The sequence below is a fragment of the Sapajus apella genome, unplaced genomic scaffold, assembly GCF_009761245.1.
Source record: "Sapajus apella isolate SASKATOON/1434 unplaced genomic scaffold, GSC_monkey_1.0 scaffold58, whole genome shotgun sequence".
Taxonomy (NCBI): domain Eukaryota; kingdom Metazoa; phylum Chordata; class Mammalia; order Primates; family Cebidae; genus Sapajus; species Sapajus apella.
The window spans coordinates 3,784,526-3,912,321 of record NW_022436998.1 but is presented as its reverse complement, the minus strand read 5'-3'; the positions used below and the strand labels follow the sequence as shown (position 1 = coordinate 3,912,321).

At 38.1% G+C, this 127,796-nt stretch overlaps 2 protein-coding genes and 2 long non-coding RNA genes across 5 annotated transcripts; 1 reads left to right on the top strand and 3 right to left on the bottom strand.

Annotated features, from left to right (window-relative positions):
• Positions 1–7,829: 7,829 nt before the first annotated feature.
• Positions 7,830–8,978, bottom strand: LOC116528321. Its single transcript, XR_004258982.1, has 2 exons — positions 8,874–8,978; positions 7,830–8,213 (listed from the first exon to the last, which is right to left on the bottom strand). It is a non-coding gene; the product is annotated as an uncharacterized LOC116528321 (long non-coding RNA).
• Positions 8,979–9,324: 346 nt separating this feature from the next.
• LOC116528323 lies at positions 9,325–22,349 on the bottom strand. Its single transcript, XR_004258983.1, has 2 exons — positions 22,119–22,349; positions 9,325–9,648 (listed from the first exon to the last, which is right to left on the bottom strand). It is a non-coding gene; the product is annotated as an uncharacterized LOC116528323 (long non-coding RNA).
• TNKS2 (tankyrase 2) lies at positions 22,346–88,232 on the top strand. 2 transcript variants are annotated; one of them, XM_032245550.1, is made up of 27 exons: positions 22,346–22,917; positions 34,038–34,262; positions 38,151–38,246; positions 40,277–40,313; positions 40,487–40,562; positions 40,939–41,033; positions 43,299–43,365; positions 47,955–48,141; positions 49,261–49,382; positions 51,937–52,028; positions 52,117–52,195; positions 55,336–55,507; positions 58,941–59,020; positions 63,548–63,693; positions 64,265–64,430; positions 65,144–65,363; positions 67,884–67,993; positions 68,714–68,902; positions 71,699–71,951; positions 72,689–72,771; positions 73,763–73,883; positions 76,584–76,681; positions 77,137–77,211; positions 78,950–79,055; positions 80,959–81,145; positions 83,408–83,564; positions 84,395–88,075. In XM_032245550.1, the coding sequence occupies exons 1-27, from the start codon at positions 22,719–22,721 to the stop codon at positions 84,455–84,457; spliced, it is 3,501 nt and encodes a 1,166-aa protein (XP_032101441.1). In that variant the 5' UTR covers positions 22,346–22,718; the 3' UTR covers positions 84,458–88,075. The 2 variants fall into 2 exon arrangements, with proteins under 2 accessions (XP_032101441.1, XP_032101442.1); XM_032245551.1 differs by lacking the exon at positions 68,714–68,902 and having other exon boundaries at positions 22,433–22,917; positions 84,395–88,232.
• Positions 88,233–115,870: 27,638 nt separating this feature from the next.
• Positions 115,871–117,449, bottom strand: FGFBP3 (fibroblast growth factor binding protein 3). The gene has a single exon (XM_032245549.1). It carries the CDS (start codon positions 117,077–117,079, stop codon positions 116,303–116,305), a length of 777 nt encoding a protein of 258 aa, XP_032101440.1. The 5' UTR covers positions 117,080–117,449; the 3' UTR covers positions 115,871–116,302.
• Between the last annotated feature and the right edge of the window lie 10,347 nt (positions 117,450–127,796).

The window sequence follows — 127,796 nt, the reverse complement described above, 5'->3', positions numbered from 1 at the left end:
TTTTTTTTTTTTGAGACGGAGTTTCACTCTTGTTACCCAGGCTGGAGTGCAATGGCGCGATCTCAGCTCACCGCAACCTCCGTCTCCTGGGTTCAGGCAATTCTCCTGCCTCAGCCTCCTGAGTAGCTGGGATTACAGGCACGCGCCACCATGCCCAGCTAATTTTTTTGTAGTTTTAGTAGAGACGGGGTTTCACCATGTTGACCAGGATGGTCTCGATCTCTTGACCTCATGATCCACCCGCCTCGGCCTCCCAAAGTGCTGGGATTACAGGCTTGAGCCACCGCGCCCAGCCCTAATTTTCATTTCTTATGTGCAATTTTCAAACTTTGGTCCTAAGGTAATGCTAGCTTCTTAAAATTAGAAGTATTCTACCTTTTTTTACTCTCTGAAGAAGTTGTGTAAGATTAGCGTTACCTCTTCCTTAAATATTTGAAAGAGTTCACCCACAAGGGTATCTGGGCCTGAATACTTCTTTATGGGAAGATTTTAAATTACAGAAGGAACTTATTTAGTATCCTTGAGTCTATACAACATTGGCAGGTTGTGTTTAATATCGTCTTCTTACAAAATCTGTAGAAATGTTCCTTTTTCATTTCTGATGTTGGAATTGTGTGCTTGCTTGCTCTTATTTGCTCATGTTATCTCCCTCTTTCTCGCTTTCCCTTTGACTTATTTGCTAGAGGCCTGTCAAATTTATTATTCTTTTCCAAGATCCCACTTTTAGTTGTGTTGTTTCTCTCTATTGTGCATTTGTTTTCTATTTAATTAATTTCTTTTCTTACATTTATTATTTGCTTCTTTCTACTTTTGTAGATTTATTTTGCTGGGTTTTTTCTAGATTTTTTTAGGGAAATATTTAGAGTCTTCCTTTCAACCTCCCTTATTTTCTAATAGTATGCCTTTTAAAGCTGTAAAAGTCTCTATCAGCACAGCTTTAGTAGAAGCTATGAGTTTTAAAGTTATATTTTCATTATTATTCAGTTCAAAATACTTTCTAGTTTCCATTACAAGTTCTTATTTGAGCTCTGATGTATTTAGAATTATATTGCTTAATTTAATAACAGTTCAGGGTTTTCCAGTTAACTGTCATTGATATTTAGCTGGATTTTACTGTTTCAGAGAATACAATCTGTATGATTTTAAACCTTTAGAAACTTTGTGCATGCTTTATGGCTCAGCATAATAAATGTTCCCTGTACACTTGAATTGAATGCATGTTCTGTTGTTGTTGGCTATAATGTTCTATATGTGTGTTAGGTTAAACTTTGTTACTCATGTTGTTCACATCTTCTATTTACTTGCTAATATTTTCTCTGATTGTTCTACCAGCTTTTGAGAGAGCTATGTGAAAGCATCCCACTAGGACTGTGGATTTTCCTATTTCTCCTAGTTGTGTAAGATTTTGCTTTATATACTTTGAAACCATTTATTGGGTGTATATAGGTATAAAATTGTTATATATTTCTAAAGGATTCACCCTGTCTTACTCATTTTGGGCAGCTATAACAAAATACCATAGACTGAATGACTTAAAGATCCAACATTTATTTCTCGCAGCTTTGGAGGCTAGGAGATCCGAGAACAAGGTGCCAGCACATTAATTGTCTGTGAAGGCCTTCTTTCTTATTTGCAGATGGCTACATTTTTTTTATCCTTACATGGCAAAGACAGAGATCATCTCTCTCATGTCTCTTATTATAAGTGTACTAATCTCTTCGTGAGATTCCACTTTCCAACCTCATGAACTACCTCCCAAAGGCCTCATTTCCATATACCATCATATTGGGAATTAGGGCTTTGATAGATGAATTTGAGGGGGAAAAATAAACATCGGGTCTGTAGCACACCCACTTCAAAATCATTAAATGTTTCTTTATTTCTAGTAAGATTTCCTGCCTTAAAATGTTCTGGTTTGTATTGATATAGCTACATTCATTTTCTTTTGACTAGCATTTGCATGATATACTTTATAATCCATTTTCTTTAACTGTCTATGTTCTTATATCAAGCTATGTTTCTAACAAGCAGCTATAGCAGACTTTTGTTTTCTATCCAATTTCTGACAGTCTTTTAATTGGAATGTTTCATCCATTTACATATAATACAATATAATAAGAAACATATAATATCATGACTAATATGTCTATTATTTTATGACTTGTATATCTCACTCAGCTGAGTTTTTTTCTCTCACTTCTTACCTTCTTTTGGATTAATTAAATAATACTATATTATTCTATTTTTCCATCTATTTCTTATACTTCTTTAGCTTTTTTTGGTGATTAGCCTAAATACTGCAATTTATAACAATCTATATTAGTTTTCTAGGGTTGTCATGACAAGTTACCTCAAACTGAGTGGCTTATAACAACAAAAGTGTATTCTCTTATAGTTCTGGAGACTAGAAGTCCGAAATCAAGATAAGAGCTTGGTTAGTTCCTTCTGAGGGCTGAGAAACAGCCTGTTCCATGCTTTTCTCCTAGTTTCTGATGACAGTCAGCAATCTTTGGCATTCCTTGATGTAATTGTTAACAATGAGTGTCAACTTGATTGGATTAAAAGATACAAAGTATTGCTCCTGTGTGTGTCTGTGAGGGTGTTGCCAAAAGAGATTAACATTTGAGTCAGTGGGCTGGGAAAGGCAGACCCACCCTTAATCTGGGTTGGCACGATCTAATCAGCTGCCAGCATGGCCAGAATAAAGAGTAGGCAGAAGAACATGAAAAGACTAGACTGGCTTAGCCTCCCAGCCTACATCTTTCTCCCATGCTATATGCTCCTGCCCTCAAACATCAGACTCCACGTTCTTCAGCTTTGGGACTCAGACTGGCTTCCTTGCTCCTCATCTTGCAGATGGCCTATTGTGGGACCTTGTCATCATGTGAGTTAATACTCCTTAATAAACTCCTTTTTATATATACATCTATCCTATTAGTTCTGTCTCACTAGAGAACCCTGACTAATACACTTGTCTTTTAGGTGCGTCATTCCAATCTAATCTCTGCCTCCATCTTCCCATGGTATTCCCTCTATATCTCTTGTCCTCATATGGCTGTTTTCTGTTCTATGGTGTCATTCTACTCCACTATGACCTCATCTTTACCTTAATTACATTGGCAATGACCCTGTTTCCAAATAAGGTCACTTTCTGAAGTACTGGGTTAGGACTTCAACATACCTTCTGGGAAGGACACAATTTAACCATAACACAGCCTAAAATGGCTTTTCTTACTACTTCCCTGACAATGCTAGTGCTTTAGAACACTTTAACTCCATTTACCAGTTCTTGGCTTTTGTTTTGTTTTTATTGTATATTTAATTTTATACATTTTATGTTTTTAAATTTTTTCCTTTTGTTTTTCTTTTTTTTGAGACAGGGTCTTGCCCTTTTGCCCAGGCTGCTGGAGTGCTGTAGCATGATCATGAATCACTGCAGCCTCAAACTCTGTGCTCAAGTGATCCTTCCACCTCAGCCTCCTGAGTAGCTAGAACTACAGGCACAAACCACCATGCCCAGTTAATTTTTGTAGAGATTGGTCTCACTATGTTGCCCAGGCTGGTTTTGAACTGGCATCGAAAGATCATCTCACCTTAGCCTCCCAAAGTGCTGGGATTACAAGCATGAGCCACCATACCTTGTGAAATTCTATGTTTTAAATTTCAAACAGCATTACTATTGTTGCCTTATACAGTCAAAATCTACTCATATATAATATACTCATATATTTAGCTCTTTCTTTACTTTTCTTTTTTCTTTCTTTTTTTTTTTTTTTTTTTTTTGCACTTTCTTTTTCCATCTTAGAGCATTTGCTTTTCCAGTCTTTCCTAGTCTGCTAGGACTCCAGTTACATGTATGTCAGACTTGTTCATTATGTCCCATTTGTCTCTGGTAAATTCTTTTTTTTTTTTCTTAATCTATTTTCTCCATATTTTCTTCTATTTTCTTGAATACATTTATTATAGTAATATTAAAATATTTGTTAAGAGCTATAATTCTGTGAATCTCCTGTCTTACTTCTCTCTCTCTCTGTCTCTCTCTCTTTCTCTGTCATTTTGTCCTGTTTCTTGGTATGCCTGATACTTTTTGAAAGTCAGATAGTCTCTTGAAGAATTATAGAAATTCTGGATGATGAAGGAATCTCCAGAGAGGGCTCATCCTTTCCTCTGCTAAGTAGGTAGGGTTAGAACTGGCCACTCAATTCAATCAGGGACTGAGCTAACCCAAAGTTAGGCTGCAGTTTTACTAAGACTTTTTCCACCTCTTTTTAAAAAAAATCTACGTATTTATTTTAGAGACACTCTGTTGCCCAGGCTGGAATGCAGTGACACAATCCTAGCTCACTGCAGGCTCAGACTCCTGGACTCAAGCCATTCTCCCACCTCTAGTTCCTAAGTGGCTAGGACTACAAGTGCATGCCACTATGTCCAGCTAATTTTTTAAACTATATTTTGTAGAGACTGGGTCTCACTTCATTGCCCAGACTAGTATCAAACTCCTGGCCTCAAGTACTTCAGCCTCCCAAAATACTGGAATTACAGGTGTGAGCCACTGCACACAGCCTCTTTCTACCTTTTCATCACTACCACCCAAGAGCATAGCTGCTTAAGTTCCTAAAAACCTGGGACTTATCTGGGTTCCAGCCTTCATGACATGTTCTGAACTCTAATCCTTGACTCCTCAGCAGTGTGAGACTGCCAGAAACTCCACTCTGCTTTGCCTGGCTTCTTAGTTTCCTGAATTTTATAGCTTCAGAATTCAGCAAAATGGAAAACAAACAAATAAACAAACACCTGGCTGGGCATGGTGGCTGAATCCTGTAATCCCAGTACCAAGTGAGATGATTTCTTGAACTGGGGAGTTCGAGACCAGCCTGGGCAACATAAGGAGACCCCTTCTCTACAAAAAATAATAATGATAGTAAAACAATTATCCGGGCATGATGACATGTGCCTGTAGTCCCAGCTACTCAGGAGGCTGAATTGGGAGGATCACTTGAGTCCAGAGATTGAGGCTGCAGTAAGCTGTGATTGTGTCACTGCACTCCAACCTGGGCAACAGAGGGAAACTCTGTCTCAAAAAGAAAAAAAAAAAAAAAAAAAAAAAAAGGTCAATTGCTGGGCTCAGCTTTCTGTCCCTCCAGTCTACAATATCTGTTTCTTCACACTCATAGGATTGATGAATGCTCTGATAGCTACTCTGCCTTCCAGCCACAGCCCTTTCCCAAGGCCCTTTGCTTGGTTCATCTACATTCTTTGAGCCCGGAATTGTGAAATTTCCCTTGAGAAAACATTGCTGCAGAACGTCCATTCAGCTCTCCGTGGTTCTCATCTCTCCACAATCTTCACCTCTCAACTTCTATGTTGCCTTAGCAGCTTCCCAATACCCATAACGAGCTTTTGGTTTTTGTTTTGTTTTGTTTTGTTTGTTTTTGAGATGGAGTCTCTCTCTGTTGCCCAGGCTGGAGTGCAGTGGCACAATCTGGGCTCACTGCAACCTCCCCGTCCTGGGTTCCAGCGATATGCCTGCCTCAGCCTCCCTAGCAGCTGGGACTACAGGCATGTGCCACCATGCCCAGCTGATTTTTGTATTTTTAGTAGAGACGGGGTTTCATCATATTGGCCAGGATGGTCTCGAATTCCTGACCTTGTCATCCACCTGCCTTGGCCTCCCAAAGTGCTGGAATTACAGGCATGAGCCGCTGCACACGGCAGGGATTTTTTTTTTAATCCAATTTTCCCACTTTTTCTTAAAGGGTGCCTTTTCTGCCACAAGTTACCTACTCTACCTGACTAAAAGTAGAAGCCCTAACCACAGAGTTTGGATCTTCCCTTTCAATAAAGTTATTGATTATGTTCAGAAAGTTAGACTGCTAAATAAGAGTTTCTCATTTTTTTCATCAGGTACATCAAGGACTTTAAATCCAAACTATGTAGTAATTAGTGTGCCCCATGGGAAAACATGAATTTAAATTAACAAGGGACTATGTCATTGGACTAGTTCATCAAGAAATAAATGAGAAAAATAAATATGCAAAATAAAAAACAAAACATACCATTAATAAAATAAACTGAAAACAAATTTTATTCAAGATTGAAGCAAAAATGTTAAATTTATTTTATGTTGGTATAGGAAACTTAACCAAACTATAATATTTACAAAATAAAAGTGGAAATCTTTCCAAAAGTGGTATAGCTCTGTGAATTACTAGCAGAGCCTTTTTTTAACTCAGATATACAGAATTGAGTTGATAATATTAATTTCTTAGCAAGCTATCATTTATCCATGTTAAACCCCACTTTTTAAAATTTTTAATGTAATTATTAGCATTTTCCTTTACTCAAATCCCCAGTTCTCAATTCAGTTTCCTTTCCGTATCCCATCATAAGCTCTATCTTTTATGTATTTTCATTGATACATAATAATTATATATATTTATGGGGTACATAGTGATTATTTGTTTTGTTTTTGAGACAAGGCCTGACCCTATCCCTCAGGCTGAAGTGCAGTGGCATGATCTTGGCTCACTGCAGCCTCTACCTCCCATGCTCAAGCCATCCTCCTACCTCAACCTTTGGAGTAGCTGGGACTGCATGCACGCACCACAATACCCAGCCAATTTTTGTAGTTTTAATAGAGACAGGGTTTCACCATGTTGCCCAGGCTGCTCTCAAACTCCTGGGCTCAAGCAATCTGCCCTCCTCAGCCTATAGTGATGTTTTGATATATACAAAGTATAGTGATCAGACCAGGGTAATTAGCATATCCATTATTTCAAGCCTTGATGATTTCTTTGTGCTGGGAACATTCAGGATCCTTCTCCTAGGCATTTATAGCAGAGAGCAAACTTTACTGGGTTGAATAGTGTACCTCCCAAATTCATATCCACCTGGAACCTCAGAATGGGACCTTATTCAGAAATCGGATCTTTGCAGATGTAATTAAGATGTATATTAAGATGAAGTCATATCAGATTAGGGTGGGCCTTAAATGTGATTACATTAAAGGACGAGGAGAGGGCACACAAGGAGAAACTCATTTGAGGATTGCTGGCAACCACTAGAAGCTAGAATAGGCAAGGAAGAATTCTGCCATAAAATATTTCAGACAGAGCATGGCCCTGCTGACGTTTTGATTTTGAGCTTCTTATTTCCATAAATGTGAGAGAATAAATTTCTGTTTTTATAAGCCATCGGGTTTATGATACTTTGTTACAGCAGCCTTGGGAAGCTAATACACAATTAGTTGTGAGAAACACTTTTCAAACATAGGAACACGTAGGATTGAAAGCTCATCAAAAGCTCACAGGAGAACAACAGTCTAGGCAAGTGGATTAAATGGACAAGTGTTAAGGGAATTAAAGAGGTTTCCAAGTGACTTCTACTCATGTGTGATGTGGTAGGAGGTTGGAAATAACACAACTGGACAACCGATTTAGTGAGGAAGCTTTGGTTTGGAATTTAACTTGCTACCTAATGGGAACTGATTACATGTCAATTTATTTTTTCATCATTTGTATTCGTTAAAGTTTTCTTGATAAATAAGGGTGATATCTTTTCTTTTCAATGTCTAGGGTGCTTTTAGCTATTTTATGTTCATGGCAGAAATTCTGGCATGTTTTGTTATTGCTAAAGCTGATATTATAGAAATACATTCTTATATTTTATAAAAACTTTCATATTTGTTTATTTTCACAAAATGTTGCCATAAACTTGAAAAATAGAGGTGAGCAAAAGGGAAATGTATAGCAACAAAGGTTAATACATACGAACACACATTAACGTTTGTGTCACAGCTTGGCGCTTCAAGAAGAAGAGTTGGAGATACATTAGTCTTAGATGGAGACTAGTGTGCAGGCCATTTATTAGGGAGTGGTCTTGGGGTCAACACTTGTGGAAGGGAGGGAAAGAAAGCTGAATTGGATAGAGAGAGAGGTTGAAGTGTAATCAATCAACCAACCTGATGATAAGCTCTGGATCTGGGATGGCCCTACAGGATTGTCCCAAGTTGAAGCAAGAACAGGCACCTCTCAATTTTTGTATATGAGCTACTCTTGGAAGGAGTTATCATTTTGGACCTCCAGTTTTCTTTTGCCACAGCAATCCCCAAAGAGGACTGAGAACTGAGGACTGTCTTCCTGCAGCACTTCTAACAGCTGGGGGAACAAATCTTCCAATCCTGGAGAAGAAATCTGGGTGGTACTTTGCAGCATCTAGCACATATAGATACAGAAAATTGAGTCAGTCATACCCCTCAATTCGGCACTTTATCCCCATCGTTTCTGCAACATCCCCTTTCTTTTCTTTTTTTCCCATTCAATTGACTCCCAAATTCATTCTTCTTCCCTGATATGTTTGGTATATAACCTTGGATATGTATGTATCTTTGAAAAATATATAAGATTGTTTTGTGTATTTATGTGTTTAAATTTACATCAATGGTATTGTGCTATAGTTTTTTTTCTCCCATTTTCCTTCAAAATTACATCAATGATATTATACTACTGCTATCTAAAATTCTGCTCATTGATTTTTTTGATCAACATTATGTTCTTGAGATTTATCCACCTCATTGTACATTCATCTAGTACATTGCTTCCAAATGCTTCATGTCTACTTACCTATCTTTTTGTCTTGTTTTTTTGTTTTTTCTTAGGCTCTGGGGTGTTTTTACATTTACCTATCTTTTTAAGTAATGAATACCAAAGTTAATCCCAACTACCATAACCAATGTTTGTACATCTTCCCTCTATGTGAAAAGCTTTTAAAAAGTGTATTTCTGGGTTAAAGTGTATTCATGTATTAAGCTAGCTGCTATAACAGATAACTCCTGAAATATCAGTGGCTTAACATAATAGCAGTTTCCCACTCACATAAAGTCCAACTGTCAGCAGGGGCTGGGGCACGCTTCATGCAGTCATTCAGGAACCTAGGCTGTTGGAAGCTCTGCCATTTTTTACTGTGGTTTTAAATGTCACCAGAAGCACCCTTATTGCTCATATTTCTAGCAACATTCTTTTAGTGGTTATATATATGTATATATGCTTTAACACAATGGAAGCCCTCTCCATAGCTCTCCTTCCTTCTTTCTCATCCCTTACCAGAATGTCCTTAAACTTCAAGATTTCTACCAACAATCTCTTCAAGGCAACCCAGGCTTTTTCTGGCATGCACCTAAAAATTCTCCCAGCCTCTACCCACTACCCAGTTCCAAAGCCATTTCCACATTTCTAGGTATTTGCCACAGCAGCATCTCACTTCCCAGTACCATCATGTTTATTAGTTCCCAGGGCGGCCATAACAAAGGACCACAATCTGGGTGGCTTATCACAACAAAATTTATTCTCTCACAATTCTAGAAGCTTGAAGCATATAATCAAGGTGTTGGCAGGATGGCACTTTCTCTGAAAGCTCTAGGAAAGGACATTTTTCTTGCCTCTTCCAGCTTCTGGTGACTACCAGCAATCCTTAGTGTTCCTAGGCTTGACGATGTGACACTTCAATCTCTGCCTCCGTCTTCCATGGCCACATTCTGAGGTGCTGGGTAGATATGAATATCCAACACATTTCAATCTGGTATAATCTTTTTCTGCCGCCTTCTTATTTCTGTTTTAACTCACTGTCTCCAAGTCCAAGCTGTTCAATTCCCTTTATAATGAAGAGAAAAATAAATGTTGGCGAGGGTAAGTATTCTGTTTAAAGTTAAGAAAACTACTTGTCAGAGTCAGTCCTATAGTTGCATTAATTATATGTATAAGTATCCTTGGAGTTATTTGCTGTATGTTTGTTTGTTTGTTTGTGGTGTTTGCTGCAAGTACTCGCTGGTTCCACACAATCTTCTCTGGATTCTGTTAGCTAGTATTCTACTCAGGAATTTTACGTCTATGTTCATGAGTGAAATTGGCCTGTAATTTCTCTTTCTTGTTTCTGTCTTTGTCTACTTAGGTTATACTAGCTTCGTAGTCTTAGGGGGTATTTCCTCTTTTTCTAGTCTGTAGAAGAGTTTCGACAAGATTGGAATAATTCATTCAATGACAGTTTGGTAGAATTTTTCTGAGCAATTCTCTGGGCTCAATGTTTACTTTGTGGAAATAAATTTAAATTATTGATTGGCTTGACATTAGAAAATCCATACATATAATTGATTATGTGACACGAAGAAAGAAAAATAACACATCTCAATAAGTGCAGAAAAAAAGCATTTAGGCTGGGCATGGTGGCTCACGCCTCTAATACCTTTGGGAGGCTGAGGCAGGCAGTTCACGAGATCAGGAGTTCAAGACCAGCCTGACCAACATGGTAAAACTCCATCTCTACTAAAAATATAAAAACTAGCCAGGTGTGGTGACATGCCCCTGTAATCCCAAGTACTCAGGAGGCTGACGCGGGAGAATCGCTTGCACCCAAAAGGCAGAGGTTGCAGTGAGCTGAGATGGCACCACCGCACTCCAGCCTGGGTGACAGAAAAAGACTCCTTCTCAAAAAAAAGAAAAAGAAAGAAAAAAGTGTTTAATAAAATTCAACATCTGATTATGTTTCAACATCTATTCATGATAAAAATTCTTAGCAAAGTGCAAATAGGACGAAATCTCTTTTACCAGTGACAGTGTAACTACCAAAACATTACCAAAAAGAATATCTTTTAAAACATCATACCCAAGCATAGTGGTGTATGCTAGGGAGGCTGAAGTAGAAGGATCACTTAAGCCCAGGAATTCAAGGCTGCAGTGAGCTATGATGGCACTACAACACTCCAGCTTGGGCAACATAGTGAAGGGTCTCACAACAGTTAAAAAAAAAAAAAAAAAAAGAGAGAAAAGAAAAAAAAAAACATTCTTAATAGTGAAACTTAGCTGTCTTTTAAAAAATCAAAACATGACAAGCATGCCCAACATTAATACCTTCACTCAACATTATATTTGAGGTCTTAGCCAACCCAGCAAGGCCTAGGATTGAAAAAGGAGAAATTTTTTCCACATATTCACATTCACAGATGGTAAGACTGTCTAGGACACCTAAAACACCAAAACAATAGACAAATTTTTGGAAACAATGAGAGAGTTTAGCAGAATGGTGCGCGCGCTCTCTCTCTCTCTCTCTCTCTCTCTCTCTCTCTCTCTCCATATATATATATATACACACACACCCCAGCAAAAAATAATTAGAAAATATAATGTTAAAGTCTTTATTATACAACTTTTCAAACATACACAAAAATTGGGAGCATAGTGCAATGAACACTCACATACCCATTGCCCAGCTTCACTTCAACAATTATCAACACTTAGGCATTCTTCTTTCATCTCCCCTCGCTTTTTTAATGAACTATTTAAAACTAAAAATAGTGACACTATGTCATATGAACTATTTTAAACAAATGACATGTCATCTTACCAGTAGATGCATAAGAGTTTCTAATAAAGGCCTTTTATTTTTATCATAATGAACACCATTTAACATATTAACCTAATCCAATTAACATTAATACCTTAATATCATTTAATATCCAGTACAAATTGAAATACATCAAAGTACTTCAAAAATATCTTTTTACACTGGTTTGATAAGCCATATTTTTTTTTTACCATTTATTATAGCAATAAAACAAGGATGTGTGAGACCTATATGAAGGAAACTGTAAAACTTCACTGAAATTCTTTAAAGAAGAAATAAATGAAGAGATATGCCATGTTCAATGATGAGAGGACTCAATATCTTTAAAATCGCAATAGTGAACTGTAAAATTCAATACAAGTCTCATCAGCATTTAAATGGAGTTTTCAAAGAACTTGAGCCTGTAGTTCCAAAATTTATATGGGAGATCAAAATCTCAATAAAAGCAAAGAAGAATATAGTGGAAGATTTCTCCTACCAGATAACAAAACTTAATATAAGGCAGTATTAAGATAGTATGGTAGGCCGGGCGTGGTGGCTCAAGCCTGCAATCCCAGCACTTTGGGAGGCCGAGGCGGGTGGATCACGAGGTCAAGAGATCGAGACCATCCTGGTCAACATGGTGAAACCCCGTCTCTACTAAAAATACAAAATATTAGCTGGGCATGGTGGTGCATGCCTGTAATCCCAGCTACTCAGGAGGCTGAGGCAGGAGAATTGCCTGAACCTAGGAGGCAGAGGTTGCGGTGAGCCAAGATCGCGCCATTGCACTCCAGCCTGGCTAGCATGAGTGAAACTCCGAAAAAAAAGATAGTATGGTATAGGAGGAAGAATCTATAGATCAATCAGTGTAATGAAATATAGTCCAGAAACGGACTCATGAATATATGGAAGCTTGATGTGGCACTGCAGCTCTCTTCTTAAACAAGGAAGTACTTACTAGATGGTATGAAGACTATTTGTTATTATCCTGGGGACAAAATAAAGAAACGAAATTAAGTATCACACTATAACCCAAAATCAAGTCCATAAATAAAAACTTAGATGTTAAAAGCAAAAATCTGAAATTTTAGAAGAAAATATAGTATTTTTACAACCTTAAGGTAAGGGAGAATTCACAAATAGAGAGAAATAAACTCTTGATTAAAGGATTTACAAATTTATATTATAAGTCAGACATCTTTTTATTGGGGAAGTAAAAAGCAAACTACAAACTTGGAGAAGATATTTTTTAACACATATAATTGACACAAGATTAATATCCAAAATAGATACAAAATGCCTGCATATCAGTAGCAAGAGATAAACAACATAATACAAAAATGGGCAAAAGAAAAATAAGCATTTTACTGCAAGGAAATACAAATAGACCATAAACATAAGAAAGGCTAGCTATTGCTATGTTTTGAATGATGTTATCCCATCCAAAATTCATGTTGAAACTTAATCCCTACTGCTGCAGTATTAAGAGATGTGGCCTTTGGGAGGCGATTAAGTCATGAGGTCTTAGCCTCTTGAATGGTATTGGCACCTTATTAAAGACCTCTAGATTGACGGGACTGTTCTGCCTTTCCTTCACACAGTGCTCCTCTCCTCCATGCAATAGCATTATGTCAATTAAAAAAAAAAGGTGCATACCTTAATTTAAAAATAGTTTGGAGTAGGCAAGGCAAGATAACTGAATAGATGCTTCCACTGATCATTCTCCCCACGAAAACACCAAATTTAACAACTATTACACAAAAAAGCACCTCCTTGAGAACCAAAAATCAGGTAAGTGATCACAGTACCTGGTTTTCAACTTCATATCTCTGAAAGAGGCACTGAAGAGGGTAGGAAAGACAGTCTTAAATTGCTGATACCACCCCTTCCCCATCTCTTGCACAGAGAGAGAATCTGTGTGCTTGGGGGTCAGGAAGAGCACAGCAATTGTAGGATGTTGCACTGGAACTCAGTGCTGCCAACACTGTGCAGAACTCAGCTGAAACCCACAGAGGCACCACTGAGATCAGCCCTAGCCAGAGGGAAATCACCCATCCCAGGGGTCAGAACCTGAGTTTGTGCAAGCCTCACCTCTGTGGGCTAAAGTGTTCTGAGGTTCTAAGTAAACTTGACAGGCAGTCTAGGCCACAAGGACTGCAACTCCTAGGTAAGTTGCAGTGCTATGTCGGGCTTGGAGCCAGTGGACATGAAGGGACACAGTGAGACACAGTGTTTTGTTAGACATAATGCTATTGCACAGTTAATAGACTGCAGTATAATGTAAACATAACTTTTATGTGCACTGAGAAACCAACAAATTCATATGATTTTCCGTTATTGTAATATTTGCTTTATTGTGGTGATCTGGAACCAAATTTACAATGTCTCTGAGGCATGCCCATACTTAAAAATGGTGAGTATGGAGCTTGGGCAAGATAGTCACTACAAAAAATAAACACATCACCCAGGTGTGATGGTGTGTGCCTGTAGTCCTAGTTTCTCAGGAGGCTGAGACAGGAGGATATTCTGAGCCCAGGAGTTTGAGGCTGCAGTGAGCCATGATGTCACCACTGCACTCCAGCCTGGGTGACAGAGTGAGATCCTGTCTCAAAAAAGAAAAAACAAAAAAACAGGCAAATATGCTTTTAAAAATAAAGCAGCCTAGTGAGACACAGACAGAGCAGCTAAGGGAATGCGTGCACCATCACTCGTCATGTCCCAATGCAGCATAGCTTGTAGCTCCAAAAGTGACCCCTTCCTTTTGTTTGAGGAGGGGAAAGTAAAGACAACTTTGTCTTGTGACTTGGATGCCAGCTCAGCCTCAGTAAGATAGGGCACCAGGCAGAGTCCTAAGGCCTCCTAGCTCCCAGATAACACTTCTAGACACAACCTGGGAAGAAGGGAACCCACTGCCTTGAAGAGAAGGACTCAGACCTGGCATGATTCACCACCTGCTGACTAAAGAGCCTTTGGGTCCTGACTAGTCAGCAATGGTAACCAAGTAGAACGCACCATGGGCCTTGGATGAGACTCCCAGATGTGCTGGCTTGAGGTTGACCCAGCACATTCATAGCTGTGATGACAAAAGGAGAGACTCCTTCTGCTTGAGAAAAGCAGAAGGAAGAGTGACAGAGACTTTGTTTTGCAGCTTAGATACCAGCTCAACCACAGTGGGGTAAAGCACCAAGTAGTAGGCTCATGGGATTCTTGATTTCAGGCCTTGGTTCTTGGCAGTACTTCTAGACCTACTCTGGGACAGAAGGGAACCCACTTCCCTGAAGGGTGAGTCCCAGGCCTGGCAGCATTCACCACAGCTGACTGAAGAGCCTTTGGGCTGTAAGGGAACATCGATGGTAGTGTGGCAGTACTTCTTATGGGCCTATGCTGGTGGTGACTGTGGGGAGAGACTCCTGTGCCTGGGGAAAGGAGAGGGAAGAGTGGGAAAGACTGGCTTGTGGTTTGGGTGCCAGGGATGCAGTAGAACAGAGCACCAGGTACATATCTCAGGTTTCCAACCCCAGACCCTGGCTCTTAGATGGAATTTTTGGACCCACCTAGGGTCCAAGGGAACTCATTGCCCTGAAGGGAAGGACACAAGCCTAATTGGCCTTGTCCAGTGCCTTGAGCAAACATAGACAGGCAATAGCCGGGGAGCAGGTATAGTGGGCCTTGGGTGAGATCCTGTGCTATATTGGATTCAGGTCTGACCTAGCGCAGTTCCAGTGGTAGTGATCACAGTGGTGCTTGTGTCACCCCTGCTTCAGCACAGATAGAGTGACTGTGTTTGTTTGAGAGAAGGTAAAAGAACAAGAGTGTCTGCATGATAATCCAGAGAATTCTTCCAGATCTTATCCAAGACCACTAAGATGGTACCTCTATGAATATGCAAAAACCACAGAGTTACTGGGCTTGGGGTCCCCCTAATGCAGATATGGCTGCAGTGACTGAAAACTTAGATCATAATACTCAAGTCTCTTTGAATACCTGAAAAGCCTTCCAGGAGTGGGTACAAAGAAGCCTAGACTACAAAGACTATAATAAATACCTAACTCTTCAATACTCAGAAACTGACAGACATCCACAAAAATCAAGACCATCCAGGAAAACATGGCCTCACCAAACAAACTAAATAAGGCACCAGAGTCCAATCCTGGAAAGACAGAGATATATGATTTTTCAGACATGGAATTCAAAATAGTGTGTTGAAGAAACCCAAAGAAATTCAAGATAAATTCAACAGAAGAAATTCAGAATCCAAATTGAAATAATTAAAAAGAATCAAGCAGAAATTCTGGAGTTGGAAAATGCAATTGACATATTGAAGAATGCATCAGTCTCTTAACAGCAGAACTGATCAAGCAGAAAGAATTAGTGAGCTTGGAGACAGTTTATTTGAAAATGCAGAGCCAAAAGAGACAAAAAGAAAGGAATAAAAAAGGATGAAGCACACCTACGAGACCTAGGACATAGCCTTAAAAGGGAAAATCAAAGCGTTATTAAATTTAAAGAGGAGGTAGAGACAGAAATAAGGCTAGAAAATTTATTCAAAGGAATAATAACAGAGAACTTTCCAAGCCTAGAGAAAGATATTCAAGTTTAAGATGATTATAGAACAACAAACAGATTTAACACAAAGAAGACACCTAAGGGCATTTAATAATCAAACTCTAAAAGGTCAAGGATAAAGCAAGGATCCTAAAAGCAGAAGAAAGAAAAAGAGAGAGAAAGAGAGAGGAGAAAGGGCTTCAATATTCCTGGAAGCGGACTTTTCAGTGGAAACCTTATAGGCCAGAAGAAAGTGGTATGACATATTTGAAGTGCTGATGGAAAAAAACCTTTTACTGTAGATTAGCATATCTGGCAAAAAATATCCTTCAAACATGAAGGAGAAATAAAGACTTTCTTAGACAAACTAAAGCTGAGGGATTTAATCAACAACAGACATCCTATAAGAAATGCTAAAAAAGCTATTTAATCTGAAAAAAAAAGGATGTTCATGAGCAATAAAAAGTCATCTGAAGGTACAAAACTCACTGATAATAGTAAGTACACAGAGAAACACAGAATATTATAACAGGGTCATTGTAATGTATAAAATACTCATATCTTTAGTAGAAAGGCTAAAGATAAACTGATCAAAAATAATAGCTACAACAATTTTTTTAAAAGGAGGAACAAAGTTAAAGTGTGGAGTTTTTCTTAGTTTTGTTTGTTTATGCAATCCATGTTAAGTTACATCAGTTAAAAATAATGGGTTATAAGATATTATTTGCAAGCCTCATGGTAACCTCAAATCAAAAAACATGCAATGGATACCCGAAAGATGAAAAGCAAGAAATTAAATCGTACCACCAGAGAAAATCAGCTTTACTAAAAGGAAGACAGGAAGGTGGGGAAAAAAGGAGGAAAATACCAGAAAACAAATTTAAAAATGGCAGGAGTAAGTCCTTACTTGTCAATAACATTGATAGTAAATGGACTAAACTCTCCAATCAAAAGAAATAGCGTGGCTATGGATTTAAAAAACAAAACTCAACAATCTGCCCACAAGAAACACACTTCATATATAAAGACACATACAGACTGAAAATAGTTCTCGAGACAAAAACTATAAAGAGACAAAGAAGGTCATTTTATAATGATAAATGGGTCAATTCAACAAGAGGATATAACAGTTGTAAATTTATGTGCATCCAACACTGGAGCACCCAGATATACAAAGAAAATATTATTAGAGAGGGATAGATACATATATAATAATAGCTGAAGACTTCAACACCGCCCACTTTCAGCATTGCATAGATCATCCAAACAGAAAATCAACATATAAATATCAGACATAATCTGCACTATAGACCAAATGGAACTAATATGCATTGATAGAACATTTTATTCAATGGCTGCAGAATATACATTCTTCTCAGCACATGGATCATTCTAAAGACAGACCATATCTTAGGCCACAAAACAAGTCTTAAAACATTCAAAAATTGAAATAATATCAACTATCTTCTCTAACCACAATGGAATAAAACTAGAAATTAGTAACCAGAGGAATTTTGGAAAATATACAAACACAGGGAAATTAAACACTCTGCAGCTGAATGAACAGTGGGTCAACGAGGAGATTAAGAAGGAAATTGAAAAGTTTATTCAAACAAATTACAATGGAAACACAACATACCAAAAACGATGGAATAAAGCAAAAGCAGTGCTAAAAAAAATGGAAACCTGTAAGCACCTACATCAAAAAAGTAGAAAAACTTCCAATAAACAACTTAATGATGCGTCTTAAAAAACTATGAAAACAAAAGCAAACCAAACCTGAAGTTAGAAGAAACAATAAATATCAGAGCAGCCCTAAGTGAAACTGAAATGAAGAAAGCAACACAAAAGATCAATGAAAAAAACGTTGAATTTTTTGAAAAGATAAACAAAATTGACAAATCTTTAGCAGACTAAAAAAAAAAAGAGAGAAGATTCAAATAAAATCAGCAGTGAAAAATGAGACATTACAATTAATACCACAGAAATTCTCAGGCCGGGCGCGGTGGCTCACACCTGTAATCCCAGCACTTTGGGAGGCCGAGGCGGGTGGATCACAAGGTCAAGAGATCAAGACCATCCTGGTCAACATGGTGAAACCCCGTCTCTACTAAAAATACAAAAAATCAGCTGGGCATGGTGGTGCGTGCCTGTAATCCCAGCTACTCAGGAGGCTGAGGCAGGAGAATTGCCTGAACCCAGGAGGCGGAGGTTGCGGTGAGCCGAGATCGTGCCATTGCACTCCAGCCTGGGTAACAAGAGCGAAACTCCGTCTCAAAAAAAAAAAAAGAAATTCTCATATACCCAATAAATATATACACCTGTGATGTACCCAAAAAACTTAAAATTCAAAGAATTTTTGAAACTAAAAATAGATATTTTGTTGCTAAAAAATACTAACAGTCATTTAAACCTTCAGCAACTCGTCATCTTTTCGCTGCTGGAGGGTCTTGCCTCAATGACATTGAGGGCTGCTGACTGATAATGGTTGCTGAAGGTTAGGGTGGCTATGGCAATTTCTTAAAAGAAAATGAAGTTTCCCACATCAATTGACTGTTCGTTTCACAAAAGATTTCTCTGTAGCATGCAATGCTGTTTGATAGTATTTTACCCACAAAACTTCCAAAATTAGAATCTTTTGGGTGTTGAAACTTAATGGCAAAACAAACAAACAAAAAAAAGAGCACACCTCTCAAGCTCTGCTGCTGCTTTATCACCTATGTTATGTAAGATTCTAAATTCTTTGTTGTCATTTCAACAATTTTTACAGCATCTTCACCAGGAGTACATTCCGTGTGAAAAAAAATTTTTTTTCTTTTCTCCATAAGAAGTAATTCATCCATTCAACTTGGTTTTTCTGTTTGTTTTCAGAGACTGGGTCTCTGTCACCCAAGCTGTAGTGGAGTGCAGTGACATGATCATAGCTCACCTAGGTTTAAACAATTTGCTCAAATTCCTAGGTTTAAGCAATCCTCTCATCTCAGCCTCCCAAGTAGCTAGGACTATAGGTGCACTCCACCACATCCAGCTAATTTTTTTAATTGTATCTTTTGTACAGATGGATTCTCACTATGTTGACCAAGCTGGTCTCAAACTCCTGGCCTCAAGCAATCCTCCTGCCTCAGCTTCCCAAAGTGCTGGGATTACAGGAATGAGCCACCATTCCCAGCCTTCATTCAAGTTGTATCATAAAATTGCAACAATTCAGTCACATTTTCAGGCTCCACTCTAGTTCTCTTGCTATTTCCACCACATGTGCAATTACTTCTTCCAGTGAAATCCTGAATCTGTCAAAGTCATCCACGAGGGATAGACTCAGCTTCTTCTAAATTCCTATTAATGTTGATATTTTGACCTCCTCCCATGAATCTTAATGGCATCCAGAATGGTGAATCCTTCCAGAAGGTTGTCAATTTACTTCACCCAAGTCCATCAGAAGAATCACTATCTACGGCAGCTGTAGCCTTATGTAATGTATTTCTTAACTAATAAGACTTGCAAGTTGAAAGTACTCCTTGATCCATGATCCATCTACTCCTTGATCCATCTACAGAATGGATGTTGTGGCCGGGCGCAGTGGCTCAAGCCTGTAATCCCAGCACTTTGGGAGGCCGAGGTGGGTGGATCACGAGGTCAAGAGATTGAGACCATCCTGGTCAACATGGTGAAACCCCGTCTCTACTAAAATTACAAAAAAATTAGCTGGGCATGGTGGCGTGTGCCTGTAATCCCAGCTACTCAGGAGGCTGAGGCAGGAGAATTGCCTGAACCCAGGAGGGGGAGGTTGTGGTGAGCCGAGATCGCGCCATTGCACTCCAGCCTGGGTAACAAGAGCGAAACTCCATCTCAAAAAAAAAAAAAAAACAAAACAGAATGGATGTTGTGTTTGCAGGCATGAAAACAACATCGATTTCTTTGTACCTCTCCACCAGAGCTCTTGAGAAACCAGGCACAATGTCAATGAGCAGTAATATTTTGAAAGTCACCTTTTTTGCAGATAAATGGGTCTCAACAGTAGGCTTAAAATATTCAGTAAGTCATGCTGTAAACAGATGTGCCATAATCCAAACTCTGTTATTCCATTTATAGAACACAGAATAGATTTATCATAATTCGTAAGGGCCCTAGGATTTTCAGAATGGTAAATAAGCATTGGCCTCAACTTGAAGTCACCAGCTGCATTAGCCCCTAATAGGAAAGTCAGTCTTTCCTTTGAAGCCAGACATTGATTTCTCCTCTGTAGGTATTAAAGTTCTAGATGGTAGCATCTTCTTCCAATAGAAGACTTTCATCTATAATGATAATGTATTGTTTAGTGTAGCCACCTTCATCAATTATCTCAGCTAGATCTTCCTGAGCAGCAGTCCCCAACCTTTTTGGCACCAGGGACAGGTTTTGTGGAGGACAATTTTTCCACGGACCAGGGGTGGGGGTGGAGGGGCATGGGGGTGGGGAATGATTTGGGGATGAAACTGTGCCACTTCAGATCATCAGGCATTAAAGTCTCATCCTAGATCCCTCACATGTGCAGTTCACAGTAGGGTTTGCTCTCCTGTGAAAATCTAATGCTGCTGCTGATCTGAAAGGAGGCGGAGCTCAAGCAGTAATGCTCACTACAGGCCCATTCCCACCCCATCCCCTCCATCCACCCCCCACCGCACCACTTCCCCACCTCCAGCTGTGTGACCTTGTTCCTTACAGGCCAGGGACCAGTACCTCCCGAGGGCTGAGGCTGGTGACCCATGTTCTGGATAACTTGCTGCAGCTCCTACATTAGCATTTGCTGCTTTACCTTACACTTCTACATTATAAAGACAGCTTCTTTCCTTAAACTTCATGAACCAACCTCTGCTAGCTTCTAACATGCCTTTAGCAACTTCATCTCTCAGCCTTCACAAAATTGAAGAGAGTTAGGGCTTTACTCTGGATTCATCTTTGGCTTAAGGGAATGTTGTGGCTGGTTTTATCTTCTATCCAGACCACTCAAACGTTCTTCATATCAGCAGTAAGACTATTTCACTTTCTTATTATTTGTGTGTTCACTGGAATAGCACTTTTAATTTCCTTCAAAAATTTTTCCTTTGCATTCACAACTTGGCTGTTTGGTGCAAGGGTGCCTATCTTAGCTTTCAACATGCCTTCTGCACTAAGCTGAATAATTTCTAGCTTTTGATTTAAAGTGAGGGATATGCAACTTTTCCTTTCACTTGAATACCTAGAAGCCATTGTAGAGTTATTAATTGAACTAATTTCAATATTATTGTGTTTCAGGGAACAGAAGACCAAAGGAGAGGGAAATGGCAGAATAGCCTGTCAGTGGGGCAGTCAGAACACACACAACATTGATTGATTGATTGCTGTCTTCTATGGGTGTGGTTTGTGGTGTCCCAAAACAATTTTAATAGTGATTTCAAAGATCACTGATCATTGATCACCATAGCAGATTTATGGAAAGAAAAATGATAAACACAATCATATTGGTAGTGTTCTAGTCCTTAGGTGCGTTCATACATGTTCACTTTATTGATATGTACCATAACTTCAATTCCATATTTATAAAAATGCTCAAAAAACTGTACATCCGCTTTTAGCACTGCAGTGAGTCAACACTCCCCAACAAAAACTGGATTTCCTGAAAAACAGGTTAAGGCGGAGAGAGGGCAGGAATGTTTTTCAGAATGCCAAAGGTCAACCTGTATCATCTTCTGTAAGTAAAATGTATGTATATGCATAGTTTCCGTTTTTTAAGACAAGGGAGTGTAGTGGGGAATCAGCGTACAAAACTACACCACTACCTTAAGCATGAAAATCAATTATGTGCTTTTCTTTGATTTGTTGGCCAAAGAAAAAAATTACAACTCAGAAAACTTTCTTGGAGATGCATATGCTCAGTGTATCCAAACTTCAGGCTTGTTGGGTACAGTATTGATTTACATAAAGTTCCTCTAATCAAACCTGAGCTAATAACTTACTATGGAAAGAGTAATTGATAAGAGCCATCCCCCCAACTGGAGTCAACTTTCGTGTCTGTTCTGATTTCCTTTATTTTGGGGCAGTTCATCCAAACTTCTAATTAAATGGCAACTCGTTCACTTTTGAGAAATGTGTCACAAGAAACAACAACAAAGCAGTTGAGGAGGAAAGAAAAGAGACACAGTAAAAAAACAAAAACGGATGTGGAAGCTGAAAATACGGACAATTTACTTCCAAAAAAATATGCAAGATCGGAGCAAAACTTTCAAGGGCTCTTTTTCAGTGTAATGGTAGTGAGGAAGATCGGCTTGAAAAGCCCAGGGCTTAAAAAAGTAAACAATGTGCAGGACCATTCATTCAGCTTCCGCAGAACCCACCGCAAAGATGGCGATGGAACGAAGCCCCTTCTGCGAAGCCTGTCGCTACACATTTCCCACAAACCCTTCCGCGCAGCCCCGCTCGCCGAAACCTGCACCGCCGATGCCCGGTTACTGCGCACGCGCGGGACGACGTCACGTGTTCTCCCCGGGCTCGGCGGAGCTGGCAGGAGGGACCTTGCCAGCTTCCGCCGCCGCGTTGCTTCAGGGCTCGGCTGGCGGATTCGCGCTGCCTCCGCCACTGCAGGGCAGCTGGGGGAAGGGAGCCGAGCTAAGGGCGCGCGTCGGCGCGGCCATGGGACTGCGCCGGATCCGGTGACAGCAGGGAGCCAACCGGCCCGGGCCCTGAGCGCCTCTCCTCCGGGGGGCCTCGCCCTCCTGCTCGCGGGGCCGGGGCTCCTGCTGCCCTTGCTGGCGCTGCTGCTGGCGGTGGCGGCGGCCAGGATCATGTCAGGCCGCCGCTGCGCGGGCGGGGGAGCGGCCTGCGCGAGTGCGGCGGCTGAGGCAATGGAGCCGGCTGCCCGAGAGCTATTCGAGGCGTGCCGCAATGGGGACGTGGAGCGAGTCAAGAGGCTGGTAACGCCGGAGAAGGTGAACAGCCGCGACACGGCGGGCAGGAAATCCACCCCGCTGCACTTCGCCGCAGGTAACCCGGGCCAGCGCCCCCTCGCTTCGCTGTAGACCCCACCTGCGCACCCGGGGCTTGTAGGCCTGAAACCAGTGCTCTTCCACCCCTCGACCTGTACTCTAAGGACTGTGGTCCTCGTGATCTCCCTCTCTTCCAGTGGGGACTGAGGAGATTGGGGGTTGGGTGAGCGTGCCACACTCACTGGAAGTTTTTGTTTTGTTTTTGCCGAGGGTGGGGGTGGTTTGGGGTTTTGGCTTTGTTTTGTTGGTACAATACCTGTACCAACTTCCGGTCTTGTTACCCTAGAAGGCGTCTACACACAGGAAAGAATAGGGGACTTTAGTAAATAGACCTTATGATTTCAACGATCAGTTACCTCCAAAATTTTTTCATTCTTGCAAGTTCCATTGGGATTAAGGTCTTGAAGGACTTTGTAAAATGCAAGGATGTAATTTCGGAGGAGTAGCTTAATAGGCCGTTGACATATTAGCGTTAATTGGTTTATCAGAATGGCCAATCAGCAAGTTTCTGGAGTGACTACAGCTGGAAATAGGCAAGTTTGGGAGAACTGAAATCTGACTAGGCTGGGTGCGGGAAGTCTTTGACATACACACAACACAAGTTGAGGTGGAAAGTAGTAGTATAATAGAAAAGATGGTGCAAGTAGCTTAGCTTGGATCTAGAATATAAGTTGGAACTAACCTTCATTCTGAGATTTAGATCGTTTGAATTACTTTCTAATATTTATTAGGTTCATTTTATGATGTAAGCATATTAAATTTAGTCGAAGAATTTAAAAGAACCAGAGGTGGGATATTCAGCTTATTCCCATAAAGCATACATGTTTTTCACTTGTAGGAAAGATCATGACTGTTTCTAACTTAAGGTGAGCCATGTGTGATTGAAAATGCGAGTACCTCCTCTTACCTCTGACCATCCTGGTTTTTTGTTTTGTGTATTTCGTGATTGTTAAAAACAATTTTTTGAAAAAGCAGGGAATGCCTTTTAAAGTGCTCCTGTTCTTTTGGGGCTAGATTGATGAAGAGAAAAGGAGCAGTGAGAAAGATTTCCTCTTTCACAAACATTACTTTTACTTTCTACCAATTGGACATTTGTTTGTTTTACCCTGTTCCGAATTTTAAATGTAAACACTACCAGGAGGTATGCTTTTTTGATCAATTGCATCTTTGTTGGATTTCCACTGGGGAGTCTTTTTAAGAAAAGAAAGCCTAGGGAACCTAGGTGGGAGAACTAGAAACAGTTTGTGGGCAATGGAAAGAGAAGGAAGAATGCTTAAGTCAAATCACACCTAATTAGCCGAAATTTTACCCGAAATTTTGATGGTAAGTGCTGCTGTTCTTCAGCTAATTCAGATTGTCCTGTTTGACCATGTAGTCAACATTTAAACAACTGATTTGGCAAACTGTCACCACCAACTGATACATAAGCCAAAGGGTAGGGTTACTTAGAGTCTGTTCATTTGATCTGTGGGATAAAAATAGCCAAGTAAGATCTTAGTTGCTACCTTTCAAGAATTTGGTGTATTAATGAGTTCATATCTGAAAATAGTAATATTTAGAGGTGTAAGATTATGGGTATTAGCTCAGTGACCTTGTTCCTTCTCTACCTTCCTACCTTCAGTTCTATTCCAACATTTCAAAGCATTTTTTACATAGATTTCATTTTGTTTGTTCAAGTTGAAATGGAAGACAATATTTTGGAAACCACCCAGCCCTGACAACTTACCCAAATTATCAGGTAAAGGTTATAAGATTAATAGTTAAAGGTATGAAAGGGGAGTAATAAAAATTAACAGGGATGAGGGGGGGAATCTTCATTCAACCAGAACTTTTAAAGTCCTGTACTTAAATCCAAGCATATAAGAAACTTTTTTAAAAATTGTCTTTGTAGATTTAATTTAAATTTTAGGTTTATCAGAGAGAAGTTTTTTAAGTGCGTCCAACTAACTTTTCACTCAATATGTGGAGAATACACTTTATAATCTCTTGTAGGTAGGTAGTGAGTTATCAGTCATCTTAATGTGTCTGCAAGCATACTGTTGGAAGTTCAACATAGGTGGTAGTATTATATAACTGCCTGACCAAGCAGTTTCCTGTGTTTGTACATCAGTCATAGGGTGAGCTATTGGAGAGGCTGAGGGACATCATTATTTTAAAATTTTTTTAGCTGATTAAGGTTTGGAGGTTTTATTGGGGGGAGGCATGTTTTTTTCTTTTTGTTTTGATTCCCAAGTAATATTAGGACTGAGAGGTGCACGCAGACCACAAAAAATGAAAATCAGTTTAGAAAAAATTTGTTTTAATTTCATCCTCAAAAAAGTTAGTTCAATTAAAAGAATAATCAGTTGTCAGCACCAAGACAATTAAGTTCTGTTAATGAAAAAGGCAACATGAACAGAAATTTTTCTACTACTAGGTGTTTTTTTAAATTTTTGAACTAGATTGCATGCTTTTCTTCTAGATAAATATTATTTAAGAAGTAGTTTCTTAGGAGAAAAATGACTCTGAAAATTGTTTCCTTTTCAGTCTGCCTGCCACTTGCCCCCCACCATACACAGACATACACAAGTAGGAATGATTTTTTGGCAGCACATAATAGAACTTGTAGAGGCAAGTTGGTGGTAGTAGGGTAGCTGTTGTTCTAATTTTACTAAAAGCAAAAGTATCTGAGATTCTTGACAAGTTAATGCCCTAGAAAACAGCGAATTTCAATAAAGAAAACTGCTTCTCTGAACTTACTTCTAAAAAGTAAAGAAGAGGTGACACAAACTTGGGGAGAAAGTCATCTTGATGCCCATCATAGAAATGAAAGAAATACGTGGCATTCCTTACAATCTTAGAACTCTTGGAGCTGGGATAATAGCTTGCATTGTAGAGTCCTACTAAACAAGGTAACACTTGTTTTATATTTATAGTATGTTATGTTACTGTTAGTAAGAGTATGCTACTGAACCATATACATTGGACCAGTTAGACTGAACTTGGATTATTATATTCAATACTGTGAATCAAGTATAAGGGATTTATTTTTTATCCAGAGGAGGAAAGTAGAATCAGAGCATCCAAAATGTATTGCACAAGCATAGATACGAAAATTCGTGCTGCTTATTCTACAGATGGAAGAAGACTACACCATGTTACTGTCTTCACATATGTGGAAGAATCACAAAGAGTATGTAGATATTACTTGTCAAAACTAAGGCCAATAGATGAAAGGTTACAAGGGGTCAGACAACCTTTAACAATATTCAGCCATTGAACTGGCTGAAGTATCCAAGCAGTGGCTCGATTGGCTTTTTTAAGAGATGTTGTACAGAGGATTTCAGCCTAGTTTGACCAAAAGGTTGGTACAAGAAAGTGGACAGATTTCCTCCAATTGAAGGTTTTAGCTGCTTAGCTATCAAAGATATATTAGCTTTTGTGATTGCCATTCATATCCTTTCCCAAAATGATAACTATTGGAGACCTCCAATAACCTTTCTTTGGCTGTAGGTCAACATCATAGTTGTAAGAGATGCACAAAATATACTCAACCTAGAACTACAATTATAGATTGTTGTTTTCAGGATTGGTTTTTCTGTAGAATGTAATTAAATCATATATGTATCAGCAGGAAACCCTAGTATCAAATAAAGATTAGTCTGTTTAGGAATTCATAATCTTTCTTTACTTATCAAATCTCCCAATCTATTATAAGATTTTGAGGTATACCTTTTCCGTCAGCTCTTGCTGGATTTAGAGGCAGACAGTTGGCTTCAGTAACAAGAGTTTGGAATACTCCTTTCAGTATTCTCCTACTCAGGTGGTCAAAATTTCATCACCCCACAGGCCATGGTGTTCTTTTCCAAGTTTCTAGTAATCTGGCCAGACAGTATATCTATCCCAAGTAGAGATGGGCAAAGCCCTCTCCTTTGTATTCTTCATTCTTAAGAAATACATGTGGGAAATAATTTTGCTGGATCTTAGGAAACTAAAGTTAATAGTAAATGAGGCCCAGGCACGGTGCCACACACTATCATTCTAGGACTCTGGGAGGGAAAGACAGGAGTATCACCTGAACTCAAAAGTTCAAGACCAGCCTGGGCAACGTGGTGAAACCTCATCTCTACAAAAAAAAAGAAAAAGAAAGAAAAATGAGCCAGGCATGGTGGCACAGGCCTGACACTCTGGGAGGCAAAGGCAGGAGTATCACTTGAGCCGAAGAGTTCAAGAGCAGTCTGGGCCACATGACAAAATTTCGTCTCTACAAAAAAAAATAGAAAAATTAGCCAGGTGTGGTAGTGCAGGTCTATAGTCCTAGCTACATGGGAGGCTACAGATGGAGGATTACTTGAGCCAGGGAGATCAAGGCTGCAGTGAGCCGGGATTGTGCCATTGCACTCTAACCTGGGCAACAGAGGGAAACCTTGTAACATAAAATAGTAAATGAGAAGTTTAAAATGACATTCCTCAGAAAAAAATCTGCCACTAAGCATCCTGGCTAAAGGTTGCTTGAAAGCTGTTTGATTTTACCTTCCAGTCTCCCAGACCACAGGAGCTTTGTTTTGTGGCATTTGTTGACATTTTTCCAGAACTTTGCCTTTGGACAAAACCCTGTGTGATAGCCTACCTTTAGATAATGCAAAACATCACCATCTCGTATGGGACCAATTGTATTATCAGTTATTAATCCCACCTTTGGACTATAAAAGACAGGAGGGGGTTAGCACTTAAACTTCCCAAGAGTCTAAGTTGGTTTCTCTGTAGTGACTTGACTGCCTCACAACTTTTGGGAAGCCATTCAGATGAAAGCATGTTTCCAGTATAACAGCAAAATATAATACTATTAATAATAGTCATGGTTGGCAAGCAGTGCCTAGAGCTGCTGAAACTGATGGCATCTAGATAAGTAATAAATTTGACAAGAGACTGCTTTTCTTAGTTGTCACAAATCATTAACACCATATTCTTTGTGAGGGTCCTTTGCTATTCCAGCAGAGTGTTAGACATGCTTTAAACAAATGTTTGTCAAGTCCTTCTATATGCCAAACACTGACCTTGTCCCTGAGTAAACAGAAATGAACAGGGCACAATGCCTGCTATTAACTGACACGGTTAATGTGGTCAACAAATATACTTTACAAATAGGCCTGCTTTGCTTAACTGTAAGCACTTTACAGTAGATTCATACTACATATATGGTTTCATCGGGATTTTCACAAGTAGAGCAGTGTTTGAAGTAGAGTGCCGTTCCAAAATTACAAAATAAACTACAGTGTGTCCTGAGCAACCATGAGCACCAAATTTATTTAGGCTTCTGGTTCATCATAAAGAGATCCTTAGAATATGGAGATTGACATTGACTCTGAGGATATGCCTATTCATGTTCTACCTGGCCAGTGAGAACATGATCAGAACATACCCTGCAAATCACTTTTTCTTCAAGAAATTGATGCTTAACAGAAATACTTTGAACTGTTTTTGAGACCATAACAATAGGGATTTTTATCAAGGATTACTCCTCAGTTTGGGAAGTAGTTTGTTTTTTTTTGGGGGGGGGGGCATAGTTTCACTCTTGTCACCCAGGCTGCACTTCAACCTCCGCTTCCCAGGTTCAAGCAATTCTCCTACCTCCTGCTTCGACCTCCCAAGTAGTTGGGATTACAGGTGCATACCACCACACCTGCCTAATTTTTATATTTTTTAGTAGAAATGGGGTTTTGCCATGTTGGCCAGACTGGTCTCAAACCCCTGACCTCAGGTAATCCACCCACCTCTGCCTTCCAAAGTGCTGGGATTATAGGTGTGAGCCGCCGCACCCGGCCAGGAAGTACCTTAAATCTTATCAAACTCCCAACAGCTTTTTTTTTTCTTTTAAATGCCCAAGATGTGGCTTCAAACATTCAAAATCTCGACTCTCCATCTACTGTCTCAGCATAGCAGATTACATTCTCTCACATATTGTAGTCTTTACAGTGTGCCTGTAAAAACATACTGATCTATACTATCAGTGACCAGACTGGTTTCAGACATCTTAATGACTAGGAAATCATGTTGATACAGAGACATTGACATAGAAGTAATCTGTGTCTTGGAATGTTGGTAACTATGTGGATATAATCACTTGACCCATTCTACCCATATCGAACGCCTCAGCTAAAACTTCAGTTTCAGTAATGTCTTTCTCTTTAACTCTGGTTTCACGCAACCCTCTTCTTTTTCCAGTTTTATTTTGACAGAAGGTTTACTGCTTGACCTTCTTTTTAGATCACCAGTCCTTTGGGACAGATACCTTCCCAGTTGACACTGTCTCTTGTAACAGCTAGATATTTTACTCCAGCTATTTCTGTGCACACCTAACTCTCCTTTCTGAGGGAGCTAGCCTGTGAGTCACCATTTTGCTTCCTTCAGATATACTTATTACTGCTGAAGAAATAGTAATCCTTATTCTAAAATGCTTGGGTACGTCAAATAACTTTATAAAGATAAAATTAGCTTTACAAGTTTTTCTTTATTTTGACTCTTTTTCTCTTACTCTCTAATTTAAGAAGCCCCTTTTCTTCTTTTTGAGATGGAATTCCACTCTTGTTTCCCAGGCTAGAGTGCAATGGCATGATCTCAGCTCACCACAACCTCCGCCTCCTAGGTTCAAGCAATTCTTCTGCCTCAGCCTCCCAAGTAGTTGGGATTACAGGCATGCGCCACCATGCCTGGCTAATTTTGTATTTTTAGTAGAGATGGGGTTTCTCCGTGTTGGTCAGGCTAGTCTTGAACCTCTGACCACAGGTGATCTGCCCGCCTTGGCCTCCCAAAGTGTTGGGATTACAGGTGTGAGCTACCACGCCTGGCTAAGAAGCCTTTTTCTAAAAGCATTTCCTGCAGTTGAGTGCTAAGTGGTTGGGGTAGCAGAACCATTGATTAGGGCAACTGTGGATAGCCTACTTTGGGAGGACAGTATGATCAGCAATGCCCGGGGAGTGATCAGGAAGGAAGACTGAAGTCAGGGATAATGACAAGAGTTGACCTTCCTGTCTTTAAATTTTTCCTATTTGGCTTCTGCAGTGCCATTCTGTCTTAGTTTTACTTCTCAGTTTCCTTTCACATACCATGATATTAATTCAGCAAATATCAACAAATTGCTCTGTACCATGTACTCTGAAGGATGCTGGGGAAGTAACGAATTAAGATGCACGTGGCTCTTGTCCTTCATGGAACTAAGAGTCTAGAAAATAGTAAACAGTAATTACAAATTTTAATAAGTGCCAAGAAATAATGCTATGAACAGCAGAGACAAAAATCCCTGCTTGTATGGAGCTTGCATTCTAGTGAAGGAAGTGGGAGATAGACCGACTAAATAGTGTGAAGATAGGAAAAAAATGTGGATGGGCAGAATGGACTGTTTTAGAGAGGATGGTCAGGGATAACCTTCTTACGATGGTGACATTTAAACAAACCAGGTAGTGAGTAGAAGCGAGGATGCTACGTGCAAGGGAAGAGCATTGCAAGCAGAAGGGCAGCATGTACCAAGTCGCTGGCATACTTCACAAACTGAAAGAAAGCTGTATCATAGTTGGGAAAGGGAAGAATTGTGTGAATTGAAATTAGAGAAGAAGGTGAGGGCCAGTTCATGAGGGAGCTTTTAAGGCCATATTAGAGTATTTGAATTTTATTCTAAGAGCAGCAATGGGAAACCAAGCAACATTTTAAACAGGGCTGTGATATGATTGTTTTTAAAAGGTCACTAGAGACAGAAGTGGAAATGAGAGAATTTATTTTGGGGAGAGTATTGCAGGAGTTTACACTGGAGGTGATAGTGGTTGGAGTAAGGTAGTGTCAGTGGAAATAGAAGTTGGAAACATGTTGAGTTTCAGGTACCTTTAAAATATCCAGAGGGATATATGTTAAGTAAACATTATGGAATTTGAGTTAAAAGTCTAGAATGGAGATTTAAATTTGAGGGTTGTGTATCTAAGTGGTATTTAAAGCCATGGGATCAGATAAGATTATCTAAAAAGAGGGTAGAGAACTGAGTCTTAAGGAATCCCAGCGTTTAGAAGTTGGGTAGAGGAAGCAAGAAGCCCCCAGTGAGATAGGACATGTCTAAAACTTGGACTTCCCATCTTCTGCCACAAATCTATTTTCATCTGCAGCCTTGCCCCCATTTCATTTGATGGCAACTTCAGTCTTCCATTAGGCAGGCCAAAACCTTGGCAGTAGTGTGTGTTATTAGTAAGATTGGAAACAACCTAACTATGTATGAGAATGGAACTAGTTACATTTTGATACTTTCAATCCAGAAAATACATACAATACTAATAGGTGTTGATTTCTGGGATATTATTAATAATATTTTTTTTTTTTTTTTTCAAAAAAAGGAAGATGTAAACACTAACTTTAAATATATTATTAGCAGATGTTTGCTTGCATATATATATACAATAATTTAAAGGTATATTAAAAAAGTGATAATCAGAAGGAAGGGAACTGGGAAGCTGGGAATAGGGATGGGAGGAAGGCTTCACTAGCCATGTGAATATTACCCATTGTGTTCGCATGAACCATGTGAATATACTATCCTAACCACCAAATCAGTCTTAATCTTAGCCCTTATCTGTCACCTAGACTGTGGCGTGTAACTATAAAACTTAAGGAACTGTCTACTCATTTATTCACACAGTTGCCAAGGTTATCTTTCTTAAAAAAAAGAAAAGGCGGGGGCAAATACTGCCTTAAATACATAATTCTGTGACTGTTTTGTATTATTTTTCAAACTGTTTCTAAGAGATGCTCAGGGATACATTAATATTTTCTTTTGGATCTTTGTGAGGAGAAGAAGGAGGATGCAATCAGAATAGTTTATTCAATTAATTTGCAACTCTATGAATGCCAACTATGTACTAGGCATTGGGAATTTAGCAGTAAACATGACATGTACTTATTATAATCTTAAATAAGATCTAATTGAAATCTGCTGTCTGGGCCAGGCATGGTGGCTCACATCTGTAATCCCAGCACTTTGGGAGGCTGTGTTGGGCAGATTACTTGAGGTCAGGAGTTTGAGATCAGCCTGCCCAACATGGCAATACCCCGTGTCTACTAAAAATGCAAAAAATTTAGCCGGGGATGATGGTGCACACCTGTAGTCCCAGCTACTAAGGAGGCTAAGGCAGGAGAATCACTTGAACCAGGGAGGCAGAGGTTGCAGTGAGCCAAGATCGCACCACTGTTCTCCAGCCTAGGTGACGGAGCGAGACTGTTTCAAAAAAAAAAAAAAATCTGCTGTCTGAAAACAGTTTGAAAAATGCTAATTTATGGGACACAGTCGAGGTGCTACCTTAGCCTGATCTAGCATCTGCCCCCTTTGGCATTCTGTGTCCTGACTGTTATGAAGCATTTGTTCTTTCTTTCTTTTTTTTTTTTTTTTTTTTGAGATGGAGTCTTGCTCAATCACCCAGGCTGGAGTGCAATGGTGCAATCTCTGCTTACTGCAGCCTCTGCCCCTCAGGTTCCAGAGATTCTCCTGCCTCAGCCTCCTGGGTAGCTGGGATGACAGATGCACACCGCCATGCCCGGGAAATTTTTGTAATTTTAGTGGAGACATGGTTTCGCCATGTTGGCCAGGCTGGTCTCAAACTCCTGACCTCAGGTAATCTGCCTGACTTGGCTTCACAAAGTGATGGGATTACAGGCATAAGCCACCACATCTGGCCAGCATTTGTTCTTTCACACCTCCATGTCTGTGTACATTTTTTCTTCTGCCTGGACTGCTGTACCCTTCCTTGCTCATCTCCTTTCTCTCACCTCTCACCTCTCACTCCTCTTCTCGTTTTCTTAATGATCTTTTATTTTTCTATATGCTTTCAGCTCAGTTGTCATCACTGGAATCACCTTAGGCATGTCCTTTCCACTCTCTGCTTTCCCCTAGTTCAGGAGTTGCCTTCTTTGAGCTCTAGTAGCACTTTGTATATACATAGCAATTACATTGTATTGAAATTTAAAACCTTAAATTATGAGCTCTTTGAGAGGAGGAAGAATCAAAGATATAAAGGTACTCATCTTTGTGACCACAGAGCCCAGCAATGTTAAAACAAAAGCAGTTAATCTTTTCAACTATCTTTAGGTCTTCCGTCAGCTGCAATCAGGCCAACCCCAGGCATCCACCTTAGAAAGACCATTACTTTCTTATCTGTTCTCATTGCTGGTCATCTTGGAAGAACTACATTCAGACTTGGTGGCTTTAAGAACAGAATGGAGAAATTTCAGAAGAGTGAGCAGTTACTTTCTCTCTACCCCAGCACTTTGTAGACCACTCCATCTGCTTTAACATATGCCTAAAAGCCTTATCATTTCACAGCTAGCTGTAAAAAGGTTTCAAGGACTAATATATGGGAATGATAAGAGATTGAAACTCATTGGTACTAAATCGGTAAACCAGTGTAAATGAATTACCAGACTTTTTTGTTTTATTTGATTTGGGGGCAGTTGAGCAGAACTGTGGAATGTTGGTATCTAAAGGAGGCCTCCAACATGGAAAGAAGTTATATGTGTTGTGCAAGTGGCAAAGTAGGGGATTCTTTGAAGACACCAGATTTCCCACTTTGGCCTGGAGTCATCTGTGTCTCACTACATAGACAAATATTAGCTGTAAGCTGATCTTTTTTTGTTGGTTCTCGTAATCCCCCAGTTTAGCAGAAACATTCTGTAAGCTAGATGTGGGAAAGGAATTCTGGCAAGAGTTTTGTCACTTTCATAAGGTTGTGATTTACATATTCAAGTTTTATAGTTTGAACATCTGAAAATGTATATATACTAAATATGCAAAACTCTATTGTAGAGTGAGAAGCATTTGAACTTTGAGCTTTCAGTCACTGATTTTGTAATCTTTCTCTGAGGTTAGTAGTAGTAGTACCACCCAAGGAACTACTTAGGTACCACTACTGTTTAGTGTAGAGTCCCTCTAGCTTTATCATTAAGGTTAGTTATTGATATATTTCTGATCACCTTTCCGTTAATTAGTTCTTCAATTGTTGAGTCGGTTGTTATTTTTCAACCTAAAACATTTTAGCATGGATGGTACTTATTCTAATTTGATATCTTTTCCTCATTGAACTTATGTGTGGACAATTTGTTTTCTTCTAGGTTTTGGGCGGAAAGACGTAGTTGAATATTTGCTTCAGAATGGTGCAAATGTCCAAGCACGTGATGATGGGGGCCTTATTCCACTTCATAATGCATGCTCGTTTGGTCATGCTGAAGTAGTCAATCTCCTTTTGCGAAATGGTGCAGACCCCAATGCTCGAGATAATTGGAATTATACTCCTCTCCATGAAGCTGCAATTAAAGGAAAGATTGATGTTTGCATTGGTAAGATTGTTTACTTTTCTGACTCTTCCTACTTCCTAATGTTGTAACTATGCTAAATCTGAACTGAATTGATTTGTTCATATCATCAAATTCTGTCAAGCGGAATTTAAATATTTAAGAACATTCCATGATTTAATCTAACCACTATTGGTTAGACTGAGTGTCTTTTTGTGTGTAGTACTTCTTTGGAGAATGGAATACAAAGTTCCTATAGTCTAGAAACTTGCATTCTCTTGAGAGATAAAATACACAAAGAACCAGATAAAGACATGGTGGAAGGGAATAGAGAGTGTTAAGAGGATAGTGAGCACAGTGACTTGGCAGGATCAAGTCAAGGCTCTACTTCCTGGAGTCTTTCCAGTGGAAAAGGGAAAGTCTTTCCATTGGGGAAAGAGTTAAAAAGGTAGGTGGGGATTTCTTTATAAAAAACTTTAAGGCCGGGCGCGGTGGCTCAAGCCTGTAATCCCAGCACTTTGGGAGGCCGAGGCGGGTGGATCACGAGGTCAAGAGATCAAGACCATCCTGGTCAACATGGTGAAACCCCGTCTCTACTAAAAATACAAAAAATTAGCTGGGCATGGTGGTGCGTGCCTGTAATCCCAGCTACTCAGGAGGCTGAGGCAGGAGAATTGCCTGAACCCAGGAGGCGGAGGTTGCGGTGAGCCAAGATCGCGCCATTGCACTCCAACCTGGGTAACATGAGTGAAACGCCGTCTCAGAAAAAAAAAAAAAAAAACTTTAAATACCGGGTTAAGGAGCTTGATATTAGTATGTGTAAGCAGTGTGGAATATTGAAGATTTTTTTGAGGAAGGGAACAGTGTGATAAGAGTACCTAGCATATAGTCATCCTCCACGTAACTCCATTTCAAAATGGACTACATACATAAGGGTGGTCCCATAAGATTATAATGGAGCTGAAAATTCCTGTCACCTAGTGACTTCATAGCTGTCCTAACTTCATAGCACAAGGCATTACTCAGGTTTTTGTGGTGATGCTGGGTTAACAAACCTAATGCACTGGCAATCATATAAAAGTATAGCACATAAAATTATGTACACTACATAATACTTGATAACCAACTTTGTTACTGGTTTATGTGTTTACCAGACTTTTTATTGTTTTTATAGAGTATACTCAGCAATTTAAAAAAAAAAACTGTAAAACAGCCTCAGGTAGGTCCTTTAGGACATGGTTCCAGGAGAAGGCATTATTATAGGAAATGACAGCTCCGTGTATTGTTATTGCCACTAAAGACCTTCCAGTGGGACAAGATATGGAGGTGGAAGATAGTAATATTGATGGTCCTGAGCCTGTGTAGGCCGAGGCTAATATGTGTGTCTATGTCTTAGTTTTCAACATAAAAGTTGTAAAACATTTTTTGAATAGAGAAAAGCTTATAAAGATATGAAGAAAGAAAATATCTTTGTATAGGTTTACATTGTGTTTTAAGCTGTTACCACAAAGTCAAAAAGTAAAAGTTTATAATGTAAAAAGGTTATAGTAAACTAAAGTTAATTGAAGAAATAAAAATATTTTAAAAATAAACTTACATAGCTAAGTGTACAGTGTTTATGTAGAGTCTGCAGTAATGTGTATAATATCCTAGGCCTTTACATTCACTCATCACTTACTCACTCAGAGCAACTTCCAGTTCTGCAAGCTCTATTCATGGTAAATGTCCTGTACAGATAATACCATTTCTTATCTTTTATACCATATTTAGACATATTTAGTTACAGATACACTTACCATTTTGTTACGATTGCCTGCAGTATTTGGTACAGTAATATGCTGTTCAGGTTTGCAGCCTAGGAGGAGTAGGCTATACCATCTAGCTTTGTGTAAGTATACTCTGTGGTGTTGGCTTAATGATGGACTCACCTAACAACACATTTCTCAAAATGTATCCCTGTCATTAAGCAAGTCTGTATTTTACAAAGAGTAATCTGGTAGGGGACTGGGTAGGATGGATAGATAGCATTAAGGTGACCAGTTAGGAAGCTATAAAGTAACCCAGGTGAGAAATGATGAAGGCATGACTTAGGGTGATAAGTGAATAGAAATGGCAGGATGAATAAGAAAATTATACAGTATGTGTTAAATCTTTTTGAGAATTTTTGTTAACCTGGTATTTACTTTTGTTAGACAGATTCAGGGATTTTGGACTCATTACCACCTTAACTCCATTATTTCCTAATGTAAAACAGGGACAGTTGAAATCTCTAACAGACAGAAAGCCAGTTCAGTGCACTAGAAGAAGTCCAGATGCCCTATGCTGGGCTTAAATTGGATCTGATCACCCCCACCATCCCAAATCACTATTTATGTCAGCATCACCAGCTTAGTTTAAATTAGGTCATTTATAAAGATGTGAAATGGATTTCCTAGTTACCTCTGCCCAATTCTTCTTTTCTGTATGTTATCTTAAATTGTTCCTGCCCTACGTTCAAATACATCATTTTTACCACATAACCCATCATCTGGTACCTTATAATCTCAGACATATAATTAATTAGTTTTAATAAAATAGCATTTTCCAGATATAGTTATAATCTGCACTGTCTATTATGGTAGCTAAGGACTTGCAATGTCTGAATTGAGATGTACTCTAAGGGGAAAATGGATACCATATTTCAGAGAATTAGTACAAAAAAAAGTAAAATACCTAATTTTATGTTGATTATAATATAAATGTAAATATACAATTTTTGCATGTATTAGGTCAAATGTGTTCAAATTAATTTGAACTGTTTCTTTTTTAATGTAGTTAGTTACTAGAAAATTTTGAATTATTTATGTGGCTCACATTTTATTTCTGTTGAGCAGCGCTGGTATATATAGGAGTAGAGCAGAATGGAAATTCACCCTATCAAAGAACAAGAGCTGAGCTTCCTTTCTGCGCTTATTTACTTGTCTTCCTCCAGCTCCTTATTTAGAGAGCGTACTGGAATATCTTCATAATAATACAAATAATAATATAGTACAGAGCAAAACACAAGGCTTCTCTTTTTATGTGCCTTATAATGTAGTAGTTTTGATTTGGGGTTTGTTAATTCTATTGAGGGTATCTGGATTTTAACTAAAAGTTCAATGTAATTAACCACAAAAAACTACTCAGCTGGCAACTCTTATTTATATATACCTCAGTTAAAATTTTTCCAAAGAAAAATTGTCCTTGTAAGGAGTAATTTGCACCTTGGTTTCAATGCATCTACTCCACTCCTTAGATCACTGACCTTGCACCTTACAAGTGCATTGTATTATGGGGTCAATAGTGGACAAAACAAACAGCCTTCTGATGATTATTCAGCCTTCCTGAAGAGTAGAGAGATAATGACTGATGGCCTTACAGAATTTGTTGAAAGCATAAGGAAGCTATTCAGTTTTTTAAAAAAGAATTTGCCTGTATGATTTTCTTTTGTGTGTGTGTGTGTGTCTTTTTTTTCCACCCTTAAAGATCCTACACATCTGTGTTCCCGGGCTATCTATAGCTTTAGACATTTTATTTCTGTCATGATGAACAGTCTTTCTAGCATAAGCAGTGTTCCTTTGGAATGAGAAAACAAGCTTTCAAGCAAACTTGTCTTTTTTTCCCTTATACACTCTTATCTATCCTTAGTCACTTGCCACCAGCTATATAAATAGCAAAGGAAAATCTCACACTGAACTGAGGGGAAACTTATTTACTGTGTCTGTAATGCATTAAATAATAGAATGCTTTATATATTATTTTTATATTTAAAATGTAACAGGTCCCGTTCTGACAAGATGTGAAAGGTCTTTAAACAACTTTGAGACTTTGCTAGACCAGAATCCTTGAGAAAATGATTTACTAAAATCAATTTAAGATTACCATTGAACTTCAAATAGTGTTGCTATTTTGCAGTGCTCTTACAGCATGGAGCTGAGCCAACTATCCGAAATACAGATGGAAGGACAGCATTGGATTTAGCGGATCCATCTGCCAAAGCAGTGCTTACTGGTAAGTCTGTACACTCTGGTTATTCCAGGAAGCCTGTAAAGAACACGCTTGACAGGTAGAAAATTTGCCTCCTGTGATTAATGACCTCAGCTAGATTTTAAAAATAGTGTCAATTCAGTAGCTATCCTTTTCTATATCTACATAGCTGACATTTGATTCTTATCTAAGAAAAATAAAGCTTTCTTTTCTTTTCTAATTGATGTTTAAATATGTTATTGTTGTCTTTTGGGGGGCAGAGGGTGATAGATAATTATATGTTGCTGTAGTGTATTCAGGATATTTTTTTAATAACCCTGAGTTTTTCAGATAACTTAGGCCTGCCCCTTTATGTACAGGTTGAGTCTTTTCTAATCCAAACTTCAGAACACTTCTAGTCTTAAGCATTTCAGGTAAGGGATATATACGCTATACTATTTTTTTTTAATGTATTTTAATCATTTTTGATGAAATCCTTTCAAAAAGCACTAGCCATTCTGTTGGCTTTTCAGAAGAGGATTCTAGGCACATTCATTTTAGTACCATGAAGAATGCTGGTTGTACTCTGCTGTAACATATTTATGTCCTTGGAACCTATTCCTATGCATAAGGCCAGAGTATAGATTGACAAGCTTTCCTGAGTTGTATCCACTTCACATTTTTTCTCCCTTGTTGGTGTGCTTTCCTCTTAGCAACTCTGCCATATTATTTACCAGATTCTTATCTACCTTATGATGACTAGAATCATACCTAATCTAAAAGTCAAGAGCCTAAGGGGCATTGCTATGAGCTCTGTGGCTGGATTTTGTGATATTTCTTCTAACATTGCTGAGAAAATTTAGACTTCTTCGTGAAAAGACTTCTAGAAGTGTGCACTATTATTGTGACTGTCAATCCAGTGTTCATTTTCTCCTTCACTAGTTCATGTTATTCCGTGCTTTTATTTTTGTTTTTTAAATCTTGGGGTTCAAAAGAATCATTTCCTTGGCAGTCAGTACATAATTCACATTGTGTGCAGCAATTTGGATGTCATTCAGCAAATCATTATATTAATATAATTTTACTGGTTTTATAGTTTTGTTTGTATTCATTTGTAAAAGTAAAGGCTGTAAAAATAGAGTTCATAGTTGATCTATTTTTATATTTGTATATATTTAAAATAGCATTAAATAAACATGATATTAGTGTTGAAAAATCTTCTAGGTTCATAAAGATGTTAATGATTATGTTTAATCAGTATTGCTATAGATTCTTTGGTCATTCTATAATGTTGATATAGTGAATTTTGATTAGGGGTTTTTTTGGTTGTTGTTGGGGTGTATGTGTTTTTGTGTATGTGTATCAGGGTCTCACTCTGTCGCCCAGCCTGGAGTGCAGTGGTGCAATCACAGCTCACTGTACCCCTAACCTCTCTGGGCTCAGGTGATCCTGCAACCTCAGTCTCCCGAGTAGCTGGGATTACAGGCATGCATCACCACACCCAGCCAATTTTTGTATTTTTTGTAGAGAGAGGGTTCCCCATATTCCCCAGGCTAGTCTCTAACTCTTGGGCTCAAGCCACCTGCCCACCTCGGCTTTCCAAAGTACTGGGATTATAGACATGAGCCAGTACCCCCGGCCTTCTTTAGGTTTGGGTCAAAGTTGTAGATATATTTTGTTTCTTTGTAACAAAAATAGCTTATTCATTTTAAGAATTTTGAAGGGAAAAAGGAAAAGGTCACCAATAATTTATGACCCAAGACAAACTTTGTTAATATTTTGGTATATTTTCTTCTGGGCTTTCCTTTTCCTGAGCATATTGTTTTTATATAGTTGAGGTTGCCCTTCATTGTAAAATAGAATCATTCTTGTTTTTACTCCCGTAACAAAGGTATTTTATGTTTGTTCTTTATGCAGATATTTTTAAACTACATAATTTGTTAATGAACTATTTTCCATTTATTGGAAATGTACTTCCAAATTTATCACTTTATAATTCATTGGGCATCTTTTTGCATAAAACTGTCATTGATTTTTCTTTTTAATTTCTATACTTGTTTTTTTCTAATTCACAGGTGAATATAAGAAAGATGAACTCTTAGAAAGTGCCAGGTATGTACTAATGTTATAAATATGTGACAGGAATATTTCACCATTAACTTTTTTTTTTTTTTTTTTACAGTAAGCAGACTTAAAAAAAATTTTTTTTTTTAATGGTTACAGTACATATCTCAAAGAAGATCTGATAAAGAGTGCAAATTGCTAATATTTTTTTTATATTCTAGGAGTGGCAATGAAGAAAAAATGATGGCTCTGCTCACACCATTAAATGTCAACTGCCACGCAAGTGATGGCAGAAAGGTACTTCCTTTTGAAACTGAGTTTGTGCTTATCTCCTGGTAACATAAAGATAAAGATGTGTTTATCTTATGATAAATTGAAATATATTTGAAGAGAGTACTGATGTTTTCTTTTAAGCAGTATTTCAAACTCTTAAGCTCAGTAAAACTTTATTGATGATAAACAGTTATTTGCTTCCCATATGCAATAGTGAATTTATAAACTTGTATACTATGCCTTCAATATGTATGTTGGATTTTGTAAAACCAAATGGATAACTACTTAGACAATGAAGTTATAATTGGATTTTCTGGTTTTATATTTGGGTTTTTACCTTCTCACACATTTTATTCAGCCGTTATTTGAATTTCACTAACTTATTTGATTAATATTTCAGTCAACTCCATTGCATTTGGCAGCAGGATATAACAGAGTAAAGATTGTACAGCTATTATTGCAACATGGAGCTGATGTCCATGCTAAAGATAAAGGGTAAGCATTTGAACAAAAACAGGGACTGTTTAAGTGTTACTGTCTTAAAACAATCTTTATAACCTTATAAAAATCATATTTTTACTAAAGAACATTAATATATATTGGGCTTTTACAATGTGCAGGTTGCTCTGAGGGCACAGGAAATTAAAAAACCTTAAGCCCACCACTCATAAAAGGTTTACATTACACTTCAGAGGGCATGAAAAGATACCTAAGAATACAGTGTGGTCTCTACCAAGTGTTGGGTCATGGAAAAGGATAGTACTGCAGGAGTTCCCAGGAGGGAACTCTTAGTGATGGTTGCCTGGGGTGTTTGGGAAATCCCTCAGAATGAGGTGTTACTTGACCTGGACTGTAAAGTCAGGTCTCAATTCAAGAAAGCAAAGAGTTTGGGGAACATTACTCTGTAAGACAATTGGGATAAGTCGGGGGTGCTAAAGCAGATACTAGACTAGCTTTGCTGGAGCAGATGATTCACACAAGAGATAAATGAAGGTTAGGATTAGAGAAATAGGTAAGAACCAGGTTTTAGAGGACTTGGTATTTAGCCTAAGTAATTCAGACTTCATTCTGTGATCTGAAACAAAGGGAATGATTATTCTAAATGAAGTTTTAGGAGGTGCATTTGAAAGCAGTGTGTTGGCTAAACTGGAGAGAGAGGAGACTAGAAGCAAAAACAGCAGTTAGGAAAGTGAGCATTCCAGAGGTTTCGGCATAATCAGGATCCATAATAATGGTGGTAGAAGAAATGAAAATTAAGGATGCAAGAAATATTGCAATGTAAGAATGGATGAGATTTGTTGAATGGGTATGATTAGCGAGAAGTAAAAAGAAAAAAATACTACACTCTCAAGTTCTGAATGAGTTAGATCTAATAATACCCATATGAAATACAGGAGGCAAAATTGTTTGGGAGGACAATGTTGAATTGACTTCTAGAACTCTTATTGTTTGTTTGTGATTTTGTTTATGTTTTTGTTTTTGCGTTTATTTTATTTATTTATTTATTTTTTGAGACAGCCTTGCTTTGTCACCCAGGCTAGAGTGCAGTGGCGTGATCTCAGCTTACTGCAATTTCCGCCTCCCAGGTTCAAGTGATTCTCCTGCCTCAGCCTCCTGAGTAGCTGGATTATAGGCGCCTGCCACCACACCTGGCTAATTTTCATATTTTTAGTAGAGATAAGGTTTCACTATGTTGGCCAGGCCGCCCTTGTACTCCTAACATCAGGCGATCCACCTGCCTTGGCCTCCTAAAGTGCTCAGATTATAGGCATGAGCCACCGTACCCGGCCTAGAACTCTTAGTTTAATGGGACAATTTAGGAACACAGTGGAAGCATCTAGCAGGTAGTTAGGAATGAAACTGGTGCTCAGGCAAGTGAAGAATCATATATTCAAAAGTATTAAGGGAAGCCATGAACCTTTAAAGAGAGGACTCATAGAACTAAAGACTAAATCACAGGTGACCATCCCTTACCAGAAGCTGGCATGATGGTGGCTGTGGCAGTATATTAGTGAGTGATCCCAAAGGAGAAGGAAAAGCTTAAAGGTAGAAATGAGGATTTTAAAGTTTCACTGTATCTTCCCATATGGAAAGTTCCTCCTCCATTCCCATCATGGAGGAATAGGATTTCAGTTTATTAAGGGTCTCAAAAAAGTTTTAAAAATTAGCCAGTATTTGAGTTACGTCTGGAAAAGACATGTAGAAATGAACCAGAACAAAGCAAGGAGGGAAATCTATACCCAGGGAACAATATGTGTACAGACATACTGGAAACTGTAAGTTTAGCATACCATTATTGAAGGGTAAGCCTAGAGAGGGAGTCAGGTCATTTTGTATGCCATGTTAGTAAGTTGGAACCATCTTTTGAAAGCACAAAAAAAAATCCATTAAGGATGTTAAGATGTAACTACGTTGGACTTACCTTTTAGAAAAATCTGCCTCAGCTTGGAGGATAAAGTGGGGTGGGGCCTATTTCAATAGTACAAGGAAGAAATAATGTAGGCCAAAACTAAGGCAGTGATGGTAGCAGTGAAGTACAAAGGAAGATGGATGTGAAAGAGACTTGGGAGTTCAAATTCTTAGGACTTAGGGTTTAAATGGATGTTACAAAATTTTGGACGTTTTTATTAGAACATCATGTAATCCATTTGCTATTTAAGTACAAGTAATTAATTAAATAAATTTTAATTTGTAAATTTCCCTAGGCCTAAGGAATCTATACTAAAACAGGATTTCTCCTCCCCCCCTTTTTCATTGTAGTGATCTGGTACCATTACATAATGCCTGTTCTTATGGTCATTACGAAGTTACTGAACTTCTGGTCAAGGTTAGTGCTCTTGTACTCTCCTAGTTACTTTCTAGAGTTATATAAAATCACTTGAAATACATGAGTATATCTGGGTTTCTTTTTATTTTCTGTGTTCTTAGTGCTTGAAGAAGAAGTATTTATAAGCATTATAAAATATAAGTGACTGATAGCTCAGCATTTGACTGCTTTGAGTTTTTTGAGATACCACATGATTTTTGTTTTTATTTTGGAGACAGGGTCTGACTCTCACCCAGGCTGGAGTGCAGCAGTCTTGGCTCACTACAACCTCCACCTCCAGGGTTCAAATGATTCTTCTGCCACAGCCTCCTGAGTAGATGGGATTTCAGACATGCGCCACCACACCTGGCTAAGTTTTGTATTTTTAGTAGAGACAGGGTTTCACCATGTTGGCCAGGCTGGTCTCGAACTCCTGACCTCAAGTGATTTGCCTGCCTCGGCCTCCCAAAGTGCTGGTATTACAGCTAAGAGCCACCACACCCAGCCTAGTTATCATATTTTTTAAATACAAAGTAGCAATATCATCTTGCTACACATCATCTGGTGGCACATATCTGAAATCCCACGTACCCAGGAGGCTGTGGAAGAAGAACTGTTTGAACCCTGGAGGTGGAGGTTGCAGTGAGCCAAGATCGTGCCACTGCACTCCAGTCTAGGCAAGAGTGAGAACTTGTCTCAAAAAAAGAAAAAAAAATCATATGAAATATCAGATTAAGTGATTCCGTAATTTGTAGCTAAAGGTAAAGTTTCAAAACTCTTAAGAAAGCAGTTTTTAGTGAACCATATTTTGTTAAAACCACAAGAGATATAATAGCAAGATTTGCCAATTATACTTTGAGTTGGAGCAGTCTCATTTGGTAAGGTTCACTTCTTCCAGTATGCTCAATAGCTGTTTAACAAACAGTCCCCCAAGACTAGCAAGAAACATTTTTTTTTTTTTTTTGAGACAGAGCCTTGCTTTGTCACCCCGGCTGGAGTGCAGTGGCACAATCTCAGCTCACTGCAACCTCTGCCTCCTGGATTCAAGTGATTTTCCTGCCCCAGCCTCCCAAGTAGCTGGGATTACAGGTATGTGCCACCATGGCCAGCTAATTTTGTATTTTTAGTAGATATAGGGTTTCACCATGTTGGCCAGGCTGGTCCCAAACTCCTGACCTCAGGTGATCCGCCCACCTCAGCCTCCCAAAGTGTTGGGATTATAGACGTGAGCCACCGTGCTCAGCCCGAGACTTCCATTTTGATCCTAAGAGTAGAAGATATATATTATTTTTGGAAGTGGATCCCAGGATGTTACCCATACCCATTTAACTTGTGTTACCCTGCACCCATTCTACCCTTTCAGTACTTTTCCCCACTCTCTCAGCAGCTGTCATGGAAAGAGAAAGGACACTTGTTTCCATTGCCTCTGTGGTTCCTTTTGGGCCTGCATCCTATGAAATACAGTTTCCCATAGAAACAACTTTATAATAATAATTAGATACTCTGAGTAGTATATAAACCTTATTAAACTTATAGTGTGGCTATAATGTTATACATTTGTAACAGTAATGCTTTTGCTTCTTGTAAAACTGAATCTTGACTCCAGCAGAACATTTGAAAGTGACTGTGGTTAAGAATAAAGTATCAAGCAGATTTGCACTGGGACTCAAAGACAACTGAGTGGTGTTTTCCTAAGACCTAATGTTTTACTAAATAAGAATGAGAGGCTGACTAGAGGTCATACCTACAGAGGGGTTTAGCTGGCGTGAGGGTGTAAGTAGTTACCAGGGTAGTAAAGTTAACGCAAAGTCAGGAGAAAGCAAGTAGATAGGGATTGAGAATGCAGGTTCTGGGCAGTGCTGAGTCGATTGGCAGTCCTTTCCTAAATAGTTCAGCTAGCAGAAGCTGGCATTTAACAGCAAACACCCAGTGACTGCTTTCCATGACCAGGGCATTTGCTAGCCATGGAAGGTACTAAGATATGATCCCTGGACAAAGCATTCAAATAATGAAGGTCTGGCACTAACAGGCACAAGAATAATGGAATTCTCTTAACGTTCTTCCTCATAGTCTCTGAGTACTAGGAAGCAAATGGACAGATCTGGCTGGAATGGAGAGAAAAATTCTGTCAGACAGATTCATAATTAATTAAACCACTGTGCAGAGTGTCAACTGATATTTCTTTGCTTGGAAGGGAATGTTGGGACCTCCACTGGGGCTTGAAGGTTCTATCTTTGCCTTTATTTTGGTGCACACCTTTATTGTTGACTTGGTAAAAAATTAGAAGGGGTAAGCAATTTGCAGATTAACATGAAGCCGAGAAGGATAACTGATACTCAGGTTGATAGAATCAAGACTCAAAACCACCTCACCAGGCTCCAAGCTTTGGTTGAAGCCAGTAAGATTAAATTTAATGAGGCTCAGCAAGGACGCTTAAATTCACGAAAATAAGTCGCACACAAGAACAAGATGAGTGAAGAGAAAATACTTTGGTGTTTATTTCATGCTTAAAAAATAATACAGAGTTCTTAAATGACCCATTAAGTCAATTAAAGTATTAATTGTAATGTGACAACTTAAAAAGCTATCATAACTTTGTGCCAATAGTAGAATAGTATTGCAAGCAAATATAATGGGTGCACTGTACTCTGTACAGCCAAACCACACTGGAATCTTTGATTTTAGGATCTCATTTTTTAATTTTTAATTTTTTTATTTTTGGTTGCTGGGAAAGGGTCTTACCCTGCCACCCAGGCTGGAGTGCAGTGGTGCAATCATGGTTCATTGCAGGCACAACCTTCCTAGGCCCAGGTGATCCTCCCACCTCAGCCTCCCAAGCAGCTGAAACTACAGGCATGGTGCCACCACACATGGTTAATTTTTTTATTTTTTTGTAGAGACAGATTTCACCACATTGCCTAGTTTGGTCTTGAACTCCTGAGCTCAAGTGATCCACCCACCTTGGCCTCCCAAGGTACTAGAATTACAGGTATAAGTCAGTCCACCTGTCCTCAATTATTTTTCAATGAATTTCTTAAAGTATATTTAGCTAAGGGGCCACCACGATAATAAGTGGAAACCATCTGATACAAAAGATGAGTATCCTTTATGACGACTTTTGCTCCAAAGGCAAATAGATGAAAGTTAAAAGTACATATTTTAACTTAATGTAGAAAAAAACTTTCTAACAACAGGAGTTCTCTAGTAATTATAAAAAGCCATGTTAGCTGCAAATTAGCTCCCCATTGTCGAATATACTGAAAGAGTAAGATCACCTTAGATGAATGCTGGAGAAGGAAATTTGTGTTTGATTGGTTAAACTAGTGTGACTCCTTTGGTCCATACTTAGCCAACTGTAGTACTTGGAAATGGCTAAAATTAAAAAGTTTCACAATACAAAATGTTAGCAAGGAATATGTAGCAACTGGAACTCAAATGTTGCAGTGTAGCAGTGGAACTCAAATGTTGCTGGTGGCTGTGTAAAATACTCTAGATACTTTAGAAAACTCTTTGACTGTTTCTAATAAAGCTAAACATATCTACCATGACAGTATATGTTCATAAAGAAATGTTTATGATAGCTTATTTATAACGCAGGTTGAGTATGCATCATCTGAAATGCTTGAGACCAGAAGTGTTTCAGATTTCAGATTTTTTTGGATTTTAGAATATTTGCATATATACTATTTAATGAGATATCTTGAGACTGGAACCCAAGTCTACACATGAAATTCACTTATGTTTCATATACACCTTATACATATAGCCTGAAGATAGTTTTATATAATATTTTTTAACAATTTTATACATGAAACAAAGTTTGCGTGCATGAGGTTGGGTATGGAATTTTCCACTTATGGTGTCATGTTGGTATTCAAAAGTTTTGGATTTTGGAGTATTTTACATTTCAGGTTTTCAGATTAAAGTGCCCAACCAGCCAACTAGAAACAGTCCAAATGTCCATTAACAAGATGATAAATAAGTGAATTATGGCATGTCTCTACTGTGAAATACTGCTCAACAAAAAAATGAACTACTTGTACAATAACATGAATGAATCTCAGAAACATTGTATGTATGAAAGAATCTAGACAGAGAAGTACATACGTTAGAAATTTGTATTCTTCTATTTTTATGAAATTGAAGAACAAATAAGTTTAATATGTGGTCAGAATAGGGGCAGGAATTGTCTGTAAAAGGAGCATGAGGAAACATTCTGGGGTAATGAAAGTGTCCTATATTTTGATTTGGGTGATGGTATCACAGATATATACATTTGTCTGAATTTGTCAAATTTGTGTGTTTCACTGTATGTCAGCTATACCTCAAGAGGAGAATTTGTTCTTGAAAAAGATGCAGATTAAATCTACAGCCTCATTCTTAACTGTTCTTAAAAGTAGAAATGTTAAGTAGACCCTTGTTAGTAGGGCTAGCAATCAGCTATTTTTTCCATTGGGGAAAAATGTATACTCATTCTGAAATAATTGGCTTAAAAAGTGAACTTTGGCAACATAATCTGTTTTAGCTAGTATGATGTTAAATTACACAGTACTAATAATTCTGAATTCTTTTAAAAATTGAACATTAGATGTGTGCTTTTTGCTCTCCAGCATGGTGCCTGTGTAAATGCAATGGACTTGTGGCAATTCACTCCTCTTCATGAGGCAGCTTCTAAGAACAGAGTTGAAGTATGTTCTCTTCTCTTAAGTTACGGTGCAGATCCAACACTGCTCAACTGTCACAATAAAAGTGCTATAGACTTGGCTCCCACACCACAGTTAAAAGAAAGATTAGCATGTGAGTATAACATTATAAATGTTCAGGTAGGATATTATATCAATAAACTGAACATTTTTTCTTTCCTGTTTGTAGAAATGTTTAAATAGTAGATATTTTTCTTAGCCACAGGTATATACTATTGTTTAGCATATTTAATAATTTAGAAGTTTCTACTTGAGATACTATGAAAACTTAATTAATTTTTTCAAGTCAAGTTATATGCTTTTTATATGTACTATATTAGATGTATTTGATGATATGCCTTTGAAATGAAAGCTTTTGGTTTGTTTTTATCTTTGATACGACTTTTCTGTTTAATGAAACATATGAATTTGTCAAGTTAAAGCTTTATAAGATTGCCATCTTGTCTGTAAAAGAAAATAAATAATTAAAAAAAAATTTTTTTAAAGATTGCCATCTTGTAAACAGTCTCCAGATCTTAACATCTATTATTCAGTGGCACCTGGGCCAATTTCTGTGGTTTTCTGTCTATAGCTGAAGTAGATGTAGTAAGAAATAACCACCTAGTTTGGATACAGTATTAGTACATATAAATAAGCAACTTATATTGGACTTGTATTATCCTGCAATGATAAAGGATAAATGGTAGTTCCACAAGTCTGATGAGTAAAAGAGAATCTTAAGGAAAACTTCTTTTATTTTTTCATCATCATGGGTGACATTTGCAAATATCCAACTTGTCTAGTTCCCAGTTCCCTGATGGTATTAGCAAAACTATCTGCTATAGCCGTGGTGTCAGTGTAGGGATCACTATTTCTTTTCTGAGAAAAATTTTGTGCTTGAAAAATTCTAAAACCTTTCTGGCCTAGGAATATGTGGTAGTACTCTAGATATCTCAAAATGAATTATTAATTAGAACAGACCATGAGTCTGCCATGGGCTAAATCTGTGTATACTCTTAGGGCCAAATGTCTCTGCAATTGCGCTATAACTGGAGGGACCTGGAGTACACTGTCTGTTTTCAGGGATTAAATTTGGAGAATATCTTTAGAGCCTAAATCTGGCTATTTTGACAGATTATTTTGAAAATAATTTCAAGGAAAATACTAGGTGTCTTTTAGGTAAGCCTTGTAAATTTGATCTTGTTGTAGATGTAAATGCTTTTTCTTTATCCAGATGAGTTTAAAGGCCACTCATTGCTGCAAGCTGCACGGGAAGCTGATGTTACTCGAATCAAAAAACATCTCTCTCTGGAAATGGTGAATTTCAAGCATCCTCAAACACATGAAACAGCATTGGTAATGTTTCAGATTTAAGTTTTTAAAATACAATTAACCAAGAACATGCTAAACTAATCATAATATCCTACTTTTAGAACTAGCATTTTTTTAAGTCTGTAGTTTGTAAAAAATTAGTGCCCATATAAGTATTTTTTTTTAATTTGAACAGTGACGAAAAATAGACAGCCTCACCCTGCAGAAGGCAATACTACTACCAGTTCGAGAATCCTTCCAGAAAAAAAATTTATTCAGATTCTGGCATATATTATATATAATGCTTTTATTATCATAAATGGTACATATAGTTTGCCTTTTTAGGGGTTGTAAAAAATGAATGCTTAGGGTAGAAAATTTGGAACCCAATGAAAATAAATAATACCACCAACCGTATGAAAACACTTGATGTAGTTCCTTCCAGTATTGCAGTTTTCTTCAAAATTAGATCTAGAATGTGAATAAAGTATTTTAGAGATTACTTCCCTGATAGAAGTAATAATAACTGTGGAGCTGTGACAAAATAGATGTGAGTAGAGAAGTCTAAGGAAAAACAATCAGAAAAGAATGGGAACTGATAGGGATACATGATAAAAGATAAGAGAGGGAATGGTAAAATCAGGGGTTACCTTAAAATTGAAAGGTAGAAAAAAAAGAAACAAAGGTAGGAATTTAAAAGGAAAAAAGTAAATCCTATTGTATGAGTTGCAGAATGTGCCTTGGGTGAGAGAAGATAAGTGAATTAATATGTGTAAAAGCAGATTAAACTCATGGTAGCTTTACTTACCTAATATCTTTTATGGTAAGTTTTCTTCCTTATGCCATCATGTAAACTGTGGAATTTATGTAGAAACCTACCTATAAAGCATTTTGGACCTTTTGCTGTATTAAGAAACATCTAAATTTAAACAAAAAAAATAGCAAAGCTATAGACTAACAAGAAATGCTAGTATAAAATTAAAACCACAGCTGCATTAAACTGTACAAAGAAACTTGGAAAGACAGACGTGGAAAATTCTGGTTGGAAAAGCTAATAGTACCTGTTGTTTTCCCCTAAATATACTGCTGTTAAGCAACTTGTTTTTGTAATTAACCTTAAAACACACTAAGAGTTAAGTGTTGGTGAGTGGTTGTGGTACAGTAGCAGTTTCTTCCATGTTCCCAGAGATTTACAGGCCCTGCTCCGTGATGGTACAGAGGACTGGGTATAATTTGAGGTAGATGTGATTTAAAAAAAAAAAGTCTTTAAAAAACCATGTCTATTCTCTGTGCTCTCATGATAGATGTCCTGGGATGATTACCCTTAACATACCAAAGGATCTATGTTCTCCAGTTAGAACTGATTTTATTGAGGGTAAAGGAATGATTTTGGTGACAGCAACATCAAAGAATGGGTCTGCAGCAAAGTCATGAGGATCTGATAAGCTTTATGATTAACAACAGGTTAAAATCAAAGAACAAATTTCATGTGTACTGTGTTTTTAGATACATAGAGCAACTTAGCTGAAAAATTACCCATGACATTTATTCTATAGGTTTTCGGGTTTCAGTTTTAACTTAACATACGTGCATTGATTTAGTTGTATATCATTCAGACATTATTGAACACCTGTTGTGCAGATATTAGGCTTAGGCTTTTAACTGGGAAATCTCTACCTCCTGTATCCTTTCCTCTTGGATACGTCATAGAGATGCTGCAGCCTCAAACTCCAGATTATATCATTTTTCTACCACTGATTTTGCAAAGAGGTAATGCATGTTCCTTATGCTGCTGAAGCAGCTAGTTGAGAGAGATATAAATACTTCTCAGCTTATTAGCTGTTCCGTCAGTGCTATTACCAAACAGAATCCAGAACTGATGAGTATTCTGTTATTTCTTTTCTTTTCTTTGAGACAGAGTCTTGCTCTGTCGCCTAGGCTAGAGTGCAGTGGTGCAATCTTGGCTCACTGCAACCTCCGACTCTTGGGTTCAAGTGATTCTCCTGTCTCAGCCTCCCAAGTATCTGAGATTACAGGCGAGCGCCATCACGACTGGCTAATTTTTGTATTTTTAGTAGAGAGGGGGTTTCACCATGTTGGCCATGCTGGTCTTGAAGTCCTGACCTCAGGTGATCTGCCCACCTCAGCCTCCCTAAGTACTGGGTTAACAGGCGCGAGCTGCCATGCCCGGCTATATTCTGTTATTTCTTCATGTGAAGAAACCTCAACCTTTGGGGTGTTTTCTTAACCTTTAAAGTATTGCATAACACAATGCTACATGGGAACAATTTTTAAAAAGATACTGGTCACATTAAGGTTTTCATCACACCAGTGGTAGCTTTTTCAAAGAGGTAGGACAACTGTAAAGTTTGATCAGAATAATTAATAATAGATATTATCTTGTAGGTAGGATTTTCAGGCCCTGTCACAATTTGGTGATTATTGCAGTTCTATTCAATCAAAAGTCAAGAGCAAAGTTGCATCAAAAGTAAAACAGAGATTAAATAACGACTACTTGATTGTTCTTGATTGGAAACACGAGTATTCTTAAAACCATTTTGTATAGTCCTTGATTAATGCTGCAATTTAAATTATTTAGCATTGTGCTGCCGCATCTCCATATCCCAAAAGAAAGCAAATATGTGAACTGTTGCTAAGAAAAGGAGCAAACATCAATGAAAAGACTAAAGAGTAAGTATACATTTAATAATTAAATATTATTGAGATTTTACTCTTTTGGAAAGTATATTCATTGTCTGGCTGACTTTTTCTCTTTAAGATTCTTGACTCCTCTGCACGTGGCATCTGAGAAAGCTCATAATGATGTTGTCGAAGTAGTGGTGAAACATGAAGCAAAGGTATTCTTCCTTTATGGTATCTTTGATAATGCAATGAGTTATTTTTTATTTAGCGGGTGAAATGCCTGACTGTCTAAACTATTTACTTTCTCATAAGTATTACATTTTTTCCCTCATAATCTGTGTTTAAGAATTATCCTGCAGGTAACCTTTTTTACGTCTAATTTTTGCTGGAACTTCTATAGGTTTATTCAGATACACATTCTTTCTGTATGTCCTCCCTTCTCCATTCCTTTTACCACACCCTACAGGTCAAAGTTATTCTTAAAGACTTTTTGGGACCCATCATCTTTTCTACTCATCTTTTTTCACCCATATCTTCTAATTCTTCGTTGCTATTATAACTTCTGTTATTCATCCTAACCACCATTTTTATTACCCTCTGTCATTTCTGTAACTAAGCCAAAGGACTTGAACGGAAGGAAATACATTAATTTAAAATCATTTAAATAATTTGACTAAAAGTAATTTGACTGAAATGAAAAGACTAAAGAATAAGTATACATTTAATAATTAAATATTATAATAAGTCACCAATAGAATTTGAATTGGCCAGTGTCCCAAAACATACTAGTTTCCACAGGATAAGTTTTGTTGGTAAGTTACTGTTCTTTAGTTGACGTTTGTGGACAAAGCATTTTATTCACCAAATACGCTTTCATCAAGGCTAGAAATAATCTCTTACCCAGGAACTTTTAAAAGTACTACTAAGCAAAAATATACATAGCATATCAGATTGGAAGAAATGACAGTAGTCACCTGATTCAGCAGTTTTTAACAGTTTTTAGTCATAGATCCTTGCCTCCTTCAAACAAAATCTTTAGTTGAAATTCAGTATACTCTATAACAGAGAAAGAATTGAGCCTCTATAGATGAAGGGAGAAGAAAGGAATAGACACTCTTCTCCTTGGATGGCCCCTGAGGCCCTTGGATAAATGAAATCTGCAGAATAGTTTTCTTACCTGTCCTTTCTTGGGTTTCCATTAATTCAAGAAACCACTTAGAGTTCTCCAATTTATTTTTGTGTTGCCTCTCCGTGTCTTAATTTCTCTTTGATTTGGGGGAATTCTTGATACTGTATAATCTTGATCTTTTCCTATTGTAAATTATTGAATAAAATAAAGTTTATTTCTGCTTGACTGCTTGGCATATCTTGTCTCTCTGTTCTATAACTGTTGATTGCTTTTTTCGTATTTGTGCTACATTACTTGAAGAGTATCTGAATGCATATTAAATTAGAGTTGTGACACTCAGTGAAACAATCTTGACTAGGGTGATCAACCATCCAGTTTTGTCCAGGACTTGGGGTTTTCTGGGACACAGGACTTTCAGTGCTAAAACCAGGAAAGTCCTAGGCAGACTAGAACAAGTGGTCACCCTAATCCTAACACAAAGTGGTACCCAAATAAAATTTTCAAGTGGGTATTTTTCACATTTCAGTGAGTTAGAGTATGTGAATAAATAGTTTGATTGTCCTGAGCATTTTAAATCAATTTTTCAGGCCCTGTAAGCAGGGAGACTAGCTAGTCATACTTCAGTTTTAGGTTCATTGAGGTCTTGATTATATTCCCATTCAAATACACTATCTGATTCCGTGAATGTAAATTTTCAGTGTCTCAGAATACACTAGTGTCTGCAGGATTGATTACTGAGGAACTTAATTTCTTAGTTATATTGAAGATATTTCCATGGCAGGGGAGGGAGGTATGGGGGTAGGGATAAGGTTGGTAGAGTCTTACAGGTGATTCTTTTTATCTTGAAAAATTTCGAAGATATAACCAAGTAGAAACAATTTTATAGAGAAAAAGTATCTGCCTACCACTTAGATTCTATTACTAACATTTTACTGTAGTGTTTTATTACATATCTTTTCGTTTTTCCCTCCATCCACCAGTATCTCTTTTTGACACATTTCAAAGTAATTTGCAGACTATTTCTCCTGAATACTTCCCCTTTCACATCAAGTAGAGTTTAATCTTTGTTTACAGTTTTTCTTTAGATGTAAAATTTGAATGCAGTGAAATGTAGAGATCTTAAATGGATATTTGCTGAATTTTGACTAGTACATACACCTGCATAACCAAAACTCCTATCGAGATACAGAACAGTATCTCATGGCAAAAGCAATGCACAGTCCCAGGCAATCTCCACTTTGACAGATAACCATTTTTATTTTTTCTGACATAAAAGTGCCTGTTCTAGGCCTTGACATACATGGAATCATAACAAAATTTATGCTTTTGTGTAAGGTTTTTCTCACATTGTGTAAGGATTTGGAGATTCATCCATGTATCAATAGTTTGTTCCTTTTTATTGCTGAGTATTCCACTGTGTGACTATTCCATAGTATGTGTATCTACATATTTTACATAACACACTCAATGAAACAATAATAAATAAGGGAAAAGATTAAGTGAATAGAAATAAGGTTTTAATGCTAATTTATCTCTGGTTTTGTTACTATTGTCTATCTTGGGTTAATCTTTACATTTCTACACTTTACAGATCCATAAAAATACATGGGTTCAGCTTTCTTAGAACAATGTTTAAATATCTCTGAATCTGTGAATGCTTTAATGATAAACACAACTACTATTTAGCATCTCACATTTAACCCAGAACTGGATCTTCCTCCTGATGTTAGCCTTCATGAATTGGTAATTTTCTAGATTTGATCAAAAATAACTTGCTGTGGCCGGGCGCGGTGGCTCAAGCCTGTAATCCCAGCACTTTGGGAGGCCGAGGCGGGTGGATCACGAGGTCAAGAGATCAAGACCATCCTGGTCAACATGGTGAAACCCCGTCTCTACTAAAAATACAAAAAATTAGCTGGGCATGGTGGCGCGTGCCTGTAATCCCAGCTACTCAGGAGGCTGAGGCAGGAGAATTGCCTGAACCCAGGAGGCGGAGGTTGCGGTGAGCCAAGATCGCGCCATTGCACTCCAGCCTGGGTAACAAGAACGAAACTCCGTCTCAAAAAAAAGAAAATAAATAAATAAATAAATAACTTGCTTTGGCATTGGATAATAGGCTTCATAAAAGAATTGAGACTTAAAAGTAGTAAAAAGTGTTGAATACATGATAGCATGGCTTTAAATTTTGCATTGCAGGCTAATTTCAATTTTTTCTGCATTGTTAAGGTTAATGCTCTGGATAATCTTGGTCAGACTTCTCTGCACAGAGCTGCTTATTGTGGTCATCTACAGACCTGCCGCCTACTCCTGAGCTATGGGTGTGATCCTAACATTATATCCCTTCAGGGCTTTACTGCTTTACAGATGGGAAATGAAAATGTACAGCAACTCCTCCAAGGTATTATATGCTTCCATGAAATTAATTTTTTTAATTAATCTTTAAAAAATTTTCACTTATCAGGTGTTAGAGGTAGGAGTTGGTAATAAGAAAAAAATTTTGAGGATTTTTGGTTACTTCTTAGGTTATTGTACTTTTAATCAGCTCAATATCCTCAGTCCTCAAGTGTCATTAAATGATAATTATGATTTTTGTTCCAGTAGCATTTTCTGGCCAATTTCTCAAGTTAAATAGATAGCTCTCAAGTTTTTATTGAGAAAGTTATAAGAGTAAGATAAAATAGTTGTTATTTATTTTTAAAGAAAGGAATTTTTAGATCCTACATATTCAAGGCAGGTAGAGTTTGTATAAGGTAGCCAACTATTTGACTTATTAAAACCTTTAACAGCTGAATACACTCATATTCATTACATTTTAAAAGATTTAATCAAATGTCTACACACTTGGCATTGATGAAACATTTCAACCTAGAGATATGGTCCCATAAATTTTAAAGTATTTTTGTCTAAATCTCCACTTTTATTAGAATTTAATACAGTAGTTTTGACATCTGAAAGCTCAGTCGAGAAACATGTAATAGATCAAGATTTTCTGTCTTTAACAGTCAGTCCGATGATCTTTATGCCTTTGGTCTGGGAACCATGTTTTGAGAAACACTGCTTGAACAGATAAAGGCAGATTGATAACAGCCTCCTGGAATCTGCCAAAACTGTGAACTACAAGACTGCTTTCAAGATTCCCATTACTTCCCCCACACATCACACATTCATTTCATTGTCAGTTTTGGGGTTAATAACACTGGTCCTATTCAGTTGGCTAGTAATAGAATGTATTTAGTTTCTATCACCAGCCAACTGATAGAACAGTTTTATACCAATTACCATTGCGTATGGCTTTTACTTGCCTTTGTAACTAGCTTCTTACAGTAAATTATTGAAGTGGAATTTCCAGGTCAAAGGGTAGCATTTAATTGTGAAATCATTTTCTATTAATAGGAAGCTGGTATTTACCATTTTACAGTCACAGTAAGAGTATGTGAAGCACCCGTTTTCTGTCAGCATTAGATATTACAATTCTTAATATTTTCCTTGAGTGAATGTGCATGTGTGAATTACAGAAGTAATAGATTTTAATGCTAACTATAAAAGTCCCATCAGTGTAGCTCTTCATTTCCTCTCTGCCTACTAGCAGATGGGAAAAAAATGATATTTTGATTTGCATTTCTGATTATGAGTAAATCTGAACTTAATTTTTAATGTGTTTATTGCCCATTTCTTTTTTTCCTTCCTTCCTTCCTTCCTTTTTCATTTATTTTTGAGATGGAGTCTCACTCTGTTGCCCAGGCTGGAGTACAGTGCTGCAATCTTGACTCACTGCAACCTCAGCCTCCCAGATTCAAGAAGTTCTAGTGCCTCACCCTCCTGAGTAGCTGGGATTACAGGCATGCACCTGATTTTTGTATTTTTAGTAGAGATGGAGTTTCACCATGTTGGCCAGTCTGGTCTCCAACTTCAGACCTCAAGGAATTTGCCACCTCAGCCTCCCCAAGTGCTGGGATTATGGGTGTGAGCCACAAGCCCAGCCAACCATGTCTCTTTTTTTGTATGTGTTCATGTCTTTAGCTCATTTGTTGAAGCCTTCCAAAGTACTCCTAAGAACACCTTATATATTAAATTTTATAATATATATATGTGTGTGTGTGTATGTGTGTGTGTGTATACCTATACACACATGTATATATATGCACATATATACACACATGTATATGTGCACATATATACACATGTATATATGCGCATATATACACACATGTATATACGCGCATATATACACACATGTATATACGCACATATATACACATGTATATATGCACATATATACACATGTATGTATATGTATATACACACATGTATATGTGTGTGTATATATGTACGCACACACACATAACATATATGTGTGTGTATATGTATATATTGAGACGGAGTTTCGCTCTTGTCACCAAGGCTGGAGTGCAGTGGCACAATCTTGGCTGACTGCAACCTCTGCCTCCCGAGTTCAAGCAATTTTCCTGCCTCAGTTCCAGGTAGCTGGGATTACAGATGCTCACTACCATGCCCAGCCAATTTTTGTATTTTTAGTAGAGATGAGGTTTCTCCATGTTGGCCAGCTGGTTTCAAACTCCTGACCTGAGGTGATCCACCTGTCTTGGCCTCCCAAAGTGCTGGGATTACAGGTATGAGCCACCATGCCTGGCCTATTTTATTTTATTTTATTTTGTTTTGTTTTATTTGAGACAGAGTTTCTCTCTTGTTACTGAGGCTGGAATGCAATCTCAACTCACTACAGCCTCAAATATATTCTCTTTAAAGGTGCATGTTAAGTATGATTTTTTTTCCATTTTGTTGTTGTTTAATGCTGTTATTGCCTTACATATTTTTCTAAATACCAATTTTCTTTTTTTGATGCTACCCTGTTTTTTTTTTTTTTTTTTGAGACAGTCTCACTCCATCACCAGGCACCAGGCTGGAGTGCGGTGGCGCAACCTCAGCTCACTGCAACCTCCACCTCCCGGGTTCAAGCAATTCTGCCTGAGACTACCAGCGCGTGCCACCGGTAGTAGAGACAGGGTTTAGTAGAGACAGGGTTTCACTATGTTGGCCAGGATGGTCTCAATCTCTTGACTTCGTGATTTGCCCGCCTCAGCCTCCCAAAGTGCTGGGATAACAGGTGTGAGCCACCGTGCCCGGCCGATGCTGCCTTTGATGTACTGTTCTAAGAAGCTTTTTTATTTCATATTATGAAAATATTCCATTTTCTTCTAGTATTTTTAAGGCTTAATTTTTCATACTTATGTCTCTTATGTCTTTAATCCATCTGGAGTTTATTTTGTTCTAAGGTGCAAGGTAGATGTTTTCCTTGTCTGACACTTTAAATGAGCTGTAAACATAGAATTTCAGACCTGGAAATGATGTTACATTTCTTGTAGTCTACCTTACCTCTTTAGAACTAAAAAAAATGTGAGGCCCAGGAAGTTCCAGTGACTTGCTCCAGTTCAGATAGCTAATTAATGACAGAACCACAGTTAGATTTCTGGTTGCTCTCTTAATTTAATACTTTTGCACCATTCCAAATGGCTTTCTTACAGAGTAGGCCATCTTTAGTCATCTACTTTATGTTCCTTTATATTGCTTAAATCACATTTTATAATCATTGTACACATTTACATATTTGCTTATATGGATTGTATTTCAAAGACTTTTAAGAGAATCTTATTTTTCCCCCCTCAACCCCCACCCCTCACTACCATGGAGATTTCCTACATAATCTACCAAATTGTTAAGGAACTTTGCTTTCTAATGAGATGCCTTCCATAAAGCTTGGTCCCATCTTCCAAATAGAGGTTAGTCACTCTTTCTCTCTCTCTCTTTTTTAGAGGGTATCTCATTAGGTAATTCAGAGGCAGACAGACAATTGCTGGAAGCTGCAAAGGCTGGAGATGTGGAAACTGTAAAAGTAAGATACAATGTTACATTTTTGTTAACTTTGGGTTTTTATCTTGACATTGTTAATGAATCTGTACTGTTTTAATGAAGAGCCTGGTTTATTTGTGTGTGCCTTGTTTTAAAAGGTCAATAATATAATCTAATTTTTTTTTTTTTTTTTTTTTACAAATAAGGAGCATTAGGTAATGAAAGAAAAAGACTTCAGTTTCACACACATCCCAGTAAATACTACATTCACAAATATAAATAAATTCAGGTAATAACAAATGGGTTTTGCTTAAAGAACCTATTAATTTGTACCTTTAACAGAATAAACTATATCAAATTACTGAATATTACTGTTTACATATGACACATAAAACAAGAAGGTGGAAAAACAGTGTATGACTTTTGTCTATAGATTTCTTCTGAGTTTTTCATTTCTTTGTCCCCTCTACCTCTAGGGATTCAGGGTTTAGTACAGTAATAAATACAGCTCTTTCTCAGAGCTGCCAACTTCAGCTCTTGCATGTTTCTCCGACTAGAGCCTTCCCCAGAGTAACCCTTCCTTACTGTTTGACTCTTACTGTAGAAATATGTATGTAAGGCCGGTGCAGTGGCACACAACTATAATCCCAGCACTTTGGTAGGTGGAGGTGGGTGGATCACCTGAGGTTAGGAGTTTGTGACCAGCCTGGCCAACATAGCAAAACCCCATCTCGACTAAAAATACAAAAAAAAAAAAAAAAAAAAAAAGAGAGAGAGAGAGAGAAAGTAGCCAGAAGTGTTGGGGGTGGGGGGACCTATAATCCCAGCTACTTCAGAGGGTGAGGCAGGAGAATTGATTGAACCTGGGAGACAGAGGTTGCAGTGAGCTGAGATTGTGCCATTGCACTCCAGCCTGGGTGACAGAGTGAGACTCCGTCAAAGAAAGAAAAGAAAGAAAAAAGTAAGTATGTAATATCTTACTATCTATCTCAGATATTTCTATTACCTGCAGAAATTGTGTAAACTCAAAGGCCTAACATTTTGAGAGGGTGAGACTGTTTTAGAATTTAATATAAATTAAAATCTAACCATTCTTCATGAATTAAATAATTTTTCAGTAATGCAATAGTGTTATTTTAATTTCCAAAGCTAGTAGGGGAGGCAAGCCTTGTATTTCTTCCACTTCCCCTTTGGAGACTTTTTCAAAACAGTCTTGATCCTGTTTGAGAGGATATTAACAGGTAATAGGTTTTATAGAAAGTTAAATTGGTTCATTTAATTCATGGCAGAAGTAGCTATTTGAAGTAATTTCATTATATTTCTTTGGTGGGGGGTAGGCGGGGAGACAGGGTCTGTTGCTCAGGCTGGAGCACAGTGGTGCTATCTTGGCTCACTGTAACCTTCATCTTCTGGGCTCAAGTGATCCTCCTGACTTCAGCCTCCCAAGTAGCTGGTACTACAGGTGCATGCCACCATGCCCAGCTAATTTTCTTGATTTTTTTCTTGTGGAGACAAAGTCTCACTATGTACCCAGGCTGGTCCCAAACTCCTGGGCTCAAGCAGTCCTCCTACCTCAGCCTCCCAAAGTGCTGGGATTATAAACATGAGCCACCATGCCCTGGCAATTTCATTATGTTTCTGTAGAATGTTCTAAATCCTAAACAGACCCACTCACAAAGTCAATAATTTTAGATTTTCTGAGGAAGAAATACAAATATTGTTCCCTTCTGAACTAGAGCTCTCAGGGAATTTATTCACTCCCGTTTTAAATGAAGAGCTTTCTACAAATTATGTGATCCTCTTCTGTTGCTTTATCTGCGTAGACAGTATAGACATCTCAGATAACTTCAGATTTGTATTTTAAGTTCGTCTCTCACAGAAAAATGCAGCTATCATGCAGTTTTATTATTTGACATGTTTTACTTTGATCCTCATTATTCTCATTTCCTTAAGTAGGAGGCTAATAGGATATTGAAAGGATTTTGTTTCTATTGCTATTGACTTCTGGAAATACAAATCACTTGAGCTAAAAGGTTGTGAACTGATTTTTCAAGAGACATGAAAATTAAGTTTAAGGCAATTAGCTGATTTTTTTGGGGGGGGGTGTGTGGACAGGGAGAGATACAGAATTTTAAATGCTCATTCTCTTACATATATTAAGGAACATAAAACTATATTTAGCAAGCATGTTAAAAACTAAACTTTGTTTTTATAAAGGTAGAAGGAGTCTAGAGGAGGGGATAGATAAAGGAGGGGATAGATGAAGTTGAGGGCAGGAAGTGGACTTAGAGAACACAATAATGCCATTGGATTCAGGAAAACCTGTGATAGGCGTCAGGCTGTCTTCCCTCCCCTCTGCTTTTTAAATCACTTGATGGACATTTATCTCCATCAGCCATTCTACTTCTTACCTACCTCTAGACAGATGGCTTTGTACAAATCACTGGGATAAGAACATCTGCGTATTATCTAATGAACACTTAACTACTGTGCTCAGTTGTGTTTGTTTACTGATAATCCCCCAGACTGGATACTTTATTTGACACCTGCTACTAGAAAACCTGTCTCAGAGTGGGCAAAATTAAACTGAGAGGTAAAGAGTAGAATGTCCTGTGATAACTACCAAACCTAGCAACACCTGGTATACATGTTAAAAAATGAATATGTTAATGGAAATGAATATTTTTTAACATGTGTACCAGGTGTTGCTAGGTTTGGTAGGGACCTGACTTGAGACCCACTGAAATACCATTTCTTGAATGGGACCTTGAATCTATATATCTAGCCAGCTCTTATTTGGGAAGCACAGAAGAGCTTTACCAGTGTAGTGATTAAACCCCTTGAGGTCAATCCACTGATAGCAGGCTCCTTTATTTTATTGAACTTAGGTTATCCCTGCTTTTGGGGGTAGGATAGTAAAAAGGGGGAAGGAGTTTTTACTAATGTGGATATATTCTTTTTGTTTGTTTGTTTGAGATAGAGTTTCACTCTTGTTGCCCGTGCTGGAGTGCAATGGCACGATCTCGGCCCACTGCAGCCTCCATCATTCAGGTTCAAGCGATTCTCCTGCCTCAGCCTCCCAGGTAGCTGGGATTACAGGCACCTGCCACCACACCCAGCTAGTTTTTTGTACTTTCAGTAGAGATGGGATTTCACCATGTTGGCCAAGCTGGTCTTGAACGCCTGACCCTAGGTGATCCTCGGCCTCCAAAAGTGCTGGGATTATAGGCGTGAACCACCTCGCCCAGCCTAATATGGATATATTCTTTTCACTCTTTAATCACTCTGATTTATTATCTGTGTTCCTTTTCTTCCCCAAACTTTAATGATTTTCATAACTACACTTCCTCATCTGAACCAAAGAACACAGAAAATAGACTGTTTTCTTAATTCTCCCCAGGGCTGTATATAACCATCAGCATTCTTTTTTTTTTTTTTTTTTTTTTTTTTTTTTTTTTTAAGACAGTCTTTCACTGCAATGGTACAATCTTGGCTCGGTGCAGCCTCCTCTGTCTCCTAGGTTCAAGCAGTTCTCCTGTCTCAGTCTCAGTCTCCCAAGTAGTTGAGACTGCCCATTTTAGCCAGGCTGGTCTCAAACTCCTGACCTCAAGTGATGAGCCTGCCTTAGCCTCCCAAAGTGCTGTGATTACAGGCGTGAGCCACCACACCCAGCCTAACCATCAGCATTCTATTAGTTATTTCATTCCATATAGTGTGGTAGGGTTCTTGAACCACCAGCATCAGCATCACCCAATAATTTGTTAGAAGTGAAGATTTTTAGGCTCTATCACAGTTATACTGAAAATTTGAGGGTTGGAACCAATGCACATTAAAGTTTGAGAACCACTGCTCTAAAGGAATACTTTTCAAACTTTAATGTGTTTACATATTATCTAGTGATCTTGTTCAAGTGCAAATTCTGACTCAGTGGATAGAAACCTGAGATTCTGAATTCTTAATAAGCCCCTCGGTAATGCTGATACTACAGTAATCTCATGTACCCCGTGTGTATTTGCCACAAAATGAAAGTTACACTTGCTGATGATTGGCACTTAGTTTACATGTACACATATAGTAGTGGTAATGATAAAATGTACCCTTTAGCTTTAGGAAAAGTAGAATATAAAGGCATACGTGAGGCTAGGCACAGTGGCTCACACCTGTAATCCTAACATTTGGAAGGCCAAGGTGGGAGGATCCCTTGAGGTCAGGAGTTCAAGACTAGCCTGGCCAACATGGTGAAACCCCATCTCTACTAAAAATACAAAAATCAGCTGGGTGTGGTGGCACGCACCTGTAGTCCCCACTACTCAGGAGGCTGAGGCAGAAAAAATTGCTTGAACCCAGTAGGTGGAGGTTATGGTGAGCTGAGATTGTGCCACTGCGCCCCAGCCTAGGCAAGAGAGTGAAACTGCATCTCAAACACAAAAGGCATAGATGAGAGGACCAGAGGGATTCCCAGTAAATGATATGATGAAATAAGACTACTAAAGAGACAAGAAAATAAGTCAGACATTTTGAAAATTCCTGGAATATGTAGATATAGTATCATATATGTTTTCTCCTACAGAAACTGTGTACTGTTCAGAGTGTCAACTGCAGAGACATTGAAGGGCGTCAGTCTACACCACTTCATTTTGCAGCTGGGTATAACAGAGTGTCCGTGGTGGAATATCTGCTACAGCACGGAGCTGATGTGCATGCTAAAGATAAAGGGTAAATACTAATGATTGTCACGGACTCTCTTCCTTACTTTTACCTGACGTTTTTAGGAAAACCTGGAAATATGTTATGTGTTATTTTTCAAGGAAATCTGTTTCCTAACATTGGCTTAAGTATTAAATAGAGCTTCTTAATTTCAATTAAGATATTATATGGTTAACATTCATATAAAGACTTCACTGGCATAATGCATGGGAATTTTATAATGGCCAAGGAGATTACAGCATTAGTGTGATAGTGATTTTTAATGTAGTAAACTTTTCAGTTTTCATGGAGGATTTTTGAATTCTTCCAGTTTATCTTGAAGTATTTTTTACTAAAAATAAACAATTTTAGATGTTGCGTATATGGATGGTTATAGTCTCTACATTTAAAACATTTTTTAAATGTTCTCCACTGACTCACCAAAAAAGAACTTATTTCTGCCTTAAATAGATTTAGGTTTTACAAAGTATAATCAGTATAATGTCTCAGGTAGTTCAAGAATTATCTTTCATCAGTTATATGCAATTATTTAAATTAAAATGTTCTTCTGGGGCATTATTGTTCATTTATTACTTTTCAGAGGCCTTGTACCTTTGCACAATGCATGTTCTTATGGACATTATGAAGTTGCAGAACTTCTTGTTAAACATGGAGCAGTGGTTAATGTAGCTGATTTATGGAAATTTACACCTTTACATGAAGCAGCAGCAAAAGGAAAATATGAAATTTGCAAACTTCTGCTCCAGGTATATTTAATTACTTACTATAAATAGTATGAATTACATAGAATATGTTTATGATTTTTTAAATAATACTAGTATACACTTAAACTATTAAGCAATGGGAAGGAATGTTATCTAATTCAGTACCTAGATTTTAGAATAAATGTCATAAACATTATTTTATATTTTAATCCACAAGTATGTTTACCAGCACCTAGAGTTATTTTTGTCTACAGCCAACTAATATGTGATAGTTCTGTTACTATTTTTATTTTTCCTCTTTAGTACTTTAACCTAAAACTATTTGATGAAGTATGTACTTAAAAGGCAGATTTATTTAGCATTGATAAAATGGATGATACTGGTTCAATACAGATACCAGTGGATATTTTACAATAGCAAGAATACAGAGATTTATACTTTATTTAAATGTTCATGAAAAGTAAAAATGGTATAACATGAAAGTTAATTTTTAAAGAAATATTACTTTATTTTGAATGTAGTTTAAAATTTTAACATTGATGCATTAGAGAAACGAAGTAATATTTAACTGCCTGTGTATTCTTTTTATTGTAATTCTGTGTATAAAGTAAACATTAATAGCAATGTTAACCTTTAAGGTAGAGTCTCAATATAAATTTAGTTTTTCTTTGGTATAGTTACATTGACTATTTTCTCATCGACCAAAGGTACATTTAAGCCATTTCCTCCTTTTTTTCTGTTTTTCACGTGCCTAGCATGGTGCAGACCCTACAAAGAAAAACAGGGATGGAAATACTCCTTTGGATCTTGTTAAAGATGGAGATACAGATATTCAAGATCTGCTTAGGGGAGATGCAGCTTTGCTAGATGCTGCCAAGAAGGGATGTTTAGCCAGAGTGAAGAAGTTGTCTTCACCTGATAATGTAAACTGCCGTGATACCCAAGGCCGACATTCAACACCTTTACATTTAGCAGGTAAGTGAAGGGAGTTTCACAGATTTAGGCTGGTAACACCTGAGATTCATTTTACCCAGGTAAAATATTTCCTGTTACTAAACTTGAAAAATTCAAATTAGGCCAAATATGGTAGCTCATATCTGTAATCTCAATACTTTATGAGGCCAAGGCAGGAGGATTGCTTGAGCCCAGGAGTTTGAGGGCAACACATGGCAAAATGCCATCTCTACTAAAAATAAATATAAAAATTAGCCAGGAGTGGTGGTGCAAACCTGTAGTCCCAGCTGTTCAGGAGGCTGATGTGGGAAGATTGAGCCCAGGAGGTCACTGCAGTGAGCCTTGATTGTGCCACTATACTCCAGCCTGGGCAACAAAACGAAACCCTGTCTCAAAAAATAAATACAATTAAAATCAAATATCTTCTAATGCCACCATTACACCCTTTAGTATGTTTGTACAAGACAATCATACTTGAAGCTATTAGCTGAGTTCCAGTTCACTTTATTATGAGTATGTTACATTCAGTAAGAACAATTGAAGTAGGCTCTGCCAGACTCCATGTGCTTTGTGATCATTATTCCAGATCATCATTTTATTTGTATCATCTTTGGTAAACAAGTTTTGAAAAATATGCCTACTTGAGCCAGCCTTCCTTATGGAAAGCTAAAGCTTTCTATTCTTCCTGATGATAGCTGCTAAGCACAAGCAGGAAAATAAAATAAAATTTAAATTCTCAGAAGTTACATAAACCTCTCACCCAAGTTATTTGTTGTTTTGGTTTGCAAGAGTTCCTGTAACAAAATACCATGGGGTGGCTACAACAGAAATTTGTTTTCTCACAGTTCTGGAGGGTAGGAGTCCAAGTTCAAGGTGTTGGCAGGGTTGGTCTCTTCTGAAGCCCCCTCTTGGCTTAAAGATGTCTACCTTCTCACTGTGTCCTTCCTGGAACTTGGGCCTCTTTCTATACGTTCTAGTCTTCTCTATTTTTAAGGAAACCAGTCAGATTATATTTAAGCCCACCCAAATTTTAGCTCTTTAGGAAGGCGCTGTCTCCAAATACAGTCACATTCTAAGGTACTGGGGTTAGGGCTTCAACATAAGAATTTGGGGGTGGGGGACAATTCATTTAAAACATTTGTTGTAAGTTTTCACTCATAAAACTAGCACAGTGTACCTTTGTTTTTAGCACAGATATACAATATATTATGGTTTCAGTACAGCTTTTTCAGCTGCATTACAGATGTTAGGGAATAAACCATTAAAATCACTGAGCTATAGCTAATACCTCAGTGAAGTTCCATCATAGGCCCAGTGGACTCATACAGGTTTATCTAAATATACATGGTTTAAAAAGAAAGAAAAAATCATGCGAATATTTCCGCTACTTTGTGTAACGTGGGAGTTGGAAATCTATTCCGTTCATTTCAGTCTTGTATTATAATTTGGTGTTATATATGATTCTTACCTTTAAATTCTCACTCCATGTAAGTTGAAACGTCACTGTCCAAGAGATCCAATTACTCTATATGTCTTTCAAGTATTCTGGAAGTGATAAGCCACAAATGCTAACATGGTGAGAAAAAGCTTTACTTCCACTGGCTATCAGGAGTTTCTAGTCCATGCAAGACAAAATATGACTTGACCTCTAATTGGAAATTGTGCTGTGCATATTTATGTTAGCTTTTATTTTTCTTGTAGCTTATCTAGAACTCTTAACATTAATATCTGTGTCCAGGTTGTCTTTTTAAGTCAAATAACTTGCACAAAATATTTCTGTCCACTTTTGCAGTGTTAAATACCATCCCTTGAGACCTAGAAAGACTTTTAGATTAGTGTAATATTTTATGGTGGTTTTATAGTTTTATTCTTTTTTACCGGATCTTTTAAAATTCTTTTGCTTTAAATCCTTTAGCAAAAGAATAAAACTACAATAGAAATAAGTCTTATTTGATGGCTAAAGCCATGGTAGAGTACATACGTTGGGTAGAACGCATAAGTTCCTTTACCAGACTTGCAGAGGTGTGTACCTCTGAGCTCTCTCTAGCAAAAAAGCATGTTCTTGTGGCCTTCTGGGGAAGAGGGCTCTGAGACCCAGTCTGGTTTGACTTGTATGTGATTGCAGACCTTTGACTTGCAGCACTTGAGACCTGTGTACCTGAGTTCAAGAAGTTGTATGTAACAACCATGAAGGCCGAGACTTTGGTAGGAAGGTTTTAATAGGAAAAATACAAACAAATCAGTTATTCTAATTTTGGGGACCTACAAAACTAATAGATAATATGATAAGCTTCCAACTTGAGGCCGGGGGAAATGTTTTCTAGAAGGCAAATTGTTAATAGAGTCCAATGAGGTATTTCAGATTTATACAAAATACCTTTTTTTTTTATCTCTTCAGTAATGTCTGTGCCTTATAAATATGTATAGATATAGATATATACACATATATGTGACTTTTTTATGTAACTAGTAGATGTATTATGACATAGTACTAAAAAAAGAAAAAACAAGTAAAATAATTTTACTCCTTTTCTAAATTAGCTGGTTATAATAATTTAGAAGTTGCAGAGTATTTGTTACAACATGGAGCTGATGTAAATGCCCAAGACAAAGGAGGACTTATTCCTTTACATAATGCAGCATCTTATGGGGTAAGTTCTTCTGTGTTACCTTTAAAAAATTGTGGAATTTTAAAGTGAAAGTCAGTATTGCAGTTCAAATGGAATTTAGTTTGATGTTCTCATTTTACAGAGAAGTAAATGGGAGAGTTAAAGAAGTTAAATTTTAACTTCCAAATTTCAGTTCTGAATCTGTTGTAAGCTTGCTGTGTGATACGCAGTGTGTTGTTGTTTTATTATCTTTCTTAACACCTGTCTCTTATTTTCAGTGAGATGTTGGTGATTGTATTTATTTGTTGGTGCCCAGAAAATCCACTGGGGCACCAATGGGGTTGATGAAATCTGTATAGATTCAGATGCATTGTTCCTGACTTATCATAGTCCTGAATGTTACATTCAAAATTATACATAGTTCTTCAATGGTATAGTTTGAATAATTGAGGAAGATTGCTGCTTTTTAAATTGATGTTTAGTAGTTACAATATTGAATAAATTAGAAATTATTAAAGTCATTAGTTTAAATTCCTGCTATATAGAATTCTTAACTCTTTTCTGGATAGTTCCTCAAGTTACTGAAATGTCCACTGTAATTTTTAATCAGCTACCCATAAGTTGTGATGTTGGGGAGAAAGAGTTTTTCTTTTCCTTTCCAAAGTTTGAAAATGTGGAAATAGGTACATAGCTAGTTTTTTCTTAAGAAGTAAAGTGTGACAAAATAATATTTCAGACTGTGACAGGTATTTTCTTTTACAGCATGTAGATGTAGCAGCTCTACTTATAAAGTATAATGCATGTGTCAATGCCACGGACAAATGGGCTTTCACACCTTTGCACGAAGCAGCCCAAAAGGGACGAACACAGCTTTGTGCTTTGTTGCTAGCCCATGGAGCTGATCCTACTCTTAAAAATCAGGAAGGACAAACACCTTTAGATTTAGTTTCAGTAAGTGGTGGGCTCTTTGAAAAAAATCTCAATGCTTTTCTGACTTTTGTTGTTGTTGTTTTTCCTCACGGGATTGTTATAATTTGTGACTTTTTAAAATTCACTTGAAATGTTATTATAAAATGTCTTTATAGTGAATGTGAATGGCAAAATCTGGTTTTTAGCCCAATTTTAATGCAACACTTCTTTAGTATTAAAATATAATAGAATTAAGGCAGTTGTGGTGGCTCATGCCTATAATCCCAGCACTTTGGGAGGCCGAGGCAGGCAGATCACCTGAGGTCAGGAGTTCGAGACTAGCCTGACCAACATGGTGAAACTCCGTCTCTACTAAAAATACAAAAATTAACCAGGTGTGGTGGCACACGCCTATAATCCCAGTTACTAGGAGGCTGAGGCAGGAGAATCACTTGAACCTGGGAGGCAGAGGTTTCAGTGAGCTGAGTTTGTGCCATTGCACTCCAGCCTGGGTGACAAGAGCGAGACTTGGTCTCAAAAAAAAAAGTATATATATATATGTGTGTATATATATGTATATATATAAAATAGAATTATAGAGTAATTATTTTTCTGTAGAATAGAATGATCAATACTTGTATACCAAGTACTTTGGAAATAGGAAAAATAAGTACATGATATAACTATTTATGTTAGTTAGGAAACTAAACAGGCCCAGGCCCTCAGAGAATACTGTTACTTACAGTGCAGCACAAGATGGTAGAGACTATGGGTCTTACACACAGCCCTAACTGGGAACATTGCCCCCAGGGTGCAGCCACAAAGCTGCAAAGCACCTGCTGCCAGTAGAGATTCCTTTTCCTCCCACATTGCCTCATCCCAGAGTTCTTATTGCTCACCCTACCTTAACTGTTCATGAAACAAGCATATTACCCACTTTCCTGTGAAGGTCCTGTGTTCCCTTCCACTCCTCCAGAGCATGGAGCAGGTTTAGGAGCTCCCACTGAACCTTCCACCTCTGCTTTGGGCACTAAAGCAGATGCCTCTCTCTGCCTGTACCACTGAGGACATTGACTACCACTGAGGACACAGTGGAAGGAAAGGAAGAAGGAATTCTTTTTGAGATGGGAAGGAAGGGGAATAATTTCTGCAGACTGCTTTCTACTGAGAGAGATTCCATTGTTAACAAGTTACAGTAAGAAACTGATGTAGTTCAGCTCCACTGGAGCTTCAGTAGATTTTTCTCAGCCCCTAACAACCGGCCATATTTGCAACATTATCTCTTCAGGGAAATGTCTTTCTAGTTCCAAACTACCTTAAAAGTGAACATTTGGAATTCATTCCACCCATATGTTCATCAGCCAGATATAATTAAGTGACAGTGAAGCAAAATGCTCTAGAGAACATACAAAGGCTTTAGAGTCAGACAGACCAGGCCTAGAATTCCAGCTCCACCACTTAAATTGTACAGTCTTACGAATTGCCTAACCTCTAAACTTAGTTACCTCATCTGTAAATCAGGGTAAAATGTATCTGGTTAATGTGAGAATTAAACGGGGTAATTTACTTAATGTCTTTGGCATGGTATCAGGTGTATAAAAAGCACTCAGTAAATTATACTATTATTATAAACAAATGTCATATATAAACTGAGTGCCATGGGACTGCACAGACTGGGGGAAGAGAAAGGTGATGACTGGAATAGGCAGAACAAATGACTATGAAACAAGTACTGATTTATTCCTTGCTGAATATTAGTTGAACATTATGAAAGAATAGTATATATTACTAATTAAACAAATTAATGTACCAGTAAATGTGGGGACTTTTTTCCATTCTAGCAGGTTTTTTTGTTTTTTGAGACAGAGTCTTGCTCTGTCACCCAGGCTGGAGTGCAGTGGCCACGATCTTGGCTCACTCCAAGCTCCACCTCCCAGGTTCAAATGATTCTCCTGCCTCAGCCTCCCAAGTAGCTGGAATTACAGTCATGTGCCACCACACCTGGCTAATAATTTTTGTATTTTTAGTAGAGACAGAGTTTCACCATGTTGGCCAGGCTGGTCCTGACCTCTAGCGATCCACCCGCCTCGGCCTCCCAAAGCGCTGGGATTACAGGCATAAGCCACTACACCCGGCCCCGTTCTAGCAGATTTGATTAAAAGGATTATCTTTCCTACCCACCTCCTCTCCAAAAAGCTTTCAATTTTGAGGAACAAATATATTGCTGGGTATTTTTCGGGAAATGCAAACGATTCTGTTTGCTAAAGTTCCATGTAGGTTGAGTTAGTTCAGAATAACCACAATAGGATTAAAAGCTCTTACCTTTTAAATTTGGTATTTCTGTAATTTATTGTGTTTCTCGGTCATAATATCAGAATTATTGCCACATTTAAGTTATATTTTGATTATATGTGTATTGGAAGAGATGTTCTCAATTATGTCTTATATTTTAATAACAGTTTAGCTGGATACAGATTGAATATCCCTTATCGGAAATGCTTAGGACCAGATATGTTTCGGCTTTTGGATTCCTTTTTCAGATTTTGAAATACTTGCATTATGTTTACTATTGAGCATCCCTGATCCCAAAATCTGAAATCCAAGGTGCTACAATGAACACTTCCTTTGAGCTTTACATCAACATTTTAAAAAATTCAGACTTGGGATGTTTGACCTGTATTAACCTATTTGCTTCACTTTTTAAAATGAATAATCCTTCATTGTGATGATCCTGGCACAAATTGCTAGGTTTCATCATATTTTTAAGTATATTTTATTAGGTATAATAGTAATTTAAAACTTGCTTATGGCAGATTTTGTCTCTGGCACATACCCTAGGCAGATGATGTCAGCGCTCTTCTGACAGCAGCCATGCCCCCTTCTGTTCTGCCTTCTTGTTACAAGCCTCAAGTGCTCAATGGTGTAAGAAGCCCAGGAGCCACTGCAGATGCTCTCTCATCAGGTCCACCTAGCCCATCAAGCCTTTCTGCAGCCAGCAGTCTTGACAACTTATCTGGGAGTTTTTCAGAACTGTCTTCAGTAGTTAGTTCAAGTGGAACAGAGGGTGCTTCCAGTTTGGAGAAAAAGGAGGGTGAGACATTCTGCAAAAATAACTTTCTCATTGGTATTGTAGCCCATATTTGTCATTTGGAATGCTAAAAAGTCATTTTTAACTTTAAATACAACTATTAGTATCAAATTAGTTAACATAGCCTTAAAAAGGTTTATCCTTATATTGCTTTATTTTTTTTCTTTTTTTTTCTTTTTGGAGACAGAATTTTCCTTTTGTCACCCACGCTGGCATGCAGTGGTGTGATCTTGGCTCACTGCAACCTCTGCCTCAAGGGTTCAAGTGATTCTCCTGCCTCAGTCTCCCGAGTAGCTGGGATTATAGGCATCCACCACCACGCCCGGGTAATTTTTGTATTTTTAGTAGAAATAGGGTTTCACCATGTTGGCCAGGCCAGTTTCAAACTCTTGACCTCAGGTGATCCACCCACCTCGGTCTCCCAAAGTGCTGGGATTACAGGCATGAGCCACCACTCCCAGCCCTTAACCTACTCTTTGGATGTAAACCTTTTCTGTTAAAATTCATTTCACCTTATGCAACAATGTGGAGTACTGAGACTGCCCCATTGATTAACTGTTTTTTCTAATGTTGAAATTGTATAGCTTTTTCTTGTTCAGTATTATATCCTAAGCGGCTATAAATATTTTGCTTCATCTTTATTTTCTTCATATATAGTAATAAGACATTATTGTTATAGTGATGAAATACATTATTCTGGTGTGAAATTCCATTTGTTTTGGATTTTTTTTATCTCCCAGTTCCAGGAGTAGATTTTAGCATAACTCAATTTGTAAGGAATCTTGGACTTGAGCACCTAATGGATATATTTGAGAGAGAACAGGTGAGTAGATGAATCATATTGTTGTGTTTAGTGTTTTATGGAAGCTCAAGGAAAATTTGGAACAAACTTGAAATGAGCTGAACCATGTAAGCTATTGGGGGAGAATGTTTTTTAAGAGATGACATCAGTCAGCCTTCTAATTTGGCTCGATCTTGAAACTTTCATTTAGCTTATTACCACACAATTGACTTGTGTAGTAATGGTAAAATAGCTTTCTTGAATGGGAAGTTTAGCTTATTCAGTTATTGAAGTAAGTTATCCTTGAGCTGTCTCTATTCAGTTCTCTCTCTTAAGCCTGACACTTTTCTAGCTGCTATGGGAATGTATATGAATATGCCAGCCATATCTGGGCTTTTCTAAGCAGTCTTAGTTTAAACTACTCTGACAGAATACATTTACTGATTTTTGTGGTTTTTCAGAAAACAGTGTTATTGTAGATTTGCACCCTAAGGAACTTTCAGTGTAGTTAGGGAACTAGAATAAGAACATATGAAAATTCAAGCTTTAGCATAGATTTTAGAAATTTGAAGAAGGAAGAGATTACTGTGAGCTGGACTCTTCATAGAAAGCTTCATGGAACATGTGTAAATAAAACAGGATTTTAAAGAATGGCTTCAATTTCATGAAACCATAATGTATTACTGTATTAAAGGTAAAAGGGTTACTTTGAACAGTGATGCAGAAGTACCACTTGGCATAGTCCAGACTTGGAAGGAACCATTGAAAGACATTCTATAAATAGGGTTGGATGTAGAGTGATGGTAGAAAAGTCTTATGGAAAAGATAAAATACCTGAATGTGGTTAATTTGAAAGTGCATTTTTGTTTTGCATTTTAGTTCTGCTCAGGTTCTTATGCTAAATGGAAATAACGTTTTTCGAAATGTTTAAAATAACCTGGAGTAAATGTATGAATCTTACGTATTATGAGAGCACCAGTATATGACTGTTCAGCACATAAGCATTCTAAATAGTTTCCTCCTCTTGTGTAAGATCACTTTGGATGTATTAGTTGAGATGGGGCACAAAGAGCTGAAGGAGATTGGAATCAATGCTTATGGACATAGACACAAACTAATTAAAGGAGTTGAGAGACTTATCTCCGGACAACAAGGTATTTTATTTTAATAATTGCTGTTGTCAATTTAACAGTTTGCATAAAGGCAACCCTTGGTGTACTAAATTACAATTTAAAAATATGTATGAGAGAATCTGTTTAATAGGAAGAATACTAATTTAGGATTCAGGAAACTGGGATTAAGTTTTAGCTCTGCTACTAACTTAAACTTACTGAGCTGCTGCTGCTAAGATGTGAACCTAAGTAAAATTTCTGGATCATTCAGAAATTTGGGAATTGTTTTAGCTCCTGAAAATAAGGAAGTTAGTTGGGATTATTTTCTGACATTATTCTAGCTCTAAAATTTTATAATTGTAAAGATCTGAAACTTAAGTATCTCATGTCTTATGGTAATATAATAGATAATGACTAAGTGTTCAGGCTAACCCTTAAAATACTGTAACAGACCTCTATACATAGATAAAATTTTAAGCATTTGGGATGAAAATACTGGAAAATACTGAAAAACAGTAATGTTGCAACTGAGGAAATTAAACAAAACAAAGTTGAATAATATTTTTATTTCTCCTTAATGTTGGCACGTAAGGAAAATGCAAATTGCATTTATTCAGCAGATGTTAACATTTTATCTGTACCAGGTATGGGTATAAAAAGGTAAATTAAGTGTCAAAACCACATTTAACTTTATTGTTAAACTGGGAGTGATGTATCCTGGGGTCAAAAATATCCAATAATTGAATGTCCTAGCTGTACAGCTGGGGTTAAAGAGAAACCTCCATTAGTAAAAATGAAGGTATTTTTGGGAAAGAATGTATGCCAGCCAGGATGGGGTCCACCTCTGAAGAAGTAAGAGCACTTCTAAAAATGTAGGTGATTCAAGCTAAGGAATACTTTCAACTGGTATTATAGAATAAGCTTAATTAAAAGTAGATGTATTTCACTGCCTGATAGGGACTAGGACAAGATATTTAAAGTGCAATATAGTCTTGGCTTTTTCTAGTATAGAGGACAAATTTTTATAAGATAAAGAGGAGGAAAAATCCATGGCTTCCGGGAATATTAACATACAATATAATTAGCACTAAAAATGAGGAACTAGAACCCTCAGTTGTAGACCATCATTGTGACTCTACTGGAATAATACTGATCTGGTATGATAAGATTATGATGGAGTATTAGGATAACAAGAGTCTTTTGGGAAAGAGGCAGGGTAGAAAAGAAAAGTTGGCAGTATTTGTATATTAAACATATCTTAGGTATTAGGGCTGTTCTGAAAAGCTGAAAGACTCAATAACAGAAATAGATACATTGCCTCCAAATGGCAGAGGTACTTTCATGCCACCTCTGGTCCTGTAGTCACTCTGATACATCCAGCTACATTTGGATAGGAACATTCATTCCTATATGAAGGAGAAACGTCATGAGACAAAATGTCATGTCTGATCTGGCATATCAGGATCACTTTCCTACATAAAGTTACCACCTTCCATATGTTCATTCAAAGCCTGGATTCTTTTTTTTTTTTTTCCCCAACCTGATGTTAGTCAACCAACAGGGATTCCATACTTCTACCTAATTTACAAAGTGGAACTGGTAGCTGCCTGTGATGATCTTCTAACAATCTGTCATGCTGACTTAACAGCTTTACCTTTTATTCAGTGCATCAAGTCAATAGATGACTAGTACCATACTGATCTTTCAGTATTGATAAACATCTTCTTGCATATGTTGCAGATGCCTTAGTCAAGCATTTGTCACAGTCTTTTTTCTGTAAAATACTCTCCATATGCCCTTCATAATCCTTAAAGATATTGCAGTTCGGCCACTGTGTTTATTAACATTGCATGTTGGTAGTAGTCCTGTTCTTCAGACTATAGCTTAGAACCACAATAGTGCTCTTCAGCTCCAGAGACAAACTTCATGCACTGACCCAGCAGTAAAGGATTTGGCCCCTACACAGGAAAACAGCGGTGTTGGAGATATTGTTGTAGAGATTAAAGGAGAAAGTTGTGCTACAAATATATCAAAGGAATTAGAAAATTCTGTTTAAAATCCAATTTTAAAAGCTTCTGTACAAGTAAAGATACAAAAATATATATGATTATCTTGGTCATTGACATTTGGAAAACATCACAAATTCATTGCTGAGGTAAACAATCTGTTATGGGACAGAGTATACATTCAATAGGTGGTAAACTATGGATTTCTCATTCTAGGGTGATTTAAAATTACCTGAGACTCTGCAAGTTTCTGTCATAATTCTTCCTCATATTTACAAAGAAGAAAGATAAATGTTGAAAGGCCTGTGTAGTTAGCAAAGGAAGTAATTTGAAGAAGAAAATGTGTTACAAACTCATTAAGAATAGGAGATAAAGAGAAAGATTTTCCGAAATATTTCCACAGGGTCAAAATGTGGTGTAATGGTTTTGATCCCAAAACAAAAAAAAAGAACACTAGTGGGGAAAACTGGTGGAAAAAAAAAAAAAATGACTTCTATAATTTAATCAGTTTTGACAAATGTGCTATGGTTATAAAATGGTAACATTAGGGGGAAAGTGGGTGAAGCGTACATAGGAACTCTGTACTTTCAGCCTTTCTAAATAGCTAAATTATCATAGTATAAAATGTTTTTTAAAATTGGTAGTAAGCATCAGAAAAATTAGGTGGTTATTTTTGGTTTTGATGTTCATTGTTTTTTGGCAATTTATTTTTCTACCTTCAAATTTTGTTTCATAGGTCTTAACCCATATTTAACTTTGAACACCTGTGGTAGTGGAACAATTCTCATAGATCTGTCTCTTGATGATAAAGAGTTTCAGTCTGTGGAGGAAGAGGTATGTTCATATACCTTCAATAGTAGGCTGGCTTTGTATGTTTAGTTCACCTTGTATCCTCTGGCTTCTTTTTCTTCCTTTAGTTTGCATTATATAATTTTGACCTATAAATAATTGTTTTCTAATAACTGCCTCTAGAACATATTACTCATGAATTTATAAAACTCATGTTCTTCTTTTTTGTTGTTTTTGTTTTTGTTTTGTATTTTTAGTAGAGACGGGGTTTTGCCATGTTGCCCAGGCTGGTCTTGAACTGCTGAGCTCACGCAGTCTGCCTGCTTCAGCCTCCTAAAGTGGGCCACCATCCCCAGCCCTCATATTCTTTGAATAACAAAAATGTTCAAACCCGTTTCGTATTCTCAAAAATAGGGTCAGATGAGTCAAGAACCATGTTCACCAAATCAGAAAATACACAAATGCTAATGCACATATATTTCAAACCATTTTTCCATCAGATGCAAAGTACAGTTCGAGAGCACAGAGATGGAGGTCATGCAGGTGGAATCTTCAATAGATACAATATTCTCAAGGTAATAAATTAGTGAAAATAAAGTTTTCTGAGACCATAGTTTTCAAAGCCTGAAGCCATGAGTAACTTTCATAAGAGTATAATCTATCTAGCCTAGTAAGTCCTTGACTCATGATCAGAGACTGTTTTGGGGAAGAATTTAACCCTTGGAAGGTTAATATTCTCCAAATCCCTCTACTATTTTTAATAATGGATAATAATTCTTGCTGAACATATTCAAGTTTATGGGTTATGCTTTATCTTGGGGTAATGATAAATGCTATAGGTTCAAGACTTTATATAAAGTACTCTATTATAACAAAGCTAAATTTTTCTGTGGCAGATACCATCTTTATAGCCATAGAATGGTTATTTTTTTATACTGATTGACTACTCCAGGTTTCTCAAAGTCCCCAGATATATCACCCTTTTATAAACTTTAATAATACCCTCTCTTCATCTTTTGGAGAAAAAAAAAAAAAAACAGTCTTTTAGAAATGTTTTGAGTCATTTAATGACCATTCTATCTTACTGATTTTAGTTACTCTTCTTAGGAACTTTTGTAACATTATGTTTTTCTAGAACTACAGCAATCAAAACTTCACACCATACTTAATGAATAATGAATTTGTATTAACTACATTGATGCAGTATATTCTTAATAACTGTAAAAATGAGACATAAGGTTAGAATTAAAATGTGGCAAATGCCTTTCTGATACACAGATGTTAAACTCTGAACGGCATAAAATCAGCTGTAATGTATTACTGTTTCATAACATACTATGAGTATAATATTTAATCAGACAAATGCATGCCTATTCAGGTACATTTCAGTCAAGTCCACTTTGACTACAAGCATTAACAATATGTGTGAAGTTTTGTTAAGAGTGAGAGCAGGAGAGAGGTTGTGTGTTTGATTTCTAAAGTAGTTGGATTTGAGAAAGATACACTTTTCTTCTTGTAATAAAGATATTTTCATGTAATGTTTAATGAAAAATTTTTCAGTGATGAAACAGGGTTTCTTTGTTTCTTTTTAATGTGTAAATGAGATTTATTTATGACAGTTATGGTCCTTAACTACGTCTGTGGCAATATTTTGCATTGAGTCAAGAATAAAACCATCAGCTCCTAGGTGTGCTCTAGGGACCAGCAGGGGGCTGTAGCACCTTTAAACACAGCTAAAAAACAACACTAGGATTGTGAATTTTGTTCCTAGAAATATTCATAATGAGACAAGCATCTACCTTAAAATCTTCTCCAGACAAAAATTTTCAGAATTAGAGGGTCGAGGGAGTAATTGTGTGTGTGTGTGTGTGTTGTGGGTGGGGGGAGGACACTATTTCAAATATTCTTAATTTAAAACAGATTAATATGGTACTCTGAGACAGTTACATTGGGAGAAAAGAATACTCTTTCTAGTACTTTGTACAGAAAAAAGCTTGGCATGTCTGATTTGGAGGTGTTTTTGTAATAGTTTTAAGTTAATGAGAATGGAAGTATTTTAATAAGTTAACAGTATTCTTGACCTTCACATATAGCCTTTTTTTCTTTGAATTTTTTAATCTCCAAAATGTAGCTATACTTCTAACTTAATGGTTGGGACAAGGTATTTTTAGTTTATTAACACATTTTATATTTCAGAGAAAAGTTTTGCCTACCTTCTAGCTAAAAGTATGACCTATCTTTGGTTTAGTTGAAGAAGTCAGTAAGTAATTATAAAGACATAAAGGTTTGATTTTACTGGCTTATTTTGTGTAGATTCAGAAGGTTTGTAACAAGAAACTATGGGAAAGATATACTCACAGGAGAAAAGAAGTTTCTGAAGAAAACCACAACCATGCCAATGAACGAATGCTATTTCATGGTAAGAGTCCTCTCCCCAAACTCTACCACTGTCCTCCACATTAGGATAGTTTTTTTGGTTTGGATGTGAAATAATAATAAGCCTGTATATTCTTTATGTCATTCTTTTAAAATAAACCTAGTATTTCTGTAAATTTTACGTTTATATTCATATTTTCAACTTCTTTTGAATTTGTATATTTTATAATGGATTGTTTTTAAATAAGATTACCACGGTAAAGAATAGAGAGAAATGGGAGTGTTGACTGTCTTTTCCTTTTTTCTTTAAATAGTAAATTTTGCTTATGGTCACTCTAAGAAATTTTGTGTTTTAACTAATTGATTGAATTAAAAATAAAATAAGACCTGGGAATCACCTCAAAAGAAGGTATACATCCTATTCTGATTTTTATTCTAAGTATCAAACCCATACAATGTGAAAAGAGCCGTTGTTATTGAACCTGTAGAAGTTTCTGATAACTATAGAATTGAATTGAAAGCACAATTACTTATTATTCTTGGATTTTTGTGGTTTTTTGTATTATAAGCTGACAGCTGTTGATTAGTCCTTCAGATTTTAGCGGAGTTAAATATATTAATGTAGTATTTATCAGGCCTTCAGACACATAACCCATAGTAGTTCTAGCCTGTTTCTTCACTTGTTCTTGATTGCAGAAAAATGTTAGAGACCTGCAAAGTTCTCTAAAACACAAGAAACTTCATAATACCCTCAGAGAATGGTAGTAACAGAATGGATTCATGTGCAGTATCTAAATAGCCCTCCTTATTCCAAAACCCTAAATAATCATCAGGCTAATCTCTTGACCCAGAGCATAATATTTGTCTATTAACTTGATGGTTATAATGTGGTTTTTCTAATTTGTAATATAAATAATTTTGGTTTTCTCAAGTTAACTCAAAAAGTGATTCTATTCATCTGTATTTCTGTAAAGTAGAATTCAGTGTATTTTCCTGTATCTCTGTGGGCAGGGAATGTGATCTTGATAAATGAATTAGCTGTGGGTTTTTTACTTTTACCGTCTCCCACTCTACTCCACTCCCAAGGAAAGAGGAAAAAGAAGTCAATGTGCAAGGAGTAAGAGAAAGTACCACATTTGCAGATAGAACCTTGTAAAGCAGTTGACGAAAGGCAGAAGTGGAAGGATAGAAGACAGAGAAGAGGTATAAGAAAGAGAATAAGAATGTGAAAGTTGGGCCAGGTGCAGTGGCTCAAACCTGTAATCCCAGCACTTTGGGAGGCTGAGTTGGGTGGATCGCCTGAGGTCAGGAGTTCAAGACCAGCCTGACCAAAATGGTGAAACCCCATCTCTACTAAAAATACAAAAATTAACTGGGCGTGGTAGTGTGCACCTGTAGTCTCAGCTACTCAGGAGGCTAAGACAGGAGAATTGCTTGAACCCAGGAGGCAGAGGGTGCAGAGTGCTACTGCACTCCAGCCTAGGCCACAGAGCAAGACTCCATCTGAAAAAAAAAAAGAATGTGAACTACCTGGGCCACTTGATGGCTTAAAAAAAAAGCACACAGGCATAGGCCATCATCGTAAGACCTAACTGCATTTAGCTTTGCTATCTAAAGTGAATTATGAGACTCTTGGTTTCAGATTTGTATGGATTTTCAGTCTGACATTGATAACTCTTGCACTGATATTTCAAGTAATCTGTTTTTCTAGTTCAACCTGTGTCCTTATTATAGCACATGAACCAGCATCCTATTAGAAACATTAATTGATGTTAGCAGTTCTTTATTCTAAAATAGTAAGCTGGCTGACAGTTAACTGGTTACCCTTTTTTGTTCTGGCTTTATTGTGGTGGGGCTGTATATTTAAGAATTCTGTTTCTAAGAAACTAGTTTTTTACTTTTAAGATAAATTTTAAATTGTTGTTATCCATCTATATGTATTTCAGGGTCTCCTTTTGTGAATGCAATTATCCACAAAGGCTTTGATGAAAGGCATGCATACATAGGTGGCATGTTTGGAGCTGGCATCTATTTTGCTGAAAACTCTTCCAAAAGCAATCAATATGTATATGGAATTGGAGGAGGTACTGGGTGTCCAGTTCACAAAGACAGATCTTGTTACATTTGCCACAGGTAAGACATCACTTGTTCTCATTATTTTTATAATAATCAGATAAGAACTAGTTACATTTTTTAGAGCAAAGCATTATGTTGGACAGCCTTAAGAATGCAAGCTAGGCATGTTTTAGGTTGCTTTAGGCCCTCTCACTGATTATAATTGCTAATAATTATTAAATGATCTGTATAGGCCAATTATAATGTAAGCATTTGACCTATTTAACTAATCATTAGAATACCTGCTGCCTTGAAGCATACTGAGTAGAAAGTAACATTAGGCATGAAGGAGGCTTTATTGTAGTCCTTGAATATTATAGGACTCTGTGGACTCTTCAAAAATCTAGTATTCAGATGCTAAAATGGCATTATTTGCCGAGTTTGTTTTATGGCAGTGCCTGAGTCCTAATCCTCAGTTTACCGTTAGAACTTACAATTAAAACATCTATCCTTTTTGAAAGCAAATAATAATCAAATAACTACTTTGTACTTTTTTTCCACTTTTAATTACCTGTTCTAACTCACTTGTTAAAAATCATTTCAGTAACTTGGCCCTAACTTGTAAAAATCCTTATAGGCAAAAAATTATGCCATTTGAAAAATCCAATAAGATTAATTCCTGAGATTTATTCCACAGTTAGGGCACTGCTTATTGAACATATAGAGCATAGTTTATCAAGCATCAGAATCACCTGGAGGGCTTATTTAAACAGATTCTTAGACGCCACCTCCTCAGTTGCTGATTTAGTGGATCTGGGGTGGGGCTTTAGAATTCGAGTATCTACCAGGTTCCCAGATGTGACGCTGTATTTCTGACCACTGATCTAGAAAAAACCCCTAGAGCAGTACTTTGCACTTAGGCAGCACATTGGAATCACCTAGCGAATGTTAAAAACTATTAATGCCTGTGTTCCACCGTCAGAGAGTCTGATTTAATTGGTCTGAGGCATGATCTGGATATTAGAATTTTTGAAAGCTTCCCAGCTGATTTCAAAGGGCTCCTGAGCCAAAGAATTGCAGTAGTGGAGGGAAACAAGTTCTTTCTTTGTGTTTGTTTTGTTTTTACTATCCCTCTAAATTTAGACTTGCTGCATAGATGGTACACAGTAGGCCCTCCCATGTATGACCCACTTCTATTTTAGGTCATAAATTAGACTGGTTAGGAGGCATGTAATTTCCTGAGATTTTGTACATTGAACACTGCTGTTTTGTCATATATAGTCTGAAGGCTAAATAGTTCTGATTATTAGTGATAAGCAACATTTTAATACCTCCCTCTTCTTTGGAAGATAGAACCATCAACTAGTCTACCAAAATCTCCTGTTATCTTCTAAAAAGAAACAATGACGCAATACCAGAAGGTTGTTTGAAACTAAGAAAGGCCAATCACATGCCTGAGAGAAATGGGAGGTTAATCTACTGAAACTGGTCGTAAGGAGAGACCTATCTAAGGAAGTAACATTTCAGCTGAAGTCTGAAAATTGAGTGGGTGTCAGCGAGTGGAAGAGTGATAAAATAGATACCATTCCAATGGTGGTGAAAATTATATGGATGGGGACCGTTAGTAAAGGAAGTTTGGCCTTTGTGAAGAAAAGAAAAAAACTAATGTGCATGGGAGATAATGAACATAAAATGAGATTAGAGAAGCTGGAGCCACTGTGCAGAATTTGGATTTTCTCCGAAGTACAGTGAGCAGCCTCTAAAAGGTTTTAAGCAGAGAAGTGACTTGATCTAATTTTTATTTGTTTTAATTACTTGGATGGGAAAGATATGGACAGGAATTAGAGTAGAAACAGAAGACTGTTTTAGAAGCCATTGTATGATAGTCCAGGGGAAAATTTCAGTGATTTGACTTAATGGTGACAGTAGAATTAGGAAAAGTAAATGGATTTCAAATCTATTTTGAAGGTAAAATCAACTGGATTTAATTAGATATGTGTCCAACTTTGCAAGCCACTTGATGGAAGTCCCCTAAGCCTTCTTCCCACTTGGCCAGTGACTTGTGTGTTTGCTGAGATATAAACAAGGTGGTAGAGTCTGCATCTCTATAGGGTTATTACATTTTTCAGGTAGTTAAAATAAGGACTAAGGTGACAAATTATTTCATTAATAGGAGTAGTAGAAGAGATTCTTAAAAAGTTCTTTTAGGGGTGAAATGATAAAAACAATCATAAATATTTATGTGTGAATAAATTTTTAAAACTTATGCCATGTCCACAGATTGTCATATTTATGTGTCAAATTTGCCTTCAGGGTGATCGTTTCCTTTTCATGTTGTAGGCAGCTGCTCTTTTGCCGGGTAACCTTGGGAAAGTCTTTCCTGCAGTTCAGTGCAATGAAAATGGCACATTCTCCTCCAGGTCATCACTCAGTCACTGGTAGGCCCAGTGTAAATGGCCTAGCGTTAGCTGAATATGTTATTTACAGAGGAGAACAGGTAATACAGTTTTATTTGTTCATCTTCAAAAATGCTAGAGAGACATACTAACTTTTTACTAATCCCTTGAATTGACAAGACATAGTATTGCCTTAAGAACTGGATTTTTAAAAAATTTTATTTGGAAATAATTTCAGACTTGAAAAGTTACAAAAATAATAAAGAGAATCCCCTTATAACCTTTACCTAGATTTCCTAAATGTTAATATTTTATCATTCTCTTTTTTTCTTCCTTATCATTCTTCCTTCCCTGTGTATGTATACATATTTTTTTGCGAACTGTTTGAGAGTAAGTTGCAGGGCATGTCCCTTTACCATTAACTGCTTCCATGTAAATTTCCTAAAAACAAGAATATTCCCTTATATTTATCAAAATCAGGAAAATGCCATTGAGGTAATTATATCTGACCTACAGACTTTATTCAAATTTTGCCAATTTTACCGGATTATTTTAGCTCTTATAAACGATTGAAATCTTTTATTTAACAGTTAGCCTGTCTGTAGCAAAGAAGTATATAATTGTGTTTTGCTCTCAGTGGCATAGATCCAGCCAAAAGTAGTTCTAGGGCAGTGTTCTGAACTGGGGGTAGGTATTGGAATCACCTCAGTTACTAAAATCAGACATGAACTTAGTATTCATCCTAGACTTTCTGATTGAAAATCGAAAGGATTGTAGTCAGGGTAAAGATGTTTGGAGAAAATGTCCCTAGATGATTCTGATCTACAACACTAATTTAGAGCCTCCTCCCTAATGTTAGGAATACTTTTAGGAAGTCTGTTATCTTTCAAGAAAATTTGTGTACCATTATTTGAATTTCTTTCTCTTCCAGGCTTATCCTGAGTATTTGATTACTTACCAGATTATGAGACCTGAAGGTATGGTTGATGGATAAATAGTTGTTTTAAGAAACTAATTCCACTGAACCTAAAATCATCAAAGCAGCAATGGCCTCTAAGTTTTACTCCTTTGCTGAAAAAAAAAAAAAAAAAAAATCATCTTGCCCCACAAGCCTATAGCAAAAGGATAAAAATGTGAAAGAAGTTTAACATTCTGACTTGATAAAGCTTTAATAATGTACAGTGTTTTCTAAATATTTCCTGTTTTTCAGCACTTTAACAGATGCCATTCCAGGTTAAACTGGGTTTGTCTGTACTAAATTATAAACAGAGTTAACTTGAACCTTTTATACATTATTCATTGATTCTAACAGAAACTGTAATGCCCTCAACAGCTCGTTTTACTAATACAGTACTGTGTTCTTTAAAACACAGCATTTACACTGAAGACAATTTCATTTGTAAAACTGTAAATAAGAGCTTTTGTACTAGCCCAATATTTATTTACATTGCTTTGTAATATAAATCTGTTTTAGAACTGCAGCGGTTTACAAAATTTTTTCATATGTATTGTTCATCTGTACTTCATCTTGCATCATCATGATTGAGTGATCTTTACATTTGATTCCAGACGCTATGTTGAGTTGTTAGTTGGGAAAGATTGATTTATCAGATTTAATTTGCTGATGGGAGCTTGTATCTGTCATTAGAAATCTTTCTCATAGAACTTATGAATATGCTGAAGATTTAATTTGTGATACTTTTGTATGTATAAGACACATTCCAAAGAGCTCTAACTATGATAGGTCCTGATTACTAAAGAAGCTTCTTTACTGGCCTCAATTTCTGGCTTTCATGTTGGAAAATTTTCTAAAGTCATTCTGTGAAAATTAGAGCAAAGTGCTCCTGTTTTTTTAGAGAAACTAAATCTTGCTGTTGAACAATTACTGTGTTCTTTTCATGGAAGTTAAGTAAGATGTTACATTTCCAAGGTGGGGAAGGGTAATCCTAAATCATTTCCCAATTTATTCTAATTACCTTAAATCTAAAGGGAAAAAAAATAGCCAACAAGACTGGGTAGTTTTTTATCCTAAGTATTTTTTTTTCCGTTCTTTTTTTACTTGGTTTTATTGCTATGTTTATAGCCAAACTATACATCATGGGTAAACTCAACCCAGAACTATAAACTGTAGTTGTCTCAGTCCCCTCCAGGCCTCCTGAATGGGCAAGTACAGTGAAACAGGTGCTACTTGCTCCTGAGTTGCCTCTCCATGACGTTATGCCCAATTGGAAATATGCTCTCAGTTTGTGCACCATATGGTGACTAGGCCTGTGTTCAGTTTGGCAGCTATAGAAGGAAATGCTGTCCCATAAAATGTCATTCCTATTTTCTAAGATAAAACTCGTTTCCAGGAAGCATGCTTAAGCATCTTGTTACAGAGACGTACATGCATTATGGCTTGGCAGTCTATTTTATTTGTTGACTGTAGCTCCCTCCAAAGTCGAGGAAAGATCTTTACTCACTTAATGAGGACATTCCCCATTGCTCTCTGTACCAGTTCACTTTTATTTTACATTTTATTCAGTCTGTAAATTAACTGGCCCTTTGCAGTAACTTATACATAAAGTGCTAGAAAATCATGTTTCTTGTCCTGAGTAAGAGTTTATCAGAGTAAATGCATTTCTGGAGTTGTTTCTATGATGTAAATTATGATTGTTATTTAAGAGGTCAAATCCTGACGTTGAAGTGCTTTTTATACAGCTCTCTAGTAATTATGAATATGATCCTAAAGTCATTTCTTGGAACACAAATGGAGTATGCCAAATTTTATATAAATTTTTCAGATTATCTAAGTTTCCAGGTTTTATAATTAGAAGATAATGAGAGAATTAATGGGGTTTATATTTACATTATCTCTCAACATGTAGCCCATATTACTCGCCCTATGAGTGAATCTGGAATTGCTTTTCATGTAAAATCATTGTGGTCTATGAGTTTACAATATTGCAAACTGTGTTATTTCATCTAATCCATTGCTTGATGAGTGTGTTTTTCCATGAATGAATATACTGTGGTTAATATGTTAGCATGGCAGTGCTTTCAGATAGCTTTTTGTTTGTTGGGAAGTTGGGGTTTTGGGGGAGGGGGAGGATTAGTACTTTGCATGAAATAGCTTATTTTATAATGATGGAATTGCTTTTTCTTTTGTCTTGTGATTTATTTTTTTTTGAAGCGAAATTTAATTTTTTGTGCAAGTAGTACTATTATACCCATCTTCAGTGTCTTACTTAGACTGTATCACATTCCATACCCTCATTTAATTCTTAATAAACTGTTCACTTGTTTTTCTGGGTAGCATGGTAATTACTGGAATAGTAATAAATGTGTTGAATGGTCTTTGAGAAAATGGATTAAGATATTACAATAAACCACAATTGCAGGAAAACAATGTAGTTCTGAGTCTAATAGTGATAAAGAATGTAGTTTGAAGTTTGAAATATTGAATATTATAGCCATACTTGCTCCGTAAAATGAAAGTAGCTGTAAGATGTTCTCAACATTTAGTCCATTCAACACAACTTTGATAAACCTTAAAGCCCATTCCTGGGAAATTAATCTTCTTACCTTATAAAGAGGAATATATTTTTATTTCTGTATTATATGAAAACATTCTTAATAAGTTTCCAAACCTCAGTTAGTGGTATTTATTGCTATTTTAAAAAGTATATTAGTCGTATGTATATTAGACTTCAGTATGTTAAGTTTCCTTGTGTGTGATCAATTCCCTGCTTTGCATAATAAGAGAATGGTGGTGCAAATAATTCTTAAGTCTTTTGCTTTGAAATATATTTCAGCAGCTTTATGTTCCTGCTTCATTTGGAGTAATATGGAAGTATTTGCTTGCTATTTCAAGTGTGCATGCCAGTTTCAGGTGTCTATTGTGATCTAGTTGTTTGCAGGTTGATGAGGCAAGAAAACATGCAGATCTCCAGAGCCCTTACAATCAGTACTCCTGACTGTGCCTTTACCTGCTGTCCTGTCCTTATTACAGGACCAGAATGACAAAGGAAGCAAGTCGTGGTGGTACTCATTTTTCACCAGAACTGTCAGACTTCTATAAAATTAAATTGCAGTATAGCCTTTCCCTGTCTCCTGAGTCTCCACACCTCCTGCCCTTTTGTGCTGACTAGTTTAGGCTGGCTATGACCTAAAATCCTTAATTACACCCTCCTTAGAAAGTTCTTGTTCTTCACATAAAGCCATTATTATTAAAAGTGTTATCTCCACTTTGTCACCTACCCAGAGCTGTCATTTCCATAACACAAATATATACAGAGCCGCCAAAAGCAGTCTGCCAGTATACTGTAAAGCAGTGCTATGCAAAGGTGTGATCTGCAGATGGGATTGGTCTGCACACTGATGTTACCAGCCCATGGGGAAATGAATACAAAAAGGGTAAACTTTTTTAAACTTTTATAAAGCAAGACATTGATGTAATTTTTTTTTCTTATTGTTTTTAATTGAAATTCTGCCCTGCAATGGATTGGAAACTTGAAAAAAGAAACTGATTATTCACAGATAGTTTGAAAGGTTTCACATCTGCTTTGTATACCAGCAGACTTAACACCTGGCATATCTGGCACCTAGTGTTCTCAGTAAATTTTTGATTGAGTGAATAAATAGTGATTGGGTTCTAGGATCAGATGTATCTGGATTTTAATTTTTATTCTACCCCTCACCATCCATGTGATCTTGAAAAAATCATGTAACCTTTTAAAATTTTTCTAACCTTATAAGGTTGTTGAGACTAATAAATGATTTTCTATCTGTGCTACTAAACATTGTACTTGCCAATAACTGGTTATTATAATTAATATGATTGCCCTGAACACTCCAGAATTAGTGGCTTGAGTTTTCCCACTTGTCACAGAGACACAGAGCATGGTTTAAAACTGCAGATTTATTAGCCACTAATTCCTTTGTTCTAATGAAATCTTAAAGAAGCTCAAAATGTAGAGTATATAAATTCCTAACCCCCAGGGATCTTAGTTTGAAAATTACTGCTATAAGCACACAGACAGACATACGCATAATCCAATCTGCATCATATTCATGTAGGAAAAACAAGTCTCGCTCAGATGAACTCATCAAAAATCCAAAACAGTGCATTGTGAGCACAAATCAGTAGACACAATCTTGGAGAATTATCACCCCCCACAAACTTAAAGTAGTAAAGTATTGTTTAAAATGATTGAGATGAGAGGGGGAATAAAAGAAATCATTAAAACCATTAAGAAGTCCACACTGTGAAGAAGGCAAAGTCTTTGAAAAGGTAAGTCTTTAGAACTAAATTATATATAATTAATGAAAATTAAAACAGATTAAACTATAGACTGGGCATATCTGAAGATAGAATGGGGAACTGGAAGATACAGTGGAGAACACAGAGCACAGAGGAAGAGACGGGAAATATCAGAGGACTAGGAGACATAGAGAATAGAGTGAGGAGATACAACGTAAAGAATAGGGGAGGGAAGAGACTTGAAAAATATTCCAGAATGCATAGAATATGAATCTTTAAAGCAGCAGCAGTTTAAGAAACACCTAGGAGGATGAATAAAAGCAAGTCTGCTGTTAGACATAGCGACACTGCAGAGCATCAAAAGACAAGAAAAAAAGTAATAGAAAAAACAGAGGATTAATATACTGACAGCAGACTTTTCAGTGGCAGCAATAAAAGCTGGAAGACAATAAAATAACTACCAAGTGCTGAGGAAAAACTGTTAGCCTAGAATTCTGTACACAGATAAACTAGTATTTGAAAGAGAATGAAAAATGCATCCGTTCTTTTGCTGAGAGATCTAATAGATTGCTCTTTAGCAAAGAAGGCAGTTGAATCCAGAAGGGGAGGAGCAGGATGTCAGAAGCATAGTGCACAAAGAAAATTGGCAAACATGTCAGTAAAAAGGCTGACATTACCGAAAAGGAATAATCTTGAAGACTAATGTGTATGATTTGCTACTATTTGTATACAGTAGGAAAAACTACAACATGTATTTGCTTGTTTATAAGTAAAATACCTTCAGGATACACATGAACTATTAGGAGGAAACCTCAGTGCCACAGGGATAAGACGTGAAAGAGACTAAACTGTATAGCCTTTTATTCCTTTTGGATTTTGTAACAGGACTATTTAAAGCACTATAATAAGCCTTGTCTGCAATACAGAAGTAATGGATTTTAGATTTTTAAAACAAGGTGGAATGAAAGTACTAGTTGACAATAGTATGGGAAATAGAAGCTTGAAGATACTGATGAAATTTAGACTTTAAGTCAAGTATGCATATTAAGTTTTCAAAGATCATCACTAAAAGAGTAAAAATCAAAGTGTAAAGATGGGGGAAAGGTGATAAAAATGAATCAGTCTAAGAAAAATAACAGGTGACTGTTTCTGACTTTGGGATAAGGAAGAACTTTTTAAGTGAGCTTCAGAAAATACTGGCCTTAAAAGAAAAGTTTGGTAAATTTTGACTGTATTAAGTTTAAAAGTATCTGTTTATCCAAAGACCACTAAGAAGAAAGTAAAGAGGCAAGTCACAGAAAATATTTGCAACACATAAAGGGCAAATAATTTGTATTCAGTGTATACTAAAAACAACACAGAAAAAAGAAAAAAGTTGGAGGTGGGGATGTAAACAGGCGTTTATCAAAACGGGAAACTCAATAAACATTTTAAAAATGCTCAGCCTCATTAGTAATCAAGGAAATTCAAATTGAGTACCATAAGATACCATTTTATACCTGCCAGAATTAACAAAAGTAGAAAATTTAGCAATGCATGTGTTAATCTGGATCCCACGCATTGCTGTTGGTGTGAGTGCTTTTGAAATCAATTTGGCATTACTGGTAAAATGAGAAATTCCTCCCACATCTTAGGTATACCGAGAAACCCTTGCTCAGCGGCCCCAGGAGTCATATGAACTAACACAACACTGATCGCAATGTTTATATAATGACTCTTCTCTTTGCCCTCCTGATTCACTCTTCACAGTTCTCCACCCGCCTTTTTGCCCCAGAATAGTAATTTTGCTGGACTGCATGGACAGATTCCCTTGTTCTTGGGCTTTTCTTTGGGTTTAACCAAAGGGGAGTATCAGCCGGATATTGAAGGGTGATTAGGAAGAGAGTGGAATTCAAACGTGTATTTCCCAGCTTCCATACAGACTGGTCTCAGGACAACCTTGGCACTGTTGACATTTTGGGAAGATAATTACTTGTGGGGACTATTCTGTGCATTGTCGAGTGTTTAGCAGCATCTCTGATCCCTGACCACTAGATGCAAATAGTATAGCTGCCCCATGTGACAACCAAAAATATCCCAGACATTGCCAGATGTCCCCTGGAGGACAAAATCACCCTGGGTGAGAATCACTGGGTTAGCTGCCCCTTTCACTAAAAGGTCACCACTCCTCACAGAGTGGCTTTCCCTCTTACATAACTCCGGGAGTAGAAGCAGTAAATGTAAGAACTAGTTATTTAAGGGAATAAAATAAATAAGATAATCAAGAAAATCAGAAATCTACAATATAAAAAAGTTTCAATAGAGAAGTAACCACAAATACAAAGAAAAATGTTTAAACATTTTGAAGACCAACTATCTTACCAATAAGTGCAGAGTAGTTAAAATTTTTTTTAAAACCACTTTGCTCAACTCGATAAAAATAAATTTGGGAACCAAGATAACACCTACAGTAATATTCTAGTAAAACATAATGACTTTAACCCCAGGAAAGAGAGCAAGTCCAAACAAGAAGAGCTATCTCCAAACAATTCCTAGACTCGGGGAGTTTCATAGGTAGATTCTTACAAAACATTAAGGAACAGATAACTCCAATGTTATTTAAATTATTCTAAGAGTGTGGACAGAGTTTCCGGTTTTTTAATAAATATGATGTAGAATTAATAGCAAACTTCAACAAGGTAATAAAAAAAGGAGTGGACATTCATGCACAAAACGTTGAAATAATTGCAAGCAAAATCTAGCAAAACATTAACAGAATAATACCATCAGGAATATAGATAAACTGCAGATAGATATGAGGGAACTTTGGGGTGATGGAGATGTTAAAGCCGTTTTTAAAAACTAATCTGTAATGACTAGTTGGAGTTTATACCAAAAATGCAAGACTGGTTCACCACTAGAAAATCACGTAATTCACCCTATCAGCAGCTCACAGGGCAAAAATTAGACAATAATCCCCCTGAATTCTGAAAAGGCCTTTGATGAAGGCATCTACATTTTATGTATATATAAGGCTTCTGTCTGGGATTCCCAAACTCACAGACTGAGAGTTGGAAGAACTCCAACATGGTGGCCAGCATGGTGGCTCATGCCTATAATCCCAACACTCTCAGAGGCCAATGTGGGAGGATCGCTTGAAGCCAGGAATCAAGACCAGCCTGGCCAGCATAGGGAGACCACTGTCTCAAAAAAAAAAATTTCAAAGGCCTCGAACCTGGGTTGAAGAAAAGAAAAAAAGAAAAAATTTGTTTTAATTAGCTGGGTGTCGTGGCATGCACCTGTAGTCCCATCTACTCAGGAGGCTGAGGTGGGAGGAGTTTGTGGGAGTCACCTGTTCTCAGGAATTTGAGGCTGCAGCGACCTATGATAACACCGCTGCACTCCAGCCTGGGCAACAGTGAGACCCTGTCTCAAAAAAAGAAAGAAAAGAAAAAAGGAAGATGTAAAATGGTGTATATAATATGAATTTTAGAGGTGAGGTTAAAATATATACATATATTTATATGTGCTCATATATGTATTAAAATTTCTGGCAGAATATACTAGAAACAAATAATAGTTTATATTGAATGTTGGGAAACTGGGTAAAGGGGAATAAGGATAGAAGAGAGACTTTGTTGTATACCTGTTTATACTTTAATATTTTTGAACTGTGAAAATACATATTCAAAAATTAATTCATATTTTAAAACCAACGAATACATTAAAATTACACTTTGGCTTCCCCTCCTTTACACCAAGCACCGTCATTGCAATTTTGCTTCAGGACCAGAAAAACAAACACCCTTCTATAGGAAACCAGCCCTTGGTCCTCCCTTTGTCCTTTCAAATAGTGACTTGCAGAAATTCCAATTCAGCAACATTTCTCCCCTCTGGCTTCAGAACTGTTCTGTGCTGGCTTTTTATTCCCCCCTCCCCTACCTACTCCTTTTGCCCAGTTCTCATCAATCTTCCCTTTGCCTCCCCTCTAAACACTACTGTAGCCACCAGAGCTCTCTGATTCATAGCACAATGTTGTGCTTGGAATTATAGAAAAATAGAAGCACAGCTCTGAACACGGGTATCCCAATAGCACCTCAGCCTTAACCAACTTCTGCCTCTATTGCAAACTCTTAGCTGGCCTCACCTCTCACTTTCTTCACACAGTTGACATTCCAGCATCCTTCAGGGAAGAATTGTCTTTCACGTGGATTCTGTCTTCTCACACTCAAGGCCAGTCGAGTCTGCCCCCAACTCTTGATAAAATCCCCATGTACCCTGGTTGCTCATCATATGTTTATCTTGTCTCCTCCAGTTACTCCCAAACTTGGCTCGAACCTGTTCTCAGAGCCTGTAGTTCCCCCTGAAGCCCAGCGGTGGATCTAAACAGGCTGTGCCACTCACTACTTGAATCAGTGAACTCCAAGGGCATTATTGGATTCATTTAATACAAATGTCCCTGGCGTTAGGCTGGATGCTGGAAAGGCAGTCATGAACAACACTGACAACATGGTTCCTGTCTGCACAGCCAGCAGCCTTATAGAGAAGGCAACTTAGTAAGGAGTCAAATACTGCAGCTCTCAACTCTGGCTGCTAATTAGAAATTCTTGGGAATACTTTATGTCCATGGTGGACTGATTGAATCAGAATCTCTGGGAGCAAGGCCCAAGCAGCAATATTTTTTAAACTCCTCATGCGATTCTAATGACATCTAGTCATTAGAATCTCTAACATAATGGCACCTCCTATTTAATGACACAATCTAAATGATTCCTGGGCAATAGGCCTTAATTGAATGATAAATATTGAATTTATTTCCTATGAGTATAAGGCTAGAAACCAGGGTACTGAAAACCCATTTCATACCACAAACAACAAAGACAAAAATTTAATTTTGAAAGTAAAAGACAAGAAACCCAAATACATACTTTAAGAAATATCCAGGGCAGGAATACATTTCTTCCAATGTTAGAACATGGCATTGGCCGGGCATGGTGGCTCATGCCTGTAATCCAAGCACTTTGGAGGGCAAGGCAGGCAGATCACCTGAGGTCGGGAGTTCAAGACCAGCCTGACCAAAATGGCGAAACCCTGTCTTAAAAAAATAATAATAAAATTTTTTAAAAAAATTTTTAATGAAGAAAAAGGAAAGAACATGGCATAGTCCATGAGATAGGATGAACTACCTTGATGGTAAGTGTCCTAAAGAATAAAGTATTTTCCAATCTATTTCACACGCTGGGTTTTGGATTTCTTGGCTTCACTCCATCTCTTAGAGGTTCTATGAAATTTCAACTACATATAGAGACTTCTACCACTTCAGTCATCCCTTGCCCCTATCATGGGGTGTTACTTCATTTAACAGGACCCAAGAGTATGTGGTGTGATGATGTGACTCAGTCAATGGACCTCCCAGTACAGAGTGTCACTCCTTCCACACTGTCTCTGTCACTGAAGATTTGAAAAGGCAGCTGCAAGCGATTTTTACTAAGCTTTATTTGTGTGTGGGGTGGGGTTGATGCTTTTAACATTATCTCCATTTGGGCCAAATCAAACTGAATGAGAAAAACAATACATGGGAAACAGTGTCAGGACAATGAAATTTATAAAACTTACAAATATTTAGCCCCCCATTGCCTCATCTGTAAGAGCATCATTATAGATTTATGTATATAAAATAGGTTTGCTATGAAAATTAATGGTGATCATTTGGGTAAATTGAGCTACAATACTACACAACAGATAGTATTTAATATTATTTAATTTAATATCTAAAAAGGAGAGCTGGGAAATGGTGATTTATGTTTAATTTTCATTTTCTTCTATACATCCTCATCTTGAGATCATACAAATATTCACCTTTATCATCCCCTAGTTCTGTTTTTCTTTAAATATTTGACTCCTAGATCTATTTGAAATTTATCTTCGAATATGAGTGAAGTATGGATTTGACTTAATTTTTCGCTAAATAGTTCATCTTTTGTATTAGAACCACTTATTACATTATTCTTCTCCCATTGATTTGAAATACCATTTTTTGTTGCTTCAATAATTTTCACTGTTTCTTCTTGTAATAATAACACATATTTTAATTAATTATTATAACCATATATAAAGGATCCTCCTGCTTCAACCTCCTCAGTAGCTGGGACTATAGACAGAGCATCACCTATAATGCAAATTCAGGAAGAGTCTTAATACTGTATCTTGTTTACATGGTACACGCTTTTTATACATGTTGTCCCCTAAAGTAAAGCACATGACTTTGGGTAATGCAACCGAAATTGAGATATTTTATTCTACATGATGGAACACTATTCACTCATTAAAAATAACCTTCCCTAGGCCAGGCATAGCAGCTCACACCTGTAATCCTAGCACTTTGGGAGGCCAAGGCAGAAGGATAGCTTGAGTCCAGGAGTTCTAGACCAGCCTGGGCAACATAACCAGATCCCATCTCTACCAACAAACAGAAAATCTGGCATGATGGTGATGCTCTGCCTATAGTCCCAGCTACTCAGGAGGCTGAAGCAGGAGTATCCATTGAGGCCAGGAGTTTGAAGTTACGGTGAGCTATGATTGCACTGCTATACTCCAGCCTTGAGACAGAGCCAGACCCTGACTTAAAAAACAAATGCTGGGCACAGTGGCTCATGTCTGTAATCCCAGAACTTTGAGAGGCTGAGGTGGGAGAGTGGTTTGAGCCCAGGAGTTCAAGATCATCCCAGGCAACATGACAAGACCCCATCTTTATTATAAAAAGAAATATAGGCCAGGTGTGGTGGCTCACACCAGCAATCTCAGCACTTTGGGAGGCCAATGTGGGCAGATCACTAGAGTTCAAAAGTTAGAGACCAGCCTGGGCAACATGGCAAGACCTCATCTCTACCAAAAAATTAGCCGTGCATGGTAGTATGTACCTGGGGTCCCGGCTACTCAGAAGGCTGAGGTGGGAGAATCACTTCAGCCTGGAAGGTGGAGGTTGCAGTAAACCATGATCATGCCACTGCACTCCAGCCTCAGTAACAGAGGGAGACCCTGTCTCAAAAAGAAAAAAAGAAATATGTATTATATAATATTTAGTAATATATAGTAAATATATATATTATATAGTAATATAATATATATAAATTGTATAACCTTTTCCAAAGAAGATATTTATTAACATGAGAAAATGCTTTGGATATAATATTAAAAGATTTAGGATAAGGCCGGGCGTGGTGGCTCACGCCTGTAATCCCAGCACTTTGGGAAGCTGAGGCGGGCAGATCACCAAGGTCAAGAGATCGAGACCATCCTGGCCAACATGATGAAACCCCGTCTGTACTAAAAAATACAACAATTAGCTGGGTGTGGTGGCGCATGCCTGTAGTCCCAGCTACTACTGAGGAAGGAGAATTGCTTGAACCCAGGAGGTGGAGACTGCAGTGAGCCGAGATTGCGCCACTGTACTCCAGCCTAGCGCCTGGCGACAGAGCAATACTGTCTCAAAAAAAAATAAAAATAAAAAATAAAAAAAAGATTTAGGATAAACAACATGATCCTGCTTTGTTAAAGCAAAAACAACAAATTACCTGTCTACATGCACAGAAAAAATATTGTAGATAAATGAATACACCAAAATGTTAATGGCAAGCTATCTTTCGGTAATGGGACGATGGGTGATTTTTACTTTGCTGTATTTTTCAGCATTTTCCAAATTTTCTACAATAAATAAGTGTTACCATTATAATCACAACAATCAGTAATCATTGTGACTTAAATGGATATTTTAAGGTCCACTCCAGTCCTTGTCAGGGCAGTTGGATTGTCAATCCCGCCCCAAAGAAGAGACTGCTCCTTCTCTCCATGAGCGAGGATGGGCGTCCAGCCCTGAAAGGGGATGCATTCACCACTTCAGTTCAGTTCTTCTGATTGGGAGACACCGCCATTAGAAGATGTTAAATGCCAAATAACATCATCTGGAATCACATGGTGGCCCTTTGTGTTGCCAACTGGGAGAGGGATGTTTGGTGTCGCCTCCCACTTGCCCTCTCTAAACCCCACCCAGAAGGCCTGGGAAGACACAGAGATAGTGTGGTACTTCAGGGCGGTATGCAAATGCAGACCTCTAATCCTATCAGGAATGCTTAGGGTGTTAATTTGACCATCTTTCACAGCTCATAAATCTACTGAAGCAAAGCCATGGTGCCGGACACCATCAAGCAAAACTCCTTCTGAGGCTGGTAGTTGGAGTAAAGCAACCAGATCATGCCACGGTAAAGTCCAATAAGGAGCTTTGTATGTGGGGGACTGGAAAGCAGCTTCTCACATTTGGAAACAATAAAACAAAACAGTGGGAAATGTGAATGTCTGATTAGTCAGACTGGTGGTCTCCCCCATGACCTGCCTGCCCACTGAGCCATGGATCCCCATTCATTCACAATTCTTTGCACGCAGTTGGATCTATCTTGCTCCCAAACAATCGCCTGCACAGACTCCTGTCAGATTAGCTTGATTAATCCCTGTGTATAAATACAGATCAACTATATTCACTTCCATTGGATCTGCTAGCCTTTTTATATTAAAATCTATTTAAACTTCAGTCAAGTCACTCCTGCCAAGATCCATTCTCTCTGTATTCAGTGGTCAGAACAGAAACATTCCTCTCTTTCAGGAAGAGAGCATTCCCCCAGAAAAGTTCCCACTATTGACAAGTAGGTGGGGTTTTAAACTGTCAACAGAAATCAGTTGCAACCTCCGGATTACAGCTTCATCCAGAGTCCATCTGTTCCTCAAATCAATCTGTTTAAAAATCAGCTGATTAGGAATTCTAAGGAACATCCATTTCAAGAGACATTGAGGCAGGCAGAGTTAGATTTTCATCAACTTTCTCTTTGATCCACACCTCTCGGAGGGCAAGTTAGAGCAGTTTTCTGCCTCTAGGGATATAAAGCTACTCTGACCAAATCTGCAGGCAGGCAGGAGTGGGGAGGGAGTGGTGGTTCCACATGGTCCAAGTCTGGAAGTACCAGAAAAATTGAAGAAAGGCCCACCCATTCTGCAGGCAATCAATGACATTCCCATAGAGTGGGAGGAAAAACTCCTGTTTCCTCAGGGCTGACTTACTGCACACCAGTAACCCAGTATATTTAGGAGTTTCTAAACACAGCGGAAAAGGGAATCAGGAAAGGTTCTCCACTTACTGGCCTTGGGCCTTGGGCAAGTTTCTTTAATGCTTCAGCTCTAGTTTCCTCATCTGGAAAATGGATTTAATAATATCTTCTATGTGGGATTATCTGGCTCATAGTACAGGGATGTGATACATGGCAATTGTGATTTTTGATATAACAGATAATATAGTTTGAAAAAATTTGTATTGATATTATTGGTGGTAAATTTCAACAATATCTATGATTACTGATATCATCATTGCTGGTGGTGCATTTGATAAATAACTGTTGTTGTTGTTGTTGCTTATAGTGCTACTGTTAGCTATTGCTCTCTCCATATAATGATGAACAGACTTTAAAAGAACTGAGTAAAGATCATGTAAATCCATTCATTCACCTGGCAGGTGTTTTATTGAACACCTATGTGCCAGGCAGTGTTCTAGACACTGGGGCTACATCAGTGGAATCCATCCTTGTGAAGTTTACCTTTTAGTAGGTGGGGGAGACTGACAATAAATGTAAGTAAATTATATTGAATTAAGAATGTGATTAATGATATAGGGGAAAATAGAGCAGGTGAGGAGGATTAGGAGTGAATTGTGGGAGAAGGAGCTGATGCACTGGAATTTAACATGAGGTGATTTAGAAGGCCTCACTGAGAAGGTGGCATCTGAACAACTATAAAGGAAGTGGAGAAGTAAGCCATGGGGAGTGTTGGGGGAAGAGCATTCTAGGCACAGAACAGCAACTGCAGAAGCCCTCTAACCATTAGATATTACCTAACTATGCGTGCTAATTTACTTCCTCTAGTAATAATAAATGTCATTTTGCTTTGCATGCTGCTATGGTTTGAATGTTTGTCACCTCTGAAATTCATGTTGAAACTTAATCCCCAATATAACTGTATTAAGAGGTAGATTTGGGCCAGGAGGGCTCTGCCCTCATGATTGGCTTAATCCAATAATGGATGAATGGATTAATGGGTTATCACAGGAATGGGTTAAAATACAAAAATTAGCCAGGTATGGCGGTGCGTGCCTCTAACCTGGGATACTTCGAGGCTGAGGCAGGAGAATCACTTGAACCCCGAAGGCAAAGATTGCAGTGAGTCAAGATTGCACCACTGTACTCCAGCATGGGCAACAGAACAAGACTCCATCTCAAAAAAAAAAAAGAAAAAAGAAAAAAAAATTCCCCACAATTAAATCATAGTGTCTAGGGTGCGAGTCTGTCATCAGAATGGTCCAAAAAACATTCCAGGTGATTCCAATGAACAGCAAAGTTTGGGGAATTACTAAGGCAAAGGAAGAGAAGCTGATGTTTTTAGGTTTTCTCAAGAAAAACACTTGGCCAGCAGGCATGGTGCAGGTGCTAGGATATAATTGTTCTTTGATTCCTCCTGCTTTGCACTGCCTTGCCTCTAGTTAAACACTCAGGTGAGGAATGTTTACTGACGTTGGGGCAAAAGCTGATATAAATTTAGATGTATCTAAAAACCAGGCCTTCCTCATGATACTTATCATGAGAGTACGTATCTTAGGAAAGCCAGTTTGGCTCTCAGTGCACCCCACTCCATTTCTCTGTGATGCCTTCTGCCACATGATGATGCAGCACCGGACCTGCCCTGGAAGCTAAGCAGATGCAGTTGCCAGATCTTGGACTTTCCAGGCTCCAGAAAGGTAGGAAATAAACCTCTTTTCTTATAAATTACCCAGTCTTGGTAATTTTCTGTTTTAGCAACACGAAATGGACTGACACCCACTTAATCATACTGTCTTTAATTTTCATGTCGAGTCATGTAATAAAAATGAAGCATTTATGCTCTTTTAATTTAACTTATTCTTTTGAAATAAGAGTCCTGCTCCGTGGCCCAGGCTGGAATGCAGGGGCGCAATCTCAACTCACTACAACCTCTACCTCTCAGGTGCAAGCAATTCTCATGCCTCAGCCTCCTGAGTAGCTGGGATTACAGGTGCACACCACCACGCTCAGCTAATTTTTCTATTTTTAGTAGAGACAGGGTTTCCCCACGTTGGCCAGACTGGTCTCAAATTCCTGACCTCAAGAGATCCGTCTGCCTCGGGCTCCCAAAGTGCTGATATTACAGGCGTCAGCCACTGCACCAGGCCTCTTTTATGGTTTATATACTTTATAAGATATTTTTTAAATCATGCCAGCTGAAGCTGTCAGATAAAAAATCCTAAAATGTGGTTCATCACAAGAGAAGGTTAAATGATTAGACTTGGTTCTGGAGCATTATTTGTGAAAATAAGTATTTTCGTTTAGGTCTCCATAGACTTAAAACCTGATTTTCTCCCTATTATTAAAAAGGTTTATATTTTGTAAAATATGCTTTATAAACCATATAAAATATGCTTTATAAAGACAAAGGCAAATCAATGAAAGTGTCTCCTTTTTGTCTGGTTAATGCGGATTTAATGAAAGGACACACACATTTCTGAAGTTGTAGCTCAGTGTATTGCCAAAATTCAGACAAAGAAACAGATCTGCAAACACAGGGCCCCCGGTAACATCACGGAAGGGGTCAGATTACAAGGCTGGGCTACAGAGGCCTTCAGAGCCACGGTAATTGTCCCCACGTTCCGAGCCCCTGCGATGCCCACAGACTTCTTAATGTCCCTCTTTGTAACCCCGCAGGGCCGCGCGAATAGCGGGGACAGTAACGTGACTGCGGAGCTCAGGGCCGGCCCGGCAGGGGCGCGAGCCTGGCCAGGGGGAAGGTCGGACGCCAAGGGGCGAAGTCACCCCACTGGCAACAGACCACCGCCTCTATTCAGCGGCGGAATGTGGGCGGGCAGAGGAAGCGCGGTCCCCTTGCCCGGCGTTAACCCTGTGAGCGCCCGCCCGGAGCATCGCAGCATCGCTCAGCGCACTGAGGCCGGAGACCGCAGCTCCACCCTGCCTCTCTGCCGGTGCGCGGAGCACCTCCCCGCGCGCGGTGCTGCCGCTCGCCATGTTCACATTCCTCCGCGTGCACGCGACACTCTTTTGGTGTTATTTTTTTAAATCTCACTATTTAATCACCATTATTACCTTCCCCAGAATCACATATTCTCGTCGCAATTCAAATAATTTAGAAAACATTTTAAGATAATCGTGGCGCCAGCGAAGCCAATGCCATGTAGGTGGCTTCGCTTGCTGCAAGTCACCGCACTGAGCACAGAAGAGGGAAGCCAGCGTTTAAAACTGCAGCCTCCTCCACGCTTTGCACGTGGGGAAACCGAAGCAGTGCCCTGTCTCTTTCACTTTGCTTCCCTTAGCTAAGACTTTTTTATATTTGTAAGTGGAGGCGCGATCCGGTAAGTTTTTCTCCAAACTTTTAATTTAGAAAATACGCAAATCTACAAAAAACTGTTGAGCGTGTAGTACAGTAATACAATTAACACCTGTAGATCCTTCACCTAAATTCACTTCTTAGCATTTTGCCCTATTAGCTCTGTTAGTTTTTCTGTATAGAGGGATTCCTTTCTCCTGCATTATTTGAAACTATATTCTAGATCTGTGACCAGTTAGCACATTCTAAAACCAGATTTTTGAGGGAAATTATTTGTTGCTGAGCTTCTGGTACATACAAAAAAAAAAGTAGATTTCCTATACAGACCAAGTTTGCTTCCCTGGCCCGGGATCTAACTCACCCTGATGCAACAAAACCCCTTTCACTAGGCTTTCTCCTCCAGAGCCAAATAGCCCATAAAGACACTTAGTCTTTTCATTTTTTCTACCTCCCCTTTAGATCTTGATAATTTTTTGCTGCTGTACAACAGCCCTGACCAAACCTAAATTAAACCTTTCTCTTTTCTCTTGTTAGATGATGATTTAAAACATTTTTAGGCTGGGCTCAGTGGCTCACACCTGTAATCCCAGCACTTTGGGAGGCGGAGGTGGGTGGATTACTTGAGGTCAGGGGTTCTAAACCAGCCTGGCTAACATGGTGAAACCCCATCTCTACTAAAAATACAAAAATTAGCCAGGCGTGGTGGTGGATTCCTGTAATCCCAGCTACTCGGAAGGCTAAGGCAGGAGACGCTTGCACCTAGGAGGCGGATGTTACAGTGAGCCGAGGTTACACCACTGCACTCCAGCCTGGGCAACAGGGTGGGACTCCCTCTCAAAACAAACAATTTTTTTTAACCTTCCCAAGCCCTGTTGCTTTTCTCATCTGGACCTCAGAATTCTTTTCCTCTAACCCCACTGGCTTTTTCTCCAGGCCTATCTATAATAAATGTCTATCAAGTGCTAGCTATACAGCAAACATGAAATAGGTATGCTTAATATGCTTTATACATATCTCAGAACAGGCTTAAAGAATTAGCACCGTTAGTATTGCTTTCATTTTAAAGATGAGACAATTGAGACTTAGGATAAGTAATTTGTCTCCTAAGTGTGACATTGTAAGACATTGCTGGGACTTGAACCTTGGTTCTCTGACTTAAGAATCTCTGTTCTCAGCAGTCCCCAACCTTTTTGGCATCGGGGACCAAAAAGGGACCAGTTTTGTGTGAGACAATGAAACACTTCCATCTCAGTTCATCAACCACTAGTTAATTTCTCATAAAGAGCGCACAACCTAGATCCCTCAAATGCACTGTTCACAATAGTTCACGTTCCTGTGAGAATCTAATGCCTCTGCTGCTCCGACAGGAGGTGGAGCTCAGGCGGTAATGGCCACTCGCCTCTTTTGCCGCCCAGTTCCTAACAGGCTGAGCTCTACCCGGGGGTTGGGGATCCCTGCTCAATACAGCATACTACCTTTGAGACATTAGCCTCTCCAGAGTCCTCCCTTTATTTAATACATGAAGAGTCTGTATAATTGGGAGGCATTTCCATACACCAGGTTACTTTGCTGTGTCACTATTTTCATAAGTCATTTGGTAGAAAGTGGTGACACTCATGTGGCTAACATTTTAACTAAATGACATTTAGAGAACCCATATCAGCTATTACCTCACTGAGGCACATAATGCCACTGGTGACACTCCTGGGAGTCAGGGAATATTAAATCATCCCCCAAACCAGTAGTTACCAGATGTCTAGAATTCCAAATTCTAGACTAATAAAACCTTCTAAGACATTTTGGGGAAAGACATATTATTGCCACTTTGGTACTTTGCCAAGTGAGGACATTAAACTTATCAAACTACCAGCTATAATACTAGCATCATAATTTTATTTAAAAAGAAGATATTTTAAACCCACCTGCCTCCACCCCTGCAAAAAAAAAAAAAAAAAGGCCATAATCTCAGAATAAAGAATAATCCTTGATCTGATAAATTCAGTGCTATCAAAATTCACTATATTGTCCTTGTTTTTCTCATTTTGTGGTAGGCAGGTCTAAGCATCATTATGAACTGACTTTGGATCTGCCTGTATGGGCTGGCACCATCATCTTACAAATAAGGTGATGATTCATCCGGTACATCTCCATGTTAGCCAGAGTTACTGTGATGGAGTCTGCAGGCAAAGATGGAAGGGATTCAGCCTCCTGTCTAACAAAAGCCTGGAGAGTGGCTTCCTCCTCATTAAGAGGGAAGGTCTGATGCATGTGGAAGGCTGTGAATTTGGGACTGGTAGAAAGGCATTCTGGCTGAGCAGAAACAGTGGATTAATGGAGACTAAAGGTCTGAGGTATTGGTGGAGGGTGTTCAAGGTCTATGGCCTGATGATGACACAGCTATGCTGTGTTGGAAAGACCTTGGTTCGAGTTTCAGCTCTGTTTTGTGTCCTTGGAGAAGTCACTGAATGTCTCTGAACCTGTTTCCTCACTCACAAAAATTGCCAACTCATGAGGTAGATAAGAGGATGTACAAAAAAAAACGCTTTGTAAATTAAAAACAAATACAAATGATAGAAATTATTATTGTTGAGTTGTTTTGTTTTTTGTTCTTTCAAGACAGCATCTGGCTCTGTCACCTTGGCTGGTATGCAGTGGCATGATCATAGTTCACAGCAGCCTTTAATTCCTGGGCTCAAGTGATCCTGCTGAGTAGCTAGGACTACAGGCACATGTCACTGCACCTAGCTAATTTTTTTAAAAAAATTATTTCTTTAGAGATAGGATCTCCCTATTTTGCCCAAGCTGGTCTTTAACTCCTGGCCTCAAGTGATCCTCCACTCCTTGGCCTCCCAAAGTGCAGGGACTATAGGTGTGAGTCACTGTGCCTGGTTTTTCTTTGTTTTGTTCTGTTTTGTTTTGCTTTTACTAATAAAGAGTTAAAACAAGTATATGTCATACAATTCTGGAGGAGCAAGGATTTCATTTTGGAACACTATTTAGATTTCACACAAGTTGGAGAACAAAGCAGTGGCCTTTGGAGATTTCATTCTTACACATGTGGGTAGAACACAGCACTCTCTTGTTTAAATCAGTGCCAGTCCCAGGCTGCCTGGCTCTATCTAGGGGTTGGTGCCTGGGAAAAGGCTGCAGTAAAGGGCAGAGGTGACCTTGCACAAGGGTAACGAGTCAGTGTGCAACCCTCAAGCTCATGACAGTTGCACAAGCTCCCAAGAGAAGCAGTAGTACCCTTAGGGCCAGATGAGAAGGGCTGCTGCCTGAGCCTGCTCTGGAGAGGGCACTGCATATCACAAACACATTTGCAAAAAAAGTTTGAAAGAGCACAAAGTTCTGCTGTCATTTGGGAGGTCTTGGTGCTGCCAGTACAACACAACCTGGCTATACCGTTTCATCCCCAGGGAAATGCTTCTCCATATTTCTTGTCCAAAGTTATCAAAACAAAAGGGACTGCAGGTAACTGTTCCTGATATTGACAATTGAATTACTCCATAGTATGAGGAACTTGGTCAGCAGAAACCCTGGGGAATGAGAAAGGGTAAACTTGTCATGTCCTTCCACTTAGATAGTAAGAATGCAGTAGATTCTTAACTTATTATTATTATTTGAGATGCAGTCTCATTCTGTGGCCTAGGCTGGAATGCAGTGGCACTCTCCTGGCTCACTGCAACCTCTGCCTCCAGGGTTAAGGGATTCTCCTGCCTCAGCCTACCGAGTAGCTGGGATTACAGGTGCATGCCTCCACACCTGGCTAATTTTTATATTTTTAGTAGAGATGAGGTTTCGTCATGTTGGCCAGGCTAGTCTTGAACCCTTGACCTCAAGTGATCCTCACCTCGGCCTCCCAAAGTGCTGGGATTGCAGGGGTGAGCCACCACGCCCAGCCTGGCAGAAGGTTTAATGTTTCATATTCTATCAAAATTCCTTCAAATGGAGAAACTAGGCATTTTTATATGCTAAGCACAAAGCCAGAGTTCTGCAGCTACTCTCATGTTTCACAACTGTCTTCATGATTAGCTTTGGCCAATAAAGACACTTGTGAAAGAACATATTTAGGTTCTCTATTAAAAGAACATGACTGTCACTTGTGTATAAAAAGAGCACATCAGTCAGGCGCAGTGGCTCATGCCTGGCCCAAGATTGTGCCACTGCACTCCAGCCTGGGCAGTGGGGCAAGATTCTGTCTCAAAAAAAAAAAAAAAAAAAAAAAGCACATGAATCACTGGAACTACAAAAAAAAAAAAGCTGAATAAACAGCAATTGATAGTATTCCACAGTAACAACTAAAAGCCAATATAAAAACCATTGATATGATATTCCAAAAATAATAATAAATGTTCAATACTTAGCCATACACAATGGGACTTTTCATGGCATTAACAGCACAGTATTTACAGAAATAATGGGAAATTTCTAGATTTAGTAAAAATGATTTCAAAAGCTAAAACTAGAACAACTGAACTTGGAAGAGAGTTAAGAAATAATAAAATAGGGCTGGGCATGGTGGCTCACGCCTGTAATCCCAGCACTTTGGGAGGCCGAGGAGGGCAGATCATGAGGTCAAGGGTTCCAGACCAGCCTAACCAACATGGTGAAACCCTCGTCTCTACTAAAACTACAAAAAATTAGCCGGGCGTGGTGGTACATGCCTGTAATTCCAGCTACTCGGGAGGCTGAGGCAGGAGAATCGCTTGAACCCAGGAGGCGGAGGTTGCAGTGAACCAAGATCATGCCATTTCACTCCAGCCTGGGCAACGAGAGTGAAACTCTGTCTCAAAAAACAAAGCAAAACAAACAAAAAAATAAGTAATAAAATAAAATATCACTGTGTGAATGAAGAATTCAAAATGAAACTATTAATGTAATGGGCAATAAAGTAGGAGAAAAACATACACATACTTTTATTTATTTTTGTTTAACTTTTATTTTAGGTTTGTGATACATGTGCAGGTTTGTTAAAGGTAAATTTGTGTCACAGGGGTTTTTTGTATGGATTACTTAGTCACCAAGGTGCTAAGCCTAGTATCCAATAGTTCTTTCTTCTCCTCCCCTCCCTCCTCCCACCCTCCATCCTCAAGAAGGCCTCAGTTTCTGTTGTTCCCCTATTTGTGTTCATGTGTTCTCATCACTTAGCTCCCATTTATAAGTGAGAACAGGCAGTTTTGGTTTTCTGTTCCTGCATTAGTTCACTTAAGATAATAGCCTTCAGCTCCATCCATGTTCCTGAAAAAGACATGATCTTGCTCTTTTTTATAGCTGTATAGTATTCCATGGTGTACGTGTACCACATTTTCTTTGTCCAATCTATTATTGATGGGCATTTAGGTGAAAATTATACATATAATTTTAGAAAGTAATACTCAGTTCAACTAGTTTGTAACAAGAACAAAAGGCATGCTGAACAACTACCACTATTTGTATGTTGAACTGGGAGAAGAAAACAAGAAAATCAAAATTGATATTTCATTAGTTTCACACCTATGGTAAAATAGTACAGGTTTTGACTCAAAACCTGTTGCCTAAAGAATTGAAGAAAGAACAAAGCTGGAGATATTATGCTATCCACCTTCAAGCCATACTACGGGGCTACAATAACCAAAACAGCATGGTACTGGTACAAAAACACACAGACCAATGGAACAGAATAGAGAGTCCAGAAATAAGACCACACACCTACAACCATCTGATCTTTGACAAAGCTGACAAAAACAAGCAATGGGGAAACAATTCCCTATTCAATAAATGGTGCTGGTGTAACTGGATAGTCATATGCAGAAGATTGAAACTGGACCCTTTCCTTATCCCATATACAAAAATCAAGATGGATTAAAGACTTAAATTTAAAACCCAAAACTCTAAAACCCTGGAGGACATCCTAGGCAATACCATTCTGGACATAGGAACTGGCAACGATTTCACGGCAAAGAAGCCAAAGTAATCATCAAAAAGGCAAAAATTGACAAATAGGACCTATTTAAACAGCTTCTGCACAGCAAAAGAAACTATCAACAAACCAACAACCTTCAGAATGGGAAAAAATATTTGTAAGCTATGCATCTGACACAGGTCTAACATGCAGCATCTGAAAGGAACTTAAAGAAATTTACAAGAAAAAAACATTAAAAAGTGGACAAAGGACATGAACAGATACTTTTCATGAGAAGGCACACATACAACCAACAAGCATATAAAAAAAAAGCTCGATATCACTGATCATTAGAGAAATGCAATTGAAAGCCACAATGAGATACCATCTCATATCAGTCAAACTGGCAATTATTAAAAAGTCAAAAAATAACAGATCCTGGCAAGGTTGCAGAGTAAACGGAATACTCAAATACTGTTAGTGAGAGTGCAAATTAGTTCAACCATTGTGGAAAGCAGTATGGCAATTCCTCAAGGAGCTAGAAAGAAAACTAACATTCAACCCAGCGATCCTATCAGTGGGGATATATCCAAAGAAATATAAATTTTTCTACCATAAAAACACATGTTCATTGCAGCACTATTCACAATAGCAAATAAATGGAATGAATCTAAATGCCTGTCAATGGTAGACTGGATAAATAAAATGTGGTACATGTATACCATGGAATACTATGCAGCCATAAAAAAGAGTGAGATCATGTCCTTTGCAGGGATGTGGGTGGAGTTGGAGGCCATTATCCTTAGCAAACTAATGCAGGAATAGAAAACCAAATACTGCATGTTTTCACCTGTAAGTGGGAGTTAAATGATGGAAACAGGAACAGCAGACACTGGGGCCTACTTAAGTATAGAGTGTGGGAAGAGGGAAAAAATCATAAAAAATCAGTATTGGGTACTAGGTTTACTATCTGGGTGATGAAACAATCTGTACAACAAATCCCTGTGACACAAGTATAACAAACCTGCACATGTACCCCTAAACTCAAAATAATAGTTAAAAAAAGAAAGAAAAAAACAAAGAGAAAAATAGTTTTATTTATTTAAAATAAATATTTTAAAATAATTGTTGTATAATAATCATAGCACTACAATTAAATATTTGTGTTAAGACACATAAATCCTATGGGTATCATTTATTGAAACCACATTGTTGTTGTTCTTATTACACTAATGGCAAACAAAACTGCATGGCTGTTGTAAGAGGGGGCCTCCTCTGCACTTTGGAACAAATTTACTATTAAGTAGTAGTCAAATTTTGAGGCTGCTGGGAACTTGAGGATGCAGGGATGCCCCTGCTATCCCCTCCCTTTTTATATCCTACCAGCTTGTCCCATGAAGCTAATTGTTCCACTTGCAAATAACTTCAGCTCTCCAGCCTTCACTTAGGAAACTAGGCTTCCTAAGGCCACCTTCTTACTATTAGGCACAGGTACCCTGATCATACGCTAAGATCCTACCGCATTCTGGGCGTTTCACCAACATTTTTTCTAACACTGTAGGTACCATCCATTCAGAGTTACTCAAGGTAGTTTCATCCTCCAGAGTTTCCTGAAGGTTTATGTTGTGGATTTTAGCAGGGCTTCGCAGGACCATTCAAACCCATCTAAGAAATGGTATATCCAAGAAACTGTATATCTAAGAAACACATGATTGAGACTAATAGTGTGAGGAAGAGAATTAAAAACAGGATGTCCTAAATATCCTCTTTCCTCTGGGAAGAGGAAACAACTGTGGCTGGTGAGTTTTCAAAATGTTCCAATCTTCTGGGAAGTGAAGGGAGGAAGGGAGGAGGTTGTTTTGCTTTGATTTGCCTTTATTTTTTTAAAAATTGAGAGTATTCATGTGCTTTGGAGGTAATAAGAAGGGATAAGAAGAAAGAGAGTAGGCCAGCTGTGGTGGCTCACACCTGTAATCCCAGCACTTTGGGAAGCTGAGGTGGGCTGATCACTTGAGGTCAGGAGTTCAAAACTAGCCTGGCCAACAGGCAAAACCCCATCTCTACTCAAAATGCAAAAATTAGGTGGGCATGGTGACGCATGCCTGTAATCCCAGCTACTCAGGAGGCTGAGGCAGGAGAATTGCTTGAACCCAGCTACTCAGGAGGCACAGATTGTGGTGAGCCGAGATAGTGCCATTGCACTCCAGCCTGAAGACAGAGCTAGACCAGAAGACTCAAAAGAGAGAGAGAGAGAGGAGAGAGGAGAGAGAGAGAGAAAGAAAGAATGAGAAAGGAAGAAAGAAAGAAAGAAAGAAAAAAAGAAAGAAAGAAAGAAAGAAAGAAAGAAAGAAAAGAAGAAAGAGAGAGAAAGAGAGAAAGCGAGAAAGAAAGAAAGAGAAAAAAAGAAAATGTCTCTGGCTAGGTGGCATGCACTCAGGGGTGAATAACTGGCAGTTTACCACCAAGGGTAATGAGGAAACTCTCATCCTGAAGCACTGGCAATGCTCTATCATAGAAAGCCTGGGGAGAGCTGGCTTCTGTTCTAGCTCTGCTATTACCTTCTCTAATATGAGCATTTAATGCTCTATATTTATCTCCAAGTAATGCTTTAGCTACAATAGAAGATTTTGATGTGTCCTATGTTCACTTAGTGCAAAATTAAAAAAATTTTTTTTGTAGATACAGGGTTTCGCCATATTGCCTAGGCTGGTTTTGAATTCCTGGCTTCAAGTGGTCTGCCCGCCTCGGCCTTCCAAAGTGCTGGAATTACAGGCATGAGCCACCATGCCAGACCGACATTTTATCTTTTCTTTTCTTTCTTTGTTTTTTCTTTTGTTTGTTTGTTTGTTTTGTTTTGTTTTTGAGACGGAGTCTTGCTCTGTTGCCCAGGGTGGAGTGCAGTGGTGCAATCTTGGCTCACTGCAACCTCCGTCTCAAGGGTTCAAGCAATTCTCTTGCCTCAGCCTCCTGAGTAGCAGGGATTACAGGCACACGCCACCCCACCGGCTAATTTTTGTATTTTTAGTAGAGAAGTGATTTCACCATGTTGGTCAAGCTGGCCTCAAACACATGACTTCATGATCTGCCCACCTCATCCTCCCAAAGAGCTGGTGTTAAAGGCATGAACCACCACACCCAGCCTATATTCTATTTTCTTTTGTCCTTTTTTTTAAAAAATGCACTAAATGGATTTCATGACCTCATTGGCTGGGTACCTGCATTTTGAAAACCCTATTGTATTTCAAAGAAAAGTAGCATCTCATAGCAAACAATGAAATCCTACCTAAAGAAGAGGATCTTCAAACTTCTAGGCAGAAGAATAATTTTTCAGTGCAAAATATTTTCTGATTTCCCTTATGACTTCCTCTTTGACCCATGGGTTATCTAAAAGTATGTTAATTTATTTCTAAATATTTGGAAAACTTCTGAATCTCTTCCTTTCATTGATTCCTATCTTAAATCCGTTATGGTCAGAGAACATGCTTTGCATTATTTAAATTGTATTAAATACGTTGCAATTCATTTTATGGTCCAGAATATGGTCTGTGTTGGTGAATGTGCCATGCATATTTGAAAATGTGTAGTCTGATGTTGTAGGATACAGTATTCCAGGAATGTCAATTACGTCAAGTTTGTTGATAGTATTGTTCAGGTCTTTATATTCTTACTGATTTTCTGTCTTCTTGTTCTATTTATTACTGAAAAAGAAAGGTTGAAATCTCCAGATATAATTGTGAATTTATCTATTTCTCCTTCGGGTTCTATCAGTTTTTGCTCCATGTATTTTGTTGCAGTGTTAGGTACATTAACATTTAGAATTGTTGCCTTTTTTGTGAATTGGTCTTTCTCCCGCTATATAATGTCACTCTTTATCCTTTCTTTGTTTTGGAGCTTATGTTGTTGGACGTAGCCACTTGTGGTAAGCAGAATAATGCTCCCGCTCCCCACCCCCACCTCTCCCACCCCCGCCCCGGGTTGACGTCTTAATCACCGGAACCTGTGAATATATTGTGATCAATTGCATTAGATTTCAATGGGAAATTAAGGTTGCAGGTAGAATTAAGGATGCTAATCAACTGATCTTGAGACTGAAATATTATCATGGATTATTTGAATGGGCCCAGTGTATTTATAAGTGTCTTTTTAAGTAAAAAAAAAAAAAAAAAAAAAAAAGGGGGAGGCAAGAAAGAGGGAGTCAGAGAAGGAAATGTGATGATAAAAGCAGAGGTTGGAGTGAGATGATTGTTGGCTTTGGAGATGGAAGAAAACCAAGGGCCAAGGAATGTGGGCAGGCTCTAGAAGCTGGAAAGGGCAAGGAAATTGATTCTTCCCTAAAGCCTCCATTGTTCATTTTCACTCAGGTTGGCCTGACTCCCTGCTGCTTCCAGCTTGACCTTTTCTGAGACTCTTGTTTTGGCCTTGAAACTTGTCCTGTTGAATAGCAAGATTGGAACTCACCCAGAGTTTTCTTTCAGTCAGCAGAATGTGGAAAACTAAGATATATCTTTCAGGTGATAGCGTACCCAGGCAATGAGATGTGCTAGAAAGTTGGCATTGTGTGTGCCTAATAATATTGCTGTACAGATTTTCTTTCTGGGCTGAAAACATAGGGAATACTGTCAGCATACCCACCTCATTGTGACTAGCCATTTCCCATGTCTGCCAAGCAAATTTATAGTCAAATTGCACTACTCTTTTAGAGCAGACATCGTTTACCAGTTAAATAAAATTGAAAGAAAAAAATGGAAACAGTATCTGTAGGAAAGGGAATATGTTTATGTATAATAAGAAAGGATTGATACTTGTAATTGGCAGACAGCTTTATTACTGTTACAAGTTGAATTGTGTCCCTTCAAAATTAAAACAAAGGCCAAGCCTGGTGGCTCACCTCTGTAATTCCCAGCACTTTAGGAGGCTGAGGTGGGAGGATTGTTTGAGCACAGGAGTTTGAGACCAGCCTGGGCAGTGTGGTGAAATTCTGTCTCTACAAAAAATATGAAAAAATTTAGCTGGGTGTGGCGGTGGGTGCCTGTAGTCTTGGCTACCCGGGAGGCTGAGGTGAGAGGATCATCTGTGCCCAGGAGTCTGAGGCTACAGTGAGCCATGATTTCGCCACTGCAGTCCAGCCTGGGCAACAGAGTGAGACCCTGTCTCAAAAATAAAATAAAATTTAATTTAATCTAAAAATTCAAAGAAAGTCCTAACCCCTGGTACCTCAGAATACAACCTTATTTGGAAATAGGGTTGTAGAAGATATAATTAGTTAAGATGAGGTCATACTGAAATAGAGGGGGATCCTAATCTAACAGGACTGATGTCCTTTTAAAAACGGGAAATTTGGAGACAAGAATGCCACATGAAGAAGGCAGAGATCTACAAGCCAAGGAATGTCAAATATTATCAGCAAACCACCAGTAGCTAGGAGTGAAAATTGGAACAGATTCTCTTTTATAGCCCTCAGAAGAAACCAATCCTGCTGCCACCTTAATTTGGACTTCTAGCCTCCAGAATTATGAGACGATACATTTATGTAGTTTAAGCTATCCTGCTTGTGGCACTTTGTTACAAAGTACCTAGAAATGAATACAATTACTATTTAAGGAAGTATAAAAATAAAACAAAACGTTGTGAAAGTACTCAGGTGATTTCAATTTTTTCATCATTTCCCATGCAGCTAAAACAGTTATAAAAAACTATACTTATTTTATGTTCATAATTTGTATCATGCACTAATGAAAAAGAATGAGGTATATTTATATTGACATGAGCTATTTAGAAAGATCTCCAAAATATATTATGATGTGAAAAAGCAAATTGTGGCCAGACATGGTGGCTTACATCTATAATCCCAGCACTTTGGAAGGCCGAGATTGGCAGATCACTTGAGATAAGGAGTTTGAGACCAGCCTGGCCAACATGGCAAAACCCCATCTCTACTAAAAATACAAAAAATTAGCTGGGGGTGGTGGCATGCTCATGTAATTCCAGCTACTTGGGAAGCTAAGGCACAAGAATTCCTTGAACCCAGGAGAAGGAGATTGTAGTGAGCCAAGATCATGACACTGCACTCCAGCCTGGGTGACAGTGCAAGTCTCTGTCTCAAAAAAAGAAAAAGAAAATTGTAAAATATGTATAGTATAAATCCATTTGTGCAAAAAAGGGAAAAAATCACATATTTGTATATGTAAATATATATATAATTGTACATATACACATATGTAAATTGCAATTGTGCAATTGTATAAAAGTCTGAACTTTTACATATACCCTTGGTTAAGAAGATCAGTCATAGACCACAGAAAATTTGTCTGAATATCTCTCACATCAAGAGATTAAACAACAAACTAATGGTTTACACCAAATTGTAGCAGTCAGTGGTTACTTCTATAAAAAAGAGAGGGAGGAGAGAGAATGAGAAGCAGAGGGATTTTTACATTTTACCCTTTATAAATTTATATTTTTTAAATGTTTGATGAAAATGCTTTCATGGGAGTTTTAATCAATACAGTGTTATGGAGGACAATTTAGCAGTATCTTCCTAAATGCATGTATCCTTTAATCCACAAAATCCAAGTATGAGAATTTGTCTTGCAGATATGTTCATAATAAAATAAAGTTATTTTATGTATGTATGTTAGTTGTCTATTGCTGCATAACAAATGGCTACAAACTTAGCAGCTTAAACCAACACATATTCGTTATCTCACACATGGTGGGTCAGGCAAAGCTTACCTGGATTCTCTGCTTCAGGCTCTCACACAAGGCTGTAATTAAAGTAGACTAGGGGCTCTTCTAAGGCTCATCTGGGGAAGGCTCTACTTCCAACTTCACAGTTGTTAGCAGGATTCAGTTCCCTGCTGCCTGTCCCCTCCAGTCTGTCTTCAGTCCCTTGCTGTGTGGGCTTCTCCACATGGGGAAGCCATTTTTATTTAACCAAAGTCAGCAAAGGAGTCAAGAGTCAGCTAGCAAGATAGAAGTTACATTACGTGATGTAATTACAGAAGTGCCATTCTGTCACATTTGTTGCATTCTGTTGATTAAAAGCAATTCACAGGCCCTGCTCATAATCAAAGAGAGGAGAATACACAGAGGTGAGAATACCAGGAGGCAGAGATCATGTAAGTAAATATATTCTTACATATAGTCTGCCACTATATGTAACTTGTAGAATTAAAAAAAAATAAAGTAATGATTTACTCTTATTTGAAGAATTTGAATTTAACTTTGATTTCTTTTGAACAAATTTTGTGTTCTTGAGATCATAGATGATTAGGGTACAGGGACTATGAAGTTGTTGTTTTAATGTGGTATGCAATGGTATGTTTCAAATGGAGGACCAAAATGTTCAGAATAAAGCCATCTCACCTTCTTAAGAAGAGAATGACCATGAAGATTTAACTTCAAGCTCCCAAATAAGTGGTTGCAACACTTTTATGTATATATATGTAGTTGCCCCTCCATATCCATGGGCTTTCCATCCACAGATTCAACAGTGGATGGGAGGAAGGTAGGGAAAGAAAGAGAGCCAGGGTGCAAATCAAATAGAATAATGATAGTGTTCAGTGGCTGCCAGCTTGTGACTCTTGCTTTATGTGACTTCTTAGTTTCTGTCTTTTGCCAGCAATTCAAGAATGTGTTTAAGAACTTAATTCAAGGTGTACTTGGAAGTAGATCAAATGCAGGTAGAATTTCCATTGTCTTGCCAGTTCTTTAAATCTAACTATACAGTTTTTATTGAGCACCTAAACATACACAGTCCATCATTACATCACACTAAAAATGAAATACATTAACAATTAGTTACATAAAACAGAGAGATACAACTTCCATAATGATCAGAATGACTCTGAGACACATGCTTACATTTTAGCTCTTTTAAAAAATATCATCAAATATAAAAAGAATACTTTTTACTGGAGTACTCAACATCCATAATTCACTTCTGAATACAGAAGGTTAATGGGAAAGTTCCAGAACATGAGTCATTTCGTTAAAAAGTAGCATTTCTAGTGGCACACCCCTGTAGTCAGAGCTACTCTGGAGGCTGAGGCAGGAGGATCACTTGAGACTGGAATGTCAAGGCTGCAGTGAGCCATAATTGCACCACTGCACTTCAGACCGGACAACACAAGACTCCCTGTCTCAAAAATAAAAATAAAGTAGCACTTCTAAGCCATGTGCAGTGGTGCATGTTTGTAGTCCCAGCTATTCCCCGCTATTCTGGAGGCTAAGATGTGAGGATCCCTTGAGGCCAGGAGTTGGAGACTGCAGTGCCTATGATTGCATCTGTGAATAGCCACTGCACTCCAGCCTGGGCAAGCCAGACCTTGTCTTAGGAAAAAAAAAAAAAAAGTGGCCCTTCTAAAAGAATGGAAAGGCAATCATTCTGAAAATCTTCCCTTGGAGCCAGTTTCCACCTGTGAGGCTTCTGTCCCTATAGAGGTTATCTGTGACATCCACCACGTGGCATCCAAGTTCCTACCAATTCAGAAAGGGGAAAAACATCTGCAGGTCCTGGGCCGGGCACGGTGGCTCACACCTGTTATCTCAGCATTTTGGGAGGGTGAGGTGGGTGGATCACGAGGTCAGGAGTTCCAGACCAGCCTGACCAACATGGTGAAACCCAGTCTCTACTAAAAATACAGGTGCGGTGGCAGGTGCCTGTAATCCCAGCTACTCGGGAGGCTGAGGCAGGAGAATCGCTTGAACCTTGCGGGGAGCAGAGGTTGCGGTGAGACGGGATTGCACCACTGCACTCTAGCCTGGGCAACAGAGCAAGACTCCATCTCAAGGAAAAACAATAGAAAGTCTGTAGTCTTGTTAGCTGATTAGGTGAGAAGACATTGATTCAAACTGGCTCAGGTTGTCAATTTCTTATATGGTTGCATTTAACAGAAATGTTAAAAAATAAACATTGCATCCCCCTCCCCACGTGGGACTCACATCACTTTAGTCATTCTATCTCTCCCTTATTCTTAGCCTCACTCTGCATCGATTTCTTTCCCCCGTCTCGGGTTTTGCACATTTAAGGTACGCCTATTTCTGTTTCCATTATTTTTCCTGCTCTTAGTCAGGACTGAGTCTCTTCAAAATTTTTAATTTATCTGCTATCCCAGAGATTCTCCATACCCCTTACACTCTCATCCCAAGCACCCCACCCTCACCCTGCCCTGCCCCATTCTAGAACCTGGACTCCTCTCTATCATGGTACCCCCTGGTATAAGCTGCTCTTAGCTTCTTTCCTTTCCCCACGCCTTCCCCCTCGTCCCTCCCTGGGCTGGCAGGCAGCCTCAGCCGTTCCAGAAATTGACAAAGAAGTTGCAGAGGGAGTGCCACCTCTCAGCGCAGTAGGTCTCCGTGAGCTCCGCGTTCCCGTCCAGCCCGTTGGGGTCGGGTCCGGTCCCCAAGGGTCGCTCCTCGTCGGGGACCGAGGCCGCCTTTCTCTTGCCCCCTTTGGTATTCCTCTCAGAGGGCTTTCCTTTGGGCGGTGCGCTTTGGGGAAACGGTGTCCTGGCAGCAGCGCCGGGTGCACGCTCCCGAGGCCGTCCCCGGCTCCCGGCCCCGGGCTTGGGCTTCCCGGCGAATCCCGCGGCGGTGGGGCGTGCGGGCGGGAACGCGCGGGGTTCTAGCTGCAGCTCGGCCCTGTGGCCCTTCTTGCCCGCGCAGAAGCGGGCCTGGAGCGGCGCGGGGTCGTGACAGGGCCTCCGCTTCTTACGCAGCCTGCCCAGCACCTGCTTCCAGAAGTGCGAGCGACGAGCGGCGTAGGCGGCGCAGCGCTCCGGCTCCCCGCGGTAGGCGCACCAGTGGCGCGCCCCGTCAGGGCTCTGGCAGCGCAGCGCGAGCTCACTGCCGGCTGTAGCACCCGGGGCGGGCAGCAAGAGTTGCCAGCTGCACGCGTGCTGTTCCGGGCTGAGGAAGCGACCCGAGGAGCCGCCCACGGGCCCGGGGACCGGCTCCACCACGTTGCCAGCTGCCCCCTTCTCCCTCCTTGCAGCCGCGAAGTGGCAACCACTCAGCAGCAGCAGCAGCGATGGCGACAGCGACGCTCGCAGCCTCGGAGGACTCATGCTCCTTGGTTTCCGCGCTCCGGTCTTCTCCAACCGCGTCAGTCGGGGCAGCGCCAGGCAAGGAGCCGTCCCTGAACCTGCGGACGGAGGTAGAGACCTCCACCAACTGAGCTAGGCGCAGCACTTCGCCCAGACACTTGCACCTGCCAACTCCCCTTCCGCAGACTTTCTGGAAGCTGCAGCCTACCAGGGGACCCTCTAAGGAACTCTCCTGGGGAAACTGCTTACTATCTAAATAATCACTTTGAAACCATGTATGCATTGAGATTTTCTTCCCCTTGCAAGTACGATAGCAAAACCATGCATGATAATTGCCCCCCTACCCCTTCCTTCATTTTCTCCCTTCTCCAAAGTCCAATAAATTATCTACAAAATCATTTCAGATGATTCCTCGGAAAAATGCGTTTTACTACACTTTAAACTTACCGAGTTCTGGGAGAGGCGCCAAAGCCTTATTAGGGTAGAGGGAACGACTGCATAGGGGATTAGCCGGCTCCCTGTGAATGAACGGGGTACCAATGGAACAGAAGAGGTCTCCCCTTCTACGCCCCTCCCAGATTTCTCTCACACTGGGAGACTTCTCACCGCCGCCCCGTCTCTCTCCCCGCCCCCCACCTCCATGAATGATGGAAGCGGTCCTGTAGCATGAAATATAAATCTCGTATTTTGCTTTCAGTGTGTACAATATACAAAATTAACCAAGTTTTTCTTCTTTCCTTTCACATACTTAACCATCCGAAAAATAAAAATTAAACGAAAGATCTAAGTTTCAAGAGTTAAATAAAATGAAACAAAACAACCTTCGGTATTCTAAACTAGACATTATTTACGCAATTCTATTATTTACATTCTAATTCTCATATTCTGAGTTCTATATTTTTACCTATCATTTCCAAAGGCCTTTCTTATCCTGACTCTCAATCTTAATAATTGTTACTACTAATAAAAATATCCTAGTTTGTTAACATACAATAGTGCCCAGCAGTTCACCCTGGTGTGGACATTTCAGGCTTTTATTTTTAGGTATTATAAATCAATTATAAATGTCCTCCAAAAATTAGAAGTTTAAGAAAATTTTTGTATTATAGTAGTTGAAAGGTAAAATTGCCAGTTGAAACAGTATAATAGTTAAAAATTAATGTGTTCTTGGATCTTGAAAATGTTATATTTAAGCAAAGCTGTTGGCGGGGGTTGTGTGTGGGTGTTTTGTCTTTTGTTTTTTTGTTTTGAGACAGGGGCTTACTCTGTCACCCAGGCTGGAGTGCAATGGTGCGATCTCAGCTCCCTGCAATCTCTGCCTTCCAGGTTCAAGTGATTCTCCTGCCTCAGCCTCCCGAGTAGCTGGAATTGCAGGCGCCTGCCACAACGCCTAGCTAATTTTTGTATTTTTAGTAGAGACGAGGTTTCACCCATGTTAGCCAGTCTGGTTTCAAACTCCTGACCTCAAATGATCCACCCGACTCGGCCTCCCAAAGGGCTAAGATTACAAGCGTGAACCACTGCACCCGACCAAGCAAAGCTGTATTTAAACTTCAGAGTATACCATCATCTTTTTAAAAATGTTCTCATTAATAAATGTGATTTTTTTTAATTGCAAGGCTGTATATCTCTGACTGTAATTTTTTAGACAAGAAATGTTTTTCTTAAATACTTCCCCATGATATTAGGAATTCTTATTGTATTTCCTAATGTCCCCTTGCATATAGCATTTTCTATTACTGAACCCCCACTGGTATTATATTTGAGCAAGTGTAGCTTGTTTACTACACTTTTTTATAAAACCGAAATACTTTAGAATTAGAAGAATGTATTTAAATATATAGTAGTATATATAATAAATATTTAGTAATATATATTGACTTCAGAAAGGAAGTTTTTACCACTCTGGTAAAATCAGAGCAACTAAATGACTTATCCAGGATCACACATCATTTAGTGATAAAACCACTAACATATTTCAGTGATCAGTGATCTTTACATTTTGCCTTTGTATTTTACTATTAGTTATGTTTTAATTACACTAATTCAGGCTGGGCACGGTGGCTCATGCCTGTAATCCCAGCACCTTGAGAGTCTGAAGTGGGTAGATCATCTGAGGTCAGGAGTTTGAGACCAGGCTGGCCAACATGGCAATATCCCGTCTCTACTAAAAATACAAAAATTAGCAGGGCATGGTGGTGCATGCCTGTAATCCCAGCTACTCAGGAGGCTGAGGCAGGAGAATCATTTGAACCTGAGAGGCAGATGTTGCAGTGAGCAGAGATCATGCCGCTGCACTCCGGCCTGGGCAAAAGAGGGAGACTCTGTTTAAAAAAAAAAAAAAAGCATAAAAAAATTAATTACATCAATTTGACTTATAATGAAAACCAATTTGTACCTATGAAGATTAGAAATATTAACATGTTTCATAAATAAGAGTAGCTAATTAGTACATTTCACACATGAAAACCCTTTTTTTTCCCAGAAAACTGTATTTGCATGTGAAGCACGGATGACTAGGCACAGGCTTTTGTCTGTTGCTCTGTCATTGCTTTTTGTTAACAACTACTGAACCGAATTGGTACCATTTTTAACGAAACAATGACATCTTGTGGAATAATGCTCTAATTACAATAAAAAAAAGTTTATTATCTGAACAGCTGTGAATAAGAGATACTCCAGAGACCATGCTTCGCTGTCACTGACATTGTTCCCAGAGTAAAAAGTAAGGGCACATGGATGTACTATGCAATGTCAAAACAGAGGAGTTATTTTTTTAAAGTGTGGTATAACATGTATAACAAAATTTGCCATTTTTACTATTTTTAGGTGTACTCTTCAGTGACATTAAATACATTCACACTGTTGTGCAACCATCATAGCTATCCATCTCCAGAACTATTTTTTGTCTTCCAAAACTGAAATTCAGTACCCATTCCTCCCTTCCCCCAGCCCCTGGCAACCATCATTCCACTTTCTGTCTCTATGAATTTGACTACTTGAAGTATTATATAAGTGTAATCCTACAGTATTTGTCCATTTGTGATTGGCTTATTTCACTTAACATAATGTCGTCAAGGTTCATCTATGTTATAGAATGTGTCTGAATTTATTTCCTTTTTAAGTCTGAATAATATTCCATTGTATGTATATACCATATTTTGTTTACCCACTTACCTGCTGATAGACATTTGGGTTGCTTCTACCTTTTGGCTATCATGAATATGAACATTAGTGTACAAATACGTGTTCCAATTCCTATTTTCAATTCTTTTGGGAATATAGCTAGGAGTGAAATTACTGGACCACATGATAATTCTATTTTTGACTTTTTAAGGGCCGTACTATTTTCCATAGTGGCCGCATCATTTTACATTCCTACCAACTGTGCACATGGTTCCAATTTCTCCACATCCTCACCGATATTTGCTATTTGTTTTTGTTTGTATTATAATAGCCCTCCTATTGTTACGATGTGAAATCTTGTAGATTTTATTGCATTCCTCTAATTATTAGTGATGTTGTGCATCTTTCCATATATTTACTGGCCATTTATATATCTTCTTTAGAGAAATGTCTATTCAAGTCCTTTGATACCACCACACACACCTTTGTTTGAAGTGACAGGGTCTTGCTGTGTTGCCCAGACTGGACTCAAACTCCTGGACTCAAGCAATCCTCCCACTTAAGCCTCCTGAGAAGCTGGGACTACACGCCCAGCTCCTTTGTCCATTTTTAATCAGGTTGTTTGTGTTATTAGTGAATGGTAGAAGTTCTTTACATATTTTGGATATTAACCTCTTATTGGATGTATAATTTGCAAATATTTTCTCCCATTCATGGCCTTTTTGGTCTGTTGATAGTATGTGTGATGCACAAAAGTTTTTAATTTGATCCAATCCAAAGGAAATTAGTTTTTAATATATCAAGACGTGAGATGTATGAGAAAATATAAAATACGTATTTTATATTTTATTGCATTATAAAATGCAATATAATATATCTATGTGCATATATCTGTATTTTACTACACTGTCCAGGCTGGTATCAAATTCCTGGGCCCAAGCCCTTCTCCTGCCTCAGCCTCCCAAAGTGCTGGGATTATAGGTATGAGCCACCATGCCCAGTGAAAATATATATGAAAGTTGTTTGTTGTTTTTTTTTTAGTATAGTGTGCATCAGCAATACAACAGATCTGTTTGGATTTCTACCATACACTACCGAACACTTTATAATTTCTTGATAATTTTGGTAATTGTCTGCTTAGTCTTGCCCTGTGAATCTCACAAAGGAAGAACTTTACCATAAGAAACAGTCTTTGTAGCACCTCTTTCCCTTCTTCCCCCAGATAAGGTAGCTGCTGCACCGGATACAACAAACTTCTGTGGCAGATAGGGAGGGGAGTTTCCTGCCTCTCAGTTTCTTAAGACTACGTGATTCTTTCTGCCTATAAAATTAGCTTTGCATTGTTTAATATTCAAGTTTTCTTTGTTTCATGTGTATTAGCCTAATCTCTCAAATTATATTATTAAACATTTTAGACAAGGATCATTTTTTAGACCTCTTTTGAACCTAATATAGCCCTCAAGGCAAAAAAAAGTTGGCTGCTTGAACTCTCTTACGTTGCTGATAGGAATAAAAAAATAACATAATCATCTTGGAAAACTGTTTGACATTTTCTTATAAACTTAAATACACATCTACTCTATGATCCAACCATTCTACTCCTAGGTATTTACCCAAAGTAGATAAAAACATATGACCACAAAAAGACACAGATAAGAATTTTTATAGCACTTTATTCATAATAGCCCAAAACTGGAAACAACCCAATTATTCATTGACAAGTGAATTGATAAACAAATTGTGATACAATCTGTTTATTACTCAGCAATAAAAAGAAAAGAGCTACTGCAACATGTAACAACATGGACTAATCTCATAACCATAATGTTGAGCTAATTCATCAGACCGGGAAGAGCCCATATGGTATGATTATGTCGATTTCTAGGACAAACAAAACTAAACCATAGTGGAGGAAAAAAAAAAATCAGAACAGCACTGCTTCTGAGGGCGGAGTGGGGAATTGTATTAACCAGGAAGGGATGTAAAAGAACTTTCTAGAGTTATGGGACTATTCTATAATTTGATAGGGATTTGGGTTACATTTAAGATTTGTGTATTTTATGGCATGTAAATTTTACTTTAAAAACTCTTTAAACAATTATTAAATCCAGGTTAATAATATCATCCTGAAATGTTTAGGAGTGAAGTATACTGATGTTTACAACTTACTTTAAAATGTATGACAAAATATAGATAATATAATATAAATAGAGGGAAATCAGTAGTAGTTACATGATAAGTACAGCAAAATATTAATCATAGATTCTAGATATGTGAATGTTCACGGCATGGTTTTCAGCTTTTCTGCAGTTTTGAAGAATTTTATAATAAATACTGGAAAAATAGGAAATGGAAATGAACATAAAAAATTAGATTCCTGGGCAGGTGTGCTAACTCATGCCTGAAATCCCAGCACTTTGGGGGGCCGAGGAGGGCATATTGCTTAAGCTCAGGAGTTTGAGACCAGCCTGAGCAACATGGCAAAACCCTGTCTCTACCAAAAACACAAAAATTAGCTGGGCATTGTGGCATATGCCTGTGGTCCCAGCCACTTGGAAGACTAAGGTAACAGGACCACTTGAGCCCAGGAGGCAGAGGTTACAGTGAGCCAAGATCATGCCACTGCACTTCAGCCTGGGTGACAGAGCCAGACCCTGTCTCAAAAAAAAAAAAAAAAAAAAGTGAAAAAGAATTATGTTTCTATCATTCAACATATGTTAATATCTTGCCACATTTGTGTGTGTGTTTTTTTTTCGTTACCTCTAAAACCTCACATAGGAAGATTGTGTTTTATCTTTAAAGAAAAAAATAATTTCAATTTCCGTGACCCCTCTCAATTCCATTCTTTTTATACCCCATTTCCACTCAGGGGTAACCAGCATTTTATAAGTTTTGGGTGAATTATTTCAATCCACTTGTAATAATTTTATACTTTTAATGCACACATATACAAAGCTCATGTCAAGTATAGTCTTATAGCTTTATGGATATTAAAATTGGAAAAACCTAAATATCAACCAGCATGGAATTGAATAAATTACGGATTATCATGTAATGGAATAAAATCTGAAAATGTCATTAATTAATTAAAAAACCAATTAATTAATGTAGGCATTGTTGTTATAAAGTCCTGTCTTAGAACTGCCTTTGCTGCAGTTGTATTACGTTTCCATTGTTATTTGCCTCAAGATTTTTTGTAAAGTTTTGCAAATTTACCTCTGATTTCTTCTTGAATCCATTAGTTGTTCAAGGGCATGTTGCTTAATTTCCACACACTTGTGAATCTTTTAAGATTCCTTCTATTATTGGTATAGTTTCATATCACTATGTTCTGAAAAAATACTAGATATAACTTTATAAGCTTGTTAAGACTAGTTTTGTGGCCTAACATATGCTCTATACTGGAGAATGTTCCATGTACACTAGAGAAAAATGTGTATTCTGCTGCTGTTGGGTGGAATATTCCGTGTATATCTCTTAGGTTAATTTGGTCAAAAGTGCAATTCAAGTCCAGTATTTCCTTCTTAAATTTCTGTTCAGTTGATCTATCTGTTGTTGAAAGTGGGATATTGAAGTCTCCTACTATTGTATAGCTGTCTATTTGTCCTTTTATGTTCATTAATATTTGCTTTATGTATTTAGGTGTTCCAATGTTAGGTTCACATATATTTGACTCATTGTGTCCTCTTACTGGATTGACCCCTTTATCATTAAACAATGACCATTTTTGTCTCTTGTGACAGGTGTTGACTCAAAGTGCATTTTATTAGACATAAGTATAGAAACCTCTGCTTTTTTTTTTTTTTTTTTTTTTGAGACAGGGTCTCATTCTGTTGTCCAGGCTGGAGTGCAGTGGCACAAACATTGCTCACCACAGCCTGACCTCCTGGGCTCAAGTAATCCTTCTGCCTCAGCCTCCTAAGTAGCTGGGACCACAGGTGCATGCCACCACACTTGGCTAATTTTTAAATTTTTGTGTAGCAATAAGGTCTCTCTACATTGTCCAGGCTGGACTCCAACTCCTGGGCTCAAGTGATCTTCCCACCTTGGCCTTCCAAAATGCTGGGATTGCAGGTGTTAGCCACCATGCCTGGCCTCCCTGCTCTCTTTTGGTTACAATATGCATAGAATATCTTTTTTCATCTCTTTATTTTCAGCCTGTGTGTATCCTTAAAGCTTAATTCGATCTCCTGTAGATATCATATGGTTGGATCTTGTTTTAAAAACCTGTTTAGCAACTCTGTGTCTTTTGATTGGATAATTTAGTCCAATTACATTTGAGATTATTATTAACGGAAGGACTTACTATTTTTACTTTGTTATTTTATACCTGGTTGTTTTGTAGCACCTTTGTTTATTTCTTCCTCTCTCGTTTTCCTTTGCAATTTGATAATTCTCTGTAGTATGAAGCTTTGCTTTATTTCTCTTTACTGTTTGCATAACTACTATGGTAATCATGAGGCTTATGTAAAACATCTTATAGTTATAGTCAACTGTTTTTAGCTGATAATATCTGTTGCATGCAAAAATTCTAGACTTTTCTCGTCTACATACTGTGAGTTTTGTTTCTTTCTTTCTTTTTTAAAGAGAAGAGGTCTTGCCACATTGTCTAGACTGACGTTGAACTTCCAGGCTCAAGTGATCCTCCCAGCACAGCCTCCTGAGTAGCTGAGTTTACAGGCACACACCATGCCGAGCTACACAATTTATGTTTTTGATGTCACAATTTATACCTTTTTATATTGTATATTATTATTAATTTATTTTTATTAATTTATTTCTGAGATGGAGTCTCACTCTGTTGCCCAGGCTGGAGTGCAGTGGCACCATCTCAGCTCACTGCAACCTCTGCCTCCCAGATTCAAGCAATTACCTTGCCTCAGCCTCCGGAGTAGCTGGGACTACAAGGCACCCACCACAACACCTAGCTAATTTTTGTATTTTTAGTAGAGATGGGGGTTTCACCATATTGGCCAGGCTGGTCTCGAACTCCTGATCTTGTGATTCGCCCACCTCCGCCTCCCAAATGCTGGGATCATGGGCATGAGCCATCACCCCCAGCCCTTATATTGTATATTATTTAACAACTTATTGTAGCTTTTGTTATTTTTTTTTACCTATTTGATTTTTTACCTTTATATTAGAGATATGTATGATTTACATACCACTAGTACAGTACTGAAATATTCTGGCTTTATCTATATATTCATTTCTACTAGTGAGTTTTATACTTTTATTTATATTTATGATAATTATTATCATCATTTTGTTTATCCTAGAACTCCATGGCTGGGCATGGTGGCTCATACCTAAAATCTTAACACTTTGGGAGGCCAAGACAGGAGGATCACTGGAGCCCAGGAGTTTGAGACCAGCCTAAGTAAAATGGGAAGACTCCATCTCTACAATAAATAAGTAAATAAATAAAAATTAGTTGGGCACAATGGTGTATGCCTATAGTTCCATCTACTTGGGAGGAATTCAAGGTGACAGTGAGCCATGATTGTGCCACTGAATTCCAGCAACAAAGCAAGATCCTGTGGAAGGAAGGAAGGAAGAAAGGAAGGACAGAAGGAAGGAAAGAGAGAGAAAGAAAGGAAGGACGGAAGGAAGGAAGGACAGAAGGAAGGAAAGAGAGAGAAAGGAAGGAAGGAAGGAAGGAAGGAAGGACAGAAGGAAGGAAGGACGGAAGGAAGGACAGAAGGAAGGAAAGACAGACCTGTTAGGCATTTCTTGTAGGGCAGGCCTAGTAGTGATGAATTTCTTAAGCTTTTGCTTCTTTGGGAAAAACTATTTCTTCTTCATTTCTGAAGGTCAGCTTTGCTGGGTATAGTATTCTTAGCCAACTTTTGTTTTCCTTTCAGCACTTTGAATATATGATCTTATTCTTTCCTGACCTATAGGGCTTCTCCTGAGAAATCCATTGGTAGTCTAATGTAGATTACCTTATATGTGACTTGACACTTGTCTCTTGTTGCTTTTAAATTTCTTTTTCTTTAAATTTTGACAGTTTGATTATCATGGGCCTTGGTAAGGATGTCTTTGGATTGTATTTATTGGGAGATCTCTCAGTTTTACGAATTTGCCTCTCTATATCTCTCAAAACTTGAATTTTTTAAAGCAATAATTTTACTAAATAAGCCTTATTTTTCATTATCTTTTCTCCTTCTTTAATTCCCGTAATGTGAATATTTGTTCACTTAATGGTGTTCTATAAGTTCCATAGGTTGTCTTCACTCTTCTTTGTTATCCCACTACTTCCTTCCCCACTGAAGCATTTCAAAAGACCTATCTTCAAGTTAACAGATTCTTTCTTCTGCATAGTCTAGTCTTGATTCATGTTCTCTTTCAGAATTTTAATTTCATTAAATGAATTCTTCAGCTTCAATATTTCTGTTGGTTCTTTTTATATCTACCTCTTTGTTGAATTTCTCATTCAGATCATAAATTGTTTTCCTGATTTCATCAAATCATCTATTAGTTTTCTCTTCTATCTCACTGAATTTCTTTAAGGTCAGTATTTTGAATTTCTTTTCAAGCATAAATTTTAATTAAATCAAAATTTAGTAGTACAACTAGTTTCATTTTCAGCTCACGAATTTTATTTCATTTTATTTTATTTTTAGACAGAGTCTCGCTGTGTCACCCAGGCTGGGGTACAGTTGCACAATCTTGGCTCACTGCAGCCTCTGCCTCCTGGGTTCAAGCATTTCTCATGCCTCAGCCTCCCAAGCAGCTGGGATTACAAGTGTGCACCACCACAGCCAGCTAATTTTTTGTATTTTTAGTAGAGATAGGATTTTACTTTCTTGGCCAGGCTGGTTTCGAATTCCTGGCCTCAAGCAATCTGTCCGCCTCAGACTTCCAAAATGCTGGGATTACAGGCGTGAGCCACTGTGCCAGGCTTCAACTCACTTTAATAACATCATTTTTATCATAAGTTTTAGCTTGCCTTTGTATTTGCTGATACCTGTTATTTTGAGTTATTTTGTTAATTTCTCTTCTCTCATTAAGTAAAATGTATGACTAGAAGATTTAGAAAAGAGCCTTTTCCTTTTCAGCTCATTATCCTCACTTATTTTGGTATGTAAAGATCTACAGCTTAGATCCATTTTTAAAAAACTTATTAGGTTTTTTTAAAACTAGCATTAAACTAACACTAAATTTTTAACTAGCTTTAAAATTGTTAGTGAGTTTGCTTGTCATCACTAGAAAACTTAAAATACTAATACAAATTCCTTTTAAGTTAAGCCATTATACTTTAGTTTACAGATGAGTTGTATGCAGATGTCAGCTAAAGAAACCCAAAGTCAGTGAGCAATTATAAAATTTATAACTGTATAGCTTTTTGAGGGAGAAATACAGAACATTTTATAGATGTTTTTAGACCTCAGATGGATATATGGTTTTGGCAATTTACCAGGAGATTCTAATTTGCCCAGACTATGGAAAATGAGTCTTATTGAATGCTTAGTTACTTTGTGGCCCCAGCCTGTTCCTCAGGTATGGGGAGAGATGATTTTTTTTTTTTTTTGGTCAGTGTATAAGGGGAGAGATGATTCTTATTAGCCTTATTCATGAATACATTCTGTGACTATTTTTGTCTTCTAAC

Excerpts from the sequence above, each read along its gene's own strand:
- TNKS2 (XM_032245550.1), top strand. The coding sequence starts at position 22,719 with ATGTCAGGCCGCCGCTGCGCGGGCGGGGGAGCGGCCTGCGCGAGTGCG. Across the intron at positions 40,563-40,938 it reads ACGCAAGTGATGGCAGAAAG|TCAACTCCATTGCATTTGGC; the intron begins GTACTTCCTTTT and ends TTAATATTTCAG. Across the intron at positions 59,021-63,547 it reads GAGATGTGGAAACTGTAAAA|AAACTGTGTACTGTTCAGAG; the intron begins GTAAGATACAAT and ends TTTCTCCTACAG.
- FGFBP3 (XM_032245549.1), bottom strand. The coding sequence starts at position 117,079 with ATGAGTCCTCCGAGGCTGCGAGCGTCGCTGTCGCCATCGCTGCTGCTG.